General features: G+C 42.8%; 1 protein-coding gene across 5 annotated transcripts; it reads left to right on the top strand.

The window, feature by feature from the left end:
- The first annotated feature begins 47,689 nt into the window (after window positions 1-47,689).
- Window positions 47,690-120,963, top strand: MACROH2A1 (macroH2A.1 histone). Of its 5 annotated transcripts, XR_014788398.1 has the most exons (10): window positions 47,690-47,763; window positions 67,191-67,391; window positions 90,102-90,208; window positions 90,517-90,714; window positions 92,563-92,670; window positions 106,728-106,818; window positions 112,322-112,411; window positions 113,675-113,763; window positions 116,453-116,627; window positions 120,177-120,963. XR_014788398.1 is itself a non-coding variant. In XM_084838940.1 (9 exons), the coding sequence occupies exons 2-9, from the start codon at window positions 67,220-67,222 to the stop codon at window positions 120,340-120,342; spliced, it is 1,107 nt and encodes a 368-aa protein (XP_084695066.1). In that variant the 5' UTR covers window positions 47,690-47,763; window positions 67,191-67,219; the 3' UTR covers window positions 120,343-120,963. The 5 variants fall into 5 exon arrangements, 4 of the variants coding, with proteins under 4 accessions (XP_084695066.1, XP_084695065.1, XP_084695067.1 ...); XM_084838940.1 differs by lacking the exon at window positions 113,675-113,763; XM_084838939.1 differs by lacking the exons at window positions 106,728-106,818; window positions 113,675-113,763 and adding an exon at window positions 104,154-104,253.
- Window positions 120,964-144,179: the final 23,216 nt, after the last annotated feature.

Genomic DNA, 144,179 nt, shown 5'->3' with positions numbered 1-144,179 from the left:
CAGGATTCTGAAATATTCCAGCTTATTGGAATATTTCAAAACAACATGCTGCTTGTTCAGTGTGAAAAGCAGGCTATGTAAAATAAAACCAAAATAGGAACAATGTATTCCCCAGATCACATTTTTCTCTCAGCAAGATTAAATCAGCCAAGGCAATAAGGAGCTTACAAACTCACTAAAGAGCCATAATCATTTCCCCCTTTCACTGCCAGGTCAAGAAAAGGCAATACATGTTTCCAATCAGGTTTGAATTGAACTCCAATTGTAGGTTTGATTTCCTTTTAATCTGTATGTGAGTCCATGTTAACGGGAAGAGAAATCACAGGGCTGCAGACATGGAGCAGAGAAAACTAAATTCTGGAACTCTTTTGAAGGTTCTTCTGACTCTAACCTTTGACATAAAACCTGTATGGAGCTTCCTGTGAAGGCAGAATGAACTATGAGAGGACTACATCAAAGATATTGGGTTAGATCCAGATTGGCCATTCCGTGATTGGAAGCGCTCCCTTGGTTCACAGAAGGGATCCACATTGGGATCCAGCAGAGGAAGGGCGTAGGGAGGTAATCTCTACTTCTTCCTTCCCGTTGCAGCTGCCTGAATTACCCCTCCTGCTGCTCCAGGGGGTGAGGGGCCCCCAAACCTCCAGAGCTGCTTTTCAGCAAGTACGGGGGACTGCAGTAGGAAGGAGAAATTGAAATAATTGTCCTGCCCCTTTCCTTCAGCATGAGCAAAACTCTGTAAAGCACTAATCTGGATCTAACTCTAGTGACAATAAGCAAAGTACTAGAACTTGCAAAGAGATGCACACGTAAACCTTCACAATTTGTGTATGTTTCTTTTCAGGAAGATATCCCATGGGGGGGAACATCTATGTGGAAGTGGAAACTCTATGTCACCCCAAAACAGGCTTCATTGCTGGCTTTGAGCCAGGTTTCTTCCATTTGGGAGTAAGATTCAGATTTCTGCAGTATCACACTCTGTGTACAGAGTAATCAGAACATGTTTATTTTAGTTGGATCCAAGTTCATCAAATCCTACATTTTATAACTAACTCCACAGTCCATGCTCAAGCTATTTGACCGCTAACCCAGTTACAGGCCCTAATGAACTCTAATGGAACATTGTCCATTTACCGATGAATTCTGAGTTGATTGTTGTGATTGTTATGAATTTGGTTTTTTATGATTGTTTGAAACCATTAAAAGTACAATAAGGATATTATCAAAAAAGTACCATTTGCAGCAAGTTCTCAGTCTTCCAGACAATTTTCAAAGATAGCAAACCTCCAAATCAAGTTTAAAATGCATTCTACAGTGGAACATGCGCTGATGTTTGTGCCTCCTTTCTGCTGAATGCATGGGTGAAAGGTAATTTTGGGGACCTAGCCAGGAATGTGGTGAGCTTGTCAGACTGTGCGCTCCTGAGCGCCCTCTCCTGAGTAGAGCTTGAACAGCTCCATGGTATACCCCAGAGCTGAGAGCGATGAAGCAAAATAGGAGATGGCTTGAGTACAGATGGAGAAGAACTCTTAGTGGATGCAATCAAATGCACTGGTATGTGCCTATGGTAACGTATGTTCAGGGGCAGTGAAGGTCTTACTGCCTCTATTGACTCTTCTGTCTGCCACCCAGAGGAGCTTTTCAGAGTTGTCCAGGGACTATTACATGCCAGCCCTAAGGACACTGTAGATCCCTCTGAGGCCCACTGTAATGCATTTGCTAGGCACTTCCAGGATAAGATCTCTTGCATCCGCCGGGACTTAGACTCCAGTGTTATAGCAGGTGAATCTGGTGAGCTATCCAGATCGCAGCCTTGTCCTGTTCTCCTGGATGAATTTCAGTTGGTACAGCTTGAGGACATTGACAAGGTGCTTGGGCAGGTTTGTGCAACCACTTCTGCACTGGATCCTTGCCCCTCTTGGCTGATAAAAACTGGCAGGGAAGGAACAGCTGGCTGGGCCAGGGAGGTGATTAATGCCTCTTTGTGAGAGGGGGTGGTCCTGGGCCACCTCAAAGAGGCGGTAGTGAGACCACTCCTAAAGAAATCCTCCCTGGACCCAGAAAATCTTAGTAATTTTAGGCTAGTGGCAAATGTTCCTTTCCTGTGCAAGGTTCTTGAGCGGATGGTTGCCAGCTAGCTCCAGACACTCCTGGATGAGACTGATTATCTAGATCCATTTCAGTCAGGGTTCAGGCCTGGTTTTGGCATGGAAACAGCCTTGGTCACCCTGTATGATGACCTATGTCAGGAGAGAGACAGGGGGAGTGTGACCTTGTTGATTCTCCTTGATCTCTCAGCTGCTTTCAGTACCATTAACGATGGTATCCTTCTGGGACGATTGTCTGAGCTGGGAGTGGGAGGCACTGCATTGCAGTGGTTTCGTTCCTACTTGGATGGTCAGCTCCAGAAGGTGGTGCTTGTGGAATATTGCTCAGCCCCGTGGATTCTCCAGTATGGAGTGCCACAGGGGTCAGTTCTGTCCTCCAAACTATTTAACATGTACGTGAAACTGTTGAGTGCGGTCATCCGGAATTTTGGGATGTGTTGTCATCAGTATGTTGATGACATGCAGCTCTATTTCTCCTTTTCATCTTCTTCAGGTGAGGCTGTGGATGTGCTAAATCATTGCCTGGCTGCAACAATAGACTGGATGAGGGCTAATAAACTGAAACTCAACCCAGACAAGACTGAGATGCTGTTGGTGGGTGGTTCTTCTGACCGGATGGAGGGTGCTCACCCTGTTCTGGATGGGATTGCACTCCCCCTGAAGGAGCAGGTTCATAGCTTGGGGGTTCTCCTTGAGCCATCTTTGTCACTTGAGGCTCAGGTGGCCTCAGTGGCACAGAGTGCCTTCTACCAACTTCAGTTGGTGGCCTTGCTACACCCCTATCTGGACAGGGATAATGTGGCTTCAGTTGTCTATGCTCTGGTAACCTCCAAGTTAGATTACTACAATGCACTCTACGTGGGGCTGCCTTTGAAGACAGTTCAGAAACTGCAGCTCATGCAAAATGTGACAGCCAGATTGCTAACGGGACCAGAAGGTCCGAACATATAAGACTGACTCTGGCTCATTTGCACTGGCTACCTGTATGTTTCCAAGCCCAATTCAAGGTGCTGGTTTTAACCTATAAAACCTTACATGGCTTGGAACCATAATACCTGATGGAGCGCCTCTCCCGACATGAACCTACCCATATACTACGGTCAACATCTAAGGCCCTCCTCCTGCTGCCTACACCGAAGGAAGCTCTGAAGATGGCGACAAGGGAGAGGGCCCTTTGGTGGTGGCCCCCAAATTATGGAATGATTTTCCCGATGAAGCCTGCCTGGCGCCAACATTGTTATCTTTTCGGCGCCAGGTTAAGACCTTTCTCTTCTCCCAGGCATTCGACAGTATATTATAAGTGTTTAATAGATCCTGGAATGTCTTACGGCTATGGTTATTTGTTTCTGAGATTGTTTGTTTGAAGTTGTTTTAGATAGGTTTCTTTTGTGTATATTGTCTGTTCATGTGTTTTTTATGTAAATAGTTTTTAATCTCTGTATATTGTATTGTTAATGTTTCTGATCTTTGTAAACTGCCCAGAGAGCCCCAGCTATTGGGCAGTATAGAAATGTAATAAATAATAATAATAGTAACATGGAGAAGAGGGCTCAATTGACATGTTGCTCACAGACCTTGAAATTTAGATGGTAATTTCTTAAAACTAGCCCTGAGCACTAAGCTGCCCTGTCTCTTTATGATATCACAGCAGCTAAAATAACAGGGTTTGTGAGAAATCATTGTGACATCAGAGGAGATCAAGAGAGAGGCAAAGTGAAAAAAAACTCAGAGGAAGAGATTGCAAGAGTGCTGAGGTGGTCTGATAATACTCATAGTATAAAATACTGTTGGGTCCTTAGCTCATATCAATAACATTGAAGAGTCTAATTCAAAAATATGAAATTCAAATAGGTTCCAACATGGATCCAAGATGTGCTGGCAGAATACCATGCTCTGAGCTGAAAAAAACCTTTAAGGAGGAATTGTCATTATCAGGGCACACTTTCTTTGGGACTGACAGTCCATGACCCACACATCTGGTGCAGAAATAAACAGTGGCATCAAATCCAGGCTGGAGAGCAGGCCACTGATAACCCTACAAAGGTTCAGAGTAGAGTGAAGTCTGTATATACAGGCTGCCAGTCCTCCTCTTCCTGGTCCTCTGGTTGATTGGTCACAGCTGGGTCTTTTCCCTGCTTCCAAGTAGATCCTTTTCCCTGAATAGCTCTCTCCTCCTGAGTAGGCTTGGCAACAGAGCATTCTGTCAGCCAGGTGGGTGCTCATTCCTCCAGCAACACTAAGTTTCCTACCGGGTCCACTGCTGACTGGAAGGATGAGGGGGGGCGAGTCAGGAACTGAGGCAGGCCTCAGGATGGGGTTGAAGGAGTTAGTGGGGGATCCCTGTGAAGCATTCTCAGGCGGCCATTGGCCTGCTGCAGATTCCTCCAGCGGGTGTCTCCACCAGTGGTTTACTCCGAGCCAGCTGTGTGTTGAGGTCATTAGGGATACATGACGTCTTGGCCATCCAGCAGCCACCCTAGAGCTTATCGCGGAAAAATCAGATTTCCTGAGACTGCTTAGAGTCCGATTCTTTTCCTCAAGTCGGGTTCTCCCTGGTATAGTTGCTGTGCCCCCCAACCCCCGCATTGACCTCGGGTATGCTAGCCCTGCCCAGGGGTGTGCCTTTCACCCTGACCCTCATCAAGGGGTGTTTCCTGTCACTGTGTTTCCCAGCGCGAACCAATTAGTGTCTCCTCAGAAGTAACTCCCATTGTGGACAATGAGGCTTGTCCCCTGAATGCACACATCAGAATTACAGAGATTCCCCCCCCCCTTGAAATAGCACATTTTAAAGCACGAATTCCTTAAAGGCTGTAAAGTGCTTTCTTGAAGCTGCGATTCTCCATCGTTTGGTTTATTACCATTCAGAAGTAACTACTTCCACCTTCCATCATCCGATCCTGCACAGTATTGGGTTAGAAACAGGGCTGGTTTCCCATCCCTTTGTTTCCCCTCCTTTCCCAGCACAAACGTATGTGTGTCTACTCTGAAGTAACTCCCATTGTGCTCTGGGCAGCCTCTAACGTCTTTTTAAAAATTTGAGTGTTAAACCGAAATAGCACTTTTGTTGGCAGTCCCTATAATTCTCCCCCATCTCGCTATCTCAGTTTGTCACTGACTTGCATTTGTCCAGCAATACCTATAGCCTCTGTCTCACCACCTCACTGTGCCACTATTTGGGGGCATAGCTATTGCTGGACAAATGCATGACAGTGACCTAATGAGAATGAAAATCTCTTTGTAGGTGTCATTTTTGAACTTCTGCCTTTCTGGATGGGTGATTTCTTTCATCTTTTTGCACCTCTATCACACATTAGCTCTATCATGCAAGTGCTCTATTGCTCTGTTGCGCAATTGTGTAGGCATGGAGACATGAAAGAAATCACCCATCCAGAAAGGAAGACGTTCAAAAATCACACATAGAAAGGGGCTTTCATTTTAATGTCATTGGGTCACTATCATGCATTTGTCTAGCAACAGCTATTCCCCCATCTCTCACTAATAAGTCACTATTGCACATTAGTGCTAATGCGTGATGATGACAAAGTGAGATAGTGGTTTCAGAGGGGGAGAAATAAAAAACAATTGGTGGAATCAGGCATAGCTTGGGGAAAGGGTCTTCTCAGGAGTAACTCCCACTGTGGTCAATTAGGCTAAACTTCCATCCATCGCTTTACAGAAGTATCGGGGGAAGGAAAAAGTAGAGCCTGGATGGGGGGAGGGGAGGTTTTCTTATTGGTCAAGCAGCCCCTACCAATCTAATGACATTTACTCCAATACTCCCACCTCACCCAGAAGTATGTTCTGTGAAGCGACTTATACTGGAGAAGTGCATTCACTCATGGAGCCCTGCGCAGACCAAAGCTCACCAAAGCCAAATCTCTTTCCGTTGTTGTGGAGACAGGGTCCAGTTCTTCCATGTGAGTGCAGTTTTCAATGGAATCCCAACCCTCTTCCTCTGAAGAGGTCAAATAGGATCCAGACACTCACCCAGCAACCACTTTTGTTATGATCCAACATATACCTTTAAAATATGCACTGTTGCACTCATTCAAGATTTGAGCAAGATTTACTACATTATAATTGGTTCTGGATCCAAATGAGGATCTTGCTACCTCAGCATATCATCATGAAGGGGGACTTCAGCCAATTCACTGAAATAGAGCTATTCTCACCACCATCAGGTCCTGTAAGAACTCAGTTCATGACATTTTAGAGCACAAACTATTCATGTATCGTATTTCAGTAAAATTCTTTATGTAATGCTGAGCTAACAAACCCAATCCCCGCTGGCCAATTTAAGCATGAATTGTTAACAAGATCCCAGTCTTTGATAGTCTCATGTAAACCAGCCCTGTCTAACCCCTACGGATGATTCATATCCAAACATAACTCATTAGAGAGCTAAAGAAACAGGGCTGACAAGTCACTAGTTTTGACTATGGAGATATTGGATGAGGAACATTTAAATGAAATATAATCCGACTTGGTAGGTAATAAGTCTACAAGTTTCATCATTGCTTGTAGTAAATCTTGCACAAATGAGTGACTCATGATGAAGGTGGGGGCAAGCTGCATTCACTTTGCAGGGCCAGGGAAGTCTTATCTCTGCAGTATTTCTGACAGACATTTTGTAAAGAGGTAAGGCCAAATGAAATGGGGCGTCATGGTGCAGAGAGAGTCATGGTTAGAATGTGAGACCAAGGCTGAAATTGCCACTCAGCCACAAAGCTTACTGTGTAGCAGCCACGATCTTAGAAAAGGCATTCCCACGCCGCTTCCACTCCCTACCATGCGTAAAAGGAGAAAGAATGTGACTTTAAGATTATCCCTGTTTTTTATAAGAAAAAAAAAGTGTAAGCCAAAACAAATATTGCTTCATTAATTCAATTAATCTGGTATGGTTTCCTGCCTTGTGGCTCTGGGTGATGTCACAGAGCCAGGGATGGATGCCCGACTCACCTAGCCATCACCACAAGGGCTAGCTCCTGGATTTCCCAGGCCCAAAGCAAATAGACTTGGTCTGTGGTGGGGCCCCAACCTGACTCTCTTCCTCTGGCTTCCCCAACGGAAATCCCTACTGTTGCACTCATATGAGTGCATATTTTTGCTCCCTTCCCAGCACCCAAAAGAGTAGCAGGGAATGTAGAGTAGAGTAGCAGAGGTGTGAGTGTCTGTATATGTATGTGCATTCAAAAGATTGATATCCCACCTTTAATTTACATTTCCTTTAATACCTTTCTCTTCTTTTCCCTACAGCAATCATTAAAAACAACCAATACTTCTTGGAACATTGGAAACAGGCATGAATGACTATGGGTTTTTCTTTGAAGGATGGCTCTCTGGTTCACATTAATAGCTCGTGTATTGTGGCCATGGCTCTGGTCATTATACTTCCGAAGAACTGAAGGCTGGAGTAAATAACTCAGTAATATAGGAAAACTATGTTGCCAGAAATGCATTCCTACTGAATTAGCACCTTTTTTTCTCATAAAGCACAGGGGTCCCTGTGGCAGGAAAGAATATCACTGTTGGATTTAAGATTTGGTACTCTTTGAGCCCTGAGTTCCTCTACACTGTGGACCAAGCCAGATTTGATGTTCAATGTGTGAATGCATGTAATGTGTCAGGGCAGTATCCAACAGGGCCTGTGCATATGCAATTGATGTAGCGCTAGCAATGATCCTCTAGCACAGCACCAGTAGAGCTGGCATGATGGGATTCCTCGGAAAAGCTATCACCCTGGCTAACCCTGTTAGCATGGTGCCAGAGGTCGCTTGTGCTACTGCTCCATCAATTGTGTAAGCACAGGCCCCCTTAGATACTGCCCAGCTTTAAAAAAAAAATTGAGCAATAGCAGCAATGAAAGGAGAAAGCAGGTTTGGGATTGTAGTGGTGGCAAAAGGTTAAAGCTCCCTCCCCTCCCCATGCCAGGAAAGAGATCCCACCCACTCCACCCCTATGACTCCAATTTACTGCTGTTAGTTTTGTTTGTAATCATGGCAATGATTAATTAATTATGGGTTGGATCCAGACTTAGTCATGGTTACAGTAGATCCACTGAAAGAAATGGAACTTACGTTAGTCATAGCAAGTGTAAGTCCTATTGATTTCAATTAACTCTGAATCCAACCCATAGATCAAGGCTGGGAAAACGATGGCCCTCCGGATATCATTGGACCCAAGTTGGCCCATCAGCCTGGATCCAGCTCTATGTGAATAATGTCACATTGAGAGTTACAAGCTGATCAATGATATTTCATGAGATATAGATAGATGGGCATCTTTAAAGTTAAGTTTATGGGGTAAGGTGAATACACTTAAGATGAATACCATACCTCGAATTATTTATGTTATATATAGGATCCCTATACTTGTTTGTTGTTGTTTATTCGTTCAGTCGCTTCCGACTCTTCATGACTTCATGGACCAGCCCACGCCAGAGCTTCTTGTTGGCCGTCGCCACCCCCAGCTCCCCCAGGGTTGAGTCCGTCACCTCCAGAATATCATCCATCCATCTTGCCCTTGGTCAGCCCATCTTCCTTTGGCCTTCCACTTTCCCTAGCATCAGCATCTTCTCCACGGTATCCTGTCTTTTCATTATGTGGCCAAGTTTTGCCTTTAATATAATTCCCTCAAGTGAGCAGTCTGGCTTTATTTCCTGGAGTATGGACTGGTTTGATCTTCTTGCAGTCCAAGGCACTCTCAGAATTTTCCTCCAACACCACAGTTCAAAAGCATCTATCTTCCTTCGCTCAGCCTTCCTTATAGTCCAGCTCTCGCAGCCATAGGTTACTACGGGGAATACCACTGCTTTAACTATGCGGACCTTTTTTGTCAGTGTGATGTCTCTGCTCTTAACTATTTTATCAAGATTTGTCATTGCTCTCCTCCCTCCCAAGAAGTAAACATCTTCTGATTTCCTGGCTGCAGTCAGCGTCTGCAGTAATCTTTGCACCTAGAAATACAAAGTCTGTCACTGCCTTCACGTTTTCTCCCTCTATTTGCCAGTTATCAACCAAGCTGGTTGCCATAATCTTGGTTTTTTTGAGGTTTAACTGCAACCCAGCGTTTGCACTTTCTTCTTTCACCTTCGTCATAAGGTTCCTCAGCTCCTCCTCGCTTTCAGCCATCAAAGTGGTATCATCTGCATATCTGAGATTGTTAATGTTTCTTCTAGCGATTTTAACTTCAGCCTTGGCTTCATCAAGCCCAGCACGTCGCATGATGTGTTCTGCGTACAGGTTGAATAGGTAGGGTGAGAGTATACAACCCTGTTGTACTCCTTTCCCAATCTTAAACCAGTCCGTTGTTCCGTGGTCTGTTCTTACCGTTGCTACTTGGTCGTTATACAGATTCCTCAGGAGGCATACAAGATGACTTGGTATCCCCATACCACCAAGAACTTGCCACAGTTTGTTATGATCCACACAGTCAAAGGCTTTAGAATAGTCAATAAAACAGAAATAGATGTTTTTCTGAAACTCTCTGGCTTTCTCCATTATCCAGCGGATATTGGCAATTTGGTCTCTAGTTCCTCTGCCTTTTCTAAACCTAGCTTGTACATCTGGCAATTCTCGTTCCATGAATTGCTGGAGTCTACCTTGCAAGATCTTGAGCATTACCTTATTGGCATGTGAAATAAGTGCCACTGTTCGATAGTTTGAACATTCTTTGGTGCTTCCCTTTTTTGGTATGGGGATATAGGTTGATTTTTTCCAATCTGGTGGCCATTCTTGTGTTTTCCAAATTTGCTGGCATATGGCATGCATCACCTTGACAGCATCATCTTACAAGATTTCAAACAGTTCAGCTGGGATACTGTTGTCTCCTGCTGCCTTGTTATTACCAATGCTTCTTAAGGCCCATTCAACCTCACTCTTCAGGATGTTGGCTCTAACTCACTGACCACACCATCAAATCTATCCCCAATATTATTATCCTTCCTATACAGATCTTCCGTATATTCTTGCCACCTTTTCTTGATCTCTTCTGCTTCTGTTAGGTCCTTCCCATCTTTGTTTTTGATCATACCCATTTTTGCCTGGAATTTAGCTCCAATGTTTCTAATTTTCTGGAAGAGGTCTCTTGTCCTTCCCATTCTGTTATCTTCTTCCACTTCCGCGCATTGCTTGTTTAAAAATAATTCCTTATCTCTTCCAGCTAACCTCTGGAATTTTGCATTTAATTGGGCATATCTCCCCCTATCACTGTTGCCTTTTGCTTTCCTTCATTCTTGGGCTACTTCTAGTGTCTCAGCAGACAGCCATCTTGCCTTCTTGGTTTTCTTTTTCTTTGGGACGTTTTTTGTTGCTGCCTCCTGAACAATGTTGTGAACTTCTGTCCATAGTTCTTCTGGGACCCTATCTACTAAATCTAGTCCCTTAAATCTATTCTTCACTTCCACTACATATTCATTAGGAATATTAGTGAGCTCATATCTAATTGATCTGTGGGCCTTCCCTATTCTCTTTAGTCTGATTCAAAATTGTGCAATGAGAAGTTCGTGATCTGAACTGCAGTCAGCTCCAGGTCTTGTTTTTACTGACTGCATAGACGTCCGCCACCTTTGGCTACAAAGGATGTAGTCAATCTGATTTCGGTGTCGACCATCTGGTGAAGTCCATGTATAAAGTCATCTTTTAGGTTGTTGGAAGAGAGTGTTTGTTATGCACAGTGAGTTGTCTTGGCAAAATTCTATCAGCCTATGTCCCACTTCATTTTGTTCTCCCAGAACATGCTTGCCTGTAATTCCAGGTGTCGTTTGACTAGGGATGGCAGAGAATTCCGCCACAGATCTCGGTGAGGCCGAATGCCAGTGCATTCAGCCCCCCGAAATCTGTGGCGGAACAGCCTGCCACCCCCCTGCCCCCCCACGGTTCCCCCCTGGGACGAGACTTACCTGGGGCGGATCTTCTGGGCGGCGGCAGCTCTGCCGGCACTGCCATTTGCAGTTTGTTTTTGTTTTTTTTACAGAGATGTGATAGGCTACATAAGTTTTTACGTAGCCTAAAACGTCTGAGGAAAAAAAAAAAAAGGCGTACGCAAATGGCGGCGGCTATGGCCGCCGCCATTTGCGTTCCTTAGTTTGGGCTGTCTTAGTCTACGTAAATATTTACGTCCGCTACGCTATTTGTGTTCCCCTTATTTTCGCCGTCTTTGTCTACATAAATATTTACGTAGACTAAGATGGCCCAAACTAAGGAACGCAAATGGCGGCAGCCATAGCCGCCGCCATTTGCGTATGCGGGTTTTATTTTGTTGTTTTCCCCAGAGCCCTCCGCGGCTGGAAATCTGGCTGCGGACAGCTCTGCCCTGGCTGGGCCTGGCCGGCTGCTCCGCAGAGCTGCTGCGGAGCACAGCTGGCCGCGGAGGATTCTGGGGGGGAGGAACGGACCACCTCCCCCCCATCGAGGATTCCGGGGGGAGGGACGGAACACCTCCCCCCCCACCATCAACATAATCCGCGAAAGGTAAGTGACTTTCGTACATCCCTACGTTTGACTACCCACCTTAGCATTCCAGTCTGTAATGAAAATAACATCTCTTTTTGGCGTATTATCCAGTAGGTGCTGCAGATCCTCATAGAACTGATCTACTTCTGCTTCTTCAGCATCTGTGGTTGGGGTGCATATTTGGATCACTGTGATGTTAAATGGCTTACCCTGAATTCGAATTCAGATAATTCTATCATTTTTTGGATTGTATCCAAGCACTGCTTTAGCCACTTTATTATTAATTACGAAGGCTACTTCATTTCTTCTGTGGTCCTCTTGTCCTCAGTAGTAGATCTGGTGGTCGTCTGATGTGAAGTGGCCCATTCCAGTCCATTTCAGTTCATTGACACCCAAACTGTCTATATTTAATCTTGACATCTCCCCAATAACCACATCCAATTTGCCCTGGCTCGTAGATCTTACATTCCAGGTTCCTATGGTGTGTTGATCTTTAGAACATCAGATTCGTTGTTCACCACCAGCACCGTCAACCGCTAGCTGTCCTTTTGGCTTTGAGCTAGTGGCGTCATCACATCTGGGGCTAGTTGAACTTATCCTCTGTTCCTCCCCAGTAGCATTTTGACCATCTTCTGACCTGGGAGTCCCTTCTTCCGATGGTATACCGACATATCTCTGGTTGTACTGATCCATTAAGTTTTCACAGCAAGAATACTGGGGTGGGTTGCCATTACCTTTCCCAGGGATCGTATTTAGTCTGACCTCTCTGCCATGGCTTTCCCGTCTTGGGTGTCCCTTCACGGTTTAGCTCATGGTGTCATTGAGATGCTCAAGCTCCAGCACCACGACAAGGTAACAATCTCCTTTGCTGGAGCCCTATACTTATACCCAGCAAATATTTCCAAAAACTTAATGCTTTGTTTCATAAATTGGGGGAGGGGGGTCCTTTCCACCAAGAATATCTTTGAAAAGGATGCAACTTCCAGTTAATGAAGGCGGGTTCAGTTTTCCGGATCTAGCTATGTACCATCAGGCCTATTTGCTGACTTGTACTAAATTTTGGTCTTTTCCACTTAGATTACATTTTCCACCTTCGTCAGTGTTGGAATCTTCTGGTCTGGAGCCGCTCTTTAAATGGATGGCATTAGGTTTTCGGCGTATTAAGGCAGACAGAGCTCCTCCCACAATTTTGGCAGTTAGAGAAGTGTGGCGTATAATGTCACGTCAATTACAGTTTGACCCATTTTCCCATGCTAAATCGACTTTATGGGGAAATCCAGATTTAAGAACCGGAATGAAAATGTTTTTATGGCAGACCTGGACAGATAAAATGAATGTTACTCTGCATCATTACTGGGGGTTGATTATGAGTTCTTGTTATTCTCAACTTTGCAAGATCAGTTTGATTTGCCTGCTACAGTGGAATGGCAGTACTTGCAGTTGAAACATTTGTTGGTGTCTAGATTCGGTCCTGCACTTTTACTGCTTCGGAGTCGCCTTCACTACTGGAAATACTCAATGAAGCTGATCAGATATATTGACCTGTGATTCATGTTTATAAATATTATCAGTGAATAAATATGATACAAGGGGTTTACAGCAGGAATGGAACAGGGAATTAGAACATCCTATTTTGTTTAATCAGTGGACTGCTGTCTTGGTGTCTGTATCGGACATTTCAGTGGATCTTCGGTTATGCCTTATTCAGCAAAAAATTTTGTTTCAGGTCTGTTGGATGCCACAATGACTTTTTAATAAAGGTTTGTCAAATTTGGCTAATTGTTGGAGGTGTAATACAGTCAGTGCTTCTCTTATTCATACGTTTTGGAAATGCCCAAGGGTTGGCTCCATTTGGGAGGAAGTTATTATATAGATAAATTTTGTATTGGAAAGCTCTTTAATATGTACTGATGTAAACGTTCTTTTAAATTACTTGCCTCCTTCTTGGAATGTAACACATGGTCAACATAAATGGATTTTTCGCACCCTTTTGGTTGCTAAAAGACTGATACTACGATACTGGAAGGATAAAAGCTTACCACCCATAATGCAGTGGATTGAAGACTTAACAACACTGGCAACATTCGAAAGAGTGATATGTAGGCATAACTTGCATATGGACTTATATGTAGATATTTGGTCTGCTTTTACTGAAGTTTATGTGCAACCTCTACTCCCCCCCCCCTTTTTACTCTTTCTAGAATACTGCAATAATTTGAAACTGAGGGTTTTAGAATGTTGTTATACTTTTCTTCTTCTTTTTGGTTTTGTTATGTTGTTTTGCTTTTCTTTTTTTGTTTGTTGAAATTCACAATAAAAAAATTGAGAAAAAAAATCTAGTTTGAGAGTTTGGAAACTCAGGTAGCAGCATTGGAAAGACTTCTGCCTGAAACTCTAGGTAACTACTGCCAGTCACAGTAGATAATACCAAGATAGATGAGCCAATGGCCCAAGACAGCATCATTTGATTATATGTCCAAATCACACTGAATATCAGCATACCAAGAAAATATGTCAGTTCTGTAAGAACACGATCAATTATCTTGCGAAAGAAGTACTACTTTTGAGGTCTAACAGTTTTGACTTTGTATCGTGTAGTATAGGACCTATACAAATTAAAACGTTTGAGCGAAAATAAATTGTTTTACAATAAACTCACATGCATATATTTTATTTATGTATTTATTACATTTCTATACTGCCCAATAGCCGAAGCTCAGTTCACAAAAATTAAAACCACAAAGTACAGCATATGACAAGTTCAGTTCCTATCACAATATTCTGTAATTCAGCTGGCAACAAGTGACATGGATGAGCACATCTGCATAATAAAGAATCTTGGAAGTTAATTCTAGATCAATCTGATTCCAGTTATACAATATTCTATACTTGTTTTCATCACTTGCAGTTTATATATATTATATTTAAAAGACACACACACACATACACACACACACATTTTATAGCTAACCAAAGTAATATTTTGCTCATATTCTCTGTTCTTACCATTTGTTTTGAGTTAAGCATAAAACAGATGTACATCTTTTTTCTTTTTTCTTTTAAAAAGGTCCAGTCTGAAAGGGCACACCCTCTTTCAAGAGGACGAAAATCTTTCATGGCAATCGCTCTTTGTGATAAATAGCTAAATTAGTATATTTCTAAGCGATTTTAACTGTATACATGTTTTGAACATTAAAGAGAACAGATCTAGCAAGTCATAAAGCAACAAAGGAGGTGAAAAGAGAGAAAGAGAGGGAGACGGCTGTTATAATGTTGTAATGGAGATCAACCCCACCTGGGAAGCTTTTTTGAAGCTGTTCATATTTACCAGTCTAGAGTTTGATCTAACAAAACCTTTGCAGAATTCAGCAGTAACAAACAACTATACAGGTGTGCTCTCTCTCTGAGGAGAAAAAAAATGCCACTTATATATCATCATAGTTAAGCGGAGCCATGTACAGTCTTATTTGACACTTTGTAGCACATGCAACATACTTTCCTATAATCAGACACGTAATAGTAAGGTATCAATCGATTTACTAAAATCTCCCCATTCTAATACCCATTCATCCTCATGCCTGCCTCATCTTCGAATTAGGCATGGAAGTGTTGTGGTTCAGTCCTGCATTAAGCATTCTCATAATATGCCTTGCCACAGCATGGTATTTGAAGTTAAAGACTAAATTATGTATCCCCACCCCTAATCTATAACAGCCATCACCATTGTTGGTAAATGTTAAAGCATTTCGATGTGGTTGGCAGAATTTTGCTTACATGCAATAAAATGCCTTCTTTATTGATACATGACTTAGAAGTAGCATTCACACATGGTGCCAGTGGTAAGTTTCCTTCCCCCATTAATTGATTTCGCAGGCAATTGTGTTTTCATTTCAAGATAGGAGGCCCACTTAAAAATGAATGTGCCTGTGCTTTACAGGACTACAGTTGTTATTTGAGGTCCACAGAAGTATAGATATTCTACCGGGCTGCAACCAGATGAGTACATGAACACCAGGAATAATCTTTGGAAGGCCTTCAACAAAATGGCAGTCTTAAGGAAAATTACCTGCATTCCCTTTCATTGGCTTCACCCTGGCAATTCAACAAAGCCCAAAGGGAATTCAAAATATAAATAATACCCCTGAAAGTTGGGAAGAATATAATATATAGAAACAGAGTTGTTGTTGTTTTTCCAAAGGACGTTTGTTCCATGCCAGAAGACCTAGCCCCAGTTATTTATTTAGTGAAGCAAGCTCTAAAGCTTTTTCCGGGGGGGTGTCTCCACCAGTAGTTTACTGCGAGCCACCTGTATGTTGAGGCTGTTAGGGACAGATGATGTTGTGGCCATCCAGCAGCCACCCTGGAGCTTATCACAGGAAAACCAGATTTCCTGAGATGGCTGAAAGTCTGATTTTTTTCCTCAAGTCAGGTTCTCCCTGGTATAGTTGTTGTGTGCCCCAATCCCCGCATTTACCTTGGGTATGCTAGACCTGCCCAGGAGTGTGCCTTTCACCATGACCCTGGTCAAGCGGTGTTTCCTGTCCCTGTGTTTCCCAGCACAAACCAGTGTCTCCTCAGAAGTAACTCCCATTGTGGTCAATGAGGCTTGTCCCCTGAATGCACACACCAGCATTTACAGAGATCCCCCTCAATTGAAATAGCACATTTGAAAGCACTTATTCCCTAAAGGCTGTAAAGCTTTCCCGATGCTGTGATTCTCCATTGTTTGGTTTATCGCCTTCGGAAGTAACTAATTCACACCTTCATTCCTGCACAGCATCAGGTTAGAAAGCGGGCTGGTTCTCCATCCCTTTGTTTCCCCTCCCTGTCTTTCCCAGCACAAACATACGTGTGTCTCCTCAGAAGTAACTCCCATTGTGGTCAATGAGGCTTGGCCCCTGAATGCACACTCCAGAAGTGAGATTCCCATGAATTGAAATACTGCATTTAGAGAGCCTGTCAAAGCTTCAAAGTTTTGATTGATTGCAGCAGGGCAGTAAGAACACTGTGTTCCTGTAATGATTATTTATTTAAGGAAGGAAGTAATGTGGGTAGCCGGGTAGGGGGAAAGCAAAAGAGATTGTTTGCAGCTTCAGCAGCTTCAAGGCAGGGGGAACACTGTGTTCCTGTGATGATTGTTGCTTTAAGGAAGGAAGTAATGTGTGGGGTGGGAGAGAAGGAGACTGATTTTTGTCAAGACAGACGAGGAAGACCTCAGGATTTTATCAAATCAAAGAAGAAAGCGGGGAGAGCCTGGATGGGGGGGGGAGTCTATCTTATTGGTTGAGCAGCCCCTGGCAGTCAGATGACATTCACTCCAACCCCCACCCTACCCGGAAGTATCTGTGAAGCATCTTATACTGGTGTGGTGCATTAGGTCGTGGAGCCATGCACGGACCAAAGCATACCAAAGCCGATCCCTTGAAAAAGTCTGGGTAATCCTCCATTCACTTCTCCTTCCGTTGTCATGGAGAAACTGCCCTGGACTAAGTAATACTTCAGATTGCCATTGTGGGTGTTTCATGTTTGAATATTTCCCCACAAACAAAACAAATTGTTACTAAAGTAGTGTATTTGCCATAAGACTAAGCTGCATCATTTCCCCTAAATGCTGGTTTTACCTTTCTTTCTTTCTTTCTTTCTTTCTTTCTTTCTTTTAATGGGAAGGTTTTGTTTTTCCAAAAAAATGGGCAAAGAATTAAAATGTGCTATCTCGCTGCATTTTGAGGTAGCACAGGAAAAGCGTTACCACTTAATGATGTTGGATGTATAAATTGGTTTATAGTTAAATCGTTTGGTTTTATTGCTTCCCACCCTCAAAAAATGTATTAGCTCATGGTGCAATCCTATACCCATTTACCTGGTAGGATGCCCATGGAAATCAGTTCTGAGTAGACATGTATAAGATTGCTCTGTCAGTTATGACGGTTACTCTTATCTGTTTGTTCATTCAGTCCTGCTGAAAGACCAGCTCCATGAGGCCCAGCTCCACCCAATATTAGCAGTAGTGTTTTGTTGTTCACAACAACAACAACAACATGACTTGGAGCATCTCTACACCAGCCTTAAATCTCGCATTTAAAACGGGGGTTTCTGCTTCCGTTTTAAATGCAGGATCAGGATGGACTCCTTCTACATGCCTTTCCTCTTCTCCCCCCTTATCTGAGCCTTCCATATGTTTCATTATACAGCCGCTAGATGGCACTGTGGTCTAGCTCCTCTTATTGCCGCTTTTCCTCTTTTCACTGAGTGAACTCAAGCAATGTAATTACTCATTATCTCTGATCTTTAAAAAAATGGAATCAAGGTCATTTAGTGCAGGAGACACCCTGGAGGTTGACAACGTCATCTAAAGGACCCGCAAACTTCCGTGAGTGAGCAATCTCAATAGCAAGATAAAAGCTCCATGTGAAGAAGCCCTAGATCTGCTTTACTGTACAAATTTCAACCACATAGTAATAGGAGCACTCTGCAAGGAAAAGCAGCAGCAAAATCAGCCTGAAGTCAAGGAAGATACACAGTAATCTTACACAAACTTAGGCATGCAACAAACAAACTTCCATCAGTAGGTTACAGGTAATCTACCATCTCCACTGAGAAGACAGACACTGCAATGGACAGCAAAGATTCCATATGTTAGCACTATTGTGGTCAAACACTTTCCCGTCTTGGAGAACAGCATGAGTACATACATACATACCTACTCAAGGCCAGAGGGAATGGAGGAAACTGCCTTAGACCATTGGTCCATCTAGGGCAATATTGTTGACACTGGCTGGCAGTGGCTTTCCAAGATTTCAAGCAAGATTCTTTCCTAGTCCTACCTGGAGACACCAGGGATTGAATCTGGGTCCTCCTTCATGCAAAGCAGATGATCTAGCATTACAGATGTATGGATTTTGTTAAATCTGTTCCAACTGATTTTTGCGAATTGTCAGGCACCTTTGGTTCTGTCGGCCGCTCATTAAGAACATAAGAACAGCCAGGCTGGATCAGACCAAAGGCCCATCTAGTCCAGCATTCTGTTTGCACAGTGGGCAACCAATTGCCCACAGGAAATCCACAAGCAGGACACAAGTACAACAGCACCCTCCCACCCATGATCCCCAGCAAGGGATGTACAAAATTTTTGTTCCACTTGCACTAATGTGCATTAGCATTAATTCACATTTGTGCTGATGTGCATTAGCACAAGTGTGCATAAGCAAAAGTGCACATTTGTTCAAATCCCCCCAAAGTTTTTTTTTTTTAAAAAAAAGGTCCCATGTCCACAGAATCTGACTTGGAAAAAGCTGGTCTGCTGAGAAATCCTCAGGTCAGAGTCATAGAAATCCAAACTCATGTGAATCCATTGCAGATTTCTCCAATGTCCCGATCTGCCACTGAGCTACAGAAGGAGCAGGGGCAATGGGCTTTGGAAAGGGAAGAAGGGCACACAAGTATGGGCACATTTATCTACTAGCTCAGCATTAAATCATGGGAGCCACCTATTCAATCAGTTAACCAGAGAGCAACTCCATCAACATTCACCTCTTTTGTCATCACATAGAATCACAGAATCATAGAATAGTGGGGTTGGAAGGGGCCTACAAGGCCATCGAGTCCAACCCCCTGCTCAATGCAGGAATCCAGGTCAGAGCATCCCTGACAGATGGCTGTCCAGCCTCATCTTGAACGCCTCCAGTGTGGGAGAGCCCACCACCTCCCTAGGTCGTTGGTTCCATTGTCGTATTGCCCTAAGGTAGGCGGGCAAGTGGTAAATGCTCGAAGGGACAAAAGTTCATGCAGTAAATAGGTCCATGTATCCCCACTAGCCTATACCTTTCACGCCCAGAAGAACTGCCCCCTCGTCACATCAAGTGGCACTGGGCCATCTGCACACCTGGCATGTATTGCAAAAGCCATTCCAGATTCCATGATCCATTTCAGTGTTTTAGTGTCGCGGAACGTTATCTGTTCCATACTCCATCAATTCTGTATTTGTATTTCTGGAGCAGAACCAAAAGATTCCACTCATCCTTGGGGCTGAGGAAAGAGGACTGTTCACTCCTTTGAACAACTGCTTTACAAGTCCCCACCCCACCTCCCTGTGATCCTCCTTTGTCTTGGACTGACATCAATTGCTGAGTGGGAGCACCTGGGCTAGATCTACGCTGGTGCTTTTTATCGGTACTGAAGTGCACCATTAACAGTTGGGGCACATTATGCATTCCGTATAACACTTTTCTAGTATTATTTCCCATTTTTTATTCCATATTATCCAAAATACCACGAACAGATGCCACTGTGTGTGCTACAAGATGTAAACGCACAAGAGGGATATAGGGTCACCATGATGGGATCGCATTGATGTGACACGGGGTGTAGATCTGGCTCTGCTGGAGAGGCAAAGTGCTACCTCTGAGCCATTTGAGACCTTCAGGCCCCTTAGAGATATAAGCAGCCCTGCTGCAGGGTGGCGGGCCACCCCAGGAGGGGTACCCCTGAAAGGGCTGACACCAAAGGGGCACGCCCCTTTGGTTCGCCCCTGAGGGATGCCACAAGCACAAGGGTGCTATTCTTCATCTTTTCACTCCATTTCTCTCTCTCTTTCATTTGTTTGTTTGTTTGCCTGTTTGTTTGTTTGTTTGTTTAGTTTAATACCTATTGTATGTATGGGAGGTGTTCCTGGATGAGAGTAGGGATCACCTGATGACAGAGTTGTATCTGTGTTCTGCCCTTGGGGTTTATGAGCTATAGCCTACTCTGGGTGAGAGACAGGAGTTTTGTGTGCTAGAGCTGCTTCTAGCTGAGTTTAAAGTTTTTCTACTAGTGTACAAAGCCCTAAACAACTTTAGGGCTTTTTACACTAGTAGCCAAGTAGTATCAGGTATCGCTAGTAGGACCAGGATACCTGAGACAGCGCCTTCTCCCTTATCAACTTGCCTGGTCACTGAGGTCATCAGAAGGCATGCTCCTGGTGGTTCCACATGGACCTGTGGCCCGACTGGAATCCACCCGGAATAGAGCCTTCAGTGTGGTGGCTCCCTCTCTGTGGAACTCCTTGCCTCTGAAGGTCAGGCAGACACCAGCATTGTGTTGTTTTTGGCACCTTCTGAAAGCATCTTTATTTCAAACAGCCTTCCTTGATTGACCAGCCACAGTTTTTATAATAATAATAATAATAATAATAATATGGTGTTTTATTCTTTTACTGTTTCATTGTTCATCACTCTGGAATCTGTTCAGATGTGGAGTGGTATATAAATGCTGTAAATAAATAAATACAAATCCAGTAAATCCCTAGTCAATAGCCACAGCTCTTAAAGAACCTTATCATCGTCATCGTCATCACTCATCCCTTGTCAAAAATGTGACCTGGAAAGTGGAAGGATATAACTTGATTCAGCCAGTTTAGAGGCAACTACACTGGCTGCCTATTAACGTTTGGATGTCATGCAAGGAGATGATGTCCTAGTAAAATATATGCCTATGACAGCAGCAGGGAAGTGGGGGGTGGGGGAGAGGGGGGCATATACTGAAAGGCTTCTATAGGAGGCATAATGAATCTCTTTTCCCACTGGCCTTCTAAAAACCTTAAAAATTATTGGTAAAATATCAGGCTTCAGTTCACCACTTTCCTGATACTTATCATAATAGATACGTGTTTGTAATACAATTTCAGGCTGGCCCAAGACATTTTGCTTCCTGAGGCAAAGATAAAGAAGGCACACACACTCCCATTCTACATACAGAAACAATCTGGACTGGCGACTGAATGTCACTTCCACACTGGTGATGGGATGGTGTCCTCCACCGCACTTGAGGGCAGCACTCAAGTTTAGAAGGTGCAGGACAGACCGTGTGGCACACACCGCTCTGTCCTCTGACAGAAGGGAATGGTCAGGAGCTCAGAAGGAATGGCCAGGCGTCGGCTGCCGCCTGAGGCAGTTGCTTCACTCTGCCTAATGGTATCCGGCCAGCCCTGGCTGACCTATATGGTGCTATATGCTAACCATGCATGGTCTGTTATATATATTTAGGAAAGGTTTGCTGCTTTAATTCACAAAAATGAAAATTTTATCAAAGTTTCTAAAATTACTTATTCCACTAACTTATTTCCTGCCACTGAATTAACATTGAGTTTAGTTATCAACACTAAAAAGAGAGAGAGAGAGAGAGAGAGAGAGAGAGAGGGTTGAGTACAATGGAAGTCTCCTGGCTTTTTCTTGAGAACCTCTGAGTGAAAAGCCAATTTAATTGTTCAGTAAAGTGCTGTGATGGACTGAAACTAGCAAATGTTGAGTCAGAGCATAGAAGCAGCAGGCTTTAGCAGAGAAACCCCCAAGAACCCCAAGAGAATCTAGTGTGTGGCTTCTTAACTGAGTTCACTGAATGAGACAATCCAATAAAATGAGCTTTTCACTGTTTCCTCTTACTCTTGCAACAGAATAATGAAATTGTCCATTTCCTATACCCGTTGCTCATATCCATTGCCGAATTTTCTCATCCCTGGTTAGGAACAACTAGAATAGCTTCCAGAAGGGCTGTATGTGGTACTAAGCAATAAGCAATCATTTAGATTCCAAAAATCTTTGTGTCCCCTCTAGAGGAATTATTGTTGGATAACCAGAAACACCTGGGTACATGGAATTTCCTGCTGCAATTCAGCCTTAATTTCCTCAGATAGTAAAAACCGAAGGCTCACAAAGGTGAAAGAAAGCAGCAATCAATCAAATAAATCGCCACTGCACCACGGCAGTGATAGTACCTTCTAAATTAAATTTTAATTCCCACCTGATGGTTCGCCATAAGTTACTTTTTATTCAAACCATTCATCTGACCCACCTTTGTGTTTTCAGGCAATTTGTTTGGAGTCCCATAATTATTAACACTGTTCCCGGGTTCCCAGGCCACCATTTCTGTACTTGGGATCAGAAATGAAATGAGAAGCAAAGGCTCTCTATATTTCAGCTGCTTGTACAGCTACCAAGAGACTGTCCCCAGATTGATTAGGCACCAAGGTCCTGCCAGACGTTCATTGAAACAGTGGAATGTAAAAAGAAAGAGCACGACATTTGAGAATGTGGTGTACTGTGAGGTGGGGATCAGTAATGGAACAAGGGTTGGGATTATATAAAACATGGAATGTTTGTGGGCTGCTGATTCAACTTTGAACTTCATGCTATATGCTCCAATCTAGAATTTAAAAAATAAGATGCTCACTTCCTCCACTTTCTTCTTCAACATTAGTATGGGTCTCAGGAGTGACAGGCTCCAAGGAAACCCAGAGGGCCAAACACTAATTCCGAGCTTCCTACACCAACAGAACTTCTAGCTGAAGAATGGAACTATACACAGGCAAAGCTGCGACACCAAAGGCCTAAGTAAATGTTACACACAGCTGCATGGCCTTTCTTGACGGTCTTAAAAAATGCTGTTTGGGAAAGGAGAATTTAGAATTTATCTGGTAAAGAACCAGCAGGGGAGGAAGTGCTTAATCCTTGTTCTCCAGTTATTCTCCTGCAGGATTCCAATGCAGTTTTAATGTTTTAAAATGGATTTATTTTTTAGATGCCCCTTATTTTATTTTAAGCTGCTCTGTGTGTCTTGTCCAGAGGGAGGCTCAAATGACACATGTTGGCAGCAGAATCATTGGTTTAAAATCAGGTTTTCCCCCAATCACTTATAACAGCCTTCCCCAACCTGGTGCCTTCCATGTGGGACGTCAACTCCCACCAGCCCAGCCTGCATGGCCAATGGTCAGGAATGTTGGGAGGTGTCATCCAAAACATCTAAAGGGCACCAAGTTGGGGAAGGCTGACTTATAAAGAGGGGCTGGGAGCTGGGCTGAGGGTCTGATTTGATTTTTAGAGCAGAAGCAGTGCACAAATAAAGGATAGTGTTACCCCACCTTCATGGCTTATTTCCTGTTCTCTCAATAGCTGAGCTCCAATACTGGAAGTAAGCTTGACTGGAGTGCTGTTCTTCACAGACCTGAGATTTAGTGAACACATGAAGGGGTGTGTGGGGCCCCAACATGGACATGTTTCAATGAACGCATGAAAATATTCCCCTATGCGATTGAGGTTCCCAGTCATGTGGAAGGTCTAATACCTGTGCAGCTGTGGGTGTGCATGGATTCAGGGGAAAACAGGAGTGTCACCAGGGGGGCATGCCAATATCAGGGACGTGAGTCTCCTCACATGTTCTCTGAACAAGACGGAGTTTGTGAAGAAGACTTGGGAGGAAAGCTCTCGTGGGGACAGTCTAGGATGAGGGCAGCAGGTCCTCACAACTGTGTGTCACTTCCACCCCTGCTTGATGCATGAGTGAGACAGACCTGGACCCTGTCTCCATAAGAATGGAAGGAGCAGCGAAGGGAGGCTTACCTGGATTTTTTCAAGGACTTGGCTTTGGTGCACTTTGCATGGGCTCCATGAGCGAGTGCACAGCACCAGTATAAGTCGCTTCACAGAAGATATTTCTGGGTGGGGTGGGAGTACTGGAGTAAATGTCATCAGACTGGTAGGGGCTGCTCAACCAATAAGACCGCCCCCCCCCGCCCTGTCCAGGCTCTCCTTTTTCCTTCCCCTGATTCTCCCGTAAAACGACGGATGGAAGTTTAGCCTCATTGACCACAATGGGAGTTACTTCTGAGGAGACCTCTTCCCCAAGCTATGCCAGATTCTGCCAATTGTTTTTTATTTCTTTCCCTCTGAAACCACTATCTCACTTTGTCACCATCGCACATTAGCGCTAATGCACGTTAGTGACTTATTAGTGATAGATAAGGGGCATAGCTGTTGCTAGACAAATGTGTGATAGTGACCCAATGACACTGAAATGAAAACCCCTTTGTAGGTGTGATTTTTGAATTTCTTCCTTTCTGGATGGGTGATTTCTTTCATGTATCTATGCCTATGCAATTGCACAATAGGTCGATAGAGCACTTGCATGATAGAGCTAATGTGTAATATAGAGTCATAGAGATATGAAAGAAATCACCCATCCAGAAAGGAAAAAGTTCAAAAATTACACCTACAAAGGGGTTTTCAATGTCACTACTTCACTATCATGCATTTGTCCAAAAATAGCTATGCCCCTGCATAGTGGCATAGTGAGGTAGTGAGATGGGGGATGTAGGTACTGCTGGACAAATGCAAGTCAGTGACAAACTGAGATAGCGAGATGGGGAGGAGTTATAGGTACTGCCAACAAAAGTGCTATTTCGGTTTAACTCTCAAATTTTTAAAAAGACGTTAGAGGCTGCCCAGAGCACAATGGGAGTTACTTCAGAGTAGACACACATATGTTTGTGCTGGGAAAGGAGGGGAAACAAAGGGATGGGAAACCAGCCCCATTTCTAACCCAATACTGTGCAGGACTGGATGATGGAAGGTGGAAGTAGTTACTTCTGAATGGTAATAAACCAAACGATGGAGAATCACAGCTTCAAGAAAGCACTTTACAGCCTTTAGGGAATTCGTGCTTTAAAATGTGCTATTTCAAGGTGAGGGGGGGAATCTCTGTAAATTCTGATGTGTGCATTCAGGGGACAAGCCTCACTGACTACAATCGGATTTACTTCTGAGGAGACACTAATTGGTTCGCGCTGGGAAACACAGTGACAGGAAACACCCCTTGACTGGGGTCATGGTGATTGGCACACCCCGGGCAGGGCTAGCATACCTGAGGTAAATGTGGGGGTTGGGTACACAACGGCTATACCATGGAGAACCCAACTTAAGGAAAAGAATCGGACTTTAAGCAGTCTCCGGAAATCCAGTTTTTCCCTGATAAGCTCCGGGGTGGCTCCTGTATAGCCATGACATCATGTATCCCTAACGACTTCAACACACAGCCAGCTCAGAGTAAATCACTTATGGAGACAGCACCCCCCCCCCCGAATTTAAAGCAGGGGTGCACAACCTTTTCAGCACTCTTGTGATGCAGGGTTAAGGGTTGAGGGAACACTCTCTCACACACACCAGTGATCCTGATGCAGATCCCTCTTTCCTTGCTGCTAGCAGTGGTGATGAAAGAGTGATCTGTATGAGGCTCTCTGGGAGAGGGAGTGGAGAATCCCATCAATCCTGATACAGGTTGGTCTTCCTTCACTGCTACAAGTGATATAAGAGCAATCTGTGTCAGGAACACTGGGGGAAGGAATTCAGTGGTGGGGGTCAGGGCACCCTTGGGGGCCTCAATGACTTGGGAGCTACATGTGGCCCCTGGGCCACAAATTGTGCACCCCTAGTTTTAACAAATAGGTGTGTTGCTCTGACATGTCGTTTGCACCCCAAAGATGGGAGTATAGATTTAGTAAGCAAGCAAGTAACGTATGTTTGGAGCCCTGCATGGAGAAAAGCAACTGGGGTGGGGGGGAAGCAATTTAGAATAGATAAATGATGGATGGGGAAAGGGTTAAGCACCAATTGTTGCCCCTACCCCAATGCTTTTCTGTTCTAAAATGCCTCTCCCCAAATGGTTTGAAGTGGACATTTGAGATATGGATAGATACACACACACACACACACACACACACATATTCAGACACACATACACAGTAACAGTGAACACATTCTCTGAGCGTGGATCCTTAAGTAGTTAAAACAGCACTATCCACACACAAGAGGGAGGCCTCAGAAGAGATTTGCAAAAGTACAAAACAATTATTTAAGGAGAAAAAGACTGGGAAGGAAAGAGGAATGGACAGGAGAATGCTGTAAGAGGACATGGCTGGCTTGGCTGGAACCTGGAACAGGAGCACTCCAAAAATACCATTTTATTGCAGATCCCACTTGTTGCCTGTCTGTCTGTCTGTCTGTCTGTCTGTCTGAGTTTAATGATACTCAGTGGCAAAGACCAGAATTCCCCTGCTCCTGGGAATGAGGTGATTGATTCTGGGCAGCCAGTCTCATGCCGTTGCCTGCTCTGCATTTCCAAGACTTGCTGACCCCCCCCCCCCAGTCTTTAAACTTATTGGGGAAGAAAGGTAGCAGGCTTTCCCTCTGTGCTACTAGGTTAACCTGTTGCTCACTCTGTGCTTGCTTGCTGCCCAAAGGGAGCTGGGCTTAGACCGCACTTGCATTTGAGCATCTGACAGGATAATATGAAAATATTATCCACTGTGAAGAGAACATAATGGCTGTAGTAAGATCCATTCTGCAGGCTGGAATTTGGATTATTTACTAGGCAGTTTCCAGGGACTAGCATATGAACCATCTTTATATAGATCCCTTGTTGCCTGAATTCACTGTGTCCTTCATGAGTGCACCCCTTCACTTTCTGCCGCATAAGTGCATGGATGCCATACACTGCTGTGTAGAAAAGTAAACCGCTGCACTGGGGGATTCTTCTGCGGTGAGGGCAAAACCTGCCCTCCAGCCCTAATATGAGGTTGTCAGCCCTCAATGACATCCCTCAAGGTGGCCATGTGTCCTACTTTACAAAGGATATTGTTCTATTTCAAGATTTCAAGATGAGGCTGGACAGCCATCTGTCAGGGATGCTCTGACTTGGATTCCTGCATTGAGCAGGAGGCTGGACTCGGTGGCCTTGTAGGCCCCTTCCAACCCTACTCTTCTATGATTCTATATGTGCTTTATCTGAAAGGTTGCCCAGTCCAGGTCCAGTTCAAAGATAAAGAACCATAAGATGGGAGAGCAGGGACCTTGAAGTTACCCATCAACAATTAGCACAGAGACAGCAGACTGAATGAGGCACATAGGTCACCTAGGGTAGGATGCAATGGTGCCTTACTGCTGCCGGCCAGCACTGCCAATCCTGGCGCATGCATGGCCGGTGCTGGCGGCACAGTCACAGTTTTCCCACATGGCGAGATGCATTGTTTTTCTATTTAAATTATAGTCATTATTGCTAAATCTGGATCTATACATATAAATCAGCAGATGCAAATTTTAAGCAAATCCATGCCCCTCTTTTGTCCTCCATTTTGGGTGAGGCATCAATGGCAATGCATCAGAATCTTACAAGGGAATACATGTCTATATGCACAAAGCATGCAGAGAGGCACTGCACATCCAGTATAGCTCTCCTTATTCTCTCTCTCTCTCTCTCTCACACACACACACACACATACACTCACACCCTGTCCTAATGAAGAGCATTTTACTAGAAACAACAGCAGGAACAAGACATTTATCAAATCTTTTCCCTTAATTATTTCGCTTATATATGGAGTAAACAGATAATGACGTTTACCAGAGAGAAAGTTAAAGAGGACACTTTAACGAAGGATCTGAACTGGCAGAACTGGCTATATCTGGTAGAAAGGTCAAGTAAAGAGGCCTGGAAATAATTATAGCTGTTGTAAAGGTCAAGAGACCTTTCTTTCTTTTATTCAGACTTTCCTTTATGCCTATTATTTCCTATAATTTGGATGGAGAGTGTTTAGAGAAAGAAAGAAAGAAAGAAAGAAAGAGAAAGAAAGAAAGAAAGAAAGAAAGAAAGAAAGAAAGAGTTCTCCAGGTGGGGTTTTATTAACTGTCCACTTGGAGCATATTAACTTGACTGCTAAATTGGTACTTCGCAAGAAATATTTCTCTCTCATTCTTTTAAACACATTTCAAAGCACTCACGAGTTGCCAAGCAACAAAAGGAAACTTGCTGGTGTTCCATCCTTAACGCTATCAGAGAAAAGGAGGATTGTAATCACTCAGTCTCCCTCCCTTCACTAATAATTTTGTTAATTATCTTCAAGATTAATTTCATCTTGACATGAAAACTACTGTAATTACTTTGGCTTCCACCTGCTGGCTCATGACACCACTTCATTAAAAAAAGAAAGAAAGAAAAAGTATATTGATGAATAAAACAGCCAATATCTGATATGCTAGATGCCTGTTCATGAAAGCAGAGATATTTTAGGCTCCTCATACATAGGTCATATATAGATCAGTATGCCAAGAAATTCTGCATGTGAAGTTTCTAGCTTTGAATGAATTCTGATGAAATTTTGTAGTACGCAAAGAAAAGTTATTACAAAAGGATGCATTAGTAGCTAGAGAAACTGAGATAAGATGTCAAACAGAGGTTCTAATCCATTGGATAAATCTTCAACATAAAAAGACATTCTAATCAGTGGATTACATTGAATCAGTCTTCTGCACAAACACAGTAGAATTAAATGGAAGCTACACCAGCAATATTTGTATGGTCACCTGACCAGTTAAACCTGTCCCTTTCTTAAATCTCTTGTCATGTTCATCCTCAATTAATCAGCATACACAAATGAAAAATAGACTCTCCAGCATTTTCCATCATCATCCCTCAGGAATGATGATAAACCTCTTCACAGATTATTTTCCTTAACCTGATTGATCTTCCTTTTAAATGGAATCCATAGACTAGGATGGGCCACACACACCCCTCCGGTGTTTCCTTCTTTAGCAGCTCCCAGCACCAAATCATAATGGGTTTTAAATCTCCCCCTCCCCGCAGTGGGCATGTGCGGATCTGGAATGCAGCCGCCTGTCACCTCATGCTTTCTGTGAATGCTCTGTGACTATGTTCTTGGTACAATATTAGTGAATAATATGTGTTATTGATAACCCCAGTTCCTTTGCCTGATAATTGTGCTGATAAATACATATATCAACTGCATAACTTTTTATTATCTGTTCTTAATGATCAAAATGGCCTATTTTAGATTTGCTCTCTCTGCGTCGGTGTAGAATAATTGCTCAAGCCTGATCAAGTATCACATAATTCTAACTTCCACTAGGTGGCGCAGGAAATCAGGACATTTTATCAACTTCACTCCGAAGCAAACTGTGTCTAATTGCAGTTGTACCAAACCGGAGTATGCTTGTGATAACTCCATTCAATGTCAGAGTACATTTAAACTCTATCAGGGAAGCACTGTTTTTTCTTAGGTTGTATAACATGGGTCCTAACACTAATACAATAATAATTTAAAAAGTTATAATCAAGGTAAGCATGACAGAATGTCCTACAAAATGTAAGAGGAAATAATTTTCTTTTGGTGAAGAATGCCTCCATTGTATTATTTTAGTGATGGTCCTTTAAAAAAAAACCACACAGTATCATTTTAGCAGAGGAGCATGGCAGAATGCCATTTAGATATTTTGTTCCGGCAGCCTCTTTGCTGTCCGCTCCATTGCTCCGCTGACCAAGACTGGGAAGTTGGGCTTACCATGAAGGGTTCTTCTGGACACTGGAGCAGACAGGCCTGCCCACATGACGATAGAACAATCAGATCATGGAGGATGGCCTGAGTATCTTGCTTGTGTGTTTCTCCACAGTAGATCCCAGTTAGCAGTAGTGCAAGCAGGGCTGGACTTTGGGGCCAAGGTCCAGATTTCCCATAGCTGGGGGGGGGGGAGCACCCAGAAAGCAGTGAGTAATGGGGCCAATGGCAAACAGGGCATCCTTTCTTCTTCTTCTGCTACTGCTACTACTACTAAACATTTTAGAGTTAGGTGGCAGCCAATGGGGCATGAACATAGTTACAGGTACTCTTTTTATTATTTTTCCTCAGTCTGATTCTTTTCCTTAAGTCAGGTTCTCCCCAGTATAGCTGCTGTCTGCCCCAACCCCCACATTGACCTTGGGTATGCTAGCCCTGCCCAGGGGTGTGCCTTTCACCCTGACCCCAGTCAAGGGGTTTCCTGTGTGTTTCCCATCCCTGCACAAACCCATTAGTGTCTTCTCAGAAGTAACTCCCATTGTGGTCAATAAGACTTGCCCTCTGAATGCCTACAGAATTTACAGAGATCCCCTTCAATTGACATGGCACAGTATAAAGCCCTAAGTGTGGTAAAGCACAATCTCAAAGCTCCAGTTCTCCTTTGTTAGTCTTATTGCCTTAGGAAAAAACTACTTCGACCCTTTGTTATAGAGATCCTGCAGGTTAAGATGGGGGCTAGTTTCCATCTTTATGTTTACAGCTCTCTTTCCCACCACAAACCCATTAGTGTCTCCTCAGAAGTAACTCCCATTGCCCTCAGTGAGGCTTGCTTTTGAAATGCAGGTGCATCTGGACTTTTAGGGGAAAGGAGAAATGGGGGAGAGGGGGAAAACCTCTCTTATTGGTTGAGCAGCCCCTGCCAGTCAGATGACGTTCACTCCAACCCCCACCCCCACCCTGAAGTATGTTCTGTGAGGCGATTTTTACTGGTGCAGAGCACTCACTCGTGGAGCCCTGCATGGACCAAATCGCAGCAAAGTTGATTCCATTTTAAAAATCGGGTACTCTTCCATTAGCTTCTCCTTCCATTGTCATGGAAACATGGCCCAGGTTGACATTTTTAAATGCACCATCCCTCCCCACACACACAATTCCAATTAGAAAGCAATGCAGGTTCCCTTGTATTTCAAAGGATCTAGAACTGTTTATTTTGAAAATTTGCATACTACCTTTCCACTTAATATGGTGATGTCACCCAGTTCTACATCTCTACACCAGAACTCTTCTCCTGTTGCATCCTGTATCTCTGCTTTCCTGGTATACCCCTTTCATGTGTTAATCATATGAAGGGGCTCCACTTGATTAAAGGGGCAGGGGCTGCACCATGGGCTCTGTCCCCAGCATCGAGTGGCTTCCCTGGCCCACCTCTGACATATGCGTGTTGGGTGTGGATGTCTTCAGCGGGACAGCCTATGCATGTAGACTTCTGTAGAACTAGCATAATGCAGATTCCAGTTCCTGTGGAAGCCTACACAGATAGAGATCTACCCACATGGGTCCTCTGCTGCATCCATGCTTAATGGCTGGATGTCAAGGGCTAGGCTGGTGAAGCTCTGTGATGTTGGGGGTGGGGCCAGCAGTGCCACCCCTTTAATCACATGGAGCCCATTCACCTGATCGACATGTGAAGGAGTCTTACATGTCATTGCCATCTTGACATGTCTAAGACTGAATTACTTTTCTTTCCACCCAAGCCTTCCTCTCCTTGATCACTCTTAATATCCATTGACAGCATCACTATTCACCCTGTTGGTTAGGCATGCGATTTTTTTTTTTAGTGCTTGGCTTTCCATATTCATTTGGTTGCCAAATCACGTCACTTTTCCCTGTACAAAACTGCAAAATTCCATCCTTTCCTCTCCATCCGCTTGGCTACAACTCTGACTGGTTCTCGCTCACTCTAGTTATCTCCTGCCTTAACTACTGCAGTCTTCTTTCTGGAATCTCATATTACAGCCCAGTCCTCTCATCTCTGTATCCAAAACTCCACTAGAAAAAACACTCACTTCCTTTGTCATTCAACCTTATTTATTTATTGCATTTATATCCTGCCTTTTTTCCTCTTGCAAGGAACCCAAGGCAGCTTACATTATCCTCCTCCTCTCCATTTTGTCCTCACAACAACAACTATGTGAGGTAGATTGGGCTGAGAGTCTGTGACTGGCCCAAAGTCGCCCAGTGAGCTTCCATGACTGAGTGGGGACTAGAACCCGGATCTCCCGGCTCCCAGTCTAGCACTCTAGCCACTACACCATACTGGCTGTCAGTGTGGTGCCCTCAGATCCTTTCACTGGCTTCCCATCCTCTTCTGTATCCAGCACAAGCTCCTCATGCTGACCTTGAAAGCTCACCATGACCTTGACCTACTTTATCTCGTGACCTTTGTTTTTTGTTATGTCCCTACCAATGACCTTCACTCCTCAATGCTACCAACTTCAGCTGACTAAAGGTCTCCCACTCCCTTGACTGACCCTGCCCATGCTTTGTGGCTGTCCTCTAAGTGTGGAACTCCTTCCCTGGACATGTATATATGGTGCCACTTTCTCCTTTTCTTCAAGTCTCTTCTCAGAACTTACCTTTTTTTATGTCACCTTTGTCTTTTCCCTTTTATCCTAATTCCCACCCGCAACCAAAGTTTAAGAACATGGAACAGGATTTCCCACAGAAGTGGGCAGTCGTCACACCATGCTCCTTATGCTATTTTCAGTTCTTATGCTATTTTACCTATGTAAATCTGTAAGGTACTATGTACACCAATGGCACTGTGGTAACAATAATAAATAAGGCTGTTTACAAATCAAAAAGAAATCAATGTAAAAATGTGACATCTTTTTTTTTTTTTAGGTTTGAGCCAGCCTTCAATAGTAGATGCATATAAACGACATGAATGTAATAAATTCATGAGGCTGCCATGGTTTGGAAGATGGTTGAATAAAGCTGCAATCATATCCTCACTTATCTGGTAATAAACTCCACTTCTGAGTAGACATGTATGGGATTGCAGTGTAAATCATTGTTTTCTAAGAAGGGTTGAAGCTAGAGAATTCAAGCCTAGGTCTCACTTAATGGCAGGAGCTGCTGGGGCTTGACCAGGAAACCTTTGGCTCTATGTGTGGAGGCCTCCAGTAATGAGCTAACAGAATGGCAATTTGAAGCATCATCTTGGCCAGTGAAGTAATCTCATGCTCTGGATCGGCCCTGCCCACCCATGTTGGACCGGGCCCTCCTGTACAGGAAAGGCTATTAAAAAATCCCATTTGGCCTTACATCTTACCTGAGCAGCAAGCTCTTCCTGACTCTTTCCTGTGCCTTCCTTGGCTCTGACTCCTGGCTGGCTTGGTCTCTTGGATCTGATTCCCTAGCTCAACACCTGGCTCCTGGCTCAGACCTGACACAAGGAGCCTTTCTACATAAAGCTTTTATTGTGTGCTCATGAATGCTCACTCATGGTAGTTTTGCAGGTCCTTTACACAATGTCATTCTCCAGGGCCTCTCCTGAGCTTTGCAATCATTATTGTGTTTTTTTTCTTAATGGGGAAGGGTGGTATTTTTTTCTGAATGGCCCTTATAGCACCAGGGAAATCTTGTGTAATTGCTTAATTTTGCTATACCACAGGGTCACCTAGTGGTTGTATAATGAAACATATAGAAAGGCAGAGAAAGAGAAAACCCAGGGAAAAAAGTGTAAAGGAGCTGGTCTTAATCCTGCAAAGAATCCAGAAGCAGAAGCCTCATAAACAGCAGTGCAGTGATGGCGGGTCATGCCGGGGCATCGCTCTGGCACTTTTTTTGAAGCCAGCCCCCAGCCGGGTCGCAGTCTGCTAGAGAAGGAGGAGGGAGCAGAGGGAGTGCAGGCAGCTGCCTCTTGGCTGCTGCCCAGACAAAGTGAGCGAGCAAGAGAGGGAGCCTGAGGGACCTCTACAGCCTCCTCTCACCCCCCCCCCTTCTCCTCCTCAGCTCTTGGCTTCTCTGTCCGTCCCTGTTCCATGCCTGTGTGCCCGGCGCTGCCCTAGTCTCCTGCAACACTGGCCACCCATTCAGGGCTGCTGCGCTGGCCATGGCAGCAGCAAGGGTGGGGCGCTACCACCATTATTTACTTATGGGGCAGGGCAGGTGGCTGGTTTGTGCCAGTTTTTAGGATTTATCACATAGTCCTATGCATGTTTACTCAGAAGTCAGTCCCACTGTGTTCAATTGCCACTTGGGCTTTCTCCCAGGTAAGTGTGCGTAGGACTGCAGCCTTAGCTGCCTTCCCAGGATCTCTGTAAATTTAATTTGAAATAAAGAAAATAAATAAATGGATTACACTGTTAATTCTTGAACATTAATTTCTACAGTAAGCGGAATTGCCAGATGCAACCTGCTCTGTCAGCTACACTTTTTGGTACAAGGCTGGCATGTATCTGGGCAAACAAACTCTGGTGGAGGGAAGGGAAACAGAAAAAAATCCGTTGTGGGGAGAGGAGAAAGGTGTGTGTATGTGCATTTGTGGTTCAATCCAGCTGGGGGTGTGGACGTATCTGTTGCAGGATGGGAGAGATATAATGAAGGAGCTTAAGAAAGGCTAATGGGCAATGTTGGGGGGCTAAGGGAGTGTGCAAGGGGGCTGTTTAAATGAGAAAGGAGTTGGGAGGGTGAAGCTTCCATAGAGTATCATATTTTGAAAACCTAAAATGTTGGTGTTTGAGTGAGTGTGATTAACACCCCTGCATTTTTCCTCAGACATCCAATTGAAATACTCCTGCCTTACTCTCAGCTGCACCGTTTTTGGATCCCAGTTGAAGGCTGCGTATCTTACAAGGTTGTACAATCTTAGAAGGAGCATGGCTGTGAGGGGGCGTGGCTGTGACTGTCATGAAGGGACCCTGCACTTCTGGATTTGCCACTACTGCTCATAAAGATGCGGGTTAAAAACTTCGTGTAGAAAAGCCCAAAGGTGGTAAAAACTGTGTTTGAACTGTGTCTGAACTGAACTGCTTCAGATTGAAAGTGATGGCTCACATGATGGAATGCTCCCACATTAAAAAAAAAAAAAAGTGTCTGCCATAGATGGTGCAAGTCAGCTAAAAGGTAAGGCTAGAACTCTTTGCCTGAAATCTAATTTCTGAGTGGAGGGGATTTTTTGTATGTAGGAGCATTCACCTGCAGTCTGAACTGGTTCAGTCCAGACATAGGTTTACCACTTCAGTGGGAACTAGGACTTAGATGCAATTGGTAAAAATTGCTATTCAACACAGCCACCACCTGGCTATCCAGGAGCAAAGCTAGGAACTACAAGCCAAGATAATCGAAAATAATTGCTGAATCTGATTGCGGTAGTTTCCTCATGATTAATCTAAAAGGCCTGATTGCCAGAAAATAATTGCACCAACTGAAAATTCATTGCTTTAGGCTTCCCAAGGAATCAGATGTCTCTGAATCAATTGATTAACATCACTGTTCACCTCTTCAAATATCTGAGTCAGAATTTAGCAGTGTCTAGAGACTACAAATATGAAAAAACATCCCTCATCCCACACTCCAGGGAAGCACCCTTGTACACAGAAACACAATCTATAGCTCATTTCTGTGCACAAATCACCTTTAATGGATTAGGGTGCAACACTACAGTGGAATGTTGTTTTTGAGCAGTGAAGCAGAGACTCACATTTGCCTCTCAAAAATTGCTAAAGGGAAACAGTTCACGCAATGGAATGAGTTTGATTAAATAAGTTTTTAAGATGCAAAATGTTACATTTGCGTGGCTGAATTACTGTTATAAAATTAAGGGTGCAATCCTATTGAGATAGTCAGTAGCCTCCGAAATCAGAGGCTACCGACTATCCAATGCAGGGTGGACACAGGAAGGAGGAGATCTCTACTCCACACCTCACCCACCCTGCATTTGTGGCTACACACACGTTTTCACATATCTAGCTGCAGCTTCAGGGAGGAGGTGGGAAGGGGCCTGGAGACCAGATAGGAACCTGTCTAAAACAGCTTCTGTGGTCTCCTCCCCTCCCTGCCCTCAAGAACTCCCCATTTTCACCCTTTCTGCACTCCGTTTATGAACACGGAGACAGCAGCAGCAGCGTGGAAAGAACCATGCCAGCTACAAGGGGGAGGGGAGTGCAGTTTCTGGGAACTGAAGTCAGATGACCTCAGTTTCCAGAAACCAAAAAATCCTATGGCCATCTAGACAGTATCTAGTGGCCATAGGATTGCTCTTATCACTTCCATTTTGTTTTCCATTTCTCCCCAATTAAATATGCAACAAAATTCCACATATCACAATTGTGTAAGTAACATCCAAATGGTATAGATAGATGGTTTGGAGAAAGGATTTTCCTATCCCTATAATGCAGAGTTTGGGAACTGTTGTGGTCCTAAGGGCCTGACTGCCTTCTGGCACAGGGGGTATGATATCAAGGGGAGGTCCCTGGCCCTTCCCTCAGAAAGCTCCACCCCTTCTCCCAAAGCCCTGTCCCCTGACAGCATAGGACTCCCTTTCTTTGTGCTCAAAGAGGCAGAGAGCAATAACTCTGAGCTTCTCTGTGCATGGAGAAAGGAACTGCTCAGCATTATAGAAAGACAGATTTTTCTCTAGCACTGAACAGTAAACTCCACTCTTACTTTTGATCATTGATCGGAGATAAGAGTGGTTTTCTACTCAGAAGTGCTAGAGTAAGTCTTCCTTTCTCTAGCACTGGGAAAGGGGGAGGCCCCTGGGAGTGAATCCCCCATAGGCTGGATGGAAAACTCACATGGGTCGGAGGTTCCACATCCCTGCTATAATGTTACATTGGTATGGACTGGAGTATGATGCAAGAAAGAAGGCCAAACTGAATGATCAGGTAGTTTGGATAGAATCAGCTCAATCAAGTAGCTTAATAATTAGGGAACTCAGGCTACATTTCTTAATTCAAGTCCCCATCTCCAGGAGATTCAATAATGACTGGGAATATTACCCACAAATTGAAGCAGTCAACAATAGTCTTATATGGCTCATGACTATAACAATCCCATATGTACTACTTCACAACTTCGAAGCTTCGAAGGCATGCCTGAATTAGAAAAAAAAACATTGCGGAGAAGCCCCAATTCTGCGAGGATAACGCCTTAATTTTTTAAAAAACATCCTGAGTGGCGGATAGGAGGAGGTAAAACTTAAGTCTCATTTGAAGGCATACAACAACCCCCTGCTCAGTGCAGGAAGCCTGATTCCCACTGACTGGGGTCGACCCCGCTTAGCTTCCGAGATCAGACAAGCACATGCACATCCAGCCCTTTGCTTGTTGCTGAGGAAACTGGGGCTGCTGAGGAAGCTATGTGATCAGTAGCGGGAAGAAGACATGGGGCCATCGAGAGCTGTGATTGGACAGGAGGGAAATACAAACACCACTGTATATGGACAGGCGGGTAGGGGACTACAACGGGATATGGTAGCAAAGGCAGAAAATCAGAGCACATTAAGGGGAAATACTGGGATATTGGGGTATTGAAAGCGGGAGCATGGAAGGGGGAAATTCCGGTTCCAATTCGAGGTGGCTACTGCGTAGTGTGAAAGGCGGGCAGTGAAACCTCATTGGAAGTGAAAAAAGGCAGTAAGTGTAGATCCAGTCTTGGTGGAAAGAACCCCCCCCCCACACACACACACACACAATTTATGAAACAAAGCATTAGGGTTTTGGAAATATTTGCCAGGTATAAGTATGGGGATAATATTTAAAAAGCAAGAGTGGTGGAGAAATGAGATGACCTTTATGTCTGGGCTGCATGCAAGGCTATGAATATAGAACATACCCTTATCTCTAGGTAGCTTCTATTTGTTTTTGTGCTCCTCATTGCTGACAGATACCAGGATTTCTCACTTTGAGCTGGATAGAGCCTTGGTGGCAAAAGTCCTGCTTGGGTGAAACACTGCCTTGTGAGTCTTATGTGCTGTATGCTCTTATGCTCTCTGATTTATTGCCTTCATGCCGTATCTGTAAGCTTCCCAAGTGCATCTGGCTGGCTGCTGTTGGAAACAAAGGCAATGCTCTAGGTTCTCTCATCTCCACAGCCCTACACAAAACAGCAGGAGTTATCACTAGTGCCATGTGCTTCATCCCCTCTCTGCCCACAGCAGAAGTGAACTATGTGGTGTGTCCATTGTTTAGGTTAAATTAGCTGCTGTCAGGCTTGTTTCAGATTTGGAGAGACCTTGGCAACATGCATTTGGTGGGCCCTCCATCTTCCCTTCACCTTTTTCAGTGGCACCAAATTCAGCTTCTGGGTGATCCAGAGAGAGAGAAAGAGAGAACACAGGTAGGAGCATGGAAGCATCTGCCACTGCTTGCCTGGGGTGCTTCAGATGAGGCTTCTATAGGGTGGTGGGCACATAAGAATCACTAAAGAAGAGAGAATGCATCACCAAAAAAAGAGGACAATGATTTGCATAAAATTTATATATGCTAATTGTGACATTCCTGCCCCAAGTTATGCCTTCTTCAGCTTCCACCTGTTGAAACTGAAAAAAACCCTCAGGATGCCTGACTCCACTTTGGTCAGTTGTCGTCACTGACATAAATCTTCAGCCCCTTTTAGTCTCTGGGTTAAAGAGACACCCCATATGCCTGATTGGTTCCCTTTACCCAATACAGAAGAAATAACAAGGAAATAGATTTTCTAATGGTAGTGCAGTAAACCAAACACACACTCATGGGATTTTGTATTGAAAACAAATACAATTTATTAAACACAGAAAGAGAGAGACACTGTTATTAATAAATCTATACTTGGTCCTAACCTACCTACTCTACCCTTTCTAAATCCTGGTTCCAAAACCCCACTAACTAGATGTAACTTCTTCAATACCTAGGGCCATATCTGACTGACTGTCAGCTCTCTCCTTTTATAACCTCAGAATCCTCTCACTCACACACACACAAGCCCCTCTCACCTTTCACTCACTCTCTAACACTCTGTTAACCCTATCTTTCCGGGGGCACACTTAACAATGCAAGCACATACATTATATAACAAGCATATATTACAACTCCCCCACCCCACATTACAGACTGGAGGAATGAACCTGACACACACACACACCCAGTTTGTTTTGGAGGTTTATGCAGGAAAGGTGGTAAAGGAGCCCTTTCAATAAAATCCATCAGTTGAATACACCATTTCACCTGTAAAAGGAGGAGGAAAGCCAACAACCCCATCAATCAAACCCTACCCCTGTCCCCAGTCAGGAGAAAGCAAAGTATTGTTCTGAATACTCCGTTCAAAAGAACAATGCTTACTCCTTGGTTGACTGAAAATCCTCATTTGATTGCAGAACAGGAACTCTCTCTTCTGAACAGTCCTTCAGCAACCACATTCTCTCAACTAGCCACATGCTGAATCTTGGCTTGATATTACTGAAGTTTTCACGACCAGCACTGAAACAATTGGTTGTGGTTCTTTATCATCTGCAACCACAGCAGAGCATGATGATAGGTCTAGATCACAAAAATCTGGCCCACACATATGGCTAGATCTTCTCCAGGGCCCAAATCACTGCCAAACATTCTTTTTGAGTAGATGAATAGTTCTCTCTTTCAGATAACTTTCGACTGTAGCGAGCCATGGAGTACTTTACTCCCTTGTTCTCTTGCAAGAGAACTGCTCTAACTTCAGATTCAGAAGCATCCATAGCTAATATGAATGTCTTTTCAAAATCAGGTGCTAAAAGAATAGGAGCTTTGCACTGTGCTTGTTTCAACTGTTAAAAAGCCAATTTACACATCTCGGGTCTGTTTGTTTGTTTATTTTATTGCATTTACATCCCGCCCTTTTTCCTCTTGCAAGGAACCCAAGGCGGCTTACATTATCCTCCTCCTCTCCATTTTATCCTCACAATAACAACCCTGTGAGGTAGGTTGGGCTGAGAGTCTGTGACTGGCCCAAAGTCACCCAGTGAGCTTCCATGGCCAAGTAGGGACTAAAACCTGGATCTCCCAGCTCCCAGTCCATCACTCTCACCACTACAATTTACTTTATCCAATTTATTTACTTTATTGGATACATTTACTTTATCCAATCAATGTTTCTTAGTTAAATCATGTAAAGGAACTGCAATTTTTCTAAAATTTGGGATAAACCTTCGATAGTAACTGGCGACTCCTAAGAAAGCTCTTACTTGTTTCTTGGTTTGGGGGACTGGCCAGTTCTTTATGCTTCCAACATATCCACTTGCGCAGTTTTATAGCCATTTCTTGAAAATGGTTTGAACCCGTACTTGCCTTCTAACTTTCTAACCACCGTATTAGTTGTTTGGCTGTCTAAAACATCATCATCCACAGCAAACACAGGGTATATAAGGCAGGAGAGCAACATCAGTGTTATGAAGGCTTGATTCCTGAGGAAGCAATGAACAAAGAGTTTGCCTGTTCCAGTTGTGTGCATCAAGGTCTACAAATATGGCAGACCACAAGCAACCCAGATTTGCTGAAGAGGTTGAATCCATTAATTACTTCTAGGGCTGCTTTTGCTAACCCAGCAGAACTTGAATGCAGTTCAGTGCTGCCATTCTTGTATTTGCTTCCCCTTTCCCACCCACCAAGACTAGTGCACGGTATGCTTTTTCCACACAAAATACAAGGTTCTGTATGAAGGAGACCTCTTTAGCAATATTAGGCCAATAAAGCTTGGCAGCCAACCATTTACAAGTTTTACCAGTGCCCATATGACTAACTATGGATACTTCATGAGTTAATTTCAACAACTGTTGTTTGTTTGGCTGAGGGACAATCAGCTATTTTTCAGCCTCACAGTTCTCTCCTCTATTTTGTGGCAGCCATTTCCTGAATAACAGACCATTCTCCCAAAATATTTGTTCTTTTGGTGACTGTGCCTGTATTTTTAACGTTTCTAAACTCTAAATGCTCTCAGTAGTATTTCTGAATTCACTGTCAGCTTGAACGGAACCACTGAAAGCAGCTAAGTTCACTGTCTCACTACTTGCAGTTTCACTTTGGTTGCTAGGCAACAGCTTCACTGACAAGTCTGTCTCAGACACCGTATCACGAATTCTTCCTTTCTGTTACCACAGACTCACTATCCTTTACTCCTTTCTGAGACCGAGTCACAATGTATATTTGCCTCTCATGAGACATAATATCTTTTCCCGAAATAAATTATTCACATTGTTCAGAATTAACCCCTACTTCAAACTCTCCCTCAGAATCTTTTCAGGCTACACTGATTTTAGCCAAAGGAATTTGAATCATAGAATAGTAGGGTTGGAAGGGGCCTATAAGCCCACCGAATCCACCCCCACCCCGAACAAATTCCCCTTTTATACCTTTCATTTTAATGGTTTTCTGAGGTAAAATATTTTCAGGATTAACCAGTTCTGGCCATATTAAGGAAATCTCAGCACCAGTGTCAAGTACAGCTACATATTCATTTCCATTTAGTGTTATTTTCTCTCTGAAAGTATCAAATTCTTCTAATTGGTCCCACTTCAACATATAACAAATGAAGTCTCAGGTTGCTCAAGTTCTGTGTTCCTTTGAATTTGAACATGCCTGACTGAGGTGGATTTTTTCTTCTTATCACTCAGTCTTGGACAATTAGATTTAATATGACCAATTAAACCAGTTATAACAAGCCTTGTCTGTGTTCCTAAATAAAGGTTTCACTTGAAATTTTCTCTCAGGATTCTCAGAGGTCCATTGATTTTTTTCTCTTTATCTTCTCTCTTAAACCCTCTAGATTTATTCCTATTCCTATTCTGGTAATCTTTATTTGTTCTACCAGTAAGATTAAATCCTCTATTTAAAGCAAAGTTATCAGGTAACTGAGCAGCATCTTTGACAGTTTTTGGATTTTGATCCTGAACCAAAAGCTTTATATCTTGAGGTAAATGATGTAAGAACTGATCCAAGATTATAAGATTTCTCAGATCTTCTTCGGATTTAACATTAGCACTTCTGATTCATTTCGCAAAATAATCAATAAGTGTATAGCCAAATTCCACATAGCACTTACATGACATTATTGTAGTATTCCTAAACCTCTTTCTGAAAAATTCTGACCCGTACCTAAACTAGGGATGTACAAAACTCTTACCTGGCTCCGTGCCAGGCAATCCGCGATGGGGAGAGGTGCTCTGTCCCTCCCCCGGAATCCTCCCCGGCTGGCTCCGCCCACAGCCAGACATCCGGCCGCTGGGCTGCATAGGGATGCAAATGGCATCCGCCGTAGCTGCCGCTATTTGTGTCCATGTCTTTAGCCGTGATAGGCTATGTAAATATATCCTATTGCTGTGATAGGCTACGTAAATATATACATAGCCTATCACGGCTAAAGACATGGATGCCGTAGCCACCACCATTTGCATTCCTTCCTACTGCCGTGATAGGCTACGTAAGTATTTATGTAGCCTATCACAGCCTCTGCAGGGACACAAATGGCATTCCTGTGTTAGCCGCAATAGGCTATGTAAATACTTATGCTTACTTACTTAGCCTATCACGGCCCAAAAGAGGCAAATGGTGGCCACAGATGCGGCCGCCATTCGAGAAGCACCTGAATGGCCGACTAAGGTAGGCTCCATCCTGGGCCCTACGGGGTGGTGGGGTGGGTGGCTTTGTTCCTCCATGGATTCCGGGGGGGCGAATGCGCTGGCATTTGGCCTCCCCGGAATCCGTGGCGGAATTCTCCAACATCCCTAATCTAAACCTTTGATATATAACAGCCTTAAAGGTTTCAAAGTCCACTATCTCATCCACAAGAAAACTATTATATACCCCAGAAAATTCTCCTTTGATCAAACTAGGAATAAATCTCATATAAACATTTGGAGCTATATTCCACATCTTTTTCAAATGTGATGAAAAACACTTGTGGATCTTCCCCAACCACATATAGGGTGAAATCCTTAGGGGATAATTTAGGAGGTCTGGCTTCTTCCTCAGTTCTCCTTTTATCCTCCCTCAACATTTTCTCTTTTTATAATTTAATCCTTTCCATATCAGTTTTTTGGTACTTTATTTTTTCTAATTCCACCTCTCTCCTCCCCTCTCTTTCCTCTCTCCTTCATTTGCAACTCTCTTTCCTCGGCTCTTCCCTGTCACCTTCTGGTGACTACTAGAGTCTCTGGCTCTTTATTTTTCAGCAATTTATGATGAAATAAGGCCCTTTATTTCAAATCCCTTTACTTTGGATCTGGTTCTGCTACCACTTGTGACGTTCCTGACCTGAGTTATACCTTCTTCAGCTTCCACCTGTTGAAACTTTAAAAGCTCTTCAGGATGCCTGCCTCAACTTTGGTCAGTTGTCCTCACCAACATACAAAGCTTCAGCCCCCTTTACTCTCTGGGTTAAAGAGACACCCAATATGCCTAATTGGTTCCCTTTACCCAATACAGGAGAAGTAACAAGGAAATAGATTTTCTAATGGCAACACAATAAGCCAAACGAACACATGGGATTTTGTATTAAAAACAAACAAATACAGTTTATTAAACACAAAAAGGGTTATATATATACTATTAATAAATCTGTACTTGGTCCTAACCTACCTACTCTACCCCGTCTAAATCCTCATTCCAAAACCTCACTAACTAGGGCCCCATCTACATGGGGCTTTTACTCTGGTTCTACCCCACCCCCAAATCGATAGTGTCAGATGACGCACACTGCTCTCCACAGCTAGCCTGGCATTTCTTGCCCTAAATCCAGTTATTTTTCAAACTCATTTTGTGTCAGATTTTCCTGTCACAGCTGCTTCAGTGCTGTTCAGGAGTCCATGTGACCTCAGCTGGCTTTAGCACGGACTGGTGGAAGTGGTGCTGATTGGCAGAAGGGAAAGTAGCGTGCCGAGACCAGAGGGGTAAGCATATCAACCTGGAAGCAACTCACTTCCTTCAGTCCCACTTTGCTGAGTACAGGAGCAGCCCTGCTGCTTTGAAACTGTGTTGTTGCAAACGTGGGCTGAATCACTGGCTCTCACTTTAAGCAGTCATTGAACTTGGGAGTGGGGTGGGGGGAGCCAGCCCCGCTGTTTTAAAACTGTGCAGCTACAAAGCAGCACAGCTGACAAATGCTGGCTCAGTTGCTGCCCCTCACTTTAAATTGCTATCAAGCTTGCGGGGAGGGGGGGGGGAGCCAGCCCTGCTGTTTTGAAATTGTGCAGCACTGAAGTAGCACAGCTGAGAAATGGTGGACATCAGGGTGGATGATTTTCATGAACATGTACTAGGGATGTCGGAGAATTTCTCCACGAATCTCTGGGAGGCCGAATGCCAACGCATTCGGCCCCCCAAAATTGGTGGGGAAATTCTCCGACACCCCCCCCCACCCCCGGGATGGGACTTACCTCACGCGAATGTCCCTTGTGGCGGGTCCCGGCATTGCCCTTATTTTATACATGACCTAATGCTGAGTTTCCTCCCTCGAGATGCTTTGCCAGGCCTTTGCTGCAGCTGCCTTCAGTTGCTGCTTGTTTGTGGGTCTTTCTGCCTTCAGTCTTGTCTTCAGTAAGTGAAAAGCATGCTCTATTGGGCTGAGATCAGGTGACTGACTTGGCCATTGAGGAACATCCCACTTCTTTGCCTTGAGAAACTCTTGGGTAGCTTTTGCTGTATGTTTTGGGTCATTATCCATCTGCAATATGAAGTGGCGTCCTATCAGTTTGGCAGCATTCGGCTGAATCTGAGCAGAAAGTATAGCCCTATACACTTCAGAATTTATCCTGCTCCTTTTAGTAGCAGTCAGGTCATCAATAAACACCAGTGACCTGGTTCCATTGGCAGCCATACATGTCCATGCCATAACACTGCCTCCACCATGTTTGACAGATGATGTGGTATGCTTTGGATCATGAGCTGTTCCTTTCCTTCTCCATACTTTTCTCTTCCCATCATTCTGGTACAAGTGAATCCTGGTTTCATCAGTCCAAAGAATCTTATTCCAGAACTGGGCAGCCTTTTTTAGGTGTTTGCTGGCAAAGGCTAATCTGGCCTTTCGGTTCTTGAGCATTACCAGTGGTTTGCACCTTGTTGTAAAGCCTCTGTATTTACATTCATAAAGCTGTCTCTTGACTGTAGATGTTGACAATGACATGCCTACCTCAAGAGCATTCTTGACCTGGCTAGATGTGAAAGAGTTCCTCTTCACCATGAGGAGAATTCTGCGGTCATCCACTTTAGTTGTCTTCCATGGTCTTCCAGGCCTTTTGCTGTTGCTGAACTTGCCAGTTAATTCCTTCTTTTTCAGGATGTTCCAAACTGATGTGTTGGCCACTCCCACTGTTTTTGCTATCTCTCTAATGGGTTTATTTTGTTTCCTTAGCCTAATGATGGCCTCCTTCACTTGCATGGACACCTCTTTCGACCTCATGTTGGGAGTTCCAGTGAACAGCTACCAAATGCAACTGTAACACTCAGAACCACCTCCACGCCTTTTATCTTCTTGATTGGTCATGGGGTACCCAGGAAACAGGCCACACCTGGCCATGCAGCTGCTTGTCAGCCATTCCTTCCATTACTTATGAGCCACCAACGATGGGGGGGGGGTGTATGCCACTGGATGTGCTTCCTGAATGGTTAGTGCCCCACTTTTGTCAAGCCCCTTGAATTACAGCTGAAAGTCCTGACTTCGCTCCCATCTGGGTGTGTTTCCTTTTAACTTCAGTGTGGTGGTGTACAGAGGCCAATTGCCCAAACAGTTATCTTTGCTCCAATATTTCTGGCCCTGACTGTATGATACTCTATGGAAGCTTTACCCTCTCAATTCAGCCCCCATGGACAGATCCCTTCTCATGTAATTAATGTAGAAATTAATGTTCAAGAATTAACAGTGCAATCCCATGGGTCTTTATTTCAAATTAAATTTACAGAGATCTCGGGAAGGCAGCTAAGGCTGCAATCCTACGCACACTTACCTGGGAGAAAGCCCAAGTGGCAATTGAACATAGTGGGACTGACTTCTGACTTATAAAAACTGGCATAAATCAGCCACCTGCCTTGTCCTATAAGTAAATAATGGTGCCCCCCCCCCCGCTGCCGTGGCCAGCAGCAGCAGCCCTGAATGGGTGGCCAGTGTTGCAGGAGACAAGGGCAGCGCTGGGCATGCAGCAGGGATGGGAGGAGAAGCCAAGAGCTGAGGACAAGAAGCAGGGGTGAGAGGAGGCTGCAGAGGTTCACTCGCTGCTATCTTGCCAGCAGCCAAGAGGCAGCAGTCCGCACTCCCTCTGCTCCCTCCTCCTTCCCTAGCAGACTGCGACTCGGCTGGGGGCTGGCTTCAAAAAAAGTGCCGGAGCAATGCCCCAGCACAACCCACCACTACACCTTTGCACCTCAGCTTGCAAATGAGAAAGTAGGCCACCTCAGCCGCTCACCTGTATACTCCATTTTTCAGGGTGTTGTGGTGAACCCAGTCCAAACCATGGTTCCACCCAAAAAGACAGAGAACACAGCAATCTACTGGAGGAGGAGACTGTAAGTAGCAACTGCAATCTCCCAGACATTCCAGTTTTTGTTTCTGTTTTAAATCTGGCACTGTATTTTAAAACTTTGCATTGCTGCTAGGTTCTATTTGGTTATTATTTTTATACTGTAGGTTTGAATGTTCACATTATATTTTATCATCTTGGATTTTATGGTTTTAATTGTTGTGAACCACCCACAGAGCTTCAGCTACCGGGCAGTATAGAAATGTAATAATTAAATGAATATAAATAGCGTGGCAAGAAACTTCCTTGTCACACAGAGAGAGCACTTCCATCCAATTTCTGTGCTGCCCAGTGGGAAGTTAGCAATAGTGGCAGCCTCCACTCGCTTGCCCTCTCCTTTTCGACAGAAGTGGATATTGAGAGAAGGTGAGTCATTGAGGGGGAATGGGGTACTCTTTCTCTCTGTCTGGGAAGCATGGTGACGTGTGGTTACCTGGGATTCGGCCCAGTGGGGGCACATTTCAGTGACTGTCTGGGGTTACCTTGCACTCCTAGAGCTGCCTAGAGGGAAAAGGGGCTGCCACTGGTCACTGCTGTGGGTGAGCGAGCGAGCAAGCAGTGATAAGGCCAAGTTGCAGCCATTTCTCTGGGCAGCACTGCCTAGCCCAATAGAAATTGGCACCTAAAGGGAGAGGGCAGGCAAATGAAAGAGGGGAGAAGTGAGACCCGCTAGCCATTTTCTCGCCACATTCCAGCGGGAGAAGGCAGGCAGGCGAACAAGCAGAGGTGGCTATTCTATGCCCCCTTTGGCAAGCCAGCAAGTAGCACCTGTGCTGCCTCCCTCTGGACAGCAGAGGGAAGAGCCAGAGAGGTGGCGCTGCGAAGGCACCTGCTTGGCATGTGGGAGGTCCCAGGTTCGGTCCCGGGAACCTTTCCAGGTAGGGCTGGAAAGGCTCCCGCCTGAAAACTTGGGAGAGCCGCTGCTGCCAGTCAGTGTCGACAACACTGGGCAAGACGGACCAACCGCCTGCGTGCCCGACGGGGCGTTCCAGCCGCCAGTCCTGGCCGCCGCTCCTCAGGGGTTGCGGCCAGCGCTTCCGCCTTCCCGAGGTGCTGGGGCCAAACACGGCCCACCCCGGACGCCAGCCCCGGCTGCAGCGCATCGGAGGAAGAGGGAGAGCGGCGGGCGCGCGGCTCGGCGCAGGGGAGCGGGTGGTGCGGAAAACGCACGAGCCGCCACGGGGCGGAGGGGCGGCATTTGCGGCGCTTCACGAGCCGCCGCCACAACGGAGCGGGTGGCGGGGCGAAGAAGGCGCCTCTGAAGACTCCGCTGCGCGCGGCGCTGCCTGCCGGACCGTGTGCGTGCGAGAGCGCGACAGGCGAGCAGGCCCGGCCGGGCGCGGAGGAGGAGGAGGGGGGGGAGGGGATGTGACGTGACGAGCGCTTCGCTGTGCATTGTGGGCTTCCATACACAGACTGTCTACTTGTTCCAGTTCACACAGCGGCTGAGCCAAGAGGGGAGTGAGAGGCGTAGGGAGACATATTGCTGCTGCTGCTGCTGCTGCTGCTGGAAGCTGTACTGTAAGTGACTGACACCACGCTCCTTCCCAGGGACTCTGGGCTGCGCGAAATCTGCCGCGGCACTTCCCATTACGCTTTGTATACAATGCGATTTCCCCCCCTTGTCATGTTTGGGAGGTGGGGTTGGGAAGGACTGGATATTCTGTCTCTCGGTCTGTCCCTAATCTCTTTCCACCGGACTGCAGCAGCTAGAGGTGGCTTTTTGGAAGCCAGCAGCACCTGACGTGTGTGTGTGTGTGGCAATCAAGTTAAGCTCCTGAAAGATCCCAGGAAGGCATTAACCGCGACTTCGATGGCATCTGGGGCTTACCGGGAGAGGGCGGGGGTGTAGACGATAAAAGATTTCCTGCGATCCGTGTCTGCCATGGAGTCGAAGGGGTTAATGGGGAGCTGTGCCCTTAAGAAAACCAGGAAATACACTCTATTCTCTCTGCCATAGTATCAGTCATGGGTCGTTATTTCGATTTCATCTCGCCCAGAGATCTAGTTATTAGGGCTGGAGTGCGACCCGCGAATTCCAAGGAAACACGTCCATTGCACAGTGGTGTTCAAAGCAAAGTTGGGTTTATGCTCCACGACCAGCAACAGCCGCCTGCCCACCCCCTTCCCCTCCCTCCCCTTTCCTCTCCTTCCCAGCTTGGGTCATCGGACACGAGAAGATATGTACAGAGACTGCAACCGTGCCGAGGACATGATCCGTGCTTTTCACTTTTGCATGACAGGGCAGCCATGGCTCAAAGTGGCTTGTTTGCACCTTGGGAAGGACTTAACCTCAAGGGGCGTATCATTGTATGCTATAAACCAAAGAGGGAAAGGCTACTTACAACAAACCGAGGGAAAAGAAATGCTGGATCAAGAATGAGCACCGTACAGGGTATTTTAAGACCTTCTCCAGAGCCTCTGATGCTAGTGCCTGAAAGATCTGACCCGTTCATGAAAGTGTATGTCAGAGTAGGTGCTTCTTCTTGCAGAGGGTTGCAGGTGAATGCAGGCAGATTATAAAGACAATAAGATTTGGAAGTGGGTGGGTAGGTTATAAATAAAAGTACAGACCAAATGCAGTTCAAAACACAAACCACTTTAACTGGCCCAATCCTGGGGACTTCACTCCAAATCAAGATCATAGTTTGCTTACTCTCATGTGGCCCACTGACTTTAATAGGAGGGCTGTGCTTGAGTAAATGGATGACAATGCTGGATTGCAAGCTGAGTCACTTTTGTTGAAGGTATGCTACTGTATGATTTGTGAATCTCACTGGGTTGGATCCCAACTTAGTCATGCTTAGAGGAGACCTATTGAAATTGAAGGCTGCAGTGGCTTAGTGGTTAAGACGCTGAACTGCAGACCGGAAGGTCGGCAGGACAGCAGTTCAAGACCCGAGTGCCGCGTGACGGAATGAGCTCCCGTCTTCAGTCCCAGCTCCTGCCAACCTAGCAGTTCTAAAGCAAGAAATTACAAGTAGATAAATAGGTATCGCCTCGGCGGGAAAGGTAACAGCGTTCCGTGCACCTCGGTGTTCAGTCATGCCGGCCACATGACCACGGAAGTGTCTTCGGACAGCGCTGGCTCTTCGGCTTAGTAACGGGGATGAGCACCGCACCCTAGAGTCGGACATGACTGGTTGGGGACACCTTTTATTGAAATTAGTGGGACAACTTTGTCATGAATAACTTTCAGGCACTAGCATCAGAGGCTCTGGAGAAGGTCTTAAAATACCCTGTACAGTGCTTATTCTTGATCCAGTATTTCTTTTCTCTCGGTTTGTTGTAAGTAGCCTTTCCCTCTTTGGTTTACAGCATTCACTGTAAGCATGACTAAGTCTGGATCCAAACCACTGTGTTTGTGTCCCCCCCCCCCCCCGTGGTGAAATATTTAAAATTTACTTGCTGGAGGCTATTTGTTGCCATTTCATGTCTACAGATGTGACCCTGGCTTAGATCAAGAAATAACTTCCACCTTTGTAGACCTTCAGATTTGAGTGCATATGTAAGTTGTACGAGCTGATCATGATTTCAGATTTTGTCCATCTGATCAAAGTGTTCATATTTATACCTATGGTTATTGTGAGACTGTCACTTAGCAACAGGTGTGTAGGGATTGCTATGGTTCATACACCTCCCTCTGCTTTTCCTCAGGGTTTGAACACTACAGACTATGAAGTCTGCAATTAGAGAAGGAACACCTGAGTGTGAATGAGGAGATATATTCAAGAAAACACAAGACAATTGCATTTTGATTTAGCATATAAATGTTGTTGATAGGAGTAACATTGAAATAAATAATAATACAACCAAAGGAATCAGTTTAAGCTACTTGCAGCATATTTTAAAGCATTCCTCTTGACATATTTGCTAAAATCTCAGCACACTTTCTTGTTGTTCTACTATAAGCTGGGTGGGGGTGGATGGAAGTTAGGTAATGCTCACAGTTTCCATGTAGTTAACATATTATTGATAAAGATTGAATATGCCAGTCTGCATTCAGCTTAATACACACATGGCCCAATTTTTTTCTGGATTTATGCTTCTGTAACAGAGCAGAATCTGAACCACTGACATTAAACACTGGAAAATACAGCTCAGGGATTCCTAACTTTAGCACAAAGTGATGCATGCACTATTGATTAGAAATTGTATCAAAAATTTATCGTGTCATAGGAATATAGTGTGCCCTTTTGGAATTCTTCCAGTGTCATAAAATAATTTATATTGCATAAAAGAGAATTTTTAGAAATAAAAGGGACAGTCCATTTAAGTAATAAAGAGGAAGTCAAATACTGCAGTATATAAAATAAAACTTTCTAACTCACAATCAGAATATCAAAATTATTTAATCAAAATTAGATGGCAAAATTAAGGGGAATGTTTTCAATGTGCAGAATTACTTCTGTTGTTTTTTTTTTACACCACAGTTTGCAAGTCTGGGAGAGTCTATGGCAGTGGTGCAGAACCTCAGGCATGGGGCCCAAATCTGGCCCTCCTGGCTTCCCCAGATGGCCATGCCCACTTCTGGCCCCACCCCTTTCTCCTGACCACCAATCGTTTGGTGGTTTTCCAGCTTTTGTGCATTTTCCCCCATTCTAAAAGGTTGAAATGCCTCTCCTTATAGCAGTAAGAGCTTCAGGCTAAAATATGCTGGTATTTGGGCCCTGGCCTTTTTGTCTTTGGCCCAGCCTGCCACTGGAATGTGGCTCCCAAGAACTTCCCTAAAATGGAATTTGGTGCTTATCCTGAACGAGGTTCAACACCCTTGGACTATGGTGTATGAAAGGGATACAGGAAGAAGTTCTCTTCACATGTTTCCAAGTTCAAGGAATGCATATATAGTGGGGGTGTGGTGGTAGGGGTGGTGGCCAGCATTGCAGTGGAAGGCTCCACTGCAATGCCACTGCATATTTCTTTTGGCACATGCCTATACTTGCACTTGTGCTTTGTTTTGCAAAAAGCCTCAAGGAGGCAGGCGTGGGCTAAGCAGCTCTGTAATATATACATATATATAGGATCAGTTTAAGAGCAGAGTTAAGGCTGAGACAAATTCACTCAGGCAGTTCTCCCACGCATGTTCCCCCACATGCACCTTACACACACACACACACACCCTCCCTGCACAGGGATACTCATGCATAGACGCAAGAAACGGTCCCTCCTCCACCCCCTCCTTTCCTAAGTTACCAGCTTCAGCTGCTACAGACTTTCTCCTCAGTCTAGCAGTGGCCATCTTCCTGAAGAGGAATGCTGGGAGTTACAGGATAGACAAAAGAGGCAGTTCTTCCCTCAGTGCATAATTGATATAATTTGCTTCCTCAAGATGTTGTATGGTCACCAATTTAGAAGGCTTTAAAAGGAGATTAGACAAATTCATGGTTGATAAGGGTATCAAAGGCTACTAGTCATGATTGTTGTTGTTGTTCAGTCGTTAAGTCATGTCCGACTCTTCATGACCCCATGGACCATAGCACGCCAGGCCTTCCTGTCCTCCGCTGTCTCCCGGAGTGTGCTCAAGTTCATATTCATTGCATCGGTGATGCTATCTAGCCATTTCATCCTCTGCTGTCCCCTTCTCCTTTTGCCTTCAATCTTCTCCCGTATCAGGGTCTTTTCCAGTGACTTTTCTCTTCACATTAGGTGGCCAAAATATTTGAGCTTCAGCTTCAGTATCTGTCCTTCCAATGAGCAGTCAGGGTTGATTTCCTTTAGGACTGATTGATTTGGCCTCCTTGCAGTCCATGGGACTCGTAAAAGTCTTCTCCAGCACCACAGTTCAAAAGCATCAATTCTTCGGCGCTCAGCCTTCCTTATAGTCCAGCTCTCACAGCCATACATTACTACTGGGAAAACCATAGCTTTGATTATACGAACCTTTGTCGGCAAGGTGATGTCTCTGCTTCTTACTATGCTGTCTAGGTTTGCCATAGCTTTCCTCCCAAGGAGCAAGTGTCTTTTAATTTCATGGCTACAGTCACTGTCTGCGATGAAGTTGGAGCCCAAGAAAGTAAAATCTGTCACTGCTTCCATTTCATCCCCTTCTATATGCCAGGAAGTGATGGGGCCAGATGTCATGATCTTAGTTTTTTTAATGTTGAGTTTCAAACCAGCTTTTGCACTCTCCTCTTTCACCCTCAACAAGAGACTCTTTAGATCGTCTTCGCTTTCTGCCATTAGGGTGGTATCGTCTGCGTATCTGAGGTTGTTGATAATTCTCCTGGCAATCTTAATTCCGACCTGTGATTCATCCAACCCGGCGTTTCTCATGATGTACTCTGCATATAAATTAAATAATCAGGGTGACAATATACAGCCTTGTCATACTGCTTTCCCAATTTGGAACCTGCCGGTTGTTACATGTCCAGTTCTTACTGTTGCTTCTTGACCCTTGTACAAGTTTCTCAGGAGACAGGTAAGGTGGTCTGGTACTCCCATCTGTTTAAGAATTTGCCAGAGTTTGTTGTGATCCACACAATCAAAGGCTTTAGCGTAGTCAATGAAGCAGAAATAGACGTTTTTCTGGAATTCTCTTGCTTTCTCCATGATCCAGCAAATGTTGGCGATTTGATCTCTAGTTCCTCTGCCTCTTCGAAACCCAGCTTGTACTTCCGGTAGTTCTCGGTTCACATACTGCTGAAGCCTAGCTTGTAGGATTTTGAGCATCACCTTGCTGACATGTGAAATGAGCGCAACTGTGCGGTAGTTTGAACACTCTTTGGCGTTGCCCTTCTTTGGCATTGGAATGTCAACTGACCTTTTTCAGTCTTGTGGCCATTGTTGAGTGTTCCAAATTTGTTGGCATATTGAGTGCAGCACTTTAATAGCATCATCTTTTAGGATTTTAAATAGCTCGGCTGGAATACTGTCATCTCCGCTAGCTTTGTTGTTAGTAACGCTTCCTAAGGCCCACTTGACTTCACTCTCTAGGATGTCCGGCTCAAGTTCAGTGACCGCACTATCATGGCTATCAGGGACATTCAGATCTTTCCTGTATAGTTCTTCTGTGTATTCTTTCCACCTCTTCTTAATCTCATCTGCTTCTGTTAGGTCCCTGCCTTCTTTGTCCTTTATCATGCCCATCTTTGCACAAAACATTCCCTTGATCCCTCCGATTTTCTTGAAAAATTCTATTGTTTTCCTCAATTTCTTTGCATTGTTCATTTAAGAAGGCCTTCTTGTCTCTCCTTGCTATTCTCTGGAACTCTGCATTCAGTTGGATATATCTTCCCCTTTCTCCCTTGTTTTTCGCTTCCCTTCTTTCCTCAGCTACTTGTAAAGCCTCATCAGACAGCCACTTTGCTTTCTTGCATTTCTTTTTCTTTGGGATGGATTGAGTTGCTGCCTCCTGAACAATGTTACGGACCTCCGTCCATAGTTCCTCAGGCACTCTGTCAGGTCTAATCCCTTAAATCTATTCATCACCTCCAATGTATATTCATAAGCTATATATTAATTCTAGTATCGGAAGGAGTACGCCTATGTGTACCAGTTGCTGGGGAACACAAGAGGGAGGGTGCTGTAGCACTCATGTCCTACTTGTGTGTTTCCCATAAGCATCTGTGGGAAACAGACTGATGGACTAGATAGGCCTTTTGTCTGATCCAGCAGGGCTGTTCTTATGTTCTTATGACTTGCTTTCGCTTAAATCGTTGACTTAAATGAAAACCTGCATATTTTTGTAAAGACATAATTGATTTTCACCAAACAAGACCCCTGCAGTTTCCATTATTTTTATGGACATTTAAATTGGCAAAAGGAAGGATAGAAGGCATGTTATGAATGCACAAATAATTGTCACAAATAGGAGAAATTTCCATATCAAGGGGAATGTGTTGAACTGCTGCGTCGCAGACATTTTATACTGAATTCTTCTGAAACATGGCCAGCTTATACTGGTCACCATGTAGTTTCTCTGTGCCAAGAGAATTAGTTGGGACGAATTGTCTTGATCGTATAATGGTAGAATGCTGCTTGATCCCTCTGCCTGAACTACACACACTCAACTGTACGTGTAGTTTTGGAATGGGACTTTCTCTTCCAGATCCCATATCTCTAAGGTTAGACTATAGAGCTTCCTGTGTAGCCTCCATAACACAGCACAGTGTTCTAAGCTCTAAGTGTGGGAGAAGGAGACAGAGAGCATAGTTTCCCTAACACAACCCCACTTAACACAGGCTGACTTTCTTAAGGCTGTATACAAATACAGCGCAGTGCTAGTGGTGCTATACCGGCTCCCTCCCTGCCTTCTGGAAGCTTAGGAAATGAGGGATAGATGATAATAGGAGCTTAAGGGACAGTGGAGCACAGTGGGAATAAGCAATGGTGCTCAGAGAGCAGGAGTTGGGGTAGCAGTTGTCAGGAGCGCCCTAGCGGCCTCTTTCAGTACACTCTAATAGCCAACTCAAGACACAGACAAAAGGATTCTTTTCAAGGCTTTAATCCTTTTACGACTTAATGACTCTTTCAGATGCTAATCACCAGCAACTAAGCAAGGAACAGCAGAGTAGCCTATGCTCCGAGTAGGCAGTTGATCCCCGTTTGAAGGAGAGTCACTTGAAGTCCCTGAACTTATGGGCTAGGGAGAGATCCTCCCTCTTTCCCTTGGGTCCACGGAAGGCAGCTGCTGCTTGCGTGCCAAACGGGTGCTATGCCTCCTTTCTGCGCCCTCCATCGCTCGTCGCTGTCTGCGTCGAGCGTCTAGCAAGCCCCATTCCCTCGCATTCTCACTGCTAGGATAACTATCTCAGGAATGCCGGCAGGAGGAATCTCTGCCAGCTGCTGTGCCTGTGAGGGATGAGCTGGCTCCTCTCCCACGGATTGCTGATCCTCCTCAGAATCAGAACTGCTCTGGGGTTCTATCGGCACAGTTTCCACCCTGACAGCAGTGGAGCATTATAGGAGTAGGAACACGGTAGGGTAGCTTAGGTGATTGGAGCAGGAGGAGAGCCAGTGTTATGTCATGGACACTGCTGGAATTATACTGGGGAGATCTTTGTTCAAATCTTAACTCAGAGGGCAATCTTATGGCCCCTAGACAGAATCGGTGGGCGGGGAACGGGACATATAGGATTGTTTGGTTTCTGGGCTCTGAGGTCAGAAACAGGCCCAGAAATGGTGTTGCCCACCCCTTCTTCTTCCCCTTCATAGCCAGCACAGTTCTGGTTACGACTCCAGGAGCAGAGATGGGAAAAGAGCGCAGGAGCAGGGAGGAGACTGGGGCATCAGCCATTTCCAGCGTTTCCCAGCCCCCTTCCCTTGCACTCCAAAATGCCGCTGCTAGATGAGCGAAATCGCCTGTTTAGCCGAAATGCAAGGCAGCTGGAGAGCAGAGGCAAAGATCATCTCCACACTCCAGCCACCTTGCTTTGGATACTCTATCTTCATAAGATTGCACCCTCAGCCACAGAGCATATTGAATAACCTTTGACCAGTCACGCTTTGTTTCCCTAACCAACCTCACATGGTTGTTGTGAAGATAAAATGGGATAATCACATGTCCTCCATCCTGGCTGCTTGGAGGAAGAGTTGGATAATGAATAAAATAAGCTTTAATGTGCAAGGCTGAAATAATAGTATCTGATGGTCGCAAACTAAACACACTGGCAATGAAGAGAAGGCGATGAAAAAATAACAAATGCATCGCTAGTTCACCTTGGCATTTATCCAGTCCCAGGAGATCATTATCTAATATTAGTGTCCCATTGATGCCATTACATATATCTAGCAAAATCTGTCATCTGTGTATGAAGGCAATTACTGTCCATATGTACGCTTACCTCAGAACAGACAAGCCACTGTTTCATACCATTAGGATGAATGCTAATTGCTCCGCTGAAATACGGGCAGCATCTGATTGCCTATTACTTGCCTATTATTAGCTTGACCCTCTTGCCAAATGTTATTTGGATACTAGCCTAGCCAATGTGAAATGAGTGCCCCAGTGTGCCCACAGATACAGCCGCAGCAACCACAGCTTGTAGGTATTCCAGAAGCAGTGGCTTTTTACGTGGCCAGAGATAGAGGAAGATCAGGGAAAAATAATGAGCTTATTCTTACCCACCTGAAGCCCTTGGGATGGGGAGGGCTACAAGTCCAGTTAATCAGTAAAATAAAAGTGAGCATTCTGAGAGTGGTTCAGGGATTGCAGTCTTAATTCCTTAGCAGTCTAATACTACCCGTGATTATGGATGTTGTCATGTAAGCCAAGGCTTCAACTACAGCAGCTATAGCAGAATCCTATATGAAACAAAGAAATCAGACCAATCCTGTCTACCTTTCAGGACTTACCCCATCTACCACCCTGCTTTCCTGGGGCTCCTCCCAAGGTCTTTAAATCATTTGCTAAGGATGAGTGGAAGCCCCTTCTTTAATCAGTTCATGCCAGTTTCCAATGCACCAGAATGCCAGCACCGGTTACCCAGAGTGTCAGCTGCTGTACCAGTAGAGAGGGCACCAAGCATAGGGTCGCTTTGTGCTGATACTGGGGCAGCTGTGCTTAATGCTGTGCTTTCTTACCCATGTATAGAGTTGGGATCTTACTCAAGATGCGAAAACCAAAACCCTGAGTAAAAAGGAGTAGTACAGAGATGTGTTAGCATCTGTCCAATGAACAGTAATTCTGCATTTACTGATTAATCTGCTCATGGAAGTTGTCTGAATACCTCACTCTGTACATAAAGTATGCTTTTTTCGTGTAGGTGCCTAGTTACTGTTGAACGCCAGTTAGAGCTATTTATAGCGCTGCAGGGGACCAACCCCTCCCCGCACATTCTATTCCAATTTACAGAAGATTTGCTAAGCCATACAGAAACTATATACTGCATGCTGCATCACTTCTTCAGGAGGAAACCATGTACAATTAAATGGAAAGTAGGTGAGGCAATTGAAAAGCACAGCCATACAAGATGCTTTGAAGATTTATTATGATTGGTTGTATGCTAATGACCAACTTAATTATGCTCGAAGATGTTGAAATCGATATATCCAGGCATTTTGTTATTATTTATTTATGTAACAGATTTATAGCCCACTTGTCAGGTTAAAAACCTTCACGAAGCAGATTACAACTTAATAAAAAATACAGCATATATATTCAAACCCTAAAAACAATGCTCAATACATAAATCATTCAAATAGCAAATAAGATCTAACAAATAAAATAGCAGCCGTTTTTAGTTAAAAATACAGTGTATTAACATTAATCAAGTGCAGACTGGTTTAAATAAGTATTTGCTTCAGACTAGGTCCAAATGTTGGAATTAACTTTGCACACCAAATTTAGCTTGTATTGATTAATAGTAGGAGGTCTAGTGAGAGTTTACAATTCAAATACTAATAATCAAATGGTACAATAAAGGGAAACCTGGACAGAGAAAAAGCTCTTCGCATGTAAGTTATGGCGCAGCTTTGCTGATGTTGCTGCAGACACATTATGAGTATACATTTGTGTATACTCATACCCAGCAGCTAAAAAGTAGAAGTGTTTATGCAGACTAGAAGGGCCAATTGTCATGAACCTCCCATGTCACAGAAATCATTGTACCCCTGTTAAGACATAATGGGAAACCATGGTTTCCTGTTACATGAAGAAACACACATCTTAGACTTAGGCACACGTGCTTCCCCTCTCCTCCTCTTTTGCAACTGTGAGGAGGAGATCAGAAGCAATCCTGCTGCTTTTAAACAAACCATAGTTCCCCTTTGTGTCTGAACTCAGGTAACTGTGGTTTGTTTATAGTTTAAACAAGTTGAAACTTTAAACTATCATTTAGTAAGAACAAACCAGGATCAAACCATGGTTTCAGATCCTGTCTTGTTCTGAAACCATAGCTTAACATTTAAAGAAACCACAGTTCCCCTGATTTGGACGTCACAGGGAACGGTGGTCATTTTAGAGCAGAAGGGAAAGCTTCCAGTCTGCTCCTTGTGACTGTGAAATAGCGCTGTACTGAAACCGTACCTGCCCTTTTTCAGTCTTTTCATCCCCCTGTGAAAGAGGCAGTCATTCTTCAGCCTCTTTTGTTGGGATTTGAGAACTTTCTCAGGATGCAGGGCTTCAGTGCTTACCATACTGCAAAGAGGTGGCTGAGGAGTGTATGTGCTCTTTCTTTTGCCATATCCACCCGTTCTGTTCTTCCAGCCTCTCTGGAAGCTTGAGCTTTTTGTAAAGCCCCTTAGAGGATGTAGCCAGGACTTCCTCCCTTGGGGCTTTCCAGTGTTGCCTCCTGCTCAGTGCCTGAAAGCTGAGAGAGAGGCATTTTGGGGTTTCCTTTGTTGTTATTAAAAGTCCTTTTACCAACAACAACAAGAAGAGCAACAACTCCTCGCGCAGCATTCAGGCACTCAGCAGGCAGCAGCATTATGTCTTAACGGACATCATACAGTGATTTCTGTGGCATGGATGTTCATGACAGTTGGCACTTTTAGTCAGCATAAGCACTTGTAGTTTTTAAGCTGATGCGTATGAGTAAACACAGTTGTGTCTGCAGGAACATCAGCAAAGTTGCACCATATCTTACATGTGAGGGGCTTTTTCTCCATCCAGGTTTCCCTTCATTGTACCATTTGATCATTAGTATTTGATTTGTAAACTCTCACTAGACCTCCTACTGTTAATCAATGCAAACTAGATTTGGTGTTCAAAGTTTATTTCAACATTTGGACCTAGTTACAGTAATGTAAGCACTGAAGCCTTGCACCCTGAGAAATTTTTCCGAAATTCTCCCCTGCCCCACAATTTTTGGGTGCAGTTTCTTTTCTCCCTTCCCCACCAAGGAATAAATAAATAGACTGAAAAATTTGGCACAGCGCTACTGTGAAATGAGATGAGGGAGAGTGAATGAGCACAAATGAGCACATATGCCATTTTTACTTCCCAATGGGTGTGACAGGATAGACCCAAAGGTTATAATTTCCCAAGGATTTCTACACAGTTGGTAATAATCTTGCTTTCCTTAGCACCGAAATATTGACCTGAAGGTAGCTGAAATGGATACCAGTTAATACGATTGATTCCATCTCTATTCTGCATTTGGAGCAAATAGTCCAATCTCCATTTTGAATCTAGTGCATTCTAGGATCAATTGGATGCACTCTGACCAGTTCTGTTTCTGTGGTACTATGGTCGATTTGGCAGCTTTTGAATGGTTTGCCATATGAAAGCATCAAAACATTGTGAAACCTAGCTCTTTCTGTTTTTGCAGCATTTAAAGTTATACCCACACTTGATTGTTAAATGTTCATTAGGAAGTTAATTTTTAAAAGGTGACATTTTAGTCGTGCAGCATCTCAGTTTGCAACCATTCCTAATAAATCGGCGTATTCTGCAGGATGGACAGATGTTTGTCCTTTTCTTCTTTCATTTCTAAAGAGCATGGTTTTTAAAAAGTGTATCGAAAACTCTGGATTGAAATTCCAGTGTAAAATATTATTAGCTAATTGGCTGTTTCTGTTACATTAACTGGACATGAAGTGTTTTAGAATGCTCTGTTCTCCAGGGTTTTTGTGGCCTTTACTTTTTTTAAGGGCCAACTTAGAAGCCATAATTAGCCAGATGGTTAATAGAGACTTGCAAGTTATATGCCTACACAGATCCATATGGGGAAAATTGTGTTTTGCCAGGTTGTTTTGTCAGATTACAGAAGGGAGAGACTGGGAAGGGGAAAGCTTCTTCATTCTTTACTTTGCTTTACTTTACAATATTTTCATCAAAGGCTGCTGAAAAATATTAGAATGGCTGTGCCAATATGCTGCAGTCTTATACATGCTCACCTGGGAGAAAACCCTATTGGACTTAGTGGGGCTTACTTCTAAGTATTTATTTATTACATTTATATGTGACAAATCAACAAATATTCTTTGGGCAGCTTACAGAGCAAAAATAGATATGCACTGTACTGCGCTGCAAGATTAGTAAACCTAAGAATTGCAGATATGACAGACTGATCACCATTTCACACATTATACAAAGGCAAACCTGGCTCCTTACAAGTGTTGCTGTTTGTAAGTATATACCTCTAGACATGTAATGCATGAAGAAGCCTGAAAGAAACATTTGATAATTTCCCTTCTCATATATTATGCTGTATGACCTTTTCTCCCTCAGAGTGTCAGTTTCCTTGGACCAATGTGATATGTCAAAATTAATATTATATTTTGTTTCGTTTACCTTTTACAATATATAAGATCCTCTGAGTTTCGTCTCCCCTTTTAGGAAGGTAATGAATCAAAAGTTAACAAGATCATTGGAGGAAAGGACAGATTCAGTTAGTTATTGAAATATAGTTGTAGTTGAAAACAGACTCCCAATCTGAGATGTAGACAACTAGAGTGTATAGAATAGCTAAACGTTTATTCAGAATGAAATCCTATGCATGTTTGGACAGAAAAGAGTCCTACAATGCCCAGCATTCCCCAGCCAGCATGGGAGTTGTAGGACTTTTTAATGTCTAAACATGCATAGGATCATACCCTCAAAAGCCTGGATGACATGTCAGTGCAGATCAGAAATCACATAATAGAAGAAGTTACAAAATGTCAGAGTAGGGATGGATAAACTTCCTTTACTTCATTTGTAAGTCAGGCCATGTGAGGTGCCTGGCACATATATTGCTAGGTTTGTGTTTTCAAGGGAGAGAGCGCAGAAGCAAGAGAAATGCAACAAGGCAGGGACAAACAGCTAATGGAGAGAACAAGCAAAAAGAAATCAAAATACAGACATGATGATTTAATAACAGCAAGGAGGGGGAAAATGTTTTGAGAGGGGAGGGGAAAAATCACTGGGAAAAGGCACCCCTTTGTGTCAGGACAGCTTTGGGTCAGGAGAAGGTTGTCCTATGGCTAATATATGCCATAGGGTTTTCCTTTGGCTTATAAAACATTGTTTATAAAACTGTCTATCTCCATAGGGGTGAAGGAAAAAGCCACTACAGGCTTGTCTTACAGGAAATCAAAAGTTTAGGAATTTGGACTAGTTTTCTAAACCACCAGCTCCCAGAAGAGCAACAGTTTCTAAGCTTGTAAACCACTCCTCTCTGCGGAGCTTTTTAACATTTTTAATTTAATGCCTGTACCCTTACAAAAACACAAGCTAAAAATGACAGACACTCAGCAGAACTATCAGCAATACGTTTGTGTGTGGCAGTAAATTAACATACAATTGTTGGCTATCATTCATGGGTGTCAAGTCCAATTATGTTTGTGGAAGGAAGTTGCCAGATTGAAGTTTATGAAACTCCTGCAGGGGAGTAGAATAAAACAGCATGATTGGTATGGAGATGAATTCCACAATTTTGAATCTCAGGATTAATTGCATCCTTTCCAAAGAGATAAATGGATGTAACAGTACTTTCGTATGCAAGTATTCTTTACAGCATTTAGCTTGGACTGGGCCTCTACAGGCTTTAGCCTTGGAATCTGAATCTAAGTTCAAGGCTTAGCCCGAAACATTTGAAGTCATAATGAAGACCAGAGTACCTTTGAGCATATGCAAAGAGCCTTTCTCTCATGACAGCCAGCCCTATGCATCTGAGACTAATAACCATGGGTGACTTTTACAGGATGCTTACTGTCCATTTTCTCAAAATGCTTAGTTTGGACATACTTGTCAATACAGTAAGCAAGATAATCCACCCATCAGCAGAAAGGACAAGTCTGGGAACAATTCTCGTACAAACAGGCTATCTTAACCTGGAATATAATTGGGAATGATGCTGGCACAGTGTCAGAATCCCAGGCGTATCTGGGACTGTAGAATTATCCATTTTTTAAAAATAGCAAGGAAAGTTTATCAATTTGAACAATTTAAGTTATCAGTTAAGCACAAGTTTTCTTTTTCATTTACAAAAAAGATCATTTTGGCAGGTGTAAGGGAGACATGAAGTATGACGAGATAGAATTGTTACTGTCCATTCTATCTCCCAGTCTCCATTTAATTTCTTTGTTTGATAAGGATACAGGTAAACTTTGTTGTTGTTGTTCAGTCGTTCAGTCGTGTCCGACTCTTCGTGACCCCATGGACCATAGCACGCCAGGCCTTCCTGTCCTGCACTCTCTCCCGGAGCGTGCTCAAGTTCATATTCATTGCATCCGTGATGCTATCTAGCCATCTCATCCTCTGCCGTCCCCTTCTCCTTTTGCCTTCAGTCTTTCCCAGCATCAGGGTCTTTTCCAGGGAGTTTTCTCTTCGCATTAGGTGGCCAAAATATTGGAGCTTCAGCTTCAGTATCTGTCCTTCCAATGAGCAGTCAGGGTTGATTTCCTTTAGGATTGACTGATTTGACCTCTTTGCAGTCCAGGGGACTCGTAAGAGTCTTCTCCAGTACCACAGTTCGAAAGCATCAATTCTTCGACGCTCAGCCTTCCTTATAGTCCAGCTCTCACAGCCATACATTACTACTGGGAAAACCATAGCTTTGATTAGACGGACCTTTGTCGGTAAGGTGATGTCTCTGCTTCTTACTATGCTGTCTAGGTTTGCCATAGCTTTCCTCCCAAGGAGCAAGCGTCTTTTAATTTCATGGCTACAGTCACTGTCTGCGGTGATCTTGGAGCCCAAGAAAGTAAAATCTGTCACTGCTTCCATTTCTTCCCCTTCTATATGCCAGGAAGTGATAGGGCCAGATGCCATGATCTTAGTTTTTGTAATGTTGAGTTTCAAACCAGCTTTTGCACTCTCCTCTTTCACCCTCAACAAGAGGCTCTTGAGATCGTCTTCGCTTTCTGCCATTAGGGTGGTATCGTCTGGATATCTGAGGTTGTTGATAATTCTCCCAGCAATCTTAATTCCGACCTGTGATTCATCCAACCCGGCATTTCTCATGATGTACTCTGCATATAAGTTAAATAAGCAGGGTGACAATATGCAGCCTTGTCGTACTCCTTTCCCAATTTTGAACCACTCGGTTGTTCCATGTCTGGTTCTTACTGTTGCTTCTTGACCCTCGTACAGGTTTCTCAGGAGACAAGTAAGGTGGTCTGGTACTCCCATCACTTTAAGAATTTGCCACAGTTTGTTGTGATCCACACAATCAAAGGCTTTAGCGTAGTCAATGAAGCAGAAATAGACGTTTTTCTGGAATTCTCTTGCTTTCTCCATGATGCAGCGAATGTTGGCGATTTGATCTCTAGTTCCTCTGCCTCTTCGAAACCCAGCTTGTACTTCCGGTAGTTCTCGGTTCGCCTACTGCTGAAGCCTAGCTTGTAGGATTTTGAGCATCACCTTGCTGGCATGTGAAATGAGCGCAATTGTGCGGTAGTTTGAACACTCTTTGGCGTTGCCCTTCTTTGGCAATGGAATGTAAACTGACCTTTTCCAGTCTTGCGGCCATTGTTGAGTGTTCCAAATTTGTTGGCATATTGAATGCAGCACTTTAACAGCATCATCTTTTAGGATTTTAAATAGCTCAGCTGGAATACTGTCATCTCCACTAGCTTTGTTGTTACTAATGCTTCCTAAGGCCCACTTGACTTCACTCTCTAGGATGTCCGGCTCAAGTTCAGTGACCGCACTATCATGGCTATCAGGGACATTCAGATCTTTCCTGTATAGTTCTTCTGTGTATTCTTTCCACCTCTTCTTAATCTCATCTGCATCTGTTAGGTCCCTGCCTTCTTTGTCCTTTATCATGCCCGTCTTTGCACAAAACGTTCCCTTGAGATCTCCAATTTTCTTGAAGAGATCTCTAGTCTTTCCCATTTTGTTTTCCTCGATTTCTTTGCATTGTTCATAGGCCTTCTTGTCTCTCCTTGCTATTCTCTGGAAATCTGCATTCAGTTGGATATATCTTCCCCTTTCTCCCTTGCTTTTCGCTTCCCTTCTTTCCTCAGCTACTTGTAAAGCCTCATCAGACAGCCACTTGGCTTTCTTGCATTTCTTTTTCTTTGGGATGGATTGAGTTGCTGCCTCCTGAACAATGTTACGGACCTCCGTCCATAGTTCCTCAGGCACTCTGTCTGTCAGGTCTAATCCCTGAAATCTATTCCTCACCTCCGCTGTATATTCATAAAGGATATGATTTAGGTCATACCTGAATGGTTTAGTGGTTTTCCCTACGTTCTTCAATTTAAGCTGAAATTTTGCAACAAGAAGCTCATGATCTGAGCCACAGTCAGCTCCAGGTCTTGTTTTGACTGACTGTATAGAGCTTCTCCATCTTTGGCTGCAAAGGACATAATCAATCTGATTTCGATATTGACCATCTGGTGATGTCCATGTGTAGAGTCGTCTCTTGTGCTGTTGGAAAAGAGTGTTTGCTATGATCAGCGTGTTCTCTTGGCAAAACTCTATTAGCTTTTGTCCTGCTTCATTTTGTACACCAAGGCCATGCCTGCCTGTTATCCCAGTGATTTCTTGCCTTCCTACTTTAGCATTCCAATCCCCTATGATGAAGAGGACATCTTTTTTTGGTGTTAGTTCTAGAATGTGTTGTAGGTCTTCATAGAACCGATCAACCTCAGCTTCTTCGGCATCAGTGGTTGGGGCATAGACTTGTATTACTGTGATGTTGAATGGTTTGCCTTGGATTCGTACTGAGATCATTCTATCATTTTTAAGATTGTACCCCAGTACTGCTTTTCCCACCCTTTTGTTGACTATGAGTGCTACTCCATTTCTTCTAAGGGATTCTTGCCCACAATAGTAGATATGATGGTCACCTGAATTAAATTCGCCCATGCCTGTCCATTTGAGTTCACTGATTCCCAAGATGTCGATGTTCAATCTTGCCATCTCATGTTTGACCACCTCCAGCTTACCTTGATTCATTGATCTGACATTCCAGGTTCCTAAACAATATTGTTCTTTACAGCATCGGATTTTCTTTTCACCACCAGACACATCCACAGCTGAGTGTCCTTTCGGCTTTGGCCCAGCCGCTTCACTCTTTCTGGCGCTACTTGGAAATACCCTCTGCTCTTCCCCAGTAGTATATTGGACACCTTCCGACCTGAGAGGCTCATCTTCCGGCATCATATCTTTTAGCCTTGTGATATGTTCCATGGGGTTTTCTTGGCAAGAATACTGGAGTGGGTTGCCATTTCCTTCTCCAGTGGACCACATTTTGTCAGAACTCTCTGCCATGACCTGTCCGTCTTGGGTGGCCCTGCACGGCATAGCTTATGGCTTCACTGAGTTACGCAAGCCCCTTCGCCACAACAAGGCAGTGATACATGATGGGGCAGGTAAACTTAAATAGCCATTAACAGGGATGTTGGAGAAATCAGCAATGGATTCAAATGAGTTCAGATTTCTATGAATCTGACCTGCAGATTCCACATGGGATCAGCTTTTTCTGAGTTGTGTGAATTCTGCAAATTTGTGGATCTGTGTTTTTTTTTTTACCTTTACACAAATTTGCATTAGCGCTAATGTGCACTTGCCCAAATGGAACAAATTGCTCATTGACTCCTGTTGATGAGCAGACAATGGAATGAAAAACGCCTGTCAATCCATGAAACGCAGGCAGAATGAATTTAACAAAATCTGTACATCCCTAGCCATGAATAATAATGCTTCAGAAAGGGTTTTTTTAGAGCCTGTGTTAATTATGTCTGTGGTTTTTTGTTTGTTTTTTAAAGAAACTTTATATATGCATATATTTAGGCTGCATTCCGGTGCGTACTTTCCTAGGAGTTAAGCTCTGTTGAAAACAGTGAAACCTATTTCTGCATAAACATGCAAATTGTGCTGTTATTAAAAAGCCAAATTTCTGAGCCTATTTTCTGATTTTTCTCACATGTACACACCAACCGTAGCCACCCACCAACTGTAGCCACCCACCATTTTAATGCCAATTATGTTCGGCTTATGTGAGAGCTTTGGCGATTGGGCAGTATAGAAATGTAATAAATAAATATAAATCAATAAATACATGCAACAACGTATCTGGGATGGGAAGGGATTTTTTTCCCAAAATCAAATTGATTAGTGACCTTGAGTTTTGTTATTTTTGGCCTGCATGGACAAATCCATGTTATTTTTGGCCTGCATGGCCTGCATTGGCTGTCAGTATGAGAGTCATCTGGAGCTAACAGCCTTCTGCTTATGGCCCACTGTGTTCTTGATTATGTAGGATCGTATTTGACAGATCTGCTGTTTGAATGGGGCGCTAGAGTAGATAGCCTTTTGGTACTTTCTATCTCTGAGAGTCTAGTCACAGTCTTCTGAGTTCTAGCCATATAATACACTTCAGGATTGCAGTTTAATAATTTGCAGGGTTTTGTCAAGCAAATACCTTCTTTGTTTGTAATGTGTTTGTAGCTGTTAAATCTAGGTTAAATCCAATGCCGCGCAATGGACTTCTGTTTGCGCAATGGGACTTTCCCTTGCTCTCCTCCCTGTCCCCATGCACCTTCTAAATTGGCTCCGGAGGGTTTCCCAACCCTCTGCAGCAAATTTGAGGGGCATGCAGCGGGAAAGGGAAAACCGTTCAACCAGTAGTTTCCGTTCCTCTGGCGAACACTCAGGGTTGGATACACTCCTTTGCTTCTGTATATTGGGGTTGGGCTGGGCATAGCACTGAATCTTCACCTCATCCCCTGACTCTAGTAATCCTGTCCAGCCCCATCTTTCACTTCAAAGATTTCATCTGGGCATTGTCTACTTTCATTCAAATCTGTCTTCTTTGCCATAAAAGCTAAAAACTTGCTATTTAAAAAAAGAATGCTGGGATACTCAGGATGCTGAATTCTGCACCCAGTGCCAAACTCTGCTCATGTTTGCACAGTGCTGTCAGCCTTGCCCAACACCACTTAGTATTTTATAAGTTACTGCCAGTGGCACAGCTCCTTCTTTGGGGGATAACACTGCACCATTCCATGTCATCTGGCAAAGGGAATTGCAGTGAATTCTGAAATCCATAGGCCTAATTTTGTGAAGATATAATTTACTGAAAGTAGCTGTTAGAGAACGTATTTGTAATGTTCCCCATTCCCTTTGTTTCTAGGGTGTTGACCCAGCCCCACTTCAGAGAAAATGTCCAGCAGGGGTGGGAAGAAAAAGTCGACGAAGACGTCTCGCTCAGCAAAGGCTGGAGTCATATTCCCTGTAGGACGAATGCTACGTTATATAAAGAAAGGTCACCCAAAGTACAGAATTGGGGTTGGTGCTCCAGTATATATGGCTGCTGTACTTGAATACCTGACCGGTAAGTTTACCTGAACAGGGCCAAAGGACCTTCGTGGAAAAAACAAACACAAAAGAATGTTTGCAGAATAGCCAAAGAAAGGGAAGGAAAGGATTCTTTTATAATAGAAAAAAAAAGTTTGATCTAAATGGCATTAACATCATAATGTGTGTAAATCCAAACTATGGGACATACATCTCCGATCATATTTCTTTATCTTGGAAGTATTTCTGCTTAAGCCATTGTAAACCCTCTTCTTAAGTTGCATTTGTAATTCCTACTAAGATCAGTAGGCTAAGGGTACAATCCTATGCCTGTTCATACAGAAGAAAGTCTTACGAAATCCAAGTGTTAGCATGGCTGGCTGGGGATGGCTGGGAGTTGTAGGACTTTTTTCTGTCTAAACATGCATAGGATTGCACCCAAATAAATAAATAATTTGAATGAGCCTTTAGTGGTAAGTTGATTGCATCTAGATATACAATGCTGATAATAAGAATCACTGTCAGGGCCTAATGCTGAACTTTAATGCATGTGTTATGTCTCTTCTCATAATCTGGTTTTACAAAAGAAGAAAAAGGAAAAGAAGAATACCAAATCAGTTCAACTCTTTTTCTTTAAACTGGGGCAACCAAAAAAACACCTGAAAAGCACTTTGGCATTACTAGTATGGTATAAATGATTACATGTATCTATAATGAAGTCCTCTGGTTTCAGCGGGACTACATTAGTTTGCTATTATTGCTTGACTGGGCAGGGGACTGGATCATCAAGCAGAGAACTGAAACTGCCATAGGAGTAGCTTTCCAAAACTAGGACAACATTCATTTAAAAGGATGTGTTGGATCCAGAGTAGCCCCTGAATGAACAGATTCCTCCCCTTCATGGAAGTGACAGAGATCCAGCAAAGGCTCCCACTAGAGGAAGAGGGGAGGGAGAGGTGATTTTTGCCAATTCCCCCTTCCTGTGCAGACCAGCTCCACCTCCTACACTGTTCCAGAGGTTTCCCCAACCCTCTGGAGCAGCTTTGGGGGCGCACAGGGGACTGTAGGGGAAGGGGGAATTGATTAAAACTCTTCCCCCACTGCCAAAAGTGGGAGAGTCCCATGGGCAGAATTCCTCCCGTGGGCAGTCTGGATTCAACCCCTTATATTTTCACTATCTGTTTTAAAGTACAAGTGCAATACTGGGGACTATTTAGTTTTATTTTATGTCTTTTGCCCACTCTATTCAACTGCATGGTTTTTGCCATGGTAATATAAATGAAGTATGCTGCATTTAACCAAGTGAGGTCTAAGAGCCTGTTTAAACATTAGGGCCAGCATGTGAAGGCTGCTTAAAAAAAAAAAAAAAAAACATTTCTCTTCTGCTGCTATGAGATGCTGCACACAGTCGAGTGCATATCATTGCTAAGGAGCTTTCAAATGTTAGGCCCACTATGTGAAGTGCCTACATGCAGATGTGAGGCCTTTAATGTTAAAATTAGCAAACATACTCTCAATAAGGAAAAGCAAGTAGCATTAAGTACCTAGTGTTAAGTACAAGCAACAGTACCAGCATGCAAAGGGATGATAGAGAACTAGCCAAAGATAATGGAAATGATTCCACCACAGGGCGAGTTAAAGTATCATCCAGATGTGAAATATTAGACCTACGCCCTCTGGGGGAGAAGGGATTCAGTAAGAAATAAAAAGTGATGGTCCTTTGTCTTTGTGGCTTATTTAAGCAGTTTAATTTATGGATAATTTAAGGAGAGCCTAAGCAATAAAAATTTAACACACAAGAGTGAAACGAGCCCCAAACAAGGTGACTGACTGAAAGTACACTTTACACGCACAGCAACATTAAACATTCATTTTGTTGTGAGCCGTGACAGAGCAGCTGTTTCAACCGCGGCCCAGCTTAGCACAGCACTTGCAGCAGGTGTGGCAAATCACACATGTACAACAGGTTCACATTCTAGAAATTCTATTGGAAGTATCAAAACGGAGCCTAATCCCATATGTCATTTCTTATACATGAATTCACGCTCGATGTTCTCCATATGGTAGCTATTCAGCTATTTGTTTTCATGAATGCGTTAAAGGTATTATTCCTTTATTTTCAGAATTTCTATCCCGCCTTTCTATACAAGTGTACACTCAAGGTGGTGTAGAGCAGTTAGTATTAGCATAACTACAAAGAAGGCTCTTCTGCTTTAATAATGTCCTCAGGGACTGGGGTGTTCTCGGTGATTATTAAGAAAATGTATTTAAAACAAAAGCTTGTAAAATTAGTGTTACTGCAACAAAAATATGAATTACCAATGGGAATTTCTTTTCAAATAAATTATTTTCTTCAACGGACAGTATATATTACTTCGTTAGAGGAGGGTAGTGTTCATTGGGCAGTAAGAAAATTGGTTGGAATGACCATATCAGTGAGGGTTGTCCATGTCCTTAGCCTGTATATAACAATAAGGGTGTAATCCTATGGTCCTCAGCAGGAGGCCCCAGGGACATAGGATATGGTAGACTTCCCTCTCTCTGGGTGGAGAGGAAGGTCTTCCCATGAAGGTCTCCCTGGACAGCAGCAGATGGTGGGGCCAAAAATGGAACAGATTGGGGTGCGTAGGTGTGGCCAAGGATCTGCAGGACCTTAGACCCCCCTCATTCCTCCGACATGTCCCCAAATTGTATCAGCCCAGGACCTGGCAAAGTAAATGCCCAATGAACTAAAGAGACGAAGTCTCAAGATGTTGAAAAAATACGTAGATTTATTCCAAAAAGAAGCCCTATGGATTTCGGCCCTGAATAATATTTATGGACCTTCTTCAGGGGTCAGTATTTCTAGAAGTGCCTGCAGAGATCTATGAAAAAGATAGTCTCCAAGATGATCCTACAACTTATTTCCCCGCCACCTGTACTCACCACTCCCCCTCTCCCTGAGATCCTTATTCAGATCGCTCTTTCCCTTCCACTGAGAGCAGTGAGGAAAAGACCTATCTGTATCAGGATCGCTGGGTGTGTGCATGCGTGTGCATGCGTGTGCGGCCCCGTAACCCTGCTCTAAATGGAATCAGTGCCTAGATATGTGAATTTAAAGGGAGCTATTCGATGCAGATGTCCTGTGATCCAAATGAACATCTCTAATCTTTTCTGTACTTTTCTTGAGCTCTCATTTCACTCTAATTTAAGTGCCTGAGTCTGAATATGTGCTCTTATGCATCTTGAGTTTCCCATGGAGAATAAGAAATCCTTCTGTCATTGCATAGCTCTGATGCTATCTATCTATCTATCTATCTATCTATCTATCTATCTATCTATCTAATCTATCTCTTTAAATTCTAAACTGCATGTACTTTTATAAAATGTCCTTCACTGAATGTTCTTTTAAAAAACAACTAGCAACTGAGATGTGTAACTAAGTAACGTTAATGAGCAATACATGGTACCAATTAAATAAGTAATTTGCGCACTTCTATGAGCTGAAGTATCTTGAGCAAGAAAAGAATAAAATGAAGCATGAAGACTTTCTTTGAAAAAGAAAACACACGCACATGAGAATGTGTAAATATGGCTTGCAATCCCAACTAAATTATCCCCAAGGAAGATATTATGAAGAGAGCTGAGAAAAAGGGATTCTCTGCCTTAATTAGTTCCATTCGGAGGAACTGAGATTATTGTGGTGGATTTCTTTTTTTAAATCTATTTATGTTATTCTGTCTAATTTACTTTTTTTAAAAGCAGAGCTCAGAAAAGGACATTTGTATTTGGCTGATTGCCCTTGTGTCTGTGTACATTTAAAAATGCATCATGTGCAAAAGTTAATGCATTTATTCCAAATACGAATATGCTGTTGTGGCTGTTTGTCCTTCATTTAAAAGACTATGCCAGTTCCAGCTTCATGAAAGTGACTGTGAGGATTAGGCTACAAAAGTTGTTGTTCGTGACAGTATAATGAAGGTTCTTGCCTTCAGGGCTCTAGTTCTCTGACTAAACTCCTCCATCTGATAGCTTCCACTCCCATCACATGCCATGTAGGGTCTTGACTTCATGGCTGTTCCAGTTCCTTCCTTCTGTGGAGTCTATGAGCCTGGATTCTACTATGTGTTATGGATTGTGCTGGCAGTTTAAAAAAGAAGGGAAACCTAGGCTTTATTAAAACTAAAGAACCTCCCTATGAAGACAGCATACCTAGAGACTTCCCTGAACTGTTCTTTGTTTTCTTTACCAAGCAGGGCACAGCCATAGCTTATAACAGCACCATTGACTTTGTCATGAGTCTGAGTTCGCAATATAGATTATTTTATAAATTTCTTGTACTGTTTACCCATTTTTTATATTCATCTGAAACAAGTGCCATATTCCTGAAGAGTTATTATGTGAGTCTGTTGCATGAAAAAGCCACAAAGAGCCATCAAATTCTGACATCATTGTTGTTGCATAAGGGGCACCAAAGGATTGCTTGACCTTTCATCCTAGCAAAATTTCCATTCCATTCCTCACAAGACATTTTTCACTGTCTGGCTACATAGCCATAGCTGCTATCGCTGGACTTTATAACATCACTTTGCTAACAAGGGGAAAGACACAGTGCAGACTCTCAGCAGAAGTTCTTCTCAAGCAGCTGCATGGGGCTGGCAGGGTCCTTGAACTAAATATTATGCAGCATTTTTGTCTTACCAGCTTCTGGCTAGAGGAAAAGCAAAGATCTCTTAGGTTCGCCTTGTGTAGCTGTATGTTGTCGGATAGTCAGCAACCTGTCTCCAGTACTGTTCAGAGGTTATCTATTTATTACTGCTCTATCATTTCATAGAATTATTTTCTTGTCAGTTCTTTTAGCCTGAGCAAATCACCATTGCTACAAGCAGGTTTCAAAAACATCATTTTCTTGCATTTAGAGTCATTCCATAGTATTGAATATAATAATATTCCTAAGAATATTCCTAAGAAGCTCAAATGTGGAGACTGGGTGAGGCTCGGAGACATGTACTTTTTAAGTCAGGCCTAAGCAAGTTGTGACCTACCATGCCAAATATACAACCAACCATAAGTTAGCACTTGTGAGTAGTCTATGATGGTGATATGGTAAACTCTTGAACCTGCCCATGTCAGATTGAACATGCCAATCTGCACAAAAGGCAATCCTCCATGTCCTACTAAAATCTGACATTCCATTGGTAGGAACATGGGCAAGGGCCTTCTCAGTGGCCCCATCCAGGCTCTGCAACTGGTAAGCTTATCTAGCCCTCTCATTATTGGTCTTCCTCCAAATGGTGAAGACCTTCCTTTTCCAGCAGGCTTTGGGCCTGCTAGGTTAACTTTTTCTATGATCTGCTGCATGGCTTTGTCATCTTATAGTTTTGACTTTTAGTTCACTGCTGTTTTCTCCTTTTCCTGTAATTTGAGACATGTGCATTTATTGGGTTTTTATTGTAATTTTGTGTTTTATTTTTGTTAGCTGTTGTGGGCATAGAATATGGAAAGTCAGGGTTAGAGACAGGATATCACTTTACATAACTGAGCAAATGCCAGGGCCTATAGGTACCAAGAGGACCTACCGATGCTCATGCTGTCCACTGACATCTGTTTTAAAAATATATATTTTACTAGTACAGTGGGTGAAGCAAAGTGCTGACTGGGCTGCAGCCATTCTCCTTTATCTTTTGCCCAGAATCTCTCTGGGCCCTGTAGCCTCAGCTGGAGCTTCACTTTGTAGTGCGCTTGCCACACTAGTGAAAAAGGTTTTCAAGAAAAGAATAAGGGATCTCTTCCTGCCACTGGTAAGCTTAGGGTGGGGGACAAAGAGGTGGGTGGGTGGGACATAAAATTTGGGCCCAGCTCTGGGCATTTAAACAAACAAACAAATTCACAGTAAATTAGTTTGTGCTTCTATCCCAGCTGATGACCAATAGATTTTTTTCTTTGAGACCTGCACAATTTGTTACCTAACACGTTGAATGCAGACCCACAGGCTATATTGTGGCCTCTCTGATGTGTGACAATTCCCCACCCCTTGCCCAGGGTTTTCCCCCCAGTTTTGCACAGATAGCAAAAGCAAAAGGTTTACTGAGCTTGTGATGGGCTTCCATAATTGGCTGATGGACTGTGTTTATGCTGGCCTGCTTATTTCATCATGATCAACAGAAAAGTATATCTCTCTCTCTATAAAAGATATCAGTGCTTCATATGTAAAATAACACAACAGTCTTGGCCAACATAACTCCATAAACATCATGACCACCACTGAGGACAATATGAAAATTATATGAAATGCAGTGCTGACTTTCACTGTACTCTCCTATAGATACCAAAGTAGAAAACACTTCTTGTCAAGTCAGAGGAGTACATGTCTGTAAAATATCAAAGGGAGCATCTCTCTTTAATATTTTGGAGAAAGAATTGGTATGCACTTTCAAGTGTTTTAAACCCATGCTGAATTTTAGATTTGTCTTTTAGATTTGATGAGAATTGCATGCATTTTTGTGGCTACAGTATCTGTACTCCAGTAGAAAACAAAGTGAGCAGTGGCCCTGTGGAACATGGCTGACTTGCATATTTAGTTCTATGTGACAACTCGCTTTGAATGCCATTATCATGAAAACATTAAGATACCAAAGATACTGGAAAGCTTATTGCACTTTTTCTGTAAACCACGTTCTCTAAAATAAATAGGGACTGCTTTCTTCATGAGAATTGAAGAGAGAATGATTTGGGGCTTCTATGTACTTGTCTCTTGTTTTGCACATTCACCATTTGCTACCAACATATTTTCAGATATATCGTGGCAATTAGAAGGGCCAACAGGTTTTATTGTAATGAAATGTGCAATTCTAATAAGACATTCAGGTTGCATAAAAAAGCCTCGGGCTATGTTTTGCTTAAGTACCATATGTCACTGTTTTCTACTCCATCTAGAATAATTCTAGATTGAGAAAAGAAAGATTTAGTAGGCCTCAAATCCAAAAGCCCACAATGAACTGATATGTGACAGGCCTTTAGATTTGTTTAATGTGGCTACGCTGCATTTCTCTTGGGTTTTGTTTTGTTTTGATATTTTTACAGGAGTTCCAGCACAGATAGGTCATCCCACATGTAAAATAAGTTTTTAAAAATGCAGAAAGCATCCAGAGAGCTTGTGGATATAATTTAAAGGTAGCAGAAATGAAGCTTGTGGGAATATCTGTCAATACGCTACTCTACATAGAAAAATAATTCCACAACAAATAAGGAAAGAGTGAAGTTTATAAAACAGCAGGTGATATATAATATACCCACCACCCCCTCTCAAAAGGTACTTTGATTTACATTGTTCCACAGTTAGTAAAGTCAGGTAGGGAGAAACCTTAAAAGGTCTGCTTTGTCCATTAACATTTTTTCCACAACTGTATTTTATTGCCAATCCATGCGTTTTGTAAAATTTAAAACAAGTACTTTAGAAAAGAAAAAGAAAAAAGGATTCCAGAGCCATAACTCTCTCTCTCAAGGGTTCTGGTGACTTTCAGGCTTTGTTCTCGTGGTTTATGACATCACCAGAATCCCTGAGTGGAGTTTGAAGATACTCTGGCAAGTCATTGGCTTGCCGTTGGATTATCATTCATTTTCGGTGTGGAAGCCTGTCCCAAGCCATTAAATGCCTGAAAAATAAGAGCCTCTCCAGTCATTACATTTAACTATTCATCCCAAGTATTCACTGTGTTCGTTGTCAAAATCCTTATGTGGAGCTGTCATTCTATCCTGCTATCTTTTTCTTCTTCTTCTTCTCCCCCTGCCCCATAATAATTTAAAGGCATATGACAATCATGTTTGATTCTTGAAACATACATTTTTAGTGTGTGCTTTTCTTTTAAAAGAAGTGCGGCTGAAGCCACTATGTTCTACTATAAAAAATAATTTGATTCAAAGCAGAATGTGATCCCAACGTTCTGATTGTTATTTATAGACTGCATTGTACAAAGAGGAACCAAAAGGTTTTCAAACAATGAAAAATCCATTACAGTGACAGCATCCTTTGGAACATTTGAAATATTTCCTGTATATCATTATACATTGGATTTGTATGAATATATAGCTTGCCCTAAATGGAGGGTTCAGGTTGAGTAATACTGAAAAGCAAAAAAACCCCAAACAACCAACAACAGCAACCACCCATAAATAAAGCCCAATAAATATAGAGTGTAAAACATTAAAAGTTTACCTTCCAGCTGAGCCCTGCAAATCATAACTCTGCTGAAAGAAATGATTATGGTATACTTCAAATATATTTGGGCTTTGGTGAGTGTGCAAGGAATGCAAGTTCTTGCTATTAACGTTGAAATCCTATACTGAGTTACCTGGGAGTAAGTCCCATTAAATTCAGTTGGGCTCACTTCTGAGAAGACATCTTCGGGATTGCACTGTAAATCGCTTTAGCTTTTAAACAGAATTGTCCCTATTGCTAATAACATGACATTCTAAGAATTGTGATATAATTAATTATTAATGCATTAAGAAATTAAACAGAGGTTACGCAACAACTTTTAGGTGGTGTTTTTTTCTCCTTTTGCATGAAGATGAAATGGGCTATATTAGAGGCTAATATGGTTAGGATACAAATAAGCTGTCAGCTAGTTCTGTACATCCACAGAGTATTTTCCTGTATCTCTTGTCCACCACTATGACACATGGCAAACCTCTTTTGGGACTTCGAAATGCCAATTGTGATGCACCATCGCTGCTTACTGTTCAAATCGTCAAGCTTAAAAAGTGCGATCCTGTGCGTATCAGCTCAGAAGTAATTCCTATTGAGTTCAATGGGACCTCTTCCCAGCTAAGTGGCTTTTGGGGCTGTGTTAGTTATGTTGCCTCGTGTTCAAAAATAATGTAATTACAGCTTACTATCTTTGATGCCTGCCCGACTTGTGACCTAGCAAGCCAAATGCTACCCACCGGCCCTATAGTGTGGCCATGCCTAAGCTCTGCGGTGCGCCTGAAGTAGGCCTTGAATTCCAGCTTCACTGTACGATATCAGGCACTTCCATGTTGCTTACTTGTCAACAGAATTATCTCCAAATGGCGATATATCATGTGGGCCCCTTCATAAGCAGCAACATTTTCTGCTTCAAGCTAACAAGGTGTCATTCAAAAGCCTGTCCTGTAAATGCAAAATATAGAGTTCCTGGGAGAGTCAGGTGAAATATAGTGAAAGGTCCTGAACTGTCACGGCAGCGGCTGGGACATCTCACAGTATTCCTGCTAATTTAGCAGGAATTTCTCACAGACAGCCCTGGCCCAAGCCATGTTGCCATCTCAAGCAAGGTGGCACTGCTGCCCCTTCTTCTGGGCGGCGGGTGGGCAGCTGGTAGCACCAGCTCTCTCCCTCCCTGATCGCTGGCCAGCCCATTGCCCAGCTGCTTCCACCTTCTCCTTCCACCACAGGGCTCCTGGGAGTCGGCCAAAATACTGTAAGATGTCCCAACCGCTCCCGCGACAGTTCAGGACCTCTCACGATATTTCGCCTGACTCTCCCAGGAACTCTGTGACTGGGGCAGAAGGTAGGAGCGGCCAGTGGTGGGCTGGTGAGCAGGGAGGGAGGAGGAGGAAGAGCTGCTGCCGCGGCCAATCAAGCAAGGAGGGAGGGAGGTGGTGGTGGTGGCAGCGCAGCCGGGCAGGAGGAGGGCCCGCTGCACAGGGAGAGCGGTGCAATTTGCCGCTCTTCCCATTCCACGCCGCCTGATGCACGCGCATCAGGCTGCCTCATTATAGGGCTGGCCCTGCTCACAGACCTTAAAATGTTATTCTAATGTTGTTCTGTTTTCTTCTGAGGATGCAGCTGGCTGACCCTAGACTTGCAAGCTTCTCTGTGACATCAGAGCAGCGGAGTCGGTGGCAGCCAAAGGGATCATGACACCTCAGATCTGCCCGAGTTCCCTAATGGTGCAGAGTGGCTTGCAAGTGCAGTGTCAGGCAGCTACTTGTGGGCCCTTTTGCTGGAATTAACAGAGGCCATGATGATATCAGAGCAGATCAGGCAGTGTCATTGCAAGAGATATAGCAGGCAGAGAAATTAGGAGGAAATTACAAAAGTTAATTATAAGACGAGGTCAGAGTGCAATGAGGGAATGTAGGACTGGTAAGAGTGATTCAGTAACAGTTACTGGTAAGAATGAACAAATTCTTGTAACAAAACCAGAGGTTGACATTTACTTTAAAGAGCTTTATTCCTCGATAGGTGCCTTTTAAGCTCAGTGCCTGTGAAAGTGTATGAATTAAGTGCTTTATAGCCTTCCTTTCCAGCCTTGTAAACTCACAAAACAGAATTTACAGCTTGTTTTAATCATGATTTTCCTGTCTCCTGATTGAGCTTTGCTTGTTTCACTTTTAGTTCCAGTACTTGTGTTTGCGTTTAACCTTATCCCCTTACAGTCTTCCCAACTTTTCAGCAACTAGTGTGTGCACAGTACCAGAAGGTCTAGACTCGAGAATCAAATAAGAAGGAGGTTTTTCTAGAGTCCTTTGTAATGGGTGTAATTGTTTTCTCCTTTTTTTAGTCAAAATGAGAGGGAAAACACATTTTGTTATTCTTCCAAATATAGTTCAAAACTCAGACTGGTCAAATGGGTGCAGCTTCATTTTATGTGTAAGAGGCTAAAGATATAAAGAGTAGTCCTAAATCCAATCCTAAGATTTGCGTCTCGAGCAAATAAATGCTTAGGACTGTTGTATCAGTGCAACATTTGGAAATCATGATGTTACACTGATATTTTGTTATCATTACTGCAGTTTTGTTGACAAATACACTGCTATAAATATTTGAGATTGGGATATTATTTACTGCTATCAGAGTGATTGACACTTTTGATTGATTGACACTTTTCGTTCAGCACCAGGACATCCCCACAGTTAAGTATTAGATGGCCCATTGAGTGCACTTCATGTTTAAAAATCTGTTTCGTAATAGACGACTCCAAAGAACAGAGAGTTAATAACCTCATTTATAACACTGATTTCTGGTTTGATGTGTTTTTCCTTTATATGTCTAGGCTTTGTCTGAATTTAATATTAGACTCTTGGGTCTTTTAGCAGTACAATAGTGTTGATTATTGTCTGAGGCATTAATTGATAACTTTTTAATATATCATATGTCTTATTATTTAGCTGTTATGTTTTTTGGTTCTGTGTATTCATACTATTGTCTTGGTGCAATTTCCCCCCTCTTCATGCTGTATTTTATTTGGAAAATTAAAGCATACTTACTCATTAAGAAATGTTAAAAGAATTTGATAATCATGACTTTCTTTATATGTTTCCCATTTGGAGACGTGGAAATTTTAAAAAAAATCCTGCTATGTAGGGATACATGACATATGGATATTTACTATACAGTACATATACTTTGCCTTATTGTCAGTTTTTCTCACAAATGAAGACAATGCTAATCAAACCAAATTTAGTTTATCGTTGGAATTGGGACGATGCTTGTCTTCATAAATTGTTGTTAGTTTGTACAATGTAGCGTATACAAACTGTGTTATGTGTATATACACACACACACATACATATATATATATATATATATATATATATATAATGCTGGTGGAGTAGTGAGAAAATGGTTATTAATCAATATTATTAATTAATACTTATTTTGTCTTAAAATACAGGTCCAGAAAGTACTAAAGGAGGCATTGTGTCATCCACCATAATGCTAAAGCTCAGGAAAAGAATAAAATAGTGATACCTTGTCTAAAGTGATATCTTGTCCAAAAATTGATCAATGAAACTCAGGCTGTATTGGAGGTCCACACCTGAAAGCAGGGATCTCTCAGTGTTGGCACTGGCAAGAGAAATAGCCTCATGAGGTTGAGGAGTTGTGTGCATACAGTTGCAGCCTTGGTTTGTCAAGGGAGGGCATGCAAACATGAACACTGCCTTGGCATGTCAACATATGCTGGATGCATTTAAAAAAAAACACAGAACACCCATTTTTTTAGGCATTACTTTGGGGAAAGGCCATAGCTCAGTTGTATTTGCATGCAAAAGGTTCCAGGTTCAGTCCCCAACATTTCCAGATAGGGATGGAAGGACCCCTGTCTGCCATCCAGAAGAGTCACTGCCACTCAGTGTAGACAGTACTGTGCTGGATGGACCAATCTTCATGTACTCACATGAAGGGGCAACATAGAAAGGGGCTGGGGGCTATACCTTTGGCCCAGCCCATACAACACATGGCTCCTGCCATCCCTGCCATCCATGCATTCGCATGGATGTCTGAGGTAGGTAAATTTACATGCATAGACTTCCCCAGATCCTGCAACCCTGGTCACACAGAGTGGATGATGTGGATTCACATGTGCAGGGAGTAGGGGTAGGGGAAGCTGTGCAACGTCAGAGTTGTGTCTTGTAGCCCCTTTCCGCATACATTGCCCTCACGTGTGCATAATGCATGAAAGGACCTGCTTCAGCACAAAGCATAGGGACCCATCCACAGCGCTGTACCCAAAATAAGTTGTTTAATATTTTGTTTCTGTTGCTGTTAGTACATATGAGGGGTGCCAACGGCATGACTAGGATCTCATTTGTGTAAATATCGTTTTATAACAAATGCCCTTAGAAATTAGCACATAAGCCAGGAGCACGTTTAAAGGCCCAAGACTTGTTCAGAGTTGTAAAGCAGTCGAGCCAAAACTTACATACTGCATTCACTCAAGCAACATCTGGCAGTGCTTACATTAATCATGTTTAAATGCATTTAAAAGAAAAAAAGCATGTGTAAACTGTTAAGAGTAACAGCAAAGTGTAAACTGGTAGGCAAAGGAAACACCATTTTAGAGGAGGGTGGCGAGAGAGAAGACAGAGGAAGCTAAGTATGAAAATATCAAGATGGCTTTGGCTTCCTGTTAACAGGCACTGAAAACAGATTGCATTTACATTTGAATTCAATTTCTGCCCATTCTTTCGATTGTGTTCTTTAGGTTACATTTTGAGGCTGCAATCCTAAATAGCTTACTAAGGAGTAAGCCCTATTGAACACAGTGTGATTAAACATGCATAGGTTTGCATTATTAACCTCAAGCATCTATTAGAGACACAACTTGAGACTCCTATGAAAGTAATGGATTGCGGAATTGAGAGGGCTTCTAGACCAGGCTTTTATTATGCAATTGCCCTGCCTCATTCACAGATTTTTACAGGGGGTCTAGATGATTATGCCTTCCAATGGTAACTCATGTTTTCCCACTGCTTCCTTTTTCTTAGCCCAGAAAAACTGTTAAGGAGAGAAAGACGAAATAGCTTCACAATGTCTTTTGATTGGTAGCGCTAGGAATCCTCCATCTGGAAGAACCGCCAGTGAAAACGTAGAAGAACAGAGCTGACATTTGACTTTGTTTAGAAGGTTCTAATTGTGAGTGGCTTTTATAGCCATAGTGTAAGTTCCATCCAAACATCACTCAACCAGTTACATTGTACAAATACAAAACCTTCAATAACTTGGCATAGTTAGGCAGTTAGCTGGATGAACAGGTTTACCAGCCTATAAATAGCCTCAAACCAAACATCAAGTGTCCATAAGTGTAAGTCAAAGCTAAGGCTAGAAAAGGAGGAGCCACATGATGCTCTCTGTTTGACATTAAAGAAGATTGTAAGCAATGTACAAGGAAAGGAATGCAGGAAACTCTTAACAATTATAGTTAATTGGGTCTGATTTGGTTAAAATTTTCCAGAATAATGCAATGTTCCAAATTCAGTAAATCGTTGATGGAAGGATAATTAAAAAAAAAAAAATAAGTGAAATCCTTTGCCTGGAGTTATCTGCATGACAGAGATGAGATTTCCACATGGGATTATACCAATCTCCCGCCCCTTCATGGTTTGTGGAGATGGTTCTTTTGGATCAAGGGTTGAGTTTCACACTTTTTTCAGAAACCCCTTGCTTTTCTCTTGCTGAAAGTTTTTTGTGTTGAAAATGCTGGCTATTTCTCAGCATGTCATCTGTTAGCTGTTAGTAACTAAATTCTCAACATTATGACTTCATTGCAGTGAAGTGAAGAAAGACAAAGGGTTTTGAAATAAGAGAAATGGTTTTGCTCAAGACATGAATTCTCTACCACAAAAGAGGAAATAAAATAAAGCTAATCAGACTTTGGATGAAGTCAGAGTTCAGAGCTGTCAGGTATACTCACATTTGCATAGCGAAAGTCCAGCTCTTGAACACCTGTCAACTACAAGGACTTTCCACTTGAACTAAATGCTGGGGGGAAAGCCTCATGCAAATTTAGAATTTGACTAATTTTCCTTAATGAGCAACAGGTTTGGCTTGGAATGACTGCTATGTTGGTGGAAGAAAGGGATCTGATGTTTAGATCAAATTCAAATCTCAAAAGCCTGAAGCTTGCAAAATAGTTCTTCATGAACTTTCATACTGTACGTTTAATGGTTTTGAACTTTTGTGAGAATTCTATCAATTATTGCACATCAGTGCTAGTACATTATGTGTATATCAGGCTTTAAAGGAATCCTATTTCAGTCCTGTTGTTTCGTGTTTACGAACTTCCCTAAAATGCCCTCAATGTCCCCAGCATACATGCTCTGTGAGGATGTGATTAAGGTCCATTGGTCTGTAGGCTCTTTTACATGAGCTTTCCACATGTTGGGAACAGCGCTGTGCAAAAAAAAATGTAACAGCACAGCCTACAGAGAGCTGACATTGGAATGAAAGTAGAAGTTCACCAAAAGTCCTTTCTCTATGTTTAAAGTGCCCACAGTTTAGGGTTATGGATTTATGTTTCTTTGAGTAAGGACACTGGATAATGCCCAGTCCACAAGCTGTGCATGATATAGGAAATGTCTTAGCGAAAGATAGAATCAACATATGGAATGTGAGCAAGAATGCACTGCTAATGCTTTGCTTTTGGGGTTAGATTTTTTCATGGTAATAAATGCATAGCCTTGTCATGGAGAACAATATTATTTTACTTGAGAAATAGTTGTCATTTGCAAAACTTTACAATTATATTTGTGTCTTTGTGGGTTATGCCCAATGTTAGTCCTGATAGTAAACATTTTTACAAATAAGTGCTAAAATGGGTAATCTCCTGTTGTACTGGTGTGACACTACAAACCAGGCCTCTGTTGTTAATAGGTAAACTGGGGAAAATATTTAATTGGCCACTACAGGCCCAAGTTCAGGGGTATATGGAAGCTAAATCAGAAGCTACCTGGTAGATCTCTGAATTATTTGCACTGATTAGCAAGGGTTATCTGTAGAGATGTAAGGATTTTGTTAAATCTGTTCCATCTATGTTTCACAGAGTGTCAGGTGTCTTTTGTTCCATTGTCCACGCACTGACGGAATCGGATTTTTTAAAACCAGAATTTTGTTTTACTTGCACTAATTCGCATTAGCGCTAACTCACATCAGCACAAGTTTGCATTAGTGCTAATGCTCGCTTGTGCAAATGTGCCAATGCACATTAGTTAATGCAGATTATCACTAATGTGCATTAGCACTAATGTGTTTAGTACAAATCCTCCCCAAAAGTGAAAAACTGTCTACAATCTGGAATCGGACTGACTTGGAAAAAGCCAGTCCGCTGAGGAATCTCCAGGTTGGATTCAGAGAAATCCAAACTAATTTTAATCCATTGCAGATTTCTCCAACAACCCTCATTTTCTATCCCCCCTCATGCATTACTCACGTGAAGGGGCAGAGCATGTAGAAAGGGGCGGTGGGGCTGCACCTCTGGCCCTACACCCAAAGATGTGCAGTTCTCACCAGCCCCAGAGTCCATGCATTAGTGTAGACATCTGAGGCAAGGAAGTCTATTTATGTAGACCTCTATGTTCATAGACTTCCCCACTTCAGATGTCCTGCAGCTCCTTTCTACATTTTTTGCCCCCTTCATATGAGTCGTATATGAAAGGAGCTACAGACATCCAGCTTTTTAACAATAACAACCACAAAAAGCCCCCCTTCTCTAAAATTTGGCTGCTGAAATAAATAAAGCTTGGAGGAAAACCAGGAATGGGGTTTTGTTTAGAAAGACTGTAAGGTTAGTTCTGGTTCTGAAAACAAATATCTGGGCAGGTGCTCAGAAACACCCTGTTCCTTAATTCTAAGTGTATGTCTCCACCACCACCACCCCTTCCTGAGCTAGTATTTTGCAACAGGATCCACTGAGCAGACATCAGAGTTAAAATCGTTGTTGTCGTTGTCATCAATACCTTGCAAGTCTAAAGTTCGCCCTAATTCTGCCCTAATTCTTAATATGTAGCTTTCAATTTGCACCAAAACATTAATGGAATAAAACTGGTGTGAAAAAGAATGTTTTGTGGGAGCTAGTCAAGCACACATGCAAGCTAGACTTGAAGTTTGTTGTTTCCTGAAGATGGAAAGACTTTGGTGTTTATTTACTAACTGATAAGAGTTCTTGATCCCTGGGTTCAGCTCTTGTTTTGTTTTGTTTTAAATACAACTATTGGACAGTTGTTGTTTCCATAAAATCAGAACTCAAGCAGAAACTCCTCCAGTTGGCTGTTAATGTATTGTTATTGTGCTGTCCTACTCAAGGCCCGTTAAAGTGGGCCGTGTGTGAGTGAGGGGAAAATAAAGCTTCTCCCTCTGCTCTCCTCACTTAGGTTCTTTCTGTTGCATCACAAGCTTTCACCTTTCCTCTTAAACCACACTTTCTTCCTGTGTCTGAAAATGAAGTGGGGTGCATAAACATCTCTAAAGGGCCATTAGAAAATGATACTTTCAAAATCACTTCCTGTCCACAGAGGAAGGCTTGGCGCTTTCCAAAATAGCTCTCCTCTGAAAGAGGCATATGAAGGACAAATAAAATGTGCCCCTGAGATTTTGCAGAACAACACTTATGGAGACTTTTCGGTTATGATATGACTTCTCTGTATAGTATCAGATGCCAAGAGTAACAGTTACTAGTGCTTTATAAATACCAGAGAGTGATCAGAGTGGGGGAGTGGGGTAATGAATATATATGGCTAGAGGGAGAAACAAAAGCAAATTGGCAATGTAAGTAGTGGACGGCGCTAGCATACCTGCTAGCACCTGCTGTAGGCAGGGAGGGACAAGAACTCATCCCTTTAGCTGTGCCCAGCCAGTCTTGACAACAGTTGCTGCTGCCCCCCTCCCACTTGTTGTCATAGCATTGTCACTTTCATAGGAATCAAATTCATTTTTGCAGGATAAGAGCAATTCACGCTTGCTCAAAGCTGTTGAAGCTGCTTGCAACTTTCCATTTTTTTGTGATGCCTCTTAGTGACCTTGGAGCTTCACTCTGTCTTCTCAGTGTTTCTTGCTGCAGCCTAAGGATTTGGCTTGCAGGTGTGGTATGTGGTATTAACCAATAGCACATCTCTGATCAGCAAACCTAGTTTATTTGACTGCTTTGTCTTCAAGGCAAGGGCATGAAGAATCCTGAGTGGGAGTGCTGAGTTCAGCTTCAGTCCTATTGCACAGGAGAGGAGTGGGACTGGATCCTCAAAATCAGATTCTTGTCCCCTTAAATGACCTCCTTGTGCAGATGAAGAACTTACACAGGAGTCTGCCTCCAAGTAAGACATGCTAAACTATTGGTGCCAATGGGAGCTTTTCTCATGGGGCTAATACGAGTGTGGAAGGGAGTGCAATTTCATTGGGATTGTGCCTGGGGAGGAGCAGTTAAACCTCCTGTCTATGTACACTGCTGTCTTGATGAAAATTGGGGCCTTCCAGACCTTCTATTCATTTTTTTAAAACCCTGATATACTTCCAGGTGACACAGTATTATGTCTAGTTTGGCCCTCAGTAAATCTTGCCTCCGCCTTTCCTGAGTGCGAAGTCAGTTTCCAGCCTATCTCTCACCTTTGCCTCCATATTGCAGCACATGAGGATCCAATCTTGTTTCCCTTCGTTGCCCGGGAGAGTGCACAGAGGTATCCTGCTGAGGATATTTGTGTTCTTAGATATTGCAATTCGGAACCAGTAGGGAGAAATGGAACAGAGTGAAGGATTTGACTTTCTGGGAAAAGTCTTTGTCACATACCATAATAGAATTTTTTTTTGCTAGGAAACTACACATGTGTAGGTGAGGTGTATTATTACAAACCTTCCGTTGAAAGGACATCACAAGGGCTGATATTATGCTTAAAATTCATATTCTTCCAAAATTGCTCTTTCTATCCTGCACCTGGATGAGCAAATGTTTTGTCAGCCTGTCAGAGTATTCTGTGCTAGGCTGACAAAACATTTGCTCGAGTTGGCACAGAACAATAAGTGTATTTGAAATGATAAAGCTTTTTAGGACTTTCCCTAAAAGTGCTCCAGAAACCATAGAGTGAGGGGGCTTAGTAATTCCTAATGCTTTGTAGCAGCCATATCGGGGGTCAGACTAAGTAGCCTCATGCAGTCTCATGCTTCATGTTCTTGCTGAGCTCTTTCTCCCTTGAATATATTGTTGTAGGCTGACGAGACGCAGGAGTCTCTTATCTTGTCAACAAAGGCTAAGGTCAGCATAGAGTTGTATATCTCGTTCTCTGCTGTTCTCTTCTGTTCTCTGCTTATCATGGCTACCCTATAACCCATTTCTTGTATTATAAACAATGGTGCTAGGAGAAGAAATGTTGAGGACTGCAACCCCACGCGGGAGGGAGAGGAGGAGCCGTTTCCTATGTGTCACAATGTCTATAAAAACAATGTGCTGATATAAATCGGGGCTTTTGGCTCTTTGGAAATGATTCCAGCCTTAAGCCCGTGCGTTAAATAAAGAAACACTTTTTCCTTCACTCTGTGGTCTCTCTGACTCTTGAGTTCTGCAACAGCTTAGCTATATTATTATGTGTCAGTTATCTTCCAACTTTGCTTCAGAGAAAGCAAATGCCTTGGTTAATAGAGCTCAGTAGCGTAGTCCCTTTACAATATCTCCCATGGTCTTGTCAAGAGAAAACAAAACCTAATAAGACTTCTAGCAAGGTTTAATGGAGAGGAAGAGGACAGGGATGGGGTTGGGGTGGAGAGAGGGATGGAATCTTTTGGCAGATTTGTAATATGTCCGCTTATGTTGTCCAGTGTCTCTCTGTCTTTGTCTTTCTTCAGTCTGCTTCATATATGATTGAATATGAACAACAACAAAAGAAATAAGAGTAATAACAGTAATCATAACAACATACTTGATGCTTGTATAGCACTTTCAAGTGTTCAGAGTGCTTTACATGCATTGAAATCCTTAAAAGAACCCTGCAAGTATTATTATTACCCCATATTTCACTTCAGGTGGGGGAAAGAGGCTGAGAGAGAAAGCGGCTTGCCTAATTCTTAGCTTAGCCTGGTATCCATTCTGCTCCTCTAGGTCTCATACTCTGTGCTAGATGACTCACAACCAAATGTTTGAACTGCCTCCCTTGAAAAGGATTGTGCTCAAGTTCACATGCATGTGACCAGTTACGTGCAAGTTTGATTTGTGGTTCTTAATCATAGCTCATCATTCGCACATGCAAGCCATCACTTGATGCTATAGTTAGTTGTTTGATAAGCATGCATATGTGTGCTGGCCCTTCCCTACAAACCAGTGTGCAGGATCCCAGAGGGCAGGGTGTGGGCAGGGAACAAATCTCCAGATGTTTTGGACTTCAACTCTCAGCATTCCTGACCATTGGCCATGCTGGCAGGGGCTTCTGGGAGTTGTAGTCCCAAATATCTGGAGATCTACCTTCTGCCCACCCCTGCCATAAAGCATACTGGCCCACTAGGACACCCATGTTGCCTTGCCTTCCTCTAGTGGGGACACCCAGGTTGCCTTGTGTTTGCTCTGGCCATTAACACACTTCCAAGCTTAAGGACTGTAATTCTTTTCTGTTACTGGAGACGGTTTGGTTTACAGTAGCATAGTCTAACTGGACACAGGTGAGAAAGAGACCAGAAGTGGGCTCCTTGGAGTATCCACAGCAGCTATACCTCAGCAGGTGTTTATCTCCTTTAATGCTGTGGTGTTTAGCCAATTCACATGTTACAGTTCTGACAATAGCAAAATGATTTCTTTGCCTTCTCTGGAATTAAAGCAATTGAATTGACTCCGAATATTCTACTTACAGAGATGCTGTGAGCATTAATAGTGCCTCACAGAAATTACATTAACTTTTTAGGTTTTTAAATTAAAATTTTGTCTATGGTAATTTTTTAGCCACATGTATGTGAAATCATTTCAGTCATCAACCAGAAGGAATAAAATACTGTCTCAGGGCCATGTGTTTTAGAAATATGAGGATGCTGAAAAATACCTTTTGTCATTGATAAATTACATCTGTAGTTTGTCTAGTAGGTCAAAGGTTTTCCATACATGTTGTAACAGGTTTATCACTGGAATTGTGATTATAGTATATTTTTTTTTATCAAGGAGAGCTTAGCCAGTGTATGTACTGAAGCTAATCCTTTATATTATGTGACCTATGCTTTAATAGTTTTCTTTTTTCACTGAAAATTCTAACCCTTCCTACATATTCCTGGAAGTTGTTGCATGTAATCCTTATGTGTTAAATCAGTGCTTATACTTCAAAGGAGAAATGTTTAAACAACACGTATTTTTTTATATACGTTAATATGTGGGACAACTTTAAGAATGATGTAAAACAGACTACTCAAACCACATAGGACATTTATTAACAGTGCAATCTTATGCATGACTACTCAGAAGTAAATCCCACGGACTTCAGCTGAGCTTATTCCCAAGTCCATAGGATTCTAGCCTAAATCACAAAAATATCTGTAGTCCATTCCAGTGTTTCTGTTACACTTAAAGGCATCAGCAGGTCTTAATGTTAGAGTGCAATAATTACCGGTACCCAAAGAGTGACATTTTAAAACTACAGCAACACATCAGGGGCTGTATATTTCAGATTTGTTTTAAGTATTTCTTTAGTTTTCAATAAATCCTTTGCTCTCATTTAGTTTGTCATCAGAATAATTAAGAGCACTATCCTATACATATATAGACAGAAAAAAGTCCTACAACTGCCAGCATTTTCCAGCTAGCATTCCTTGTGCTTGCTAGGGAATGCTGAGAATTGCTGTACATTTTCTGTTGGATTCTGCATTGAAGCCTTGTTCCAGAGCATTTGCGTCTTAGTCTTAGAAAATGCTCATATGGTCGGTGAGGTTTCATAGCCTGGATCCTAACTACACTTCCACAAACAGAACAGCTCTATCTGTTCACAGACAGAACTGAGATCCAGCGGAGCATCTTGCCAACAGAAGGAGGAGGCTCCTTCCTCCTCTTCCTGTAGCCTCCTCAAACTGTTCCAGGGGGTCTCCCTGGAACAGTGTGAGACACGAGAACTGCAGGAGGAAGGAGGAGTCAGTAAAATTACCTCCCGCTTTCGTCTCAGAAGATCTTCCTGCCAGGAAGAGGAAACTCACAATCCCAGCCTATATGTCTACAGAGATAACTGTCACTTCCTTGAGAGACAGTTGACATCAGTGCAAACTTTATAGGAATCTGAAAGAGAGTAACTGCTTACATACCCAGAACTGCTTTAATAAGAGATTTATTTCTTAAGATTTATTAAGAATGCATAGATCCAAACCTGACAAAATTGTATACAGTTTGAAATATGACTATCTTGCTGCATCTCTAAGAAGTTTCCATCATTCTGCATTGGTATTTACTGAAAGCTATTCTGAATTGTCAGACTAGATCTACTATTGCTTTTAACGTACCAGGAATATTAAAAGGGTTTGTGGATATTTTGTGATTTAGTAAATTATCTGTGCCTGTTGAATGTTCTGTTTTGCACTACTGTGCAAAACTCTCCCTTCTGTGTCTCTCTAGTGTGCATCTCTCCTCTTTGAAACCTTTTAAGAAAAAAATATCGAAAAATAACATTAAGATCACCACATTCCTCTTTTCCAAGGATGGTGTCCCTGTTGTTGTTTACAAAGGTACTTCTCTCTGTATAATCTGAGCAATTGATTTTAAATCCAGACTTACATAAACATGAGAATAACAATTCTCTTTCTCTTTTGTTCACCATATTCTAATTGCTTTGTCTGAGGGATTTGAACTGACAACTGGTGCTTTAGGATATGATATATTGGCTTCTCACTTTTTAAACAGTTGCATGGAACCATTAGCTTCGCTTTAACTCAAATCGAACTTTAGCATTTACAATAGTTGTACTTAATTTGACAGATTTCCAAGGCGATAATCTATTAGTAGTGAATAGACTTCAGTTTTCTGCTGTTCATATGAACAGTTCAATTCAGTTGAACTGAAGTGAATTCCTTTTCACTGTTAGGAGTTAAAGTAAGCTGGGAGCAGGAATGTGGATTCTTCTTAATTTTAATCAATTCTAGTCTTAGCCTGCAACCCTAAACACACTTACAAGGATCATTGAACTACACGAGTGTTACTTCTGAGTAAATATATTTAGAGTTGTACTATAAATATGACCTCTGTAAGATCAGCGAAGTTTAACCTTAAGAAAAAGCAAATGATGTTAAAGCGCTTGTTCTATGAGATACATTTAATTTTGGATATGAATTGCTATGGCCTTTTAATAAATCTGGAGGATTAGTAATGGATCCAGGGCTATGCATCTGTGATTACAATCCATTACCAAATTATACTGTGGTTTCTGAGCATAAGGTACTAGGAGTGTCAGGTGGCTGCATACCTTTGGTCAACGGCTAGAAAATTGATTATATGCTACTTGATTAGCCTTATTCACCAAACACAGTTCATTTTGTGTTCATTAAGAAGGTTTTCATCTTCCTTGGCAGCGGAAATTCTTGAATTGGCTGGAAATGCAGCGCGGGACAACAAAAAGGGCCGTGTCACACCTAGGCATATCCTGTTGGCTGTAGCAAATGATGAAGAATTAAATCAGGTAAAAAGAGATTCCATTATGTGAGGATTTCCTTTTTATTCTTTCCTTTTTCATTCCTTATTATTCTTTCCACAAAGTTGTAATTCAAGACTTACGAAGTAGCTTGCATAGGCCCAGTTTAATTACATGAATTGGAATGTACCAGCAACTGTTCAGGCTGAAAACTCCACATAACCTCAGTTGTCCAGAAGAAATTGAATCTTTTGATCTGTGCATTTCTATGTCCTTGTCTCCAGTAGCATGGCGACTGGTCTCTCCCACTTTGAAAACTACTCAAGGGTGCTTTTCTTTTTTCCACTTCCTTTTAGCTATTGAAAGGTGTCACCATAGCTAGCGGTGGTGTGTTACCAAATATTCATCCAGAGTTATTGGCAAAGAAGCGGGGATCAAAAGGAAAACTGGAAGCAATCATCACTCCGCCCCCAGCTAAAAAGGCAAAATCGCCATCACAGAAGAAAACCACAACAAAGAAAGCAGGTGGCAAGAAAGGAGCAAGAAAGTCTAAGGTACCCTAGTTTGCTCAGTAAGACTTCCAAGTCAGTACACAATAGGATTCTGTGCTTACTGTACATTTCTTATTTCTGGTTGGTTGTAGGAGACCTGATCTATCACATCCCAGTAAATGTTACAAACAATAAAGGACAGTGGGCCATATACTGCCCACTCCATTTTGCTGAGGTCAAGGTTAGCAACACTATATATTCTAGTACTGAAATATCAAACGGAAGTGGAGCTTGGGATATGTCAATGGAGAGTTATCTTCAAGAGGTATATCTGCTGAGGCAGGAAGATTCCTTGGGTCCTGGAACAGTCACCCTCAAACTATCAGCAGAGAAGACCTTTTTCGCAAGCCCCACACATGGACAGATCCCCTCAGTTCTCCTGTCACAACTAGGGATGGGAAGCCCCAGGGGAAACAATAGGAGGAAATCAGAAAAAAATTGAAAACAAAACTATTTTTTCCAAGGACAAAAAATGTCCCTGGAAATGTTTGTACCCTGTTTTTTCCTGGGTTTTTTTCCTCCTGGCCGCCACATCTTTATTCACAGCTCCAAGAGTTGGTTTTCCATATCCACTTGGGGTGTTGTGGAACCAAAGCTTTTGTTTTCACTGAGGTTTAACACAGCAACCAGGTCCCCCCACGGTATGCCTTTTTTAGCCAACGGCTCCATCTCTTCATTGAGGCTTGAAAGAGGAGCATCAGAAAGAAGTAGAAGTACCTTGTCATCCAAGACAGTTATTTTCTGAAACTGAATATTATTCCTTTTAAAATGGATCTTTCTAGTTTCTGACAACTTCAGCACAGAGTTTCTAAAGGTGCACAGGGGAACATGCAACTGGTTTTAATGCAAAATTGTGCTCCTGGAAGCCCTGGGGAGTATAGTTTTGTACACGGGGAGCACAATTTTGCACACTCCATGTGTCTTGTTTTAAAGGGGAAATGTGGCTTCTCCCTTGCCGCTGCCAAAATTCGGCAGCATGGTAGCAAGGACACTTTGGGAACAGTGAGGTCTGCAAAAAAGGATGTGGGAGCCACATGTGGCCTGTGGGGCCACATGTTGCCTACCCCTGATCTACACAATACATTTATTTACTTCTTTTGTTGTGTATACCTTATTGGAAGAGACAGACACAACATGGTGTTGCCTGTCCTTTAATATTGCACATTTAGAGGCACTGAATCAGAAGTATTTGAAGCTATATGATAAGCACTCAGAACTGGACTGAGATATGCGAGTTAGAGATTCCCACTGGCATTGCTGGATGGATAGTAAAACATATCCCTCTTCATACGGTGTGGTGTTGAAGGAAAATGCATTGGATTATTCAACTTCAGATGCACATTTACATCTGATCTGTGTACGAAGGTACTGATACACTAAGAAGGTATATCTGTACCTGTGAAATTCGTGAATGTTTCTTGGAATTTGAGTGTTCAGGATTTTATTCATTCAAAAAATCCTACCAAGGGTGTATGTTTATTTCACTATACAAATGAAATACCACTATACAAATGAATTCACATCCGTTTACAAGATCTCCAGAAGTGGGGAGTTCATAAACTTTTCTTCCTCTGTGGCAGGGGCGGGCAACTTGTGGTCCTCCAAATGTTTTGGCCTATAGCTCCCATTATTGCCAGACAGCATAGCCAGTGATGAGGGATGATGGGAGTTGTAGGCCAAAACATCTGGAGGACCACCAGTTGCCCACACCTGTGCTATGGATTATCTGCAATATAGAGACGCTCCTTCCATCCACATGTTACATGAGCATATAATTGGTTGTCATGTCATATTTGTCTGTTTTAATCTTGGGTTTACTAATTGATTGACTGGTTGATTTTGCATGAGAAGAAACAGGGAGAAGTCAGCAAATCAGCAAGTGCTGACAGCACAACAGAAGGCACCCCAACAGATGGTTTCACTGTCCTGTCCACTAAAAGTCTATTCCTTGGGCAGAAGGTAGGTTTGCATATTTTATTCAAGATACTTTAATATATAGTGTTACTTAGAAGGTCTTAGATTGACATGTACCTGTCTTTGTAATCCTCCTCCATATGGACACATATGGAGAAATGTCTCCTTAGAGGCAAGGGAAACTTTTCAAAATACTATGTATAATATGGACAGTATCCAGTACTGGCTCTGCACTCCCATTCTATCTGTTGCACAAAGGGGAACCTACCACTCGCACAACAGAAAGTAGCTGCTCCAGAAACAAGCAGGAACAGTGTTTCCCAGATTTGGTCAGCGGAGCTTTTTTCTGCAAGCTCCACTGATCTGACCTGCTCTGGAAAAGAGCATTTCCACTTGTTTCAGGTTGCTTTTAGAACTGCTAGCTCCCCATTGGACTAGCAGTGGGTCCCTCTGGCATGTGGGCAGACTTGAGTATAGCCCTGTATTTTTACAATTATAATTATTTATTTTTTATACAGCACCATCAGTATACATGGCACATCACAAATAAAAAATAGACAGGTGCCCGCTCCGAAGGAGATTACAATCTAAATTAGATAAAGAAGAGAACAGAGGGAGAGATGAGGGTAGCAAGGGATGAGTGTGGGAAAATGCCTGACTTTATTATACACAGGAATGAGGATTTGGGCGTTAAGGCAAAGGCCTTTCAGAGTTTTGAAGAATTTGAAAGAGGAGAGGTGCCACATACATGTTCAGAGAGCCAAGTATAGGCAGAGAGGAAGGGGAAAGAGACTTTCAGGTGGCCAAAAGTGGCAGACTAGGAGGAGCCAAAGTTACAGGCAAGTATCAAATAGGAATGAAGGGAAGAAAGAGTGGGTTAAGGGTGTGGAGACCTTTAAAGGGAAGGACAAGGAGTTTGTGTGGGATGCAGTAGGGAATGGGAAACCCGTGAAGGGACCTGAGGAGGGGTATCACATGCTCAGAGCAATGACAGAGCTGGATCATTTTGGCAGCAGAGTTTGGGATAGAGGCAAGAGAACTGGAGTATAATAGGGAGAAAAATGTTTCCTATTGAAAAATGATCAAGTCTGGTGATGACCAGGAAAGGAGAGGGAGGAATAAAAATAAAACTAAGCTGATGTGCCTGATCAGCAACACAAATGGTGAAATTGGAGATATACAAAGCAATCCAAAGTCAACAAATCCGCTGACTGGGTGAGGTGGAGTGGATGGGGTAAAAGAGGAGGAGAGCAGTTCTCGGGGGAGTCTGCCATGGAAGCCCTTATTTCAGCCGTAGAAAGCTCCACAGGTGTAGATCTACCACTGGTGGTAGGCCCCAAATCAGAGCAATCTGGGGCACATCAGAAGCAGCCTTGGATCTGCTGGATTCAAAGCCCTTTGTTCCCAGCTGACGTGTGCTGAAGGTGAAATGGCTTTGCTGAAGGGAAGCTGCAATAAGGTAATCTAAATTAACAAGGCCTTACTGAAACTTATATTTACCTGTATAAATGTTCAGGGAATGAATTCTGTACTACTAGCAATGACATTTTTAATGAAAATCTGAATCCAGGATACTGTTTTCCACAGTACGTACAATTTTGGATAAAAAATGCTAGGAAGTATGTGAAAACAAACCTAAGAATGCAGTAAATGTGTCTGTGTAGTTGACATTCAACACCAGTTACAATTTAGCTGGAACCCAATGTGTGATACGAAAGCTCTATTCAGATGTTCAGAAGAATGTGTGGACACAAATCATGGAGGGACCATGGGGCTGTGTACACTGGCTCCCTTTCCCAACATCCCCATGCACACTGTGCATTTAGCGTGCATTTATCCTGTGCATTTATCCTCCGTGCATTTAGCGTGAAGATCCAAAGGGAGATTCTAAGCCTGTTTGGCTCAGCGCGCCTAGAATCCTCCCCACATTCGGGAACCCTGCACAGCCCTTTTGAACACCTGAATAAGAATGAAGACTAAGGGCTGAACTGCATGTACCACACATTCAAGGCACACACACACCCTAAGGCTGGAAATACCCATCTCGGCAGGGTGGTAGTAGGTGGGGCGGGGGGGAGGATGAATTTAGAAAGGTGATTGAAAGGCAAGGTCAGAGGGCTGGAAACATATTAAGCAAACCCTTCTCTCTCATTCTTCCTTGCAAAGTCTCTCTACCCCTGCATCAGTGTTATGAGGTTAAAATAAGAGTTGGGAACACCTTACCTGTCCTGAAATATGTTTGTATACTCTTACTGGATGAGTGGAAGAACAATTACAAAAGGGTGTAGCAGCCTTCATAAGCCTGATCTTAATCCTGCATTACAGTGAAAAAACGTTTAAAATTGGGGTGTTACACATTCAGTTAGAGAAATCACAAATCTTAGATTCATTTTGGTGGATATATGTTTTCTTTGTCTAATTATTATTTCATGTTGAAATAATAACCTTTCCCAGTGAACAAAAGTAGCTTTAAAAGGAGGTTGCTATACATGGATTTAACCTTCAAAGTCATATTTTCACAGGGATGGAGAAAGTTTAGGTATTTGCACTGAGAAATGTTAACATTTTGTACCAGTAGTTGCTTTTCAACATGAGTAATGTTAATATTGAGCCTGTCTATCAACTTCTAATGTTTTTATTCCACTGACATGGAGATGATTCTAATATTCTGTCAAGCTACATCCATCAAATATTAAAAGCTACATTTGGTTCTCATTCTTGTTAGGGCATAACATGCTGGTTTATGAATAATGATATATGAAGAAATGTGGCTTACTATGGAGTTGGCATTTTAAGTATACATATCATGGTGGGGATCCAAAGAGCCAAGCAACTAGTTCCATGTGCCCAAGAAAGCTTTGGGCTTGTGTTTCTCACAAATGCAACTCCTCATGGCACCTGGCACACCAATTTTTAAAGCTGAGGGGCTTTCCAAAGCAGAGTTTGACTTGACAGAGGGGCCCAAAGGACGTGACACTGTGTATGCCTAAAGTAGTTCTTTGGATCCTGACCCATCTGTATTGGATTGAAAGGTTTTATCAATTGGGAAATGATGAGGGTATTCCTCAGATATATACTTAGGATATTTTCAGCCTCATAAGTTGCATTTGGGTTTATTTTCTGGGTATTTGACCTATTTTTATATTGGGTAAAATTACAATTAGAGTCTCTTTAACTGTTGAGCTGAACCAACTGCAGTTCTTCAATACATTTCCATGTGGCAAAAATAGCCACATGAACACTTAATACATCTGATTATAATTAAGTGGTTTTCCAAGACAGAAGCAATATCTTTCAAGCATACCTCGTCTCAACCCTCTTAATCCTCTCACTGTCCTCTTGTCAGCAGTTTGGGGTCCCACCTAACCCTTTTTTCTTGAGCTGCTGGTAATAGGCATGGAGGCCATTAAGATGATTAAGGCTGCAATCCTAAATGCACTTACCTGGGAGTATGTCCCAGTGAGCTCTGTAGCACTTACATCTGAGTAGACATGCATAAGATTGTGCTGTAAGAGACTTAGGGCTCTTGGAGGGTTGACAGTATGAACAGGGCAGTATATGGGGGTAACAGATAGCCACTTCCATGATAGCTGTTGCACTTTTTCCAGCTTCCATAGTCAACAGAATCATCCTATGTACAGTCCAGTTCAGACTAGCATTTCTCCATGTGGCTTGCATGTGTGAACATACCCTAAGTGTCATCCCAATGCTGTGGAGAAAAAGTGAATTTTGTCCCTTTTAAAAAAGGGACAGTGTTATCTTCTGCCATGCTTTCACGGCCACGATCAGTACCTTTGCTAAATGTGCAGGGTTTTCTTGTTCCTTTCTGCAAGCAGAAGGATGTCCCATTGCACGATGGGATATTCCTGTGCATCTACAGAGGAATAGGGAAGCCCTTCCCCATGCAACAGCTAACAACACTGTTCACCTGTCCGGTGGCATGTGAACAATAGAGTAACACTGCATGTGTATTCCTGTGTGCTAGGTGCAGGTGTCTTCCCCTCTACAGTGCCCTTTTCAGTGGCTGAAGTGCAGATCTTTTAGCAGAACTTTCTTTGCGTTCATGCACTTGTCTTCCTGGATTTGGTGTGACAGGCTACATTTCACTGCATACTTATGATTGAAATTGAAATCAGTGGGGCTTAATTATGTGCAACAGAGAGCTATGGACTGGTTCATCCATAACTTGCGTGAACTCATAATTGAAGTTAAGAGATCAGGAACAGGCCACTGGAGTTGGCTGTAGGATAATACACTCTCTTCTGCTGTCTCTGCTCTGGGCAAATTCCTCCTGGCTACCTTAACTGTGATTAAGAAGTACATCATTCAAAAGTGGTTAAAATTGCTGCCAATAAAGCTGGTTAACAAAACCTTAGGGGCTAACTACATGTTACACACAAACACCTATAGGACACTGTTTATTAAAACAAGAATCTGTTCTGGAAGAAGGGAAGTTAGAGCAAAGAAGTATTGAGTGACAGGAGTGTAACCCTTTCCTTCTGCCATTCCTCTGTTCTTTTTCCTGCCACCCTCTGGGATTCTAGCCATATATTTACAAGGGTAAAAACACATGTATGCCACATGAGCATATGGTGAAGCATGATAGCCAGTCAAACCGACCTAACTGCCATAGCAAAAAATGCACATGCCAGAGGCATCTGGGGAGGGACACAGTATCGGTGTTTCTATGCAAATGCTACAAGCCTCCGAGCCAAAATGGGAGGGTGCCAAGTTTTCAAGGAGAACCTGGATATAGTGGACATTACAGAAACCTGGTAGAATGGAGAGAAGCAGTGGGATACAAACATCTCTGAATATAAACTCTACAGAAAGGACAGGAAAGGGTGTACTGGAGGAGGTGTTACTCTGTACATCAAAGAGGGCGTAGTGTCGAGCAGACTAGAAAACCTAAAAGGGGCACACTGTTCCACAGAAGTGCTGTGGGTGGCAATACTGGACTCCAAAACTAATATTAGGAACATGCTATCGTTCCCCAGACCAGAATGCTCAGGGTGATCTTGAGATGGAAAACGAAATCAGAGAGGCCTCCAAATGAGGAAGTATTGTAATAATGGGTAACTTCAGTTACCCCGACATTGACTGGATAAATGCATGTTCCAGTCACGACAAAGAGGTTAAATTTTTGATGCCCTAAGAGATTGTGCCCTAGAACAGTTGGTCATGGAACTGACTAGAGAGGAGGTAACCCTGGATTTAATCTTAAGAGGTGTCACCCAGGATCTAGTATGAGATGTGAATGCTGTAGAACCAATTGGAAGCAGTGAGCACAGTGCTATCAGATTTAATATATATTTAAGTGGGAAATTGCTGAGGCAGTCCAGTGCAGTCACATTGGACTTCAAAAGAGGAAGCTTCTCTAAAATGAGGGAACTGGTAAACAGGAAGTTGAGAGGGAGAATGAAGAGGGTTAAATCCCTTCAAAATGCTTGGAGGTTACTCAAAACCACAATAACAGAAGCTCGGATAGAATGTATAACACAGATTAGGAAAGGTAGCACCAAGTCCAAGAGGTCATCAGCATGATTAACAAGCAGTGTCAAGGAAGCTATTAGAGAAAAGAAAGCTTCCTTCAGAAAATGGAAGTCTTGCCAAATGAGGGAAACAAAATGGAGCATAAGCTTGCACAAAATAGATGCAAGCACACAATCAGAGGTGCAAAAAAGCATTTTGAAGAGTATATCACTAACAACATCAAGGCCAATAATAAAGACTTATTTAAATAGAAGCAGGAAATCAGCTAGGGAGGCAGTTGGACTGTTTGATGATAATGGAGTTAAAGGAGAATAAGAAATTGCTGAGAAGCTGAATGAATTCTTTTCATCTGTCTTCACAATAGAAAATATATGTGTGCCTATATCTTCTGCAGGAAGGAAGTCTGAGGAACTGAGGCAGATAGTGGTGACAAAAGATGACGGTCTCAACCTTATTGAAAAATTGAAAGTTAATAAATCACTGGGCCCAGATGGTATCCATCCTAGAGTTCTTAAAGAACTCAAATATGAAATTGCTGATCTTCTAACAAAAATATATAACATGTCCCTAAGATCAGCCTCTGTACCAGAGGACTGGATAATGACTGGATAATGGCCAATGTAAAACCAATTTTTTAAAAGGGATCCAGAGGGGATCTGGGAAATTACAGGTAAGTTAGGTTAAAGTCCATTGCAGGTAAATTGGTTGAAAGCATTATTAAAGATAAAATTAGTAATAATATAGAAGGACAAGCCCTCCTGAAAAAAAATCAACAAGGCTTCCACAAACATAAGTCCTATCTCACTAACCTCTTAGAGTTCTTTGAGACTGTCAATAAACATGTGGACAGGGGTGATCTGGTAGACACTGTTTACTCAGACTTCAAAAAGGCTTTTGACAAAGTCCCTCACCAAAGACTCCTGAGCAAACTTAGCAGTCAGGGAATAAGAAGAGAGGTGCTCTTATGGATCAGTAACTGGTTAAAGAACAGAAAGCAGAGAGTAGGAATAAATGGTAAATTTTCCCAATGGAAGGATGTAAACTGTGGGGTCCCACAGGGATCTGTATTGGGACCAATGCCTTTCAACCTGTTCATAAATGATCTGGAAATAGGAGTGAGCAGTGAAGTGGCCAAGTTTGCTGACAACACCAAATTATTTAGGGTGGTTAAAACAAAATGGGATTGTGAAGAGCTTCAAAAGGATCTCTCCAAACTTGGAGAATGGGCATCAAAATGGCAAATGCAGTTCAATGTAAGCAAGTGTAAAGTGATGCACACTGGGGCAAGAAATCCCAACTTCAAGTATAGCCTGATGGGATCTAAGCAAGTGGTGACTGACCAAGGAAGAGATCTTGGGGTTATGGTGCTCAGCTCAATGAAAATGTTGACCCAGTATGCAGCAGCTGTGAAAAAAGGCAAACTCTGTGTTAGGCATAATTAGAAAAGGAATTAAGAATAAAACTGCCAAAATCATACTGCCCTTATACAAATATATGGTGCAGGCACACTTAGAATACTACAGTTCTGGTCACCGCACCTAAAAAAGGTTATTGTAGAGTTGGAAAAAGTGCAGAAAACAGCAATTAAAATGATCAAGGGGCTGGAGCATCTCCCCTATGAGTGAAGGTTACAACAGCTGGGATTGTTTAGCTTAGAAAAAAGGTGTGTAAGGAGGGACATGATAGAGGTGTACAAAATTATGCATGGTTTGGAGAAAGTGGATAGGGAGACATTTTTCTCCCTCTCTCATAATCGTAGAAACTGGGGTCATCCCAGGAAGCTGATTGGTGGGAGATTCAGGATAGATAAAAGGAAATACTTCTTCGCACAACACATAGTCAAAATATGGAATTCACTTCCACAAGAAGTAGTGATGGCCACCAATTTGGATGGCTTTAAAAAGGGATTGGACAAATTCATGGAGAATAAGGCTATTGATGGCTACTAGTCCAGATGGCTATATGCTATTACCAGTATCAGCAGTATGCCTATGTACACCATTTGCTGGAGAACATAGGTGGGAGGGTCCTGTTGCACATATCCCCTGCTTGTGGATTTCCCATGGGCAGCTGGTTGGCCACTGTGTGAACTGAATGCTGGAGTAGATGGTCTCTTGGTCTGATCCAGCATGGCTCTTCTTATGTTGTTAGGTTTGGAACCCCACTGGGAGTAGGTAAGCTGCTTGTGCGGAGATTATTTGGAACAAAGACATGGCAGATTGGAAAAGAGCTAAGTACTCCCTCCTTCTTCCCAAATGCTGGTATCCTACACCAGCTTCTCATTTTGAAAACAGACACTCTTACCAGCAGTGACACATAACATGTAGATGGGCAGGGAGAATTTGCACCAGCAAAGGGAGGGAGGAACATCAAATCCTGCGGTACACTCCTTCTGTCATAGCTGCAGTTAACAAGGTCACCCTAGGTAGGTCTACACAGCCCGTATATCGTAGCCAGAGCTATTATTGTATGAAATACTTTTTCCAAATAAGGGTTCACTCAACTTCCATCAATGATTTGGATATCCCCATACAGGAACACATAGCCAAAAATACTTGCTGTACTTAGGGATGGACGAAAGGGACTTACCTTGTCCCGCAGCTTGCTTCGCGGTGGTGGGGAGGTGCTTCGGTTCTCCCCCCAAAGTTCAGGCGAGGGGGGGAGGCGCCCTGCCTCGCCCGGCCGAAATTCAGGCCGTGGGGGGAGGCGCCCCATCCCTCGCCGGCGAAATTCAAGCCGGGGAGGAGCGCCCCGTCTCCCTGGCCACGAAAAAAAAAGTAAAAAACAAAAAACACACACCCGTGATAGGCTACGTAACGATTTGCGTAGCCTATCATGGCTAGATTTCCAAAGTCAGCCGTGATAGGCTACGTAAATCGTCACGTAGCCTATCACGGGTGACTTTGGAAGGAAAAAAAAGCGCGTACACAAATGGCGGCGCCCATTTGCATTCCTTATTTTGGCACATCTAGTCTACGTAAAGATTTACGTAGACTACCCCGTCCAAATAAGGAACACAAATGGCGGCACCCATGGGGCGCCGCCATTTGTGTATGCGCTTTTTTTTTTCTTTTCCCAAAGTCACCCGTGATAGGCTATGTGACGATTTACATAGCCTATCACAGCTGACTTTGGAAATCTAGCTGTGATAGGCTATGTAAATCGTTACGTAGCCTATCACGTGTTGTTGTTGTTGTTTTTACTTTGTTTTGTAATAGCGGCGGTGGCGGCAGCCGGTCGGGAGACCAGCCGCCGCCCCCGCTGAAACGCCGCCGGGACCTGCCGCCGAGAGGGACATTCGCCGAAGGTAAGTCCCATCCCGGGGGGGGGGGGGGCGGGGGGCCAGCGGAGAATTTCCCCAACACTTTCGGGGGGGCCGAATGCGTCAGCACTCGGCCTCCCGAAGATTCGTGGAGAAATTATCCGCCATCCCTAGCTGTACTACAACACTATTTAGAATACTTTTAGTAAAAAGGGAATTAAGGCTGCAATTCTATATCCACTTACCTGGGAATAAGTCCCACTGGGTTGAGTGAGGCTTACTTCTGAGTAGATATGTATAGGATTGTACTGTAAGCTATGACTGCCACCAGAAAACTGTGTGTTTTCTGGGTGGCAGACACAAGAGACACTTGGAGTAATCTCTTGCCTGGAAAATTTATATCTGCAAACCCAAGGAACTGGAATGGTTTGCATTTGCTAAGAAACCCCATAGAACAGCCTACCCCAACCTGGCAGCCTCCAGATGTGTGGAACTGCAACTTCCATCATCCCTGGCCAGTGTGGTCATGACTGGGGTGATGGGTGTTGTAATCCAAAACATCTGAAGGGCTCCAGGTTTGGGAAGATTGCCATAGAATATTGACACACACACACAATAATACAGAGGATAATTAACATTTAACAATTAAAAGTTCTTAGGTTTATTGTACTTCATAAATCCCTCCGCCATGAATATCTTTCTTTAGCTGGATTTGATTTTTTCCTCCCCCCCCCCCCCCCAGTAGTACCAGTTGTCAAACGCAAGGCTCAAACAGTAGAGTATGGAAACACATAGAAATTATTAGAGGTGCATGAAATAATTGTCATGTCACAGAAGATGTTTATACACAGGACTTTGCATAGTTCATTGTAATTCAGAAAATGTATCCATATTTTTTGGTATGGAAGTGTTGTACTCAAAATTGCAAGAGACTGTTTTTTAGATCCATCTCTAATTCTCATACCAGTCTTCTGATTGTCACTATGGTGCTACCTTCATTTCATTAAATCTTTGTTGCCACTTTGATGATTAGGCTGCTCCAGACAGAATGCCTCTGCTTTGGGGCACTTTTTTTCATTTGCAAAACTGCTATTATTTTTCCTTTGCATCCCCCCCACCCCTTAAATATGGTACCATTTCAGAGAAAGTTAGTAGTACATAATAACAGTGAAATCAGTGGGCCTTAGGTTTGTTGCGACTAACCTGTCTCATTAATCTCAATGGGATTCATCATATGCCACTAACATTAATTTCTTATTAACTTTTTTCTTCTTCAATTTGCTTCTTCGTCTGATTTGATGAAATGAAGGACTCACATTATAGCAACTTGCAAAGTCAGTAGAGTTGTGAGCCAGAGTGCCCAAAGTATGACGGAAGCACTTTTGATCATATGCGCACAAAAATAAACTTGTCGGGCCAAATGAAGTTGAAGTGCTGAGAGAGAGATAAAACGCCACACAGCAAATGGCAGATTTACATTTAGGAAATTATAAACGGTTTACGAACTTACTTTGAAGTAGTAGAGTGGGCTGATCTGCATTTTCAAAAGGACTAATCTACATTTTCAAAAAAAACATGTGGTATAGCCCTCCCTCAGTTGTTCCACTTGAGGATGCAAGCTGAAGATCCCTTTATCTCCTGTGTCAAAACTCCCTGTCCTTGAAAACCTAGCATGTAAAGAAGCTGGACTCTAGATTAACCTTTCTCTTGATGCACTAGTTTTCTGTGTAGTTTTTCTGTGTGTAGCGAGGAGGATTTCCCCAGCTGATCTTAAAGGCCATGAAAAAAAAGAAGGCAGGAGGTAGGCTTTATAGTATAGGGAATTTAGGGCTTTATAGTATAGAATCAAGTCAATTCATTGTGGTGGAATAAAGAATGCATTCAGGTGTCCCCTGTCCGTCTGATCAGAAAGTGTGGGGGTGCGCTGGAAAGCCCTAACCCCTTTAGCATCCTCATAATCAGGGTTCTAAATCCATGAGTAGAGGAGGCTTCCGCTTCAGAACTTTGCCCTTCAACTCGTGGAGGGCTGTAAACAAGGGGAAAGTGATGCACTGGGCAGCCCCCCATTGCATGGGCACAGAGAATGCCTGAACAGACCTATAGAGCCCATGCAAACTATCCAGTGTGAGCTCTCTTGTGCCAGACTAGCTTGGTCTCCTGCAGTGTCCTGCCAAGTGGTAAGGAGATCTTAAAAACACATTATTTTTGTTAGAATTTTACAGAAATGTAGGGTATATTTGCCTGTTGAAGTGATATACAAATATTTTATTTATTCATTGCATTTCTGTATCACCCAATAGCCGAAGCAAACACTTGAGCGAAAAACAAATCAGCCCCCTTCGCCCTACCAACCATGAACTATCTGATGGTAACATATATTATTATGTCAGTGTAAACAGATTAGATGCATGTATGCAGTTAAATGATCATCTGTAACTACCCCTCGTAGGAAGCCAGCACAGATGCTAAAAACCTAACATCCCAGGCTCTTGCAGATTCATCCCCATCAGGCATTAAAGCTTGGTAAACAAAAGCTCTGACCTGACAAATGCTTCCTTCCCATGGACAGAATCAAGTTTGAGTCTTGAGTTTGAAACATATTCTGTTATGTTTGTTTACCAGTAACCTCCTTTATGACCTGCCATTTATTTTTGCACATTTGTTTGCAGTGATGCTATCCCCATCTGCGTTGCAAAATCTTACTTTACTGCAGCTTCTCTGTGATTTCCCAACTGTCCTGTTGTTATTTCCCACCTCATGCTTTTCTTTTCAGCTGAACCTTATTCACAGTGAAATCAGTAATTTAGCCGGCTTCGAAGTGGAGGCCATAATCAATCCCACCAATGCTGACATTGACCTTAAAGATGATCTAGGTAAATGGGGAATGGGCTGCCATAACTAACAGTCACATGAAAATTATGGAATTCTTCTATTATTCTTGTGTAATAAATCCAATATTTTTCCAGTGCAATCCTACACATTTATCAGATGCAAGTCCCATTGAGTTCAATGGGGCTTACTCCCAGGTAAGTGGGTATAGGGTTGCAGCCTTCATTCCTCAAACCACATAATGGGAGGATAATTATATGTCCAGCTTTCCCTACATAAAAGTTGCATGATGACTATTACCTAAGTAACTTGGAAGTCACTTCAATATTGTTCCATAATAATCAGATGTGACTGTTGGTTCCTTTGGGAATGTTTCATATATGGATTCTTTGAGGACTTAAATAGTGTTTTTATACATATATCATCAAGTTGCTTTCAAACTAAGTAGTTTCTCCATTCTGATTATAGGTTTCTATTTTCATGGTGGTAGGTAAAGATAGAAATTGATAGAGAGATATTATCAAGTTTAATTCAGTCAACATCTTGTTCAATTATAAATAAATATTAGGTTAATGTCAGCGTGTCCATGCTAGCTATAATTTTAAATATTACTTTGTTCAAGAGGAAGGTTACCTGTCACTCAAAAGGTATATATTTAATAATATTAATCTAGATTATTTTTTGGAGCAGCTTCTTATTCCATATTTGCATTTAATAATTTCTTAATGCAACAGTGAATTAAATGCTGCAACCTGTTGATTGTTTCTGTTTTTCTTAGACCAGACATCACCTTAAAATGTTTATTTTTTTCTCTCTAGTTACTCACATATGTAAATTTGAAAATGATAAATAAGCTATCAAGAGAAAATGTTATTAAATAGTTATGAAAGATTAATGGCATTACTTTAATATAAATCTGAATAACATGGTTTTAAAGTTTTAAATGAACACTTTTTTCTCATTACAAAGGAAAAGTATTACAAAAGTATTACAACCAAAGTTAAGCATTTTTACACTTCAACCCTATACATGTATATTCAGAAGTGGGAGAACAATCATAACTATGGTGGGACGTGGTAGAGGGCCTTCTCTGCTATGGCACCTCAGTTGTAGAATGCCCTTCCTTTGGAGGCCCAGTTGGTGTAGACCTTGGTTTCATTTTGGCACCAAGTAAAAACATGGCTTTTTACTAAAGCCTTTGGGAGCTAAAGTATTCCCTAAAGTAGCACAGTGTTTTAACTGTTTTATTGTTTTAGATTTTAATTGGTATTAGAATGTTTAATGGTTTAATATATTTTAGGTGTTTAAATTATTTATTGTTTTATACTGTTTAAATTGATTTTATTTGTACACTGCCCTGAGATCTTAAAGATATAGGGAGGGATACAAATGTTTTAAATAAATAAATAAAATAAGAAATACCCCCCCCCCCGATCTCCTTGCTTTCAGATTAGCACAGGGAAGAAAAGCCCCTCCACTGGTGGAGAGAAGCTCTGCTGGCAGGTGTGGGGAGTGGGGGGTTTCTGCCCTACAGGCCCAAGTAATGCCCATGGAGAACTCCACAGGCATAAATCTGCCGTCAACAGTATTCCCACCAGCAGTAGGCCCCCAAACAGGGCATTCCAGGGGTGAGGAACAAGGCACCTTTGGATCTAGTGGATCCAAAGCACCTCTGCCCCCCAGGGGGACCCAGCTTTGGGCCCCTCAGCTATGAGAGTCTGGAGCTGGCATAGCTATTTCACCTGCCGATGGGTTTCAATTGGGAATATTGGTTTTAAAAAAGATCCACTGCACTAACAAGCTCAGTCCCTTCCCCAACCCTGGCCAGTGTGAGCCAGCAGAGCTTTGGAAGTGACTGATGATTTGCCAGTTCACTCCGCACCTCGCCCCACTTAAGATTGCCCTCCAAGTCCCACTGAGTTCAGTGGGGCATACTCCCAGGTAAGTGGGTATAGGATTGCAGTCTTAAAGTCTCATTGATTTCTTTGGGAGAGTGACGAAACTCATTGATTTCAATAGGACTTCGGGGTACATAAATTGGCTGGATCACGGCTTACTCCCAATATAATTAGAACATTTACTATGGAAAATAATCAAGAAAAAATGCTAATTGTTAATCATCAAAATGGAGAAACCAGTTTTTTGTTGGGCTTGATGATCCAGACATTAGATGTTGTTATCATCACATTATGTGAGATTCCAATTTTACAGGTTTCTACAAAGTCAAGAAGGTGCTAGCTGCTCTTAATACTTCCTTCCTGAAATGCTTGCAATGTCTTTGACCTGATGGTCAAATGCTAAAACTGATGTACTTGATGCTTCTCCACATCCACCTTTCATCCCCCCTCCCTTTTCTCAGCACACGCCTGTACACAGATTTTGGGTTATGTTATTGTTTATGGCACATGTTCTGGAGCCAAAAGGTAGGAAAACAAGGATGTTGGTACATGCATAAATGTAGATCCTGTTCCGGGTCTTTGACCAACATGGTTGATACACATTTGTTTACCTGTTGTAGTTGCAAGTTGTTCAGGCTGACATTGCCACGATCGACAGTGATGCTGTCGTTCACCCGACAAACTCTGACTTCTACACCGGTGGTGAAGTAGGTAATGGAGAGTTCAGTGCTGCAGAGTTTGTATGTGTATGCATGACCAATTCACAGCCACAAGCTTGCCCCTGCTCTGCAGATCTGCATTCTTTTCTCCCTTCCAGCAGTCCTACCCAATTCCAAACAAACTAAGTGCCAAACTGATTAAGTGTAAAAGTCTTTCTAATCAAGATCTGTCTTGTGTGAACAATCCTTTTAGTTCACTGGAGCCTTTCCTGCGTAAGCCGCACTGCGATTAATGGCATTATGGGAAGGGAAAAATGATCTCACTCTTAACACTCAGTATCAACGTACAAATCCAAGGCGAATAGTGCAGTAGCAACATGTGTCTGGTAAGAGGGAATACGAGACATGTCGGTTCTCTGAGCATATCTACATCACAGACTGAAACTAGCTGAATAGTGATTCCCTGTCTCCAGATAACCCTGGACACTGTAGTTATGTGAGGGAGGCTAGAAATCTTTAACATAGGCACCCACACCAAATTATAATTCCCAACATTATTTGGGGGAAGATGTTACAGTTACACTGGTTTGAACCCGACGTAGATTTATAATGTTGATATGCTCACTTATGTTTCTACATTTTTAAATATCTGAGCTGGCATAATTCTTGCAGTTCTGCAACTAAATTCCATATCTCCACTATTGATCATGTTTAGGATGTTTTACCCCTAAATCCCGAAATGTTGATGGCTTATTTATTTTGATGGCATTGAGGTAGACTTAACATTGGTGGATCACAAATTCATAGATTTCATAGCCGTATCTCAAGTTTCTAACCTTTTGTGTGAACTCCACATCTAGATCTTCAGCCACAATGAGCAGCTACTAGACCAAATCATTGCATGATTGCTGGGCCTTAAGCTACAGTAGGATTAAGGCAAAGTAACAAATGATGTCTGTCTGGTGTTGCGCACTCAAACTTAATGGGAGTGTGAAGGCAAGCAATCATAGGATAGTGGGTAGCAATGGGGTAATCCCCAAAAATGATGAGGAACAATTGTAAGACCAGGCAATATGACATCCTTTTTTAGATGGCCATATGTTTTCATTAATTCAGCTTCGTTAACCATCTTACCATAGTCAGTGCCAAGCTCTTACATACCTGGAACATTTGAATGCTAATTTAGAAAGGACCACACCACCTATGAAACCAGCAGTTTATCCAAGCAAAGCCCAAATAAGCTCATACAGAGCATTCTTGAAAAGCCATTTAGCTCTTGCAGATACACTTGATATTTCCTGATTCTCTGTATGAGGTAGATATCTGACTTTTCAGTACTTACAGAAAACACATTTGGGGGCATTTTGGGGAAACCCTTCTTCAAGCTGCAAACTTTCAACTATAGGAACTGTGCAATTTTGCATTGGCCTGCTTGGGCCATTTCCCCCATTCCTCTTCCCCACATGTTCTAAAGATACATGAAAAGTAGCCATAATTGGCTTACGCAAAATTGCACATGGAGCATCATAGGAAAAATGCTTTCTATATCTTAAAATAACAAGTTGGGTCCAGGCCAAGTTCCTCATTCACATTCCCATTGAAATCAATGTGAAAAGTTAGTCATTATTTCAGTGGGACCTGAGAGTCACTTAGTCTAACTAACCATCACTTCTGAAAAGTGCAAGTTTATGTTAACTTATGATGAAGAAATGCTTTCATATCAAGCCTCTAACTGGGGGTGGGGTGGGGCTCTTAAAGGAACCTGGGTTGCTTCATTCAGTAGCATACGATCTTCTAATTGCCCTTGACTGCTGGAAGGAAGAATAGAAGTGCACACATGCTTAGCTTCAAATGATTAACTTTTATCCATATAAAGGTCTTTCTAACTGCACTTGTGTTGGGGAAATATTTTGAAATTTTTACAGACTTAAATTGCTGCCTAGGCTGTGTCACCATTATACAAATGCCTGCTTTGACAGCATGAAATAATGAAATATTCTGTGGGAGTAACACATATATTTATGCCTGTGATGAGCAAAGAACCACAAAACAGAAAGATGTGAAGCAGGCCATTAACTATAACCCATGTCAATATGGTGTAAAGCAGCGGTTCCCAACCTTTTTGGCACCAGGGACCGGTCTTGTGGAAGACCATTTTTCCACGGACCGGGGGGAGGGATGGTTTCGCTGGCGGACTTACGGCCGCTGGGACGCAAATGGCGTCCGCATAGCAGACGCCATTTGTGTTCCTGTTCTTCGCAGATTTACGTAGATTTACATAGCCTATTACTTGAAGAACAGGGACGCAAATGGTTTCTGCTACGTGGACGCCATTTGCGTCCAGCAGCTGGAAGTCTGTCAGCAGCCGGAGCCAGCCGGCAGCTCTGCGGATTCGCCACGGAGCAGAGCCAGCCGGGGCCGGCGAGGATTCCGGGGCGGGGGGAGGGATGGATCGCCTCCCCCCCCCCCCGCAGACCCAAGGTAAGGGGGTTTCGCACACCCCTACCGCAGCCCAGTTCCTAACAGGCCATGGACCGGTACCGGTCCACGGCCTGGGGGTTGGGGACCCCTGGTGTAAAGAGTCAATGCTATATTCTGTTTCATAGGTACAGCTAGCAGTACTCCAAAAAGGGGATTAGACAAATTGAGATTAGACAAATTCATGAAGGATAAGGATGTCAATGGCTTTTAGTCATGATGGCTATATGCTACCTCCAGTATCAGAGGCAGTATGCTTCTCGGTCCCTTCCAGCTCATGCTAGCGGGAGGGTGCTATTGCATTCATATCCTGTTGTGAGCTTCCCATAGCGGTTGGCTACTGTGCAAACAGAATGCTGGACTAGATAGGCCTTTTGTCTGATCCAGCAGGGCTCTTCTTAACTGTTCTTAAATACAGCGATGACATGCCTATCGTTTTTAAATACTGTGTGTCCTTTTGTCCATACCAAAATGAAAATGTTGATCAGGGCTAGTAGATTTTGAAGTGTCATTCAAGGACAACAAATTCTCAATTATTTACTATATTATTATATTTTTTACCACTGTGGATTTTCTGGCTTAGGCATCACAGTGTCTTGGGCCATCTCTGCCATCTCTGATGTTGATACATATAGATATTGTGCGGGGGGGGGGGGGGGGGGAGTCAGGGAGGAAATATCAGTGTACTCATGAATTTTATTAATTAATGTGTCAAAAAAATAGAGATAGAACACAATAAATGCGGAATTCAAGAATCAAAGCCAAACTGGACCCCCAAAAAAGTTAACTTAGAAATAGCTTTCTTATGAGACAAAGACCACACAGAATATGGCTGTACAGAACTAGAATCAGCCAGCCAGCCATTTTAAGATAGCTCAAGGTGAAGTGCAGATATACGTACCTTCAAATCACCTCACGGTTTTAGTATCAGTGCCTGTCAAACATTCATTCTTGGCCAATATATTTTTACAGGAATATATCCAGAAACCTTTGCTGAAGTGGCTGCCCTGGAACCATGAATTAGTCAGATTCCCTGGGTGATACTATCCCCAGAAACATTTCTATTGAAATTGTCATAAGAAGCTGCCTTATACTGAGTCAGGCCATTGGTCCATGTAGCTCAGTTTTCTCTGCAGTGACTGGCTGTGGCTCTCCAGGGGTTCAGGCAGGAGCCTTGCCCAGCCCTACTTTGAGATGCAGGGGATGGAATTTGCAGCCTTTTGCATACAAAGCAGGTGCTTTGCTGTTGAGCTTTGGCCCTTGTCTGTATTATTTAGACTAGTATAAGAACATATCCTGCTCTCCTTGAGGAAATGTTTGTTTGCTTGTTTGTTTGTTTATTTACAATATTTATATACCATTCCACATCAAAGATTTTGGAACATCGTGCCAATATTCTCAAGGCAGTCTCATGTTCACGTACTAAGCAAGCTGAAATCAGCTTGGGTTTAATAATGCTCGCAGAACATTTTCTGGACTGTTTGATACTACTGCTGTGAATACATTCATCTTGTAAAGCTCAAGGACCACTTTTTAGGGGCCTGAACATAGTCTGGTGTGAGGGCACATGACGTGGCCACCTTACTGAAGCTAAGCAGCTCTGGATCTGGTCAGTGCGTGGATGGGAGACTGCCATGGAAACCCATCTACACTGCCCTGAGTTCCAGAATGGAAAAAAATGGCAGGATATAAATACACTGAATAAATAAAATCCACACCCAGCTAATTATCTCTAAATAGAATGTGATAAATGACTGAACTAGAATCCATTCCATATTCCTTACACAGTAAAATAAGACGAATTAATACTTTATCAAGGTTTAATCTGTGATGTCAAGGAAAACATAATACATCCTCAATCACTCTTATACTCTGTTTTGATCTCTAGTCCCAAGTACAAATATAGTTCACTGAGCATAGAATATGTGCACTTCCATCAGAAATTGCAGTCCAGACCTCCATATCACTAAAATGAATTCATTTCTCAAAGTATGGCAGTATTGTGGCTTTTAATATTTACAGCCTGATGATATACAGATTTACTGGGAAGTAAGCCTTGCTGCATTCAGTAGTAACCGTGCATAAGATTGCAGCCTGAGGCTGTGATCCAAAGCACACTTGTAAGTTCCATTGAAATAAGTATGATTTACTTCCTAGGTAAATATGATTATTATTAGGTTGCAGGACTCAATTTGCAAAGCAACTTCCTCAATCCAGAATCAATCCAGTATCAGTGTCACTGTTTCCTTGCCTCGCTACTTGTGTAATCATTAAGCAAAATGCAATGTGATTTGGGTGGTTAATTAGGAAAAAAACATTTGGGGCTCCTTTATATTTCTTCTGTATTAAAGCAAAGCTGCAAAATAAGATCTAAACCATTTAGTGGTGGACTGCCTTTGCGCAAACCTCAAACTGTAATTTCAGCTGTGCAGCTCCCTTCCTCACACATGAGCGGCATTTGTCGAGCTTCTCTAGCTGCAGTGAAGGTATTCAGTGAAGAAATGTGTTCCTTAGAGAATCTCCTTATTACTGAGGCTCTTCCTCTTGGTTAAAGGTGATTCAACAAGCTGGGCAGTTGTCAAGTAAAGCAGCCCGCTGCACTCACAAGACTGTTTCACTCCCGGGGGCCACCTGTTGGGGTCAGGGATGAAGATGAGGTGAGTTTCAAGTTCTTCTTATGGCAAATTTGTCTTTAAAGCAATCTGTAACAGAAAGGGGATCTTGCCCTCTAAGGGAAAGAGTTGATGAATCAATCAAAGTGCCATGGAATGAGCATGTTCTCTGGAACACTGTCTACTACCTGGTCCAGAGAAAGCGGCTAGAAATGTCACTGCCCTGCTGGTTGACATTGAGAATTGCATCAGGAAGTATTTTCAGACAATAAATACATGTGGGAGGGTGATGTTTGAGAGAGAGAGAGAGAGAGAGGGAATAGTTATTTCTGGACTAGTCCCCAAAGGTTTAGATCTTACTTTGCAGTCCCCCCAAATTTTTGCTTGGAGAAATCTATGATGTGTAACCCTCTGATGTGATAATTGCTCCCTCGGATGCTGTCTCACAATTTTGTCCTTGCACAGGGAGCACTTTGGAGAAGAAAGGCGGAAAAGAATTCCTGGAGGCCGTTGTTGAACTTCGCAAAAAGAACGGGCCATTGGACACAGCAGGAGGTGCAGTTTAAATCCCTGGAAAATGGGGAAATTAAGCATCTGTGTGTATCATAGACTCTGGTTTGGTTTAGCTAAAATGCATTCTTTTGAAGATAATGAAAGCGTTGTCTGTACCCAGCCATTTGTGAGGACTCTTGTCAAAACAGCTTTCTGGCTGTGTTTTAGTATTCACAATGATAAGAGAGGATGCACACCACTCTGAAAATAATCTAAAAATATGGGACTAGGGAATAAAAGAAGAAAGTATATTATACACGAACGCGGTTTTAACCTAACAGTAGTATGCACATGGATTCAGAATTCCATGCTATAAGACTCAGGGTTATACAGTACAGCCATTAAACACACGTGGGTACTTAAAGTGCAAACCTGTCCAAGGCTACTCAGAAGTAAGTCCCATTGATTTCAATGGAGCTTATTCCTCAGTAAGTGGGGTAGGATTGCAGCCTAAAATATTACAGAGGATAATGTATTATACCCATTTTTAAAGTGGAAAAAATAATTTGGGTGTGTGTTTCACAACTAATGTGCTCAGATGGGATATGACTAGGGATGTATGAAAGTCACTTACCTTTTCGCAGCTTGGCTTCGCGGTGGGGTGGAGGCGCTTCGCTTTCCCCCCCGAAGTTCAGGCGAAGCGGGGGAGGCTTCCCGCCTCGCCCGGCCGAAATTCAGGCTGGGGAGAAGCGCCCCGTCTCCCTGGCCGTGAAACAAAAAGTAAAAAAAAAAAAAAAAGACCCCGTGATAGGCTACGTAACAATTTACGTGGCCTATCAGGGCTAGATTTCCAAAGTCAGCCGTGATAGGCTACGTAAATCATCACATAGCCTATCACGGGTGACTTTGAAAAAAAGAGAAAAAAAGCGCGTACGCAAATGGCGGCGGCCCATGGGCGCCGCCATTTGCGTTCTTTATTTTGGCACGTCTAGTATACGTAAAGATTTACGTAGACTACGGCGAAAATAAGGGCAACGCAAATAGCGTGCCCTTATTTTTGCCGTAGTCTACGTAAACCTTTACGTAGACTAGACGTGCTAAAATAAGGAACACAAATGGCGGCACCCATGGGCCGCCGCCATTTGCGTACGCGCTTTTTTTTTTTCAAAGTCACCCGTGATAGGCTACGTGACGATTTACGTAGCCTATCATGGCTGTCTTTGGAAATCTAGCCGTGATATCACGTAACGTGATAAATTGTTACGTAGCCTATCACGGGTGTGTTTTTTTTTTTACTTTAGTGTGTGTGTTTTTTTGCAATGGCAGCGGTGGCAGCTGGTCGGGAGACCGGCCGCCGCCCCCGCCCGCGACGAACCACCGCCGGGACCCGCCGCCGGGAGGGACATTCGCCAAAGGTAAGTCCCGTCCCGGGGGGGTGGCGGAGAATTTCACCGCCGATTTCGGGGTGCCGAATGCGTTGGCGCTCGGCCCCCCGAAGATTCGGGGAGAAATTCTCTGCCATCCCTAGATATGACCAATGAGAGCTCTTTGAACTTAAGAGTTTGAGCAGCCATTTATGTGGTTCTGGTATTCCCACTTGACCCTTAGTGTAATTAGCACTTTCTGTGAAACAGACATGTCCAGAATTTTCCAGAATATGAGAAGCATGTCTCAAACAGTATAAATGTTCCACCAGTCCTAATGTTAGTTGTAGTAAAGAAGTTCATTGTACTTATCATTGGCCATGAATCACATAAAAATACACATAAATATATAGCAGTTCATCATGAACATAAAAATGCAGTGCTACAAAGATAAGAAATGCATCAGACCATTGTAAAATTAAAACCTACAATAATTAAGTCAAACCCCAAGTTCAGGTTTTGTCAGCAGCCAGATTTCATATAGTAATCAAACAGAGGTTTGACTCCAAGTCTAGCATAATCCTAAATTTAAAATACGGTTGCAATACTTGCTTGATAGCTACTTTTTTGCTGTGGAAGCATATTAATACTGTGTTGAGCTAAAGGATTCAGAAGTGTGCACTGAAGCCCGGATTGCCAATAAATCCCTAATTTAGGATCTATTTCTTATTTTAAAGGTGGTTTGGTTGTTCCACAGAACAACAACTCTATATGGCACAAAGATGATCATGTTCCTCAGAACTTCCAGTCTGCATATATGTGAATGTAGTTACAAACATCTACATTCATACAGTGATCTGGGGCCCATCTACACCCAGCTTTTACTCCAGGACAGGTGCGAGTCGAGGTCCTTCATGATAGATGATGTAGTCACCACTTCGCAGCCATCTCTGGTTTTCGCCCGGAAAATGCGGAGTTCCAAGGAGTCATTTTGCTGCAATGATTTTCGTTCGCTACGGGTTTCCCCATGCTTGTGAGCTGTCTGTCCCTTCCCCAAACTGATTTCGCATTTTGCAGTGGGCATGTTCTAGGCGTGCATAGTGCCTACGTCACTCTGTGACGCCCCTTTACTCCCCCCATCCCTTCGCAGCTGTGCAGTTACAGAGGCACAGAGACGCGTTTTCATCTATTTAATAACACTTTCACACATTTTGCAGCTTTGTATCTTCACAATGGTTGCTTTTGGACTCGGTACCCAAGGGCCGGGGAGGTGGTCTTCGGGAAGGAACATCGCTCCAGCCACCATTTTGGAGCAACAACTAGGCACGTACCGCTCACGGTTGTCAGTGCGAACCATTGTGAGAGTGAGGCTGGGGAACTGACAAACTGATGATGCAGAAATGAAGGGGCACAAAACACCCACTTTTTACTTAAAAAGGGACGGAAAGACAGCAGAGCCCCTCAGATACAAAACAGCTACTGAAGTCTCACATCCCCACACTCACGGGACTGCACAGCTGCGTATTTCAGTATAGTGGCAAAAACAATGGCACGCTGAGTCTGTTAGGGAAGCGCACAGTACATTGCGAGCATATCGTAGGGGATGCTGATTTGAAGCTGCATTGCTGCACAGTTGCAACGGGATGGGAGGTGAAAGCTGTGTCATGTAGTTGGGGCCCTGGTTTGGATGTAACACTAAGCTAAGGCTTAGTGCACCCTCCCCCAACCTGGTGCCTTCCAACTGTGATGTGTTGGACTACAGCTCCCATAATCCACAGCCACCATACCCATTTTGTGTGGCTGGAAATAATGGGATTGTAGTACAACACATCTAGAAACTGCCAGATTGGCAAAAATGGGTTTATTATCACTTACATGAGCCTTTGGCTCATCTGCTCCCTCCCTCCCTCCCTCCCTCCCTCCCACCTATCCTATTTTACTTCTTTTTTCAGTCAACCATGGGTTGTTATTATGTCCGAACCTGGAACTATGGTCAATCTTAATGATAGTTTATGGCAAGTGTGGGCAACATGCAGCCCACAAGCCATATGTGCGCCCCACAGTGCAGCCTCCTCAACCCTCTGAAATTTGGGGGAACACCCCCCCAATTTTTTATTTTTTTTTTAAAGGCAAACAAAATGGTGTCCACCTGCTATGGAGCACCAAAAGGATAACATTTAGCTTTCTTTTGGTGCTCTGTAGCAGCTCCAGATGCCATTTTTGTTTCTTGAACTCCTCCCTTTTTTTGGCACCCTTGGGCGGGGAGCTGCAGAGTAGGGCTCTGCAGGATGAAAATGGCCCCTGGACCTCCCCAAGTTGCCCACCCCTGCTTTAGGGAAGCAAGACAAAATTGTAAACTACAGTTTGAAGTTGGCTTGTTTCCTTAGACCTTTGTTAAGACTAGCCACAGTTTGTCCAGGTTCTGACGTAATGAGTAACTGCAGTTAGTTGAAAATGGAAGCTAATGCTTCCAATCTTCTCGCAGCCACACCAGAGCAGGAAAGGGGATGGGGGAACTCACAAGACCAAGGGTCTTTCATGTAATGATCAACCATTATTTAGCATTGCGTCTGAACCCAATCAGCGTATACATATGTAATCGTGGTATTTGTTTAGGCGATTGGATTTACAGGGAAGAGGGTCCATGAGGGCTATATATTCTTCACTAGTGTAATCACCTTTTTCACATTAGCACTTTTCAAAGTTAATTAACCATTACTTGCTCTGTTTTTCCAACCAGCTGTCGTCAGTGCAGGCCATGGATTGCCTGCTAAGTTTGTGATCCATTGCAATAGCCCCAGTTGGGGTTCAGACAAATGTGAGGAGCTGTTGGAGAAGACAGTGAAAAACTGCTTAGCTGTGGCAGATGAGAAGAAACTGAAATCAATTGCATTTCCTTCCATTGGAAGTGGCAGGTAAAGTAGGCCTATCTTTCAGGGTTGTATCTGAGCCCATAGATTCCCAAAGCAGCTGTGATTCTGAGGAGGAGAGACAATTCGTGGAGGAGGAACTCTCTCAGACTTCAGAGGCACAGCTGGAGGGGGAGCTCCCCCCCTTCTCAGATCCCCAGGAGTGATAGTGAACCAGGTGTGGAAAGGGAGGGACAACCTGAACTTTTAGGCTCGAGGTGCAGGCGCAGGCACAAGCGAGAGATCGCAGGGGCCGAGCTTCAGTGCTCAGCCCAATTGGCTCGACGTCACCTGCTGCGCCCAGAAGCATCACGGGAGAGGGGGAGATCTTCCCCTCCCACTCCTTAAGTTCAGAGAATTGCCACTCTTTTCCCAAACGGAGATCAACTGACATCCTAACCCTTAGAAGCCCTAGATGGCTGTTCCTTTGTAGTTTCTCTGAGTCTCAAGCAATTAGCATCTGTATGCCTCATTAGGATAAATGGAATTAAAGCCTTGGAAAGCAGCCCTTTTGTCTGAGTGTTGATTTTGGCTATTGGAGTATTCAGTAGGCAACAAGGGAACTTCGACACTATCAAACTTGTGACAAAAAGCTGGCTTTTAAGAAATTATGTATTTACTTACGGTTGCATGTTCTGCTTTCTAATTATTCACATTTTCCCCTGTTCCTACAAAAGTATGTGAAAGGATGCATCTGTACATTCCCTCCCTGCACCTACCCCTCAGAGTTGTGGAGGGAGCAGTCCTGTGACCCCTAGACAGCATCTGGGGGACATAGGATTGTTCGGATCCCTGGATCCGTGCTGAAAGCCAGGGCTCCAAGCTTGGAGTCAGGAAACCGCACTCCCCTCCCCCTCATAGCCAGCGTAGAGAGAACTGTGCCGGCTGCCTCTCCGCGCTTGGTAAATGGAGTGTGGATATAGGGGACAGGAGGTGTTTCTGGGGGCAGGGAGGGGAAGAGGCTGGGGCAGCTGGCATACACATTTTCTTTTCGCCGCCCCAGCCTCCTTCCTTGCCCCTCCTCAATGTCTCCTCTAGATAGGCAAAATTGCCTGTCTAGCTAGACTGCAGTGTGGGGGGCACAAGGCGCCTTCCTCTCTGCATAGGATACTCGCAAGCCCCCAGGTTCGGGAGCTTACGAATACCCAGGGCACAGTTCGTAGGATTGCACCCTAAAAAACCCAAGTCTTTATTGGATTATGGTATTGCTATGTTGCATGTTTCATATTGCAACTTAGTACAAGCCATTTGCTTACTCTTTAATGCCACCGTAGTACCTGAAATTGTGAGGATAGTGAATTACATTACTCCACCCCAGACCACCCATAGCATGCCAACAGTGTCTGTTGCTGCCAACTTTCACTTTCATTGTCAAACAGACACCTTGACAGCACCCACTGAATGAGCGGTGTCATTTTAGGCAAGAGCCAGAGTAAATGAATAGAAGGATATGTAAGGATGGGAGCAAATATTATGCAGAGCAATCTCTAAAATAGCATGATACTGTTCCCTTGTTGGATGGTGTTAAAGCTAGAATTTTTCATGGTAATATCTCATTTCTGAAAGCTTAGATACTCTCCGCATTGACTTCTTTGCACAAATATTTTGAATTTTTCTCGAGTGCAGAGGGGCAGGAAGATTTCCATGTAAAACTAGAAAAAGGAGACACTCCTTAGCATTTGGTAGAGCGGCATTGTGTGTGGCACCAGGAAATGTTCAGTCGCATTTGAATCAGGGTGGTACTTTAAATGAAATTTAAATTTGTTCCTTTGAAGTAGAAGATATTCATTCTGCCATTTCAGTTTGCAAGTATTGGGGCGGGGGGGGGGGGGTTAAATCTTAAAACATGAAAAGTTTCTAAGACTAGCATTTTCTCTCAGAGCCAGAATATGCACACAGATGTTCTGGGACAGACATCTGTCAAGCAGACACCACTCATGAAACCTACATAAACAGCTCCGCTTGCTTTTATGGCTGAAGAATGGGTTTACATGGGGTTGATTGAAATATACATACACACACATTATGTATAACTTTTCCAGAGGACAGGAGACGCAATTGCCCATTTATAGTATGTAATGTGCCAGATGCTCTCATAGGGCTATAGTCTGCAGACCAAATTTGAATGAATGCTTGAAAAAGTAGCTGTAAGTTCTGTACACCAGGGCCTAAAAGCAACATATGGGTATTTCAACACCAAACTTTATCCAAGTACAAAATTTCAGCACTGGAGATCCAGCTTCTATTTTAGTCCTCAAACAAAAAAACCAACGCTGTAGCCCAATCATACTTTTGACACTGGTCTGGCTATTCTCATATTTCCAAATGTACATATCGCATACATAGATGTGTAGCTGTTGTATGAAACTGTAACATAAGAAAAAGCATTCTGAGCCTACCTTATTGACCAGTTCCTACTAGGGCTGCCAAGCATTCCTTTTTCTCCCCTTTCTTTCCCGGGATAGGCACTTTTCTAGCAGTGGTCTGTCTGAAAATACCTTAAAAAGAGGGTTGTGGCCATATCAGTGTGAGTTCAACAGCACCCTAGCAGAACCAAGCCATGGCTTCCATTCACCTACTCTTCCATAGCTTATGCTGAGCTTTCAGCAATGTCTGCTGAGCCCTCCCTGTACAGGCTATAGTGCCCAACTTGCAAAAGAAGAAAATACAGTGTCTGACTGCGCAATCTGGCTGGGACAGGCATAGTATTGTGCCTTGAAGCACTTTCTAACTCTGGGCTTTTCTACATAAGGCTTTTAACCCGCCACTTTACTGAGTCTTCTGCTTCCAGATTCTGTGGGTTTAAGATTGGCTCCTTTACAAATATTTTTTTTTCCCAAGGGTTTTCTTTCTCTGCCTTTTTATATGTTCCATTACTCAACCACTAGGTGGCACTGTGATATAGCAGAATTGCACAAATACACAAGGTTTCATGCTGCCATTCCTGGATATACCAGATTTAATTCATTAGAGAAAAAAATGCTATAATGGTTGCAAACTATGGGAGACGCCCCGGAGGATGATGCTGTCATAAAACACCTGCAAACTACCATGAGTGAGGAATCAGGGGCGCACAATAAATGCCTTCTGTAGAAAGGTTCTCTCTGTCTCCTTTCACTTTCAAGAAGCCGAGAGTTCTTGTCATTGGTTCTTGCTTGCTGTGTTGGTCTCTGCTGTTCAATCCAGTGAGAAAGAGTTGCAGCCCTCCCCCTTTTCCTTCTGGACTTGTCAAGAGTGTAAAAAAGGAAGGTATTCCTCCCGCAAGCCTCTGTGAGACCTACAACACAATCATAGACATGTCAGAAGTAGAGTTCAATGGTACTTACAGGCAAGTGGATATAAGGTTGCAGCCACGGTCAATCATATCTTTGGACTCTTGTCTTTTAGGCACCTGTGGGAGTTGAAGTTGAAACACATTTTGCTACATACCTAGTTATAATTTTGTAACATATTACATGCAAGGAGACTCCTATGTGTTCTTTGGAGGGTACAGTGAAGTCCATGGCAAGTTTATTAAATAAATGTTGTTTTCTCTTTCCTTATATGCTATCATAGGAATGGTTTCCCAAAACAGACTGCTGCCCAGCTGATCCTGAAAGCCATTTCCAGCTATTTTGTGTCAATGATGTCTTCTTCAATCAAGACAGTGTATTTTGTGCTCTTTGACAGTGAGAGTATAGGGATTTATGTGCAAGAAATGGCCAAGTTAGATGCCAACTAATCACAGAAAGCAAACAAGACCTGCCTCCTGCCCCCCCACTCCCCCTCCAGTTCTTAATTCCTCATTGTGAAACAGAACATCCCCTTATTTTAAATTTTACTCATCTAGGGGAATAATGGTGGGGCTTTTTTTTAACTTTCTAAAACGTTTTTATGTTGGCACTGATAGTTGGCATTACTGCTGTTAATGCACTGTATTACAGGCATTGTCTGAATCTAGTGTAATCTAGGAGATTTTATAGTTTTATTTTAATGAAGTATGAATTGATGCAGAAAGTTGTTAGCAGTACATAGTCTTTTATTCGTGGAAGAAACCGGCAGACCCTATTTTGTAACTGTGTCGTGGTGCTTTTATCGAGTGGCATTCCTTTCTCATTTTTTAAAGAAGGAAAAAGAAAAGAAACTGCACACCTAATTTGTGTTTAGTTCTTGTCTTAATGATGAATCCGAGGAGAGAAGAACCCTGTTGCCCTTAATTATATTTGCAATTTGGAATTTGTGTGAATTGTTTTAGTAAAATGTTTGAAATGGTCTAGTTGGTGTGAGTAAATGGTTTGTAAGCCTCTGGTAAATAATGCATCAACATCTTTCAGTTGTTGACTAAACAATGTATTGGTGTTTCAATATGACTAGTCAAGTCCTTATTTATTAATTTCTTATATCTGACAGAGTAATTCTAAGGTAGGGTGGGAGGTCTATGGCAGAAGAACCACCACTGAGCCCTGCCAGATCACATTGGCCTGGGCGGAGGGGAGGGAGGTGACCTCTTCCCCCCGCTCCATTGCTTCCAATGAGTTGGAATGTAGTACGCCAGCTCTTGGGCTGGCGTAGTTTCTGGGTCTGTTTAGGGTCATATTGGGGAATGAGGGGCCTAAGTATTCAAGGTATTCCTAGTATTCCTCAGCTGCACCATGCCCCAAACCACCCCATTTTGCTCCACAGAGCAGCCACAGCAGCAGAAAGCTCCACTGCGTTCCAGGGAGAATCGCCACAGGCAGACCTCCCTCTCCGTTGGCGGACCTCCCTCTGTGGCTCCTAAGATGCCTTCCCATGGGACCATAGGATTGACCCTATAAAACATTTATAGGATCAATTAGCATTCAGTGTATATTTATTTATTTATTTATTCATATTTATATATCACTCCACCTCAAAAGATTTTGGAACAGTGAACAGTAAAGATAAAAGATTAAAACACCATGTTAAAACAATTAAAACATTTTAAAAGAAACAAATTCTGAATTTAATAAACCACTGCTGGTCACTCAAGGAAGGCTTCCTGAAATAACAATGTCTTCAGGAGGCACCGGAGTTGACACCTGCCTGACCTCCGAAGACAGGGAGTTCCACAGGAAGGGGGCCACCACACTGAAGGCTCTTTTCCTGGTGGACTCCAGCCAGGCCGTGGGTCCATGTGGAACTACCAGGCACTTGCGAGAATCCCAAAGATTTCACTTCATGCATTCAGAAGTTTTCATTTCAGTTCTGACTTCTTTTTTCCTCGCTGCATTCCTGACCTCAGTTACACATACATAAGTTCTACTGCAGTTGCACAACAACTGATGTAAAGATAGCATTGGTTTGGAAAGCCACTGTTACTAAAAATTGATATCCGCACACCAAAATTTTAGCCAATTGACACTATTTTTTTCTTCATCAAAGTCTTGTGCTACAATGCTTGCACTTTGAAAAGTTGTAGTAGGTAATCATAACCATTAGTTTATAATAATCTAACCACAGGATGTCATTTAAGTTTTAAGAATGTCCCTGCTGGGACAGACCAAGGGTCCATCTAGTCCAGTATCCTGCTTCCATCAATGGCCAGGCAGAAGCTTCTGGGAAGCCCCCAGCAGACTTGATGAACTGGTTGCAAGGAGCAGATAAGAACCTAAGAATTGGCTTGCAGGACCAAACTAAAGGCCCACCACCTAGTCCAACTTTCTCTTTCCAATTCCAGCATATCCAGATACATCCTGGAAGCTTACAGTCAAGGCACAATGGAAATAGCCATGCCCCCTTATGTGTCCCTAGCAAGTGGTGATCACAGGCATAAAGAATAAAAATATGACATGAAACTGCAGCTTGTTTTTTTAAATATATTTTAACTTGTTATTTAGCACTTTCGTTAAGCTATTTTTGAGGATCAGTTGGATTGCTTCTATTTGATCTAGTGTTCTGAAAGTCACTGAAATCACAAGTAATTTCATACGGTTGAATCCAGAATCATATTTAGAACAGACTCATTGAAATCAATGGAACTTAAATTAGTCATGAAAAACGTACGTCCTATTAATTTAAAGATGTCTGCTCTAAGTATGATTATGTCTGGGTCCAGTCCATAGAAACATGAGTAACTGAAGTCCCACTGATTTCAGTTAAGTCTGGATCCAGCTCATAGACCAGGGTTGGGAATCTGTGATCCTCCAGATATGTTGGACTCCAGTGCCTATCAGCCCAGCTAGCATGGCCAATGGGCAGGGATGATGGAAATTGTACTTCAACATCTGGATGGCCAAAGTTTCCTACCCTTGTCCTAGACAATAACAAAAACCCTGGAAAAAAGTAAATAGTTTCTCAGAGAGTCTCAGGCTTCCATCTTCTTGTATTATATTACTTCCTGCAAAGTTTTTCTCGGTGGCCTCTTAACTTTGGTCATATTAGAATATCGTTGAATCTTACCCATTTAACGCAACAAAAAAGTGTGACCTCAAACACTGAAAGTTTTATTCATGAATATCTCCTTGGAACAGATCCCAAATATACCAACTGACCTGTCTCCATTAATAGTAACATTTTAAAGATTGGTTTAAAAAGTGTAGGATAGTTTCCTGTATGTTCCTAAACATGCATTTTGTACAAACTCCACTAGATGTCACTAAAAGGATTGCAAGAACCTGGGAAAAAATTATAACACTTACTGCTTGGGAAATTTTTTTCCTGTGAGAAACCCAAGTTTAGTCTGTCAGCACTTTTCATATGGACATTGTATCTGTGATCTCCCTAACACAAATGGATCATTAGATGCCCTATATGTTATTTGCAAGGAAAATGCTGTGGGTGTGTGAATTTGAAACTTCACCATAATGTTAGATGTTGGAATTGTGAGATGACTGCATGCCATGTCGCATCATTTTCTGACAGTAGATGAAAAGCAAATGTTCTCCTCCAGCCCAGAGTTCTGCAAGACAGACTTTATATTATATCCCACACTGCAAAATGTATTTGACAAATATCTGCCTTCCTATTTTTAAAGCGTGGGAGGGTGGTGGTGGCGGCGGCCCCCAAACATCAAATGAACAGTTTTAAATTGGCCTGTGAAGCACATCAAAAATATCCACATGTCCAGACTTCCAGCTTGTACTGGTTTCCATCCCTAACACAGGTATGTACGTGTTCTCTCCCTCATGCACACTGGCATGAAAATGTATTTGTGTCAAACTTATCCGCAGCTGGATGTCTGCCCTCAGAGTATCTCCAGGGCTGTGCAGAGCTTTCTGAATTAGGGCTTTTACCTGCCTCCACGATTTGCAGACAGAGATTGTGGGGCTTTCCGGCCCAGCCATCTCCAACTGCAAATGACAGCTAAGTCTGCACAGCAGAAGCCCCAGGGCCTCTCCTGGGCTGTATGGAGCTTACCTGAATTGAGAGCTCACACCTTGCTTCTACCATTTGCAGCCTAAGATTGTATGGTTTGTTTATTTTTAAGGCAGCCCTATGATCCCTGACTGCAAATAACAGCCACCTCCTCACAAGAGATCCCCCACCCAATCTGGAGCTTCCTTGTGTGGAGCTTCTACCACTTGCAGCTGGAGATTTAGGGCCCCACAGGCTCTGGCTGCAAATGAGCACTGTGCTGGCCCAGGAGACTGTGGGACTTTCAAGCTTTTTTTTTTAATCGGGGCTAACCCCCTCTGTCCACCATTTGTAGTCTGAGTTAGTGAGGCTAGAAATCCCCACAATCTGGTTGCTGGTTAGCTCTGCACAGCCCAGGACTCATTGCCAGCAAAAGGTCATAGGGTAGCATTCTTGACCACTCCTCCTCTGAATAATCCCCCCATCTCCAAAAGGAGGTGGAAAGGTGTACAAAAGGGCAAACAAAATGACCAAGATGTTGGAGCATCTTCCCCATGAGCACAGGCTGAAGTGTGTCGAGCTTTTTTCATCTGAAAGAATGACTGCAATGAAAGCATGCTAGACATTTATGAACACACAGACAGTGAGGAGAGATATTTTTTTTCTCCCTCTCTTCCAATAATAACATTTAGAAACACTTAATGAAGATGATTTTCAGTAAATTCAGGCATATTTCTTCACATAATCCCTAATTAGCTTACGGAATTCACTGGCACAAGTTTGGGGAATTACTGTTTTTGATGAGTTTTTGAAATGAAAAAGATGTGAGAAATAAGCAGAGGATGGGTATCTTAACAACTGCTAGCCAGGATAGATTAATGGATCCTCCATGGACAGAGTAGGTTTACTTCTCAAGACTCAGTGTTGCTTCTAGGGATGTACAGATTTTATTAAATCTCTTCTGCCTGTGTTCCTCAGATTGCATCTTTTGTTCTGTCATCCCCTCATTGATGGAATCTGATTTTTTGTACAAGAATGTCCTTGTGCTTCCACTAATTTGCATTAGCACTAATGCACACTCACTCTAATGCACAACTGTGCAATACTTAATGTGCATTAGTGCTAATGTGAATTAGCACAAATCTCCCCCCAAAGTGAAAAACTGGTCTGAAAGTCCACAATCCACACAACTCGGAAAAAGCCAATCCGTTGCAGAATCCACAGTTCGGGTTCATAGAAATCTGAACTCTCTTGAATCCACGGCAGATTTCTACAACATCCCTAGCTGCTCCAAAGACACACTAGTAAAGGCCTTTACCTTCAGGGCCTACTTGTGAGCTGAGAAGAGGCATCCGGCTTAAATTCTGCTGGGAGTGGAACACTGAGTTGGATGAATGTCGGTTGGATCTAATAAACGCAATTCTTATATTCTCAGTTTTTATCCAATAGGACTGTTTAAATAGGACTGTTTAAATAGGACTGTTTAATAGGACTGTTTTAGGACTGTTTAGTCTAAAATAGACTATTTTATCCAATAGGACTGTTTTTATTCAATAGGACTTCAGTCCAAATCCTGTATTCCAAAGATAATTGGGGTAATTTGGACTGCTTTGGTCCAAATCTGAAGCGGGTCCGGAGCAGTACGAAGAGGGTTGCAGAAATCCAAAGCACTTCAGATTGCTTTGGACAATTCTGAAGCCCAGACAGCCTGTTTGAGCCAATGAAACAACTTGCTAGAAAAGGGAGAGGGAGAGGAGGAGTTGGGAGGGGGGAACTGAGCCTTGGAAAGTGACATCTCTAGGTGCTAATAGGGCTGAACTTTTAACCCAGCAGTTTGTTTCCTTACTTTGTACTGTTTGTTCTTTGGCTCCCTGCCCTTCTCAATTACTATTTCTTCTCTTCCCATTTTTCAACTCTCTATATTGTTATAAAAAACCAAAGAATAGAAAACAACAACCACAATGACAACCCCTTTTCTGTTAGGCTTTAGTGTTATTTCCCTTCCCCTTAGCTTGTAGGTAGGTTTTTTCTTTCTGTATCCGCTTTGGTCCCCTCTCTCTCTCTCTCTCTCTCTCTCTCTTTCTTTGTGTGTGTGTGCATGTGTGTGCACGCACTGTGTGAGTGCTCCATACACATCATTGTGCACAAACAGTGTGTGGCTAAAGCAATATACTAATACACAGTCAAATATATACTGTGGGGCAAAGCACTACACAATCCACATAATATGAAGCATCATCGCTTTTGCAGATTTTCCAAGGCACCTTGCCTGTCGCTTGTTTTCCCTTGTGTACATCTAATGACCATAAGAAGAATAAGATCAGGCTAGGCTACATGCAGTTTTAAATGTTTGCTTCATCTTACCTTTCCTGGGGGAAAGGGCTGCCAAAATGATCTGGGGGCTGGAACAACTATATAAGGAAAGGCTTCAATGTTTGGGCTATTTAATTTAGAAGAAAGGCAAATAAGGGGGGAGGTTTATAAAATTATATGGCCTAGAGAAAGTGCAGCAGTGCAGTTAATAAATAAGCCTCACTGAGTTCAGTCAGTGTGACTTTTCCAGGTAATGTGTATTTCAATTTGCAGCCAAAAGAATGTTTAACTTTTCCTTCTTTCCCTTCAAGAGAGCCTCAGGTCAGTGGCAGATTCAGGACAGACAAAAAGAAAGTACTTTTGGAATTCACACAAAAAAGCAACCCTACACCAGATATTAGGGATTAGGGCTGTGCACCGCTTTGGCCCAAAGCCTGAACTCTCATTGCAAGCTGCCACTGCTGGCCTCACTCAAGCCTTCACGGGCTCCTCGCAAGCAAGGAACCCATGAAGACTTGAGCAGAGGCAGCAGTCATCCTCCAACCATGTGCACTCCCCTCCTTGCAAGGAAGGGAGAGGGTGCAGTTGGGGGGGCGACTCCTGCCCTCCTCCCTGTTGGCTGTGATGGGTGGCAGTTTCCCAGCAGCACCTTCCCCGGCAGCTCCCCTGGCAGCACTGGCCATGGCTCCTCCAGTGGCAGTGCCCCTCCCCAACAGAACAAGGGCCCAGGGTTCTGAGAAGAAATTTTATGCACGGCCAGCACAAAAACTACTGGGCCAAATTGTCTGACATTTTTGTTTGGCATTTTCAGTCACCTCCACTGGGGCTGCCAGGTTCCCAGCTTTCATACACTTCTGTGCAAGCACTGAAGAATTATAGCTCTTTGCTTTGGGAGACTTCCTTGAAAAATTTTAAATTAAAAGCAGTTAAAGCAATTTTAACCTGTGCTTAGCACAAAAACTCCTAAGCCAAACTGTCTGAAATTTGGCAGGCTCAGTCACATCCATTGGAGACACCAGGTCCCCAAATGTCATGTATTTATCATAAAACCCAAAAACGTTATGTTCATTTCTGTTTTCCAATGCAAATCAATGGGAAAATGTAAAATCCGAATAATTTGGATATCCCAATCTCCATTCAGATCCAAAGCCGAAGCAGATCAGATCCACAGCCCTAGTGTCCAATGTAATACTAGTCGGGAAAGTACAAGAGGCGACGGTGTTGCAGCAGTGGCTGCACGTGCTACTAGAGGTTGTTCTGGCACCAGCAGATCAATTCGTGCAAGCAACACTCAGTGTAACAAAAGGCGTCACGAGTTGAAAATGCATTTGCACAATGGCTTGTGCAAGCAGAATATAAGTATTGGTTTTGACCATTGCACAAGGATGACAGCAATGCTTACTTTGAGCCGTAGGCTTTACGCTAGCAGAATAACACCGCTGGGCACACCCTCGCCAATCTCAACAGAGGGGCTGGTTTTAGCTTTTCCATTCTAAGTCGATGATGGTGAAAGCTCCATGTGTACCACATTTCAGAAATGTTACGGAACTACAGGACAGCCTGCTTAAAACTTGTACATCCACTCAATCAGGACTGGATAGGAATGATCAGATATCTGGAAACGTTCCTCCCAGCACTCCGCCCCCCACCCAACTCACACACTCCTTCTGCAGGTTGCTGTCTTTGAATGTAATTTTCCCGAGGCACCTTTGCTCTCTTTCAGTGTCACCAGTGAGCAAATAGGAAGCAACTGGGCCTGGGATGTGAGCTGTTTGGCTGGTGCAACAGAGAGTTGTTGCAAAGCAACGCAAGCAAGCAGTGTTACCAGCGCCTTTGCGTTCATCTGCACAGGTACTTGGTGGGGGCGGTGAGTTTTTGTGGGGCAAAGAAGGGAATAACAACAGAGTTTCCTTCCTTTTCCTGAATACTTTTGTAACACAGCCCCCCCCCATACGTATCACAATCCCATCCCATGCATACAATCTCATGAGTCATGATTTTTTTCTATTTTAATTCTGAAATTACATTTTCTGCATTTCTGACATTACCCATAAATTGACCACAAAATACCCCCCTCCCTGGTTGCTGCTGCTTTTGCTTAATATAACATCCATCCTGAAGAAGAGTTCTGCAAAGCTTGTCGACTGTTTTGTAACTTCTTTATTGGGACTAATCAAGATATTGTTCTGTCGGTGTTATATATTCCAGTGTTATATGGTCCAGTAGAAGTCCAGGACCAGTTCCAAACATGTTATAAATACCAATTCACTTTAAGGCTTTATTTTTATGGTCTTTTTCCATTGCAAAATTATGAATTATCTCCCCTTATAGCCAGACATGGCAGTATAACATGTGCATGTGTTTGTGTGTGCATGTGTACTTACATGTGCTTGGGGCCTCTAAATTCTACCAGCAGCATAGGCTCCCACTGTCCCTAATTATTACAGAGCTGTCCCTCCTTCCTGCCTACCCAGAAGGAACTCTAGGATGAGTAGTTCTTGAGAGAACATATCATATAGTGAAGCTTTGTTGCTCAAACTACAAGTCTTCATTTAACTGCATGAGCACACACTCTCTGTTCAGAATATTGCTAACACTGCTTCTGACTGGCTTCAGCAAATCTCACAAGATCTGGAGAACAGGAACATTGATACAGGGAAATATGTTTCCATAAATATCCTCACTCATAATCTACAATTTAGCCCGATTTTTACCACATGGCAATGGAGTTGAAGCCTGAAATGGGACCCCTAGTGTTTCAAGGCCCTCATAAACTGTACCCCGCCCCCATACTTGTGCTCTGGTTGTGGGTTAGAAGTAGAGTACTGAGAACTTGGGAGGTGCCTTCAGTCCTTCCCCAATTGACTACTATTGACCAAACACCACTGATTGGTACATCAACTTACTTCAACATTTGAGGATATAATTCCGGATTTAAGAATGGTATATCTGCTTAAAATAGATATAATTTAAATCAGAACTTGGTATACCATGATTCCACATAAGCACAGAAAAAATACAGAATTTACTATTGAGAATCTTGTGTTTCTTTTCCTTTTTTTTAAAGCATGTATGGATGGAAAGCTAGGTGTTTTGAATGGTGTTATCTCTGACAAGAAGGCAAAACCAATGGGTGCAAGAAAGATTGATTAAAAAGCTGGTTTCCAAGTTTCTCAGTGTGTTCTGAACATAAATGTGCTAGTCAAATATAGGGAGATCAACTCTCTATGACCGGTAAATTTGAATGGAATGTTTTCCTTCTTTACAACTGCTGAATAAGCTTATTGACTCTGGAGGAATAAGCTGGAAAAGATTTAATTCAAGCAGAATAGAATATTGATTTCTATATTCATTGGGTAATTTCCCCCGAGGAAGACCATTTATGTTTGAAATGCATTGAGAAATGTGGAATCCCGATGGTTAATAAATCTTTCTCACACCAAATGATTTTGCCTTCTCAGAATTATTCTAAATCATGTCGCCAAAGCATTACTAACCCAAATGCATTGACCCCCACCCCAATTCAAGCACAACAAACTAATCTGGTAATTTCAGTATTTGTGGGTTTTATGAAAGGACATTTCTCCCCCTGCCCCCCAACACACACTCACACATCACACACACACATTCATCATTTTATTTGTGTACTTATTTATCATATTATGGATAGAACATTTATTTATCATATTTATGGATAGAACATTTAGCATATACAATTAAAACCAATAAAATGAATGAAAACCACAAAAAGTAATCAATAAAATAAATACTAAAAGGCAGCAACAGACGGTAAAGCAAGATAATTTCCAATTTCCAATTCCTGTTCAATAAGATTTTCTTAATAGCTCACCTACAGGTGAGTAGTGAAGGGGCCTACTGGATCTTTCTGGGCAGGGAACTCTACAATTGCAGTACTACCACTGAAAAGGCCCTGCACCTGCTGCTATCCATCAATCAGTACCCTGCAGAAGGAAGCCTAAGCAGGACCTCTGAAACCAATCGAAAAGCTTGGGCATGATTGTATGGGCTAAGGTGGACCTTGAAATAACCTTGTCACAGACAGATAAGTGCCTGACAGGGTCAAAACCAGCACTTCAATTGGCTGAGGAACAAATAGACACCCAGTACAATTGTTACAAAATTGGCAAAACATACTCCGATTAATGAGCACCTACCAACGTGCTGGCCACCGCATTCTGTACCACATGCAGTTTCCAAACCACCTTTAAAGGATGATACGTGTAGAGAACATTGAAATAATCGAGTCTGGAGGTAACAAAGGCTAATGTAACTAAGGGCGGCCCTGCTTTCTCCAGATACTGTTGCATCTGGTGAACCCACTGAAAGGTGCTCTTAGATACACACACTGCAGAGGCTGCCTTCATATTTTTGTGGGCTGGGCATTTACTGAAGACACTTTTGCTGGGGTAAATGGTTCCAGCAACGAGTAATTGGAGTATCATCACAGTTGTGTTTCCATTCATATTTCCATGAGCCTGAGTTTTCCTTTTCCAGAATATCTGCTGTTCACACTGGGGGAAAGAAGGGGGATCATTTTTGTGACATCTTCTACTATGTTAACCTTCACTGTCAACAAATAACACAGATGTTAGGCTCCATCATCAAGTTTAATTTATTTATATGGTACATCCTCAATGGCTTATGGTATACATATACACTAGAGGGGATAAACAGCACTGTATCAGGCTACGTGCTAGGGAAAGTGGAAGGCAAAAGGAAGAGGGGCCGACCAAGGGCAAGATGGATGGATGATATTCTGGAGGTGACAGTCTCGACCTTGGGGGAGCTGGGGGTGGCGACGGCTGACAGGAAGCTCTGGCGTGGGCTGGTCCATGAAGTCACGAAGAGTCGGAAGCGACTGACCGAATAAACAACAACTTCAGGCTATGTCCTCATAAGAAAAAGGAAGGAAAGGAAATACAACTAGTGTGTTACCTGGCTATCGTAATGTTGCTTTTGGAACCACTGACAGACTTTTGCATATTATTTTACTGTGCAAGCCTCATATATTGTAATTAAATAAGGTCTAAGCATTGAAAATTGCACCGTCCAAAACATGAATTTTCAGATAAGGTATCTACCAGTAAACCTTGAGAAACATAGTTTTAAATGTTCTTTTGTAAACTCATTAATAGCATTTACTACTGAGTTTGGCTCAAAGGTAGTAAGTCTATGCTGCTGAGCTTTACCTTTCACCTGGTTTAGTTCCATTGACTTATTTTTATTCTGCAAACGCCTAACTCAACTCATTGGATGAAATGACATCCAATCTGGTTTGTTTATGAAAAAGAACACCGCTATTAACAGTTTTCAAAATGTAAGGCAGGCCTGGAGACAGATACTTCTCAAGGCATTCACTCCTCCTCTAACTCCTCACACAGAAATATTTGGGAATCTGACAAGGCCTGAAAAGACAGCGTTCCCCATCCCTCTCCCATTTAGGGCAAAGCAACCTGGTGTGTTGACTGGCCTCCCTTCACTTGAGTTAAACACAATGTTGTAGCCTAGTGGAGCACCTCCTTCATTTTTGCAATGGTATTGCTTTTCTAGCATCCCTTCAACAGGGAACCTAAAGCACAGAGCAGGAGATTTATATGCAGATTCTAAATGCATCTGCAATCTGTATGTCTTACTGCAGAAGGATGCATGTGTTCTTTGCATATTACCCAGAAGTGGATGTGGAAGTGAATGTGGAAGTCGTTCATATAACAGTTTTCTAGAACACATAAAACTCCTCTGAAAGGATAGTTCATGGGTGCATGTTAATCATTTGATGACTTCAAGCTCAAATGTTGACTGAGAAATGTGTGAATGGGCTCTACAAGTTCTAACACAACACATGGAATATTTACAACATCTCAGATACCCTAGGGCTGCTTGTTTATCTTGGCCACTATCTAGTATTCTTTAGATCAGGGATGTTGAACATCTTTCAACCCAAGGGCCAAATTCAATTTCAGAGAAGCTCTCGGGGACCACATCCCAGTGGTAGGTGGGGCCAAAGGATAAAGGGGAGTGGCCAAAATACAAAAAATATGATGATATTTTAGCTTCAAGCTCTTACTGTCAGTAACTAAGCCTTAGCAGAGGCATTTCAACCTTTTAGAATGGAGAAAAAACATACAAAAGCCAGGAAACCACCAAATGACTGGCGATCAGGGCAAAGTGAGAGGAGAAGTCTGTGGACCTCCAGAAGGCCAGATTGGAGCCCCAGGTGGTTCAGATTTGGCCCACAGGCCTGAGGTTCAACAGCTCTGCTTTAGACGCTTTTAAAATATTAAACCATGATAAGGATGGACTTCTGGATACTGCAGATGCTATTGTTGGCAAGAAATAATAGTTCTGGGAGGTGTGTGAGATTTTCCAGTTGGGTAATCTTAGGAAACCTGTGGATCCCAAGACCTGGCCTTTTTGAAAAGTAATCATGATCTTGATTATCTTCTGAACTGGCAGATCCTGTGTTGCCTGAAAGGGGATGAGGCTCATAAACAAACTCCATATAACAAGATGATGCATTATATTGGAAAACATTTTCTCTTGAAAGAAATATGTATGCCCCTTTTTCAGACACCACAACTCCAGAGCACCCCTTACTTCTGAAGTATTAATCTGATCATTCTTTTAGATTGTAGCCCTGCACAGGAGCTGTTAGTAACATTTGCGGATCAGGCCCAGAATCTCCACTAACTAGCCTTATATTTTGTTCTATATGTCCTTTCCAGAGGGCTGTAATACCTAAAGTTGTAAGTGCAACTCAAAGGCAGCAGCATAATTGATAGGCCTGAAGAGTGCAGGTAAGTAGAAGGATTGCATTTACATCCCTGGTCTGAAACCCACAGGGAACTAGGCTAGTGCACACTGGCTAAAAGACTTGAAAATTGCCACTAGTTCCTTTCTGTGTTCTGTTCTTCAGAGATTTAGTTCATTCCTCCATGGAATCCAACTTAATGCCTCCACAACTCATGTTTAACCATTATCACTAGCAACCGGTTCATAAATGTCTTTGCTCTTGGCTAGATCTCACAAATAGGAATCAAGGGGAGACGATATTTGCTGTTTTCTAATAGCAAACAAATAGTGACAACATTTCAGAGGGTAGCCTATGAAATCCCAGGTCTGCCACATGTGTTTTTGCACCAGCCTGGTTAACACAGGAAATTTGATATTTCTGTACCTTGAAATGACTAGCCTTCTTCAGCTTAGGAGAATAAATTAAAGTTGAGCCAAAGTATGCCTCAGCTGCAGTGGATGGGCAGATTGATTTGCTTTCCATCTGGGAGATTAAATTCTACTGCCAAAAAATGGCACCAGCATAATTAGCTGTCAGTCAAGTTGCAAAGAGACAGACTATGCGGGATAATTGAAAGCCCTGCAGCTTCTCATTACTTACTACAGTAGCTCTATTTGCAAATTTCCACCTTGAGGTGGTTCTCAGAACATTGTCAGAAATTGTACTTATCCCTGCTGGCACATTCTTCCCGATGCAAAAGAAGAATATTGGGCAAGGCATGGATTAATGTTAAGTAACTTTCACTTAGCCTAACTTTGTTGTAATATATTTGTCAACAGCCATTGACAGCTCCACTAGGCCTTAATTACAAGCATCCCCACACAATGAGACAGACATGGTGAGCCTTCCACCAGGCTGTATCCTCGAAGCGTTCCGCAGGCATCAAAATCTTCTTCTCCATGCTTGAGAAACTGGGCAAAAATAACGCTATCTGGCATGTTTTGTGGTTCAAGTGTATGCTGAGTGTATCACTTGAAAATATCGATATGAGAGTGTATATGGGTGTATGGTTTGAGGCTGAAATAAGTGATATAAAATAAATCATGGAATTTTTCATATGTTGATGGTAGAGCTCATTGCTTCAAGAGAGGATTGAGGTCATTATTCTTGCTGTTATTATTTTGACATCCAAAAAGGAACAGTTACATTCCTATATCAAAAGGTGCAAGGGCTAAAACCTGAGCGGAAGCCATGTCATCTGGTTTGGAAGCCCTGCTCTCAAGCTTAGATGTACAGAGACTGGCAGTGGCTATGCATGTCAATGCAGGCTTGTTATGATTTTCCTTGTCCCAGAGCTGAGCCCAAGCAATGAAAGAGAGCCAAGGTCATGTTCTAATTGGTCCTGACACAAATGAAGAATTAAGTCTCATTCACACAGTTTCTCTTACATGCAAGTAGCTGCAGCTTCTCCTCCGCCATGGGCATTCCTGTGATCCCTGGACAAACTTCAGTGTGAAACAGATTGCATGCAGTTTCAGACATTTGAATGAACATGGTGCCTGGAAAAATGCTGCCATGATCGTGGAATGTACTTGCAAGCTTGGGGGGGGCAGATGTCCTTTTTTTACAGATATCCTTTTTAAAGAGAGATGTCCTCTCTTTAAAGGTGTCCTCTACTTGAAAGGCTGTCCTGTTCAGTTTGGGTTTAAAGATAAAGAACCGTAAGAACAGTTCCCCATTAACAGTTGGTACCTGGACAGCGGAGTGAACAGGCAGGCACACAGGTCACCTGGTCACAGGTGCTGAGACAGACTGTATTTCTACTAAAATAAAAATAATTATTTCTACATTTGCATCTGTATGTATAAATTAGCATGTGCAAATTGTGTGCAGATTGGCATCCCCTTTGGTCCTCTTTCTTGGTGATTCATTTCCTCTTTCTTGGTGATCCTGAAGCGGCCACCGTAGTTCTCACTAACATTCTGCCACATGACTGTAATGACATGCATGTGCATGGCTCAGAAGGGACTGCAGGAGAAATGCAGGCATGGCAAGCCACAGAGTGCCTGAGCATCTGTCAGGATTGTGCTCGCTTGCGTCTTGGGGGAACTGACTGCTTGAATCAGCCATTTGGGAGGTGATGTTTGCAAAGCAAACCAGAATATTCAAAAGTCTGGCTATAGTTAATATTATCAATACTTTTGGCTGCAATTAATCTTATCAGCCATTACATCTTGTCATACCTGGACACCACTCCATGGCAGCAACTGATCCGGTGCTTGGTATAGAAGGATTTGCCCCCTTGGTGCTATTTATTTATTTATACTCTCTACTGCCCAATAGCCGAAGCTCTTGTCACTGCTGCAGATAGTATTCAGTACAGAGAGATACCATGGCCCTATTCATACATTTACTGGGCAGCTATTTAAAAAAAGAAATTGCCTGGTCAAGAGGTAGCCCACTTCCCAGTCCTCCACCACACACATGGCATAACATGTGAGGCAATTACTCTGTGTGGAGGCCTGCACACAATTTAGGGCACAATCCTATGGCTGCTGAACAGCATCTAGATGGCCACAGGATTTTCTTTTCTGGGAACCAAGCTCAGAGACAGTGATCTGAGGTCGGTTCCCAGAAACCTGACTCCCTGTCGCCTTGTAGGCGGTGTGGTTCATCCCCAGCTCCACACTCATAAGAGCAGCATGGAGCAGCTGAAAAGGGGGCGTTCCCAGGGGAGGGGACAGCACAAGCACTGTTACAATGCTTCCTATGCGCTGTCCAGACTCTCACCCACTCTGAGACGCCCTGGCTAGGCAGCTGAAATTGGCCATCTAGCCTTACGACTAGATCCTCTCCGTGCTCTGCCTGCCCTGCATTGGATAGTTGGTCACCTCCAAGTTCGGAGGCAGCTGACTATCCCCACAGGATTGCACCCTTAGGCGATCTTCTCTTTCCCAACTTTTTGGGTGCCTCTGCCTGAGACTGGTCACTATTGAATTTGCTGGAGCCTTTCCATATTTTCAGTGCGAGTCGAAACAGATTAAGATTTTCCGCTGTAGCAGTGTATAGAGACAGTAGTTATTGCGATTCAGCGAATTTGTGCAAATCTTCTCAGAAGTTAAAAATAAATATAAATAAAGTTAAATTTGTGCAAAACTCCCCAAAGGTGAAAAAATAATGCTAAATATGCACAGATCTTCCCGAAGTCAAAGAAATGACATTAAATATGCTCAAATCTCCCCAAAGGTGGAAAAAACATCTACAAAATAAATGCCACTCTGCTAATGAGCACATCTGCACTCACTAGGGGAGTAGGTTCCTGAGGCTGTGCTGCAAAGGCCCATGGCATACATCCTGGGAGCAGGTGGGAGGACTAAGAGGGAAACAAGCTATGTCAAGCCGCAGAGTGCCTGATTGTTTGTAAATCAGTTAGCGAGCGAACAACCAACCATAGCTTATTTTCAGGGTTGTTTATTGTGACATGAGAAGCAGCCCAGAGAGATATTTACTACTGTATAATGTATACAGAAAGAGGACAAACACCGAGTCTCTTATCACTAGCAGTGGCAGTGGAACTACCCTACAATAAATGTAGTGAAGACTCTAGCCTAAAAATATGTTTTGTGCACTGTCCAAACCACTATTTATGCTTCCTCTGCTGGAAAAGTTACAACTTCCCACAGGAGAGGGAGCCCATGTCACAACTCCAAAACTAACAAGCCTTCCCGCTCTGACCCCTAAACCGACTCTGCTGCATGACTTAAAAGCACTGCCCGTTACTGCACTAATAATTTGTTATAAGTGGATACTTTCTCATGAAAACAAAGCTATTTGTAATGGATCATCTCATAGTACATCACAATTCCTAAACAGCAGATAAGAAGACAAACTCTCTGCTAGATTGTGCTGCTTTTGTCAAGATGGCTAGATCGTTTATTTAAAATTAAACTACAGACAAAGAAAAAGAAAAAGTACATGTGCACACATATTACTTCAGGTTGCAGGTGGGGTCTCCTCTGTACATTATGATCAACACATGCCCATAGAAAGTTAACATGTCAGAGAGAAAGCTAGACTAGAACCTTAGTCTAGACTAAAACGTTAGTTGTGTTTGAATTGTGTTTTTAATTTGTTTTTATGCTAAATTTTAATTAAGATTTTGTTTTAATCCAAGTTTTTACTGTTAGCTATTCTTTGGTAGAAAGGTGGCATGTAAATTAAATAAAAATAATTTTTAAAAAAACTATTAGCTTTCCAGCAAAATCCGTATTTAAGCTGGATCAACTGTGCTGGCAGAACTGGATTTCCTCCTTCCCAAGACAGCCCCTCCAGCCCCTGAAAATGCTACAGAGGGAGTCAGGAGACCCTGCTGAATGGGGTGAGCAGGGAGGGGCGGGGGGAAAGGGATTCCCAAACATTGGATGGAGGGATCTTCCATGAGCTGAGCCTTCCCTCTCACAGAAGGCAGACCCTGGTTCCAGCCTGTAGTCTTCAGTGTGGTGGGATGTCTTCATATGGAAGAGCAGTCAGCCCTATGTACAACCCAGAAATAGGCTTAGCATCTCTCTCACCTTATATGCTATTTGTGAATACTAGGCCTAATTTGCCAACTTATACCGCTGTTGACTGGCACTGTCAAAACCAGGATGTAACAGGACAACATGGAAAATAGCAAGGAATTATCTTAATGTCAGGATTTGCTGATATGCAATGATACTGGCTGGGTTTGCATGATCAGTGAGGGAAACAAGGTAGTATGTGTTGGTCCCCTCCCCCCCCCCCACGTGCCACTTGTGCAACCGGCATTTACCTAACTGCCCACGCTGTGTCACAGGTTGCCATATTGTCCGAACCTGGCGCATGGTGCAGCGAGGCTGGCTTCTAACCCACCCCACAACCCCTACAACAAGCCATGGGTTGTGGGGTGGGTTAGAAGTCACCTGCACCATGCTGCACGCCAGGTTCGGATGAGATGGCAGCCCGTGATGCTGCATGGGTAATTGGGTAAATGCCAGTCACGTGAGCAGCATGTGGCGGGGGAAGGAACCCGTGCTACATCGTTTCCTGCACTGATTGTGCAAACCCAGCCACTGTGCTGTGGTAGTCTGAGGTACAGGCAAGCTTCCTAGTTCCTGGCTCTTCAGCTGGATTGCAACAGAGCTTTATTGCATTGATCAGATGGATCAGGGCCAAATACAACAGAAGAGTTTTCTCTCTTACGTGGTACTTATCCCCTCCCCACCAGTACAGAATGCAGCCACTCGAGTCTTTGTTGGGGCAAGGCAGTCAGACCATATTACTTATGGTTGCCAGTGCATTCCAAGCCCAATTCAAAGTGCTGCTTTTGACCTTTAAAGCCCTAAATGATTTGGGTCCAGGTTATTTGAAGAACCACCTACACCCATATGTACCTGCCCTTGTTTTACGATCATCTTTTGAGGCCCTGCTCACTGGCCCACCACCAAGATCAGGAAGTTTAGTGGGCACCAAAGAGAGGACCTGCTTAGCGGTGGCCCCTACCCAATGGAATTCCCCCTTGAGAGAGACACAGCTGGCCCCAGATGTGGCTGTTTTTAAGATGTTTAACTCATGTTTTTCTTGGCTCTTAGTTGAAAACATTGATGTTATTCACTACTGATGGAAATGTATTTTACTGAAAATGTACTTTATTGAAATTGGTGCTATTTTAAATTGGTCCTATTTAGCCTCGTGTGGCGCAGAGTGGTAGGCAGCAGTATTGCAATCGAAACTCTCCCCATGACCTGAGTTCGATCCCAGGCTCCCAGCAGAAGCTGGGTCCCAGGTAGCCGGCTCAGGTCGACTCAGCCTTCCATTCTTCCGAGGTCGGTAAAATGAGTACCCAGCTTGCTGGGGGAAAGGTAGTCATGACTGGGGAAGGCAATGGCAAACCACCCCGCTATAGTCTGCCATGAAAACGCCAGCAGAAGCGGCATCCCTCTAGGAGTCAGCAATGACTCGGTGCTTGCACAGGAGGAACCTTTCCTTTCCTATTCTTTTTACTGAAACTGATTTTATTTAAAATTGTTTATCTTAATATGATTTTACTAATATAAATTGAGGTATTGATTTTTTGCTGTAAGCTTCCTTGGGAAGACTATGTTTTTAAGAGGCAGCTAAGAAATGGATTGAAATAAAATAATAATATGCATATACCACAAGCCAACACAGAGTTAGGAACATTTAAACTCTAATTAGTGGCTTTAAATATGCCTAGCTCTGTTGGATTGTGGCCACTGGTTTCCTTAACAAAGCTTAGTCTTTATCACTGCTTATTTTTATGTATGCTATTTATATCCCACCTTTCTTCCATCATTGAACTCAGGATGGTATACGTGAGGTTCCCAGATGGTCTGTCCTCCAGGCACTAACCAGACCTAAACCCATTTAGCTTCAGCAAAGTGCCTGTATTATGCCCTAGTAGAACTGCCACAAAGGGCACTTCCAGAGGAGACTTTTATTGTATAATTGCCCTGCCTTGGGTGCTTCGAGATGAAGCGCTCCAACACTAACAATGAGAAGACGTTGTGCAGTTATTCCATCTTTTTCTCCTTAATTGGTTTTCTGTGGTAAGAAAAATGATGGAAGAAGTGTGAGAAGACATGGGAGGGTAACAAGGGGAAGACAACAATGTCTGGATTCCCTGTAAATTCTGTGAATGAAACAAGACGATGGCACCATAAAGGCCTTGTCTTTAAAAGTACCAATGGAATTTTACAAGGCCTACAGAATAGATGATGTCACCTTCAAATTGGAATCCTCCCACGTTTTCCCACCATGTCTTGCATCTTTTGTCTTCCATCCTCCCACGTTTTCCATCCATAAAGGTAGGAAAGGCTGAATAGCGGCACAATGCCTTTTGCCTGGTAGTGTTAGGAGCCCTCCATCTGGAAGTGCCCAAAGTTTTTTAGATAATATGGTCAAAAAATTATCCATAAATTTCATGTTCCACAAAATGCAAGTCTAGAGTTTTGTTTTGTTTGTTTGGCACAGTAGAGATTCAAGCCAAAATAAAACAAGAGGGCATACAGAGTACTGGTGTGATCCTAAAAACTGTAAGAAAGTGTATTTGATACACTTTGCAGATGAAAGCAGAGGTTAAGTCTGTACAGCAACTTCCCAGGCTCTTGATCTTTGATCTGGCACAGAAATGTGCAACCAAATGAGCAGAGGATCGTTTAAAAAGGCATGTGCTGCTATGTGAAGCTGGCTGTATTCAAGTGCTCCCCATCAAACCTTTTGGTAAAATTGCACATAGGGGCATTGGATGAATCCTTCTATTTCTCTAGGCGATACACCTATTCGGATTTTTAAAATACTTCAATTAAGGTGTTAGGGAGGAAATGGACTGAAAAGATTACCAGAATAAGAAAAAAAAACCCTTTAGAATAACGATAATTTGTGTTGTTTACATAATTTTCACAAGCTTTTTAGTAGTATCTGTTTTTCCATGATGTGAACTTCCTACATTTACCTCAACCAATAAAAAGATTTGTTGTTGTTCAGTCGTTAAGTCATGTCCAACTCTTTGTGACCCCATGGACCATAGCACGCCAGGCCTTCCTGTCCTGCGCTCTCTCCTGGAGCGTGCTCAAGTTCATATTCATTGCATCGGTGATGCTATCTAGCCATCTCATCCTCTGCCGTCCCCTTCTCCTTTTGCCTTCAGTCTTTCCCAGCATCAGGGTCTTTTCCAGAGAGTTTTCGCATTAGGTGGCCAAAATATTTCAGCTTCAGTTTCAGTGTCTGTCCTTCCAATGAGCACTCAGGGTTGATTTCCTTTAGGATTGACTGATTTGACCTCCTTGCAGTCCAGGGGACTCGTAAGAGTCTTCTCCAGCACCACAGTTCGAAAGCATCCATTCTTCGGCGCTCAGCCTTCCTTATAGTCCAGCTCTCACAGCCATATGTTACTACTGAATAAAAAGTTTTACCTCAGCCAATAAGAAGCAATTTAGAACTAAAGGATCATTTCAAAGAAGGGGCAGATCTTTCAAGGCACACAGAGCAGCTGAAAAAGGAACTGTGAGATAATCCAGCACTGCAAGAAAATTTTTTTTAGTGAGAACACCTTTGTTTTATAAGGGGTGAGGAAGGCCAAAAAATTGTAATAATATGGTACAACCCATTTTCAGAATGGTATTAGGTTGCAATAATTCATGGATTTATTTAGAATTTGTTTTTTATGCACTAATTGGCCTGAAAAGACACACAAGGTGATAACAAATACATTTCTTTGCAATGAGGGAACATAAGACACCCGTAAACCATGCCTAATGATCATTATATGTTCTGGGATCATTATGTGCCATGGACAGAGAAGAAGCAGGAACAGAACACAAAGGACTTAACGTAATCAACTTCCTGAATTTTGTATCTTAAAAACATGTCTGGTTAGGCCCAGTATGATCTAAGATCCTATATTTTAAATCAAGGGTTTCTTGTATGCAGTGTGGATAGAAATGTTGCCTTTTCTGCCAGTGCACCAGGCCATTTTATGACTGAAATGCCACTTTTCATTTAGCCCCAGTTACTAAATTCAAAAACAAGTTTAAAGTCAGAAATGGATTATTTCTAACGCCAGCTGAAGTCAATGGGGGATGAAAGTGACAAGGATTCAATAAGGTCAATACCTGAATTACCGGAGTCCTCGGAAGCATAAACAGGTGATGTGGCTTTACCATGTCCTTTTCTATGACTTGGCAGTGCAAACAGTCCTGAAGCACATATCCCATTTGCTGTGGTAACTGCTATTGCGTTTGTGCTGCTGTGGGACATTCTTCTCATGGAGAAAGGCATACTGAGGCCAAATGACCTCTGACTTTCCTAACCACCTTACAAATAGTGCTGCGCTAAGGAAAGGTCTGAACAGGAAGAGTGAGGTTCTGCATTTGTTTCTTGTTTGTTTCCTCTTAATTAGACTCCCAGATGGAGTGGAGGCAGGTGATCTTTAGTGGTGCCCTTTTGTTGTCAGACCGTGGCTGGAGCAGCCTGTTCGTCTTGAGTTTCAAGCACAGCACAGCTGTTCCACAGGCAATTAGTCTTCCTCTGTGCACATGAAAACTCCATGGTTTCCCTCCTTCCCGTCTCTGCTTGATGTTTGTTCAGTCTAGCAGCTTGTCTAAACTCTACATATGCACGTGTCCTCCATAAATCCGCTGAATGTATATTGTGATAACATTACCCCTCACGGCTCCGTTAAGTACAAAATAGCTAGGCCATGTTTGGCTTTGGTGCTCTGTTCCAAAGGTTTGTTTGCCCCCTTTTCTTAATGAACCTTTAGGCATGAGCTCATTTCTCACAATAGATGAGGAATAATGTCACGGAACTTGACAGAAATTATGTAAACAGAAGCACAAGGGGTGGGGAGCTTTTATCAAGTTATAATAAGGTATTGTGAATTATCCTTTGATCTTTTTATCTGTACCTTTTGGATATTTTACCTGTGCAACTCTGGTCATTCTTAATTGCCTATCTCTTTTGACTTTCTTTGGATTTTTAAATGAATTTTAAAAATCATTTAAAAATCCAGTGTGATGTGTCCTAGACCTTTGTTTACACACATTTTTTTCTAAGCCTAGATATGTAGACATTTGTTCTTTGTTTCTGTTAGTGATATATTAAAGTCTACAGTATATTGTGGGATAAAAGAGAATACTAACTGAAAGATGCCCATAACGTTACACTGATTTTGTCTTGCCATTACAAATGTTGCTATAGTAGGCTCCAGAAGAAAAAAAAAATGGGCTGGGCGAAGAGAGTATTAAAGCAGCAAAGGCACAAGGTTGTCAGGCAAAGGAAGGAGGGAGGATTTTGATCCTGTTCACTTCCTCGACCCCCCCCCCACTACCCACTTTCTCATACTCCACTTACCCGTCTTAAAAATAAACCCACCCCACACAGTCCCACTTTATAGGCAAACTAGGATGCATATGTAAACATGTGCATAATAACATGCACACAAATAAACATGCACATGTCTGGGTTTGTTCTTGGATGAAGAATTTGTTGTGATGAACAGCTAGCCTCTCTCTAAATAGTCACCTAAAGGAGGAATCAGCAAGCCCAATTTCTACATCGTGGAATTTCTACTTTCTGTAGTCACTACCAAATAGGAATGAGCTCATCTTTCTGCCCTTAGATATTTTTGCACCTGAAGAGAAAAGTAAAATAATGCTCACCTTCTCTGGACTGTAGTGTTTTCATTTTATTTATTTGTATTGTTTAGTTTAATGGCAATTAGAAAAAATGGTTCAAATGGTGTTGCCCAAAGAAAACATTCATTCATTTATTACATTTTGATACTGCCCAATAGCGAAAGCTCTCTGGGCAGTTTACAAAGGTTACAACCTAAAAAAATGATATGATCACATAATATAAAACCATTAATATACAAAAATATTAAAAACAATATTAAACAGTCAACAATAAAAATCCCAGGATCCATTAAATAGCTTCATCATGTGCTGTCAAATGCCTGGGTGTAGAGGGAAGCCTTAACTTGATGCCAAAAAGATGACTACGGTCCTGCCAAGTGGACCTCACAATCAGCCCAGGGGCCAAAACCTGGTACAAGGGAGAAATAGAAGTTTCCCGTGTCAAGAATGTTCACTATTATTCTTCTGTGCTGGTACCTGAAGAAAATGGTTTGCTTTTGGTATGAGTGGAGGCAGTTCCTGTATAGCTTTGATTCTGAGGCAACTAATTCTTATCCAGTAAGTTCGTCAGTTTTACAATCTTCCTGAACCAAGAATAGCTTTTGACAAAATGTATGTAAGTTAGAAAGAATGCATGTTGAAATGCCTGATGAGGGCATTCTAATCTGTGCCTTACTATATCTTTTAAAATTATTATTTATGCATTTTTCTCCTATGTACATTGAATCCTGAAATAACTCTTCATAGGTCTAAAATAAAAATTATTTAGCTAGATTATAGATTACATTTTCAAATGCTCAAAATACTGTAAGGTGCCTTTAAAAAAATCTACATTCAAAATACATACCATGCGAACCAGTTTTATCTGTGGAATCTGGGATATATCCCAGATAAGGGGGGAAGCAACACTTTTAAAGAAGGGTTTACGGGAAGGGTGATTTAGATTAGATATTTGGAAAGGTCTCCTGACTGTAAAAGCAGTTGGGCAATGGAACAAGATTGGCTGGGATATTTGTAGGATCATCT

Source organism: Heloderma suspectum, chromosome 2, assembly GCF_057233095.1.
Source record: "Heloderma suspectum isolate Gila_16-S chromosome 2, 16-S_ref, whole genome shotgun sequence".
Lineage (NCBI taxonomy): Eukaryota > Metazoa > Chordata > Lepidosauria > Squamata > Helodermatidae > Heloderma > Heloderma suspectum.
Note: the sequence above shows the minus strand (reverse complement) of the source record. Positions and strands in the feature narration are given on the sequence as shown.

Excerpts from the sequence above, each read along its gene's own strand:
- MACROH2A1 (XM_084838939.1), top strand. The coding sequence starts at position 67,220 with ATGTCCAGCAGGGGTGGGAAGAAAAAGTCGACGAAGACGTCTCGCTCA. Across the intron at positions 90,715-92,562 it reads AAGGAGCAAGAAAGTCTAAG|AAACAGGGAGAAGTCAGCAA; the intron begins GTACCCTAGTTT and ends TTGCATGAGAAG. Across the intron at positions 112,412-116,452 it reads GCCATTGGACACAGCAGGAG|CTGTCGTCAGTGCAGGCCAT; the intron begins GTGCAGTTTAAA and ends TTTTCCAACCAG.